The following is a 143834-nucleotide window of genomic DNA, read 5'->3' as shown; positions in this document are numbered from 1 at the left end:
TGTAGTTATGCATATAAAAAAGAATGTTAACAATCCACAGTTAAAAGAAACACGAAGGAACTTACATGCAACTTCCAACAGTGTGGTTTATCATCCCAGTTTGTTTCCCCTAAACCATAGATCAGACTAGCTACAGTTTCAGGTTTGAACATAACACTTTGCTTTTCATTTATGTAGTACCTTGGATCCCGAATGCCTTGCAAGTAGAACGTTTTGGCTCCTGAACACCACAAACCCAGAAGTGAGTGTTCCAGTTTGCAAACGTTCTTTGGAACCCGAACGTCTGACGGGGCTTCCGACTGGCTGCAGGAGGTTCTTGCAGCCAGTCAGAAGCCACACTTTGGTTTCTGAACGTTTTGGAGGTCAAACAGATTTCCGGAACAGATTCTGTTCAACTTCCTAGGTATGACTGTACTCTTCATGGTGAGTCATCTGCATTTCAAACTGTTGCAGTCCTTCAAAAGAAGAAAAGCAAGAATCCTCCCGCCATTAATAACCCAGCACTTCAAAATGTTTCCCTGCAACACAGGAGCTGTTTTTCTGCATGGGCTCATCCCACAGCATAACTGCAGCATTTAAGTACTCTGCATCACCACATGAGCAGAGTCAATTGCACAGGCTCTGACCACACCATAGTCACCTTGCTAGGATCAGGGGTAATGTTTGGGTGGTTGAGAACCCTTGTAAATCTTGGTGGGACCTCTAGCACTACAGCAGTGCCATAGGATGAACTTTCAGGAAAGTGGCAAGTCGGTAGAAATGCAGTCACTAAATACTGTCTGTAGAATTAAAAGATTATTCCTAATGCTGTATACGCCCCTCCCCCAATTCACAGCTCTATCTGCAAGAACATCTGTTTTAATCTGACATCAGAAGTTGTGCATACAACCTTGGCAATGTCAGGTTCTGAAGCAATGAAGTTGCAGAATCTGGCCATAGCACATGGCCCATCTAGCATCCCGTCGTCCATATTGAGATCCAAAATTTGAGCTCCCATCTCAACCTGGGCCTTGGCTACACTCAGGGCATCCTAAAAAGGGATCACAAAAAAATATTTGTAAAAAATATAGTAAATGCCTAAGTTGGGCCTAGCATTAGTGAGTCCTTTTTATATTCCTCTTTGTTGGTGATCATCTCCAATTCTGAATTACATCAAACAGCTCCCCACTCCCTTAAAATAAAACATTAATATAAATGTGTCTCCCATCCTCTCTTGTCTTACGCAGATTCCTCTTCTCTTTGGGTTTGGCTTCACACAGAACTGAAATAGTTTATTGGGCCGAAACAGAGCCCCATTTGCACATAACCATAGGAGTTTGGAAGCTTCTTTCCTGCAGCTTATTCCCACACTGCCCTAGTAATGTATCAATTCAGAAACCCTGCAGGCAGAAGCAACAGTGTGGAACCTGTGTGGAAGTCAGGAATCCATGACTCCATTTCTCTCTTTCAGCTGTCCAAGCACAGCTGAAGCTCACACTTCCAGAAATTCAAACGCTTGAGTACTGTGATGCCTATTAACAAAAACGCTTCCATGCTAGGCCTTTTACCTTTACAAGAGAAGTGCCTTGACACCTTTTTTCATGCTGAACCAAATTAGTACACTCCCACCAACCGCATGAAAAAGTTCCCTGCTGATTACTTATCTACTACAGACTGAATATGCAAACTCTTAAAATACGGTAAGTCAGAGACAAACTAAGTTGAATGCTTACTTCATATTTGCCGGCCATGATGAGTTTGGCAAACCTTCGTGATCCTGCAACATTGCAGCGTTCACCAATGTTCACAAAGTTGGTGTACTGCCCAATCCTGAAGGGTTCCAAGCCTTGAAAGGGAATAACAACAACAACAACAATGAACACAGGTTAAAAAACAGAACATACAACCTACTCTCAATTCACATAAAGCCCCTGTATAGCAGATGTAGCTCATATGCAAAGCATAATGAGCTATGCTTTAGATTTACAAGAATATACAGGCAACTCCCATTTTCCGAGCGTTTGATGCACATGCAACCACGCACATGCATGCTGTGTTGAGCACCAGAAGAGGGTGGAACAGGGCAAGCTGACACATGCATGACGACCCATAATGTAACCCACACATGAACGGAGGGTTGCCTGTACTCTTCTTTATATTTATGCGACTAATGAAACAAGTCTGTCCTCTACATGGATGGGGGGAAAGCACTAATTCCCCTTGCAACTACAGAATGCGGTATGACTAGTGTACCAAAGTTTACTATTTACTGATAAAAAATACTTGCAATGTATTTTGATTTTATTTGAATGAAATAGCGGTATACAACAGTTATATAAAGACCACATAAAAAGTTAAAATCACAGGTCATCTGCTAACTATTACAGACAATGTTTTCATAATTGTCTGCATAAGCTTGGCAGCATAGAAAGGTTTTCAACAAATAGTCTGAAGACTGAAACAGAAGGTGCCTGTTGAATCACTATCGAAAAAGCACTCCACAGGACTGGGCCAATGACAATTAGGGCTTGGGTTTTGTGCCGATATCAAATGAGTCTCTCCAGGGGTCAGAAAATGACGCTCCTACATGTGATCTCAGTGGTCAAGCTGGCATACAAGGCTCAAGTGGTCCCTATGCTAACCCGGCTTGGTAGTAAATGGACAGCCAGTGTTGATGTTCTAATAATGCTGTTGCATGTTGTCAGCCATGTGCCCCCATCAGCAGTTTGGCTGCCGCATTCTACACAAACGGCAGCTTCCGGAGCAGGTCCAAAGGCAGCCCCACATAGAGTGCATTGAAATAATCCAGCCTTAAGTTTACCAATGCTTTGATTACAGTGGTCAGACATTATCTAAATACATCCATCCATTTCTCTCTCTTGGTTTTGTAAACCCTCTCAATTTAATAGCTAGTCTATAACGACATAAATGACATATCCATTCCCAGTAAAATATAGATATCTCAAGGTAAATCAGCAAAGAGAGGCATTCTAAAACATACTTTAACAGAATGCAAATCAGGGCAGCTGGATACATCAGTCTTTCTCACCTGAGAGCAGCATGTAGCCTTCTGAAAAAGAGGAGGCAGGAATGCGAGGCTTGCATGTCTTTACTGCTTCAGCTATCGCCCTGCATTACAAAACAGCAAAACACAAAACAGCAGCTCAGGGCTTTACAAGTATGGATTATATTCAACTGGAACATGTTAAGAGACCAATACATATTTGCTTATTACAGTCCCCTCTCACTTCTCCTCTAAGGAGCTCACAGGAGTGTACTAGATAGATCGATAGATAGATAGATAATGCAACTCTTAGTTTTACTCTTAGTAAAAACAGTAATTAACATACTAACCTTTGAACACCACCCAAGAAATACTGAAGAGTGCCCAAAATTGCCTGTATAATTAATTTTCGTGACAAGAAGGCATTGCTTGCAATACCTGACATGCAGAAGTTAACTGCTCCAGATAAAATGATTATGTAAGCTGGCTCTTAATCAGGCAGAAGTTATTAACAGCGAAAAGCTATGTGCCCTGCACCAATACCCATTCTCTTCAGTTTTCCACCATATTTTAATTTTATTGACATCCTATGAGCATCCAGGCATATACAGTAATACAAAATGCTTGTGGTCACTTATGACCTCAAGTACTGCCTCAAGTACTACCTCCCATTCCCTCACGAAGCCTTAAAATTCAGCTCCATCACTTTTTATTACAAGAGAAAGATGGCTAAACTCTTGCCATCAGGGAAGAAATAGAGAGGTTTTCCAATTAACTTTATAAGGAGATTGCTGAAAAACATTTTACCAAAGTAGCTATAGCTGAACAAATATTTAATTTAATTAACTTAATTAGCAGTGGTTTCATGCATCATTCAATCAACATTTTCTGCAACTGGCGCACAAGTCCTTTAAATCCCGAAGGGGAAAGAAAAAGATTGCTTAGCCTGAAGGACAATGAATGTAAATTTCCCCCAAATGGTTGTCATCACACATCTGCAGTCTAAAACTCCTGGTTCTGGAATATATCTGGAGGCTGTTCCTCCTCTTAGAATATGAGTCACGAATGTGTGACCCTCCAGATGTTGTTGGGCTCCAACTCCTATCAGCCCTAGCCAGCATAACCAATGGTCAGCATTGTTGAGAGTTGTAGTCTAACAACATCTAGAGGGCCACACATTCCCTATCCCTAGATCCCTCATACGTTGATGGATTTCCCCGGTCCACCCATCAGGTGGACTGCATGAAGAAACCTCAGTGCCTCGTGAACCTCTACACAAATTCTAGATTAGCCCAGATCAGGGTAGACACTTTGTACAACATTGATCAGAAACAAAAGACATGGGCCAGTCCATCAGAAGATTGCTCTGCAAGAGGCCCCATGAAGGAACTTGCTGAGATACATAGTAGTTGCTGTCACCAACACACTTGGCGAATAGCCTTCCAAGGACATGCCTGCTAGCTGTGACTAGTCTCTCCAAGCCACCTTTTTATCAGGGCAACCACAAGGTATGCAGTGACCACTATTGACGAAGTGCTCAGCCAGGGATATCCCAAGGCTGATTTGCACATAATAAACACACCATTGTGGTGGTTGCTATGTGAGGAAAACAGAATCAGCTCTCCTTCATTTTCCAGCAAACCTGGAATGTGTCTAGGAGCCCTAAACTGTGCAGCAACCCACTACCCCAACCTCCAAACAGCTTCTTTGGTTGTCTGCATAGATGGCTGAAGCTGATGTTAATATATCAAGTTACCAGATATGTGCTGGAGTGGTTCCACAGCAGCCACCAACTATGTTCACCAGACCATCTAAGGCAAAATCCTGCAGATAAGGGAAAACAGTATTTAGATATAATTGAACTAGAGGAGCTGGTGGGGATGAATTAACAGCAATATAAAAGTAGAATGTCACATACTACTGGTATGAGCCCAATTAGTGCAGTAGGACCTTCAAATGATTCCTGCTAGCTAACAAGAATATAGTTGGAGCTGCCCATGCAACCACATTTGGAAAGAATTTTCTCATCTTCAAACAGTCACATTCACCTTTTTTCCCCCAAGTGTGTGTTTCAAATATAGATCTATATTATTTCTACAAGTTCTGCTTGCTTAAGAGCTCTACTTCCTTCCTAGTCACCAATGTAGCACTTCAGGATTGGAGATGAATTACTGCACTGGCAACGCCACTCTCAGCCTGACTGAAGGCTTAAGCGCTATCCTGAACCAAGTCACTCTTTGCATAGGTACCTCCTTGTCTTTTACACAGCCCATATCCTTCAGCACAATCAAAGCAAAGCCCCACAATGCTAGTATAAAGCAGCTGTCTGGGTCATGTGAGGCTCCTATAAACCATTTCCATCTGTCCTTCTTGTGAGTCCACATGTCTACCAACATGTCTTCCATAATCTGAGATCAACAGGGACAAACTTGGGATCCTGAACCAGCAGCCCCATTCCTATAAAATTTATTTACCTATGAGTAAGCCCCATCGAACACTATATGACTTACTTCTGAGTAGACAAATACAGGGTTTGATTTACATGCAAATATTTTTCCCCTCTGCAGTTGGAATAAATACACACACAATAAATATTATCCCCTACCTTTAGGTGCTTGGCAGTCACTTCAGGTGTTTCATCATAACCACCAAAGGTGTTAGGAAGACCTGAAGAAATATAAGAAAGTGCTTGAACCTCACGTGATCTATACGTAACTTTTCACGTGATCTATAGGTAACTATAGGGGAGTTTTGTTTCCATTTATTACTTCAGCTGGATAATACAAATTTATAATTTGCTCGATAACACACATCCATATGCATCTGGTACATCCATATACATAAATCTTAGGAAGTTTTTCTTCTGAGAGGTTTGGTAAAAGGTCTTAACTTCTAAAGCTTTGATCTGCTCAGAAAGGAAAAAAAAACATCACTGCAGCTGTAGTTTTCAATCGGATTAATGAGTATGTGCTACATTGCTAATAAATAAAAAACTCATTAGTCTTTTCTTAATTAGATTTTCCCAGGCAACAACCTGCCTTAGCTTTAAAATATTAGCTTTTCAAGGTTATTTATTATTTCCAGGTTTTCCCTCCCTTTCTTTCTAAAAACAAATGTCCTTTTTTACAAAAACATCAGCAAATGCATTAGCAGAATGGAGAAGCAGTTGTTTCAGTGTTTAAATGGTAGGCACCAATTTAAGTGTCATCCAAAGATTCATTCACATCTTTTTCCACAGAAAATGTTTGCTTACCACAGAAAATAATAGTACATAACCAATTATACATCAAAATTAGTGCTTCAAATTTCAAGCATACAGACTTCAGTGGAAGACATCACAATACCAAGGAAGCATTATATGACCGGGCTCAAAATGTTCATTCATATCAACTCAGCCCCTAAACCTACTATCAAGAGTTTTTCTCAGGGCTATTTGATCATAAATCTGCCTCACTTGGAGGTTTAATATCTGTCATGAGCTTCTGGACTGAAGTCACTTCCATTTAGATACTGGCAAGGCAAAGTGGAAATAGAGTCCCTATTCTGAACAACATTATACTCCATTTTCCAGTTCTGTCTGCTGACATCATACTCTCCAGTGCTCACACACACACAAACATAAAGAAACAAAGATCTTGGATAAACCATATACAAATTGGAGCCAGTATGGGGCAGACTATTTTAATACTGATTGTGCTACCTTGGATATTTTATATTAAAAAGAACCAGTGTGTCAAAATAGACCAGGCAAATCCACACAACCATGAATTTCACTGGGGAACCTTGTGCCAGTCACTGTATCCCAGCCTAATTTACCGTGGATACAAGGGCAATATATAGAAAATCCATTCATAAGTCCTAAATCACATCAGGTCTCTTCTGTAGCAGAAAATTCCTAGAGCTGCCCAACATGATGAGATCCAAAGTACATCTATGCCCCTGAGCTCGTGTGCAATGCTTATTCAAAAGGATCCAGGACACACGCAGTAGTGGTGGATGAAGGGGGGGGCATTCCATCAGTTCTGCTCTAAGACCAGCTTCTTCTGTCCCTGAATGGTTTCCATTCCAGTTGGTCATTGCAAAAAAATAATAACAAAAAACTGTTTAATTTTAAGAACTGGTGTCAGTTTGTTTTGCCCCCTCTTCCCTCTACATCTCTTTCTCCTTTTGTGTCACGTGGTTTGGATTGCAAGTCTGCAGGCAGGGTCTGTCTTTATTTTAAGTAAACTGCTCTGGGGATCTCTTCAGCTGAGAAGCAGAGTAAGAAAGACTCTAAAATAAATAAAGAGCAGGGGTAAACAAACTGCAAGGCAAGAGTTTTCACTCTGCGTGAGCTCCGGTTTACAACCTTGAAATGTATCACCGTATCCCATTTTGCACCTTGCCTATACTCTAGATTTCCTAAATGCAAAGAGGTATGAAGAATGTGGCTGCATAATGGACAGTCTAATAGCCCCTAGTCTTCATACAGCTAAGACACAGCCACTGCTCCATCTATCCCATCATGACGTAACCAGACAGTGGAGAGACAGAAAGGTATCAACCAGCAGCTGATAGAGCAGGCCTCCTCCAAGGACGCTTCCACATGTTCAAACCATAATAACTGTCTTGAATTTGGCAGGGTTTTATCATGCAGCTTCATTTGCATAACAATTAAGTTGACTGCAGATAACATAATTATGAAGTAAGCTGTTGCAGCTGTGTTAGAAATGCACATCATGTTGATTTACAAGATTTATCACTTAATGATAAGCAAAAACCAGAAAATTCCCACAAATCTGTCCATACCTGCATTGGGATAGCAAATAACGTAGGCTGTTGTACACTTCCCAATAGTTTCAATGAAGGGCCTCATTTCCACTGCCCCCAAGGCACAGTTTAGTCCGATGCTAGAAAGACCAATATAGATTATAGGTATGTATGTAGATATATTATTTGTTTTGATTGAGACACAAACCCCCCCCCCCCCACTGAAAATACTAGTTTGTTAGCTTGTTACAAACAAACTGCTGTTAAAAAAAGAGAACCATTCAGACACCCACAAAGTCCCAGGTTGTGATCTGAGGGCACATGATGCACCCACCTTGCTGAAGCTAAGCAGGTCTGTCTGGTCAGTAGCTGGAGGAGACCACTTGAGACCACCACATATATGAGGTCGAAGTCACAAAAGCCTGCTATCAAATCACCTACCTGGTTATTTTCCTGCTTTTGATAATATTTTTAAACCAGGGAAGAACTTGAGTGTACATCTGCCTAATATGCCTAGGGATAGTGTTAAGATTGTGTAATTGAATTATTCACCTTTGATTCTTTTGAGGCTGATTTACCGTATTTTTCGCTCTATAAGACGCACCAGACCACAAGACGCACAAGAAAAAAAATATTCTGAACCTCAGAAGCCAGAACAGCAAGAGGGATCGCTGTGCAGTGAAAGCAGCAATCCCTCTTGCTGTTCTGGCTTCTGGGATAGCTGTGCAGCCTGCATTCGCTCCATAAGACGCACACACATTTCCCCTTACTTTTTAGGAGGGAAAAAGTGAGTCTTATAGAGCAAAAAATACGGTATTTTATTTTTTACACAGAAAGAGCCTCAGCAGCCTCTCACCAGGTTATTAAGTGTAAACATCTGCATCAGAAATATGAACAAAGTCAGGTCTTAAGCTCAAATTCTAAGCATAGGTTCTCTCCTCAGATCTCAAATACACTTGAATAAAAATATTTTTCCTGTAGTCATTTGTTTCATCCTATCAAATTCAGGAACGCAACAATTAAGTACCAACACCAGAACTAGAAAAATTCTTAGGCCCCATCTGAACTGTATGTTTAAAACAGTATTGTATCACTTTAAATAGTCCTCGCTTCCCCTAAATAATCCTGGTAATTGTAGTTTATTATAGTTGCTGAGAGTTCTTATTAGACTGCTATTCCCCTCACAGAACTACAATTCTCAGAGTGGTTTAACAATCAATTCCTCTTGCCAGGAAACTCTGAAAAGATTAATGATGAAAACAACAAGCTCGTAAGTCTGACAAATTGTGCATCTAGCCCATGAGTGGCAATATGTTTGTTTGTTTACTGAAATGTTTATAAACTGCTATTCATTAAAAAAATCAGAGCTGTTTACTATTATACATAAGACAGTACAAGAAAGTCCATATATAAAAAAAGTTAAAATCAGAAATCAGCTAACTATTATGGAAAGGTGTATTCTTAATTGCCTGCCTAAGCTTAATGGTGTAGGGACGCGGGTGGCGCTGTGGGTAAAACCACAGTGCCTAGGGCTTGCCGATCGTATGGTCGGCGGTTCGAATCCCCGCGGCGGCGTGAGCTCCCGTCTTTCGATCCCAGCTCCTGCCCACCTAGCAGTTCGAAAGCACCCTAAGTACAAGTAGATAAATAGGGACCGCTTAATAGCGGGAAGGTAAACGGCGTTTCCGTGTGCTGCGCTGGTGCCGGCTCGCCAGAGCAGCTTCGTCACGCTGGCCATGTGACCTGGAAGTGTCTCTGGACAGCGCTGTCCCCCGGCCTCTTAAGTGAGATGGGCGCACAACCCTAGAGTCGGACACGACTGGCCCGTACGGGCAGGGGTACCTTTACCTTTACCTTTAAGCTTAATGGAATAGAAGAGTTTTCAGCTTAAAGCGGAAGGGTTACTGGAGACCACAAACAGAGAAATTATTGAATACTTGCTACCCAAGATTCTGGAGTTCAAATTCAGGAGTTCAGATATGCAATATGTAAACTCTTCCAGTAACAAGCATCTTTTCTGTTCTGAAAGCCAACAACAACAGCAAAATCCTTCCTGGGGCCACGCTGGAAGGAACCAACAGTAAATAAGAATCCTGAGGTGTGTGTGCCAAATGAATAGCTCCCTGCAGTGTTAGCATACTCATTCCTCTTTCCCAGTAAGGCATTATGATGTATCTGAGCACCAGAGACCACCCTGGTCTAAAGATGCCTGGTATAGTTCCTTCTCTGAAGCTAGGCACATTTGATCCTGGACCTGGCTAGTACCTACACTGTACCTACTGCAGAGCTGCTTCTTCTGAAAGCTCTGCAGTACAGTGGTGCCTCGCAAGACGAAATTAATCCGTAGCGACTATTAGCGGCTTAGCGGCTATTAACGGCTTAGCGGCTATTAGCGGCTTAGTGGCTTTAAGAAAACAAGGGAACAAAGGAACAAAGGAAACAAACTCGCAAGAACTCGCAAGACGTTTCATCTTGCGAAGCAAGCCCATAGGGAAAATCGTCTAGCGAAGCGACGCAAAAACCAAAAAACCCTTTCGTCTTGCGGGGCACCACTGTAGCTTCCCTGCAATAGGTGGAAGCTTCTTCAGCCCACACTGTCCAAGATAAGAGGATGTATGTGGGTATCAGCATAGCAAGATCACTAACAACATTTCTGACCTCTTTGGCTTGACTCACAAGCTAACAGCTGACATATTTTAAACTAATCAAATAGTTTAAAAAGTGGTTTTATGCAATTACTTGTAAAATAGGTCTCCACACAGCTGTGTGTGTGTGTGTGTGTGTGCGCGCGCGCACGCACACACACACACACACTTATAACATTGATTAGAAAGGCTGTCCAAAAAAAGAGAAAAATGAACAAGAAAGGGAGGCCATTTAAAACAAAACACAAAAAAACAACCCCTGAATTTAACTTATAGACCCATTACTCAACAAATGCTGGAGCACAGATAAGGATAGCTAATGCTGTCATCCTTATCAAACCACAGATAAATACAATTTCACTCTATGCTGCTAAGTCATGGTTGATTTATAAGCTTCCGCCTTCTTTCTCTTTGGCTCAGGCTCCTTTTTCACCTTAAGCTGCTGAATTTCTCTCTGCGTCATTTCACCACCATCTGTCTCTGTCTGTCTCTACAAGCCTCATCTGGTGATCTCCCTGAAGCTCCAGGGTGGCAAGAGTAAGGTAAGGAGGAAGGCAGGCCCCAAAATGACTCAAGAATGCTTATATTCTCACTGTGCTTCGTGTACCTAGTCCTTTTCTGTAATTCCCACTGGAAGTTATAAAAGGTTGCACTTAAACAACAACAACAAATCAGTGCATTGGTCCTAAGCACTGGCGGAAGGAATGAACAAACATTTTGCCCCCAAGAGACATACACGGGGCAGTAGGTGGGCAGTTGGAAGCCCCATGTCAGCAGATGTGGTCAGAGCGGGTCACATACTCACACTCACACGATTTACAAATGGAGAACAACACATGGGAGTGACCTGCCTACACGTTCATCCTCCACAACCATCTCACACTTCCACCTAGCCCAGCAAACAGCTATTTGGCAGGCTAGATGCAGCATGATTTATATGGGGAGAAAGAAGAGTAGGGACGACCCTCCCTGCATGCCGTCCTCCACATCACAATGGCATGACAGGCTAAAAAAACTCAGTAGGTGGAGAGATTTGGCAGAGGAGAGGGAAAGGCTGGCTTGACAATCCAAAATGGGATGCATTGAAGGTCACTGAGGGCCAAGGACTGCCAATATGCAATGACAGCAAGAAACGGACAACAGATTGGCAAGGGCAGGAAATAGGTTGATGCTCTGCCTCCTGCCCATCAAGATGCACACCAGGAGAGAGCTGTGAGTGACTTAGGTCTACATGTCCCTAAGGAGGCCGTCTATACACTTTGAAAATCAGTGCTTTGAAAAGCAGAACAGATGGATACATTAGACTGGGGTCCAAACATTGTCCGCACAATCCTACCGCAACCCCCATTCATCTGAATCGATTTTAGAAAAACTGGCACAGAGCCTATCAATACTGAATAGCTTTATTGTAAGTAAATTTACTTCTCTCACCAAAGTGGGTCACAGTGAGATATACTGATGACGAAAGCTTCCCCAGTCTGGCCAGAGAGAGTACGGCCGCTTTTATCGACAATGGTTCCCGATACCTAAACACCACAAGGGAAGCAGCGAGAGAGACAAAAAAAAACTTGTATGAAGACGGCTGCAACAGCAGATCTGAAATGAACAATGCCTGATTAAAAATTAACAAGAGGCAATCAGAATGATGAAGGTTCTGTGCAACAACCTCTGCAAACAATGTTTTAGCTGTCACAAAGATTGATCTGTAAATGAATAGCTCCCTTCTCCATTTGAAGACAAAGGAAGGGAGGGAGGAAGAAACTTTTATCTGAATTTGCACTTGGGACGTTAGGAAATTGTACAGAGAACACAAATATGCTAAAAAATTAAACAGATTTTTGAGATTCTGCTCAGACGATCAGCTTCCCACCCCTCCTTTAAGAGGAATACTCACCTATTCTATAACAAGGCAAAGAAAGGAAGAAAAAACCTCCTCCTCCTCCCCCATAACCCCATAATTTGGCATTTGAGGCATTCATTTTCACATTCTTTTGAACACCACAGGTCCTCAACCCTTCCCTTATTTAATACTATGCTTCCAACGTTGCCTGTAACTAGAATCTGATGGTTCCAATGTTCTCATTATGGAACAAACTCCAAAACCACAAAGGATTTCCATGGAAACAATAATGCATTACACAACTGATGCTAGCAGCAACATAACTGCAAAATACTAGTCTTTTTAATTACACGATGGCCGCATCTGCACGTCACAATAACTCAGGGTTGCTGGCTTATTATGGTTTATTGGGTACAAGCAGCATGCTGGTGCACACTCTGCCTGATCATTCCTACTTCACTCCTCTCCTGGCACAAGTAGGGGGAATAAACTAGGAAGACACAATTAAGCTGGGTTTCCCATGACTACTGAACTGAGGATGGTTTTTCTCCAACAAGCCAAGATTCGTAAGCCAACAATAAGCAGTAGTTTATGGCATGCTAGTGATCCTAGCTTATTAGGCAGAAACAAACCACGATTCTGGGTTCAGACTGTGACTTCCTAGTTTGTTTCAACCATCCAAGCCAGAATTATTATGCACGGTGCCCCAGCATGCTGTTAAAACATAGTAAGTGGGCAAACTAGGATCATGACATATGAATGCAGTCAATAAACCTGTAGTTCAATCAATTATAACTCCTCCATGTTGCAGCCTTAAGATGCTGTAAGTGTGACAGACAAAATATAAGGTATCTTTTACTGAACCAGGCTGATGCATTTCCTAACACCCTGATCTAATGGAAGCTCTCATGCGTGCTTCTAATGAATAAGAACCGCAGTACAGGAGAACTTTTGGCATCTGAGATACTGAGAGACATTAGGATGAACCAGTATGTTAGATGTATATTATCTGAACCACATAAGTAGTGGTAGCTGAACCACATAATAAGTGGAAGCTAACCCAATGGTCTATCTCAGCTTGGATCTCAAGGGATAGCTTTCCAAAGTGATAAGTTCATGTGACAAGAGTAGCACAATGGTTGTTTCCCACCTTCCTGTCACAGTGGGCAGAAGGCTTCCCACAGGGCTCTATGACAAACTTCTTCTCCCCTGCCAGCTGCTCCCAAGTGTGCCCTTCTCAGCATGCTGCAATCTGCAGGGTCCATTCAAGAGCACATTTTACAGCTAGTATCTTACTGTCCGCTCTTGTCCCAGGCACGCAGGCTTCTCCCAGCAGGAGCAGACAGTTGTGCATGGGGGCCATATGGAAGAGCTGGCAAAAAAATGCTGTTGGTTAAAGACACAGGAGGCCTTCAGCTGCTACTGAAGAATGCCCAGGAGAATCTCAGCACACTTGGAAGAGCAAACGTGACAGCAGATGGCACAGAAAGACAGAGTCCAGTGAGAGTCACTCTGTGAACACGGAATGCAGAATTGCACACTAGAAGTTTGCACATTTACATATATATTTACAGCAGAACCAGAGGGGTTCCTGGCAGTATATTTTAACTAACATATTTTAAACTCAAAGAACAGTCAAATGGGGAAAGGTAGTATAGCTTCTGAAACTACAGCTTTTCCACTACTGCTGCTGTACTGTGGAAGGCCCTTCTCTCTGCAATATATGAAGAAGCAACCATTAGTTGCTTCAGACATCTTTCAATGATCTCCTTTTTGGCCTCAGCTTTCTCCAGCCGGCAAGATAGGACCCTGCTTTTATTTGTTCACAGTCTCTGAATTCCTATTTTTGTTTTTATAATACTGTTTTACTGGCTCCATGTTGCATTTTTATTTTAATTACATTGTTGTTGCTTATTTTGTATACCACTGAAGAGACATTTTAAATATTAAGCAGTTTATAAATGCCAACACATATTTATTTATAATTATCAATCAATCAATCTTTATTACGGTCCAGAGACCCAACAAATCATTACAAATCAATACACAATTCATACAGCCTACCTCCAAGTTAACCAAGCATTTTGTTTTATAATTATCATAAGAGGGTGCTGATGCTCTAGAATGCATGTCGGGAACTTTAATGAAAGGAACCTCGAAGTGCAAGGTAACATACAAGACCGTATAGTTTGTAAAACAAAGTGTTCATTTCTTAGATGGTTGAGCATTAACTAATAAATTACAGAGATGCGGTTACTCTTTCAGTTCTTATACTTACAAACAATGGTCTGGGGTCATACTCTTCCTCAAACAACTTCTGGAGCGCAAAGAGAGCTGCCTGTGCAATGAAAACGTCACAAAAATTAAGGGTGGGTGATTTGCCTTCCTTCCACTTTGGAGTTTTCAAACATTTTGCACATCTTGTGGTTTTGTTTTGTTGTAGGGAGGGAAGGATTAGACCAGCACCAACAGCTTTTTCTTTAGAGGAGACCAATGACCCCCTAAATAAAAACAAGACCAACAACAAAGGAACCACAATATAGTCTCTCAAGTGGCTCCGTGACTGCAGGAAAAGTTGCCCAACAGCAATTTCACAGTGACAAGAAATCCGGGCCAGACTGCATGAATCTATGGCAGGTGTGGGAAACCTTTTTCAGCCTGAGGTCCACACTGCCTCTAACCTTCCAGTCAGTTCATGCCAGTGGTGGGTGAGGCCCATTCAAAAGGTGGGTGGGAACACCCCACTCTTTCTCATCCACATCCACACACATATATATTCATACAAACACACGAACATATACGTCCATTCTTGCACAAAGCACATACATAAAACAGCCACATGTGTGTGTGTATACTGCCTCTAGAATCAGAGGAACAATGCTGGTTGCTGGGGATCCCAATGAAGAAAATGCTACCACACTGCTGTCCTTGTTGTGAGTTCCCTAAAAGCATCAGATTGGCCACTGAGAGAACCAAATGCTGTAACACAGAGGCCTTTAGACTGATCCAGCAGCATTCTTCTTACCTCCAACCTCTAACAGGAACACTCAGGGCTTCAGCAAGCCTGGAGGAGCCATGTAGTCCTGTTCAGGCTTCACCAAGGGGAAGGAAAGGACACTTCTCTCATTCTACATCCACCCAAAACACTGCCCCTCTGTGCTATGTATCGCTAAAGGGCTCGGATTTGGAGCACTGTTGTTTAATTATCAAGAGAAAGGTCTCCATAAAGTGGGGGAAAGGGCTCATTTTTCCCCTTTCCTCTTTCCTGAAGCTTCCCCATCCAGTGCAAGGAAGAGGAGCTTCTTAACTTCATGTCATACATGGCATCCCCTTCCAGGAAATTTTAACCGTCCCATCCAGAATACTACAAGCTATTAAAGACTCCAGCAGAACAGCTCCAGCGCCCACCCCCATCCTTCCTTGTTTAATGCACTTGTACAAAGAAAATCAATATTATCATTTTAAACAAAAGGAGCTTTATCTGTTTTTGACTTGTGTCACCCAACTTTGTGATCAATTAAATTATAGTTTACATGGGGTGGAGTTTTTTGTTTTTTAAAAATGGCACTTTTAAGAGTTTGCTTTGAATTCTCACCTTGGCATTGGCTGTATCAAATATGGTTTCAACTAACATGATATCTGCTCCACCATCAATAAGTCCTTTGGCTTGTTCAGTGTATGCTTCCACAAGCTCATCAAAAGCTGCAACACAATAATAACAGATTCCCTTTTATGCTAGAAGTGACAATGAAACACCTATTCCAACTACAAATGTGGTTCTCATATCCTCCGCAACTGGTGGACATGCAGGAAGGTAACTTTGCACTGCAATTCCTTATCATTTGGTGCAATGTACAGCAGAATAAGATTAGTTGTTAGGCTCTCAAATAATTCTAATTAGCTTCCTCAAAGATATTGTGGACACCTCTAATATGGAATTAGAAATAGATTTATGGACCACAACAAAAACATGAACTGGCATCAAAATTGGAAGTCTCTGGACTCACCAAAAACACGTTAATGGGTCAGCCTATATTATAAAAGTGGTGTTGGCATTAAACTGATAGAAACAGGCAAAGCAAAATAAATAATATTTGCCCTCAGTCTTTGGAGTAATAATCTAAATACTTACTGACATTTCTGTAATCTGGCTTTTCCACTGAAGGGGAGACAGAAAGAGTCTTGTTTGTGGGACCCATTGCACCAGCAACGTATCTTTTCCTTCCTTTACAAAAAAAAGACACAGTATTTGAGAAACAGGCTTTGGATGATGGGGCAAAGAGACACACCAGTGTTTCATCATGTGCTATCCAGTTCAATTGATAAAAGTACGGCACTGCACTTGGGAACAATTATGAGAGGTAAAACCTGCCTGCCATGCCGATGGTGAGTGACACAATCCTGCAGCAAGGAACTTCAAAGGATCCAGTGGGGCGGAGTTCCAAAGTACCAATACAGGAAATACATTTTAAAAATAATAATACAAAAACTATTTAGTATTGCAGTGATAATACAGTTTAGATGAGCAGGTGTTGTATTTTGGAATAGTTCAGCTGCTCGAGGAATACATCTGTTTGCAGTCCAGCTCCAATGTGGGGAAGGGAAGTTATCATTTTGGCAGGAATTAAAACAGCATCCAGCATATGGATGACAACTGGGAAGAAATCTCAGAGAAACAAAAGAGCCTAAAGGAAAGGTTAGTGGAGAATATAGCTTGAATTAGGCTAATCAGAGAAGTGGTTCTGACTAAACTTTGTGATGCTGTTTGTTATGGGTGGAGGGAAGGAAAAAGTAGATAGACAGGCTGTCAAGAGACAGGGTAGCTAAAGGAAGTGGGACACAGCAGAAAGTGATCTGAAATTCACAGAACTGAGGAAACAACAGGTGGTGAACAGGCAGAGTTGCGGGAAAAGGAGGAGCCAAAAAGAATATAGGGCTGGACAAAACTATACATAGGGGCAAAGGTACTTGTGGGGTATTGGCAGGAAGGACAAGTAGATAGGCAGATGATACAAGGCAAGCCCCTTCACTCTACGCTTTTCAGCACCTGCTACAAGCATTATTATTTAGACAAGCTTATCCAGATATGTAGAATGTTGACATGCGTTTCAATCTGTTTTTAGCCTATTGTTGATTTTAATTTTTTTTTGTGGCTTCTATTGTCACAACAAGCCTCAAGGGGCAATGAGGGCAGAAAGCCCAAATTTCACATATTGACAAACTTAGCAATCAGTGTTTGGCTGAAGGCTTCTAGAATAAGAACCAAGATTCTAATTAGAAAGAGTGGTTAGATACTCCAAGATCAAAATGTGCAGCAGATTCTGGAGAAGATTTTTTTTTTAATAGTCTCATAGGTGAGCCAGACTGTAGAGAACTCTCTCTAACTATTACTGGTCTCTTCTAGTCTTGATTTTGAGAAAACAACGCCTTCTCTTTAAAGCTATTAAGAGTCTACATCTCCTCCTTGAAACCAGATAGTGGGTTTTTCCTGGAATTTAAGAAAACCATGTTTTCCAGTCAGCACTTGTTGCCTATTGCTGGAATCTGCAAGAAACTAAAGCCAGTTTACTTGACCTTCAGGTAATTTTGTATAAATAAGAAACCAAGTATGCAAGCTGCAATGTTTTGGGAATAGCACTGACTGACACTAACATCTGGAATCTAAGCAGAATTTGGAACCCACAAGAGCCCCTAATGAATAGTGCCTATTTTATTATGCATTATTATGTTTCACTGAAGGACACCTCCAGCAATTACATCCTCCAGCCTAATGAAAAACAGTGATCCTAGGCTAATGTGTGAACTAATTGGAAGCCAGTAGGTTAGAAATATTGGAATGTTATTTACCTGTCTCAGCAGTGACATCATCGGCTGCTTTTCGGGCTACCTGTGCTGATATTTTGTTCAACCGATAAGCCTGAGAAGCACAGGGGTGAGAGAAAGTGGAGGAGACATCAAAACAAATAAGCATCCAGAAAAAGACATTATATTCTAAGTTTAACTAACTCTATTTTGAACTACATTTTAGAGTGTTCATTTGCAATGCATTTTATAGCCAATTCACAAGTCATGCTATATATAGAAAAAAAAACAACCCACCACCACATGTTTCCAAAGAGCTGGCCTCCATTTTGGATCCCTAAACTATCAACTTGGCTCAAAAGTCTCCACATTGCTAGAAATGTTAGCTGGCAAGGGCTAACACTATGACAGGAATTTTTTTTGCAGCTCTCATCAACACCCTCTACTGAAATGTGAAAGAGGAAGAACTCTAGAAGACACAAAAGCCTAATCTCACCCCTCCCCACCAAATTCAACCAAGGCAATGCTGTACCAATGGGTTACTGAGAGTGCCCAGTCCGTATGTGATCCTCCAGTCAGGATCAACACATATCCAACCTGGAGTCAAGCATCCCACCCCCCTTGGTCATTAGGAAGAATGTACACTCATCTTCCTTTTTTGTGCACTAGCAGATCTTCCTTCCAGTGTTCATTCTGATCTTGTTAGTCTTGTCTTTCTAAGACAGCAGAGAACTTCAGCCTGTGGGTCAACACAGACCCCTCCAAGAGCATTAGAGGCCCTCTTCTGATTGCCCTTTTTGACACAAGCTTTAAGGGTAGCAACAAGGGAGAGTTTCTTTTCAGTGGTGCACCCTCGCATTTGGGGAATGCTCTTCCCAAGGACATTCGCCTAGTTGCCTACATCAACACAATATTGGTACCAAAGACTTTCCTCTTCTCCCATGCATCTAATGATTAACATTTCTGTGGGTGCTTTAGCTTGCTCACTTTTTGATGATCACAATCATGTGCATGTGGTTGGGAAGAGGTGAATGTTTCCATCTGTTGCTTTTAGAATTAAGCCTGTGGTTATTTTAGTGCCCAGTAAAGTGTAAAGTACTTTTTGTACTGTAAGTCGCCTCAGGATTTTTTTGTAGTAGGCTTCCAACAAATGATTGTTTAGTGTTACATGCAGAAGCCTTAGGCTGTGGGCTCTCATTTTCCTTTCTTCTGATATTGACACATGGGGTATATTGAAAACTGAAGTAAAAGCTTCCAATTAACCATGGTTTATTGTTGCATCTGAACATAGAACTGCAGTTAATCTTATGTTTAGGGAAGCAAACCAGAATCAGCAACCACAGTTTTGAGTTGGATAGTTTCCCTAAACCATAATTAAGGTTTAAGGTTGTTTATTTAAAAAAAAACAGATATCATAGGTAAACATAGTTAGCTGGAAATTCTCACTTTTGTTTTCAATCTCCTACTAATATTGGAGGGCAGTGGGGCGCTCCGATGTCCTTGTCCATTCACATAAAGCTATGCCATACTTTAGCTTTATCCCTGAATGTAATCAGTGTTACAAATTTACTTACCTCAAGAACTCAGGAAAGGATTTCAAATGTCACAAGACAGCATAAATCAGACATGACTGTCCACATTTATTAAATTATTTAAAAATGTGTATTTAGAGCTCAGTTGAAACCAAGCCACAGGAGTGTCACGGTCTTGCTATGAAACAAACGTTCTCCATTAGAGAACAATTATTCAAAAAGTACACTTTTGAGAAATTAATGTCCCTCAAACCCACATTGATAAGTCTAAATAAGCCCCTCATGCCACATTGCACCAATGATGGGGGAACTCCTTTATCGCCTTTAACAGAATAAAAAGAACCGAAGCGAGGCACTCTTGTTTCACTGATCCTTTAGGATCCTTTGATGAGTAGCCAAACAGTGCATGGGCATGTTTGATTTTGATCCAGAATGTATGCTAACGCAAAAATGCATTACAAGAGATCACCCAGCCTTGTAATTAGGCACTGGCTTGGCTGCCTAGTAAAACTGCTTCCAGGGGATCAGGCACGCCCCCTTAACACGACTGCATGCAAACTCTTCTTCTCTCAGCAGAAACAAGGGACTGCAGCTGCTGACCTTGAGCTGCGAACATACAATGGAGTACTGTGGCGGCTAATCCTTGCACATTCTCTCTCCTACTCATTCAATCTTCATTTGCTAGGCTGGGACTGGGATAATTTTCATCAGAAAGAAGCAAATCAAAACTACGTTACCTGTAACATCTCAGACAAATGTTGTTATTTTTATATAGTGCCATGATTGTACATGGCACAGTGCAGAATAAAATAAGCAAAAGGGCATGTGCCCCATCTAAATTTAGATGGGGCATGTGCCCCATCTAAATTTCAACAGGGGGTGGCGAGACAGCCACGTCAAGGAGAATAAATGTGAACAAGCTAGAAAATCCAACCTTGATTAACAAGAAATTCAAAATTATTACCAGATGTTCAAGGCCATAGTCAGCTTGTGCTATTCTGGTGCTGCTGAAAGTGTTTGTCTCAATGATATCAGCACCAGACATCAAGTATTCCTGCAAAAAAAAAAAAAAAGGAGAATGATTAGGGGGTTTCTTTGGGAGCGGGGGGGGGGGGAGAACAAGTTGTTTTTCAAATGCAAGTTAAGCCTCTTTACAAATGTCAAACAAGGAATTTAAGCTCTTCTACAGTCCTTCACAGTAGGAGCCCATCTGCTCTCTGTATTTAAAGTAGTGCCATACTGCTTTAAACAGTCCTGACGTCCTCCAAAGAATCCTGGGAACTATAGTTTGTTAAGGGTGCTGAGGGTTGTTTGGAGACCCCTATTCTCTTCACAGAGCTAAAATTCCTAGAGTGGTTTAACAAACAATCCCTTTTCCACACAGAACTCTAGGAACTGTAGTTCTGTGAGGGGAACAGGTTTGCCTACCACTCTCAGTAAGTAACCAGGTGTAAAATAGGGCTTTCTCTCATCACTTTTAATTCTGCAATTAATCTTAAGAGATTAGAGGGAAAGCTTAAAAAGTCCTACCATCTGCAAAGTCAGCTAGTGCCTTTTCATTATTTGAACAGCAGGAGAGGAAAATCTACCATATATTATGTAATTAAATTATAACTGAAAGTGGCAATAGCAGTAATTCCTCTTGGGTACTCACGCTGTTCCCCAAAATGAAGACACTTCAGTTCCTTAAAGAAATGTGCATACTTCTTTCTATACCTGGAAGTACTGATGTGACTGTTTAGAATATCAATATAATGATGTCGTACGGTTTAAACCCTTGAGATTTTTCTCAGTGAAAAATAAAAATAAATGAGGACAAGGGTAATTAAAGCCAATTATATTTTAATCAAAATGCTAGAAGAGAAATTCCCAGCTTAGATTTTCAAGGAAACTTATTGATAAGTGACAAGGTTTCTCTAGACGCAAACACACTTTTCAAAAACTAAGGTTGAACTTGCATGATTATTTATGACAGGAAATGACACAAAGAGGGTTGGAAGACAGACTGACCTCCCTTCTCTGGTAATAACTTTTTTCTTTTCTTTTTTGCAAATGCATCCCATGCACTTCAATATTTAAACAGATGGTTACCCTACTGCAGATGAAACCTTGCCTGTCAACTGGGACCCAGTAACATATATAGATTTGCAAGTGGGCCTTGAATGCGCTGCTTGTCTACCCCTTTCCCACCCCTGAGGTGGCTGGATTGTCCAGGTGAGACAACTCACAGAGGCTTCAGCACACATTTCGCATGCAGTGAGAGGGTGCAGAGAACACTATTGTGCAGGGGCAGCACTACATCAAGGCAACACAACCTGGGAAGCCTAACTTTGGCAGGGTGCCATCATCACCTCCACCAACACACACAAGACAGGAAGCTTCTCTGTCATAGCTTCGAGGTCTCTCTTGCGGATATTCCCTCCGCATTTGCATTGGTTTCTCCTCTGCTGGACTGAATAGTAGCAGCAGACCCCATTCAGTTTCAGCATTTGTCAACAATAGTAGAAGCAGTAAATGAGAGGCATGGAAATATTTTTCCATTTTTTTCAGTAAGTGATGGTGTCAGAAGGGATGGGGAGGAGGAACCCCCCTCACACATTTGATGGGAATTTGAAGTTGAAGGTTAAGTTTCCTTCTCCCCCCTTATTGTTTTTTTTAAAACACAAACACCAAGTTGCACTGTAACATCTAACACATTTATACAACACATATTCCCCCATGTCCTTATCCCAAGTGAATGGAGTGCAGCTGGAGGATGGATGGCGGTTAACAGACTAAGGTTGAATCCTGACAAGGCAGAAGTACTGTTTTGGGGGGACAGGGGCCGGGGCAGGTGTGGGGGTCTCTCTGGTCCAGAATGGGGTAACTGTGCCCCTGAAGGACTAGGTGTGCAGCCTGGGAGCCATTTTGGACTCACAGCTGTCCATGGAGGCACAGGTCAATTCTGTGTCTAGCGCATCTTCTACCAGCTCCATCTGGTACACAGGCTGAGACCCTACCTGCCTGTGCACTGTCTTGCCAGAGTGGTACATGCTCTGGTTATCTCCTGCTTGGACTACTGCAATGCGCTCTACATGGGGCTACCTTTGAAGGTGACCTGGAAACTACAACTAATCCAGAATGCAGCAGCTAGACTGGTGGCCAGGAGTGGCTGTCAGGATCATAGAACTCCGGTCCCAAAGGATCTTCATTGGCTCCTAGTACATTTCCGAGCACAATTCAAAGTGTTGGTGCTGAGCTTAAAAGCCCTAAACGGCCTTGGCTCAGTATACCTGAAGGAGTGTCTCCACCCCCATCACTCAGCCTCCATCACTGAGGTCCTCCTCCAAGGGTCTTCTGACGGTTCCCTTACTGCGAAAAGTGAGGTTACAGGGAACAGACAGAGGGCCTTCTTGGTAGTGGCACCCTCCCTGTGGAACACCCTCCCTTCAGATGTCAATGAAATAAACAACTATCTGACTTTTAGAAAACATCTGAAGGCAGCTCCGGTTTAGGGAAGTTTTTAATATTTGATGTTTTATCGTGTTTTTACTATTCTGCTGGGAGCCGCCCAAAGTGGCCAAGGAAACCCATCAGATGGGTGGTGTATAAATAATAACATTAGTAGTAGTAGTAGTAGTAGTAGTAGTACTAAACTTAACAGGGAAAATAAATTAACTCTATTCTCAGAGGTGCCATATGTTGTTTCCCTATGTTCTCAGCTATTAAGCAGCTCAAATCCCTAGTTTTCAACCTTTTCAGCTTTCCCAAATTCACCCCCCACAACACACATTTTCCCTGCCTTTCAACCTGCCACTGTGTTGCAGATCTTTCCATCACCTGTTTTTTCTTATAATGAGCCAAATCCTCTTTTCTCTTCTCATGTCTGCTTAGCTTCCCCCCTCTACCTAGCGATGCTTCTAAACTGGAGGCTCCTAGCAGTATCCAATCAAGGCTCTTCCATGGCAAACTGCATGTGAAATTGAAATTGAGTGGAGAAGCAGGTACTGCACTTTGTCTGCATGTAAACCTCTCAATATTCCACCCACACAAATGGGCTGACATAAGTGTGTAGGTGGGGGAAATTCAATTCACTCAAGCACACCATTTCCAAAGCACTTACTCTATCACCTTTTAAAATGTACACTCAAATATTTTTGTATTTACTGCTATTGAACCATTACGTAAGTAGCTTTTTTAAGAGTTGGAAGTATTTTATTGCTAATTATAGAGAAGGGGAGATAAAAAAAACTGTGCTAAAATGGAAGACAGCATATGTTTCATTTTAATAATCTAAAAACATTACAGGGAACCAGGCAGTGGGTCTTCTCGGTAGTGGCGCCCACCTTGTGGAATGCCCTCCCAGCAGATGTCAAAGAAATAAACAACTATCTTACTTTTAAAAGACACCTGAAGGCAGCCCTGTTTAGGGAAGTTTTTAATGTTTGATGTTTTATCATGTTTTTAATATACCATTGGGAGCTGTCCAGAGTGGCTGGGGGAACCCAGTCAGATTGGCTGAGTATAAAATAACAATAATAATAATAATAATAATAATAATAATAATAATAATAACGACGACATAAGATCCTGCTGGATCAGGCCAATGGCACATGTGAAGTCCAGGATCCAACCAAGCAACTGTGGGAAGTCCGCAAACAGTCTGCAATAAAATGTTTTGTTTTATTTTATTTTATTTTATTAAAGCATCAAATAATTTAAGAATTTCTTTTGAAGGTGAAAAGATTAAGAGAATTTTAAAAAAATCAATTAAAAATAAAATAGATAGAATGATAGAATGATAGCAAGAGACCAGGCAATACTGAAAGTGATTCAAGGTATAGATGCATGGTAAAAGAGTTATATGCCAAACCACATCTCATAAAAAAAAAAAAAAGACAGAAGGGTACTGCTAAGATGGTTACCACCTGTGGAAGTTGAACTATCCTATCATTCTTTCCACTGGAAACTTCCAGGCTGAACTACTGCATTGCATTCTACATAGGGCTGCTCTTGAGAAACTCCAGTTGCTGCAAAATGCACTAGCTCAACTGCTTGCCAGGGCAGGGTTTTGCAAATATGCTGCCCCACTGCTGAAAAAATTGCACCGGCTGCCAATTAGCTACTGAACTTAGCTCAAGGTGCTGGTTTGGGTGTATAAATACAGCTTGATACCATGATATCTGAAAAATCATCTCACTCCTCTATATCCCATCAATTAAAGTACTATGTTCTGCAGGTGAGGGCCTCCTCCTGCAGATACCATCTTCATAGGAGGTCTGTTACACACAGGAATCAGGCTTTTAGTGCTGTGGCACCTACACTTTGGAATGCTCTCCCCTGGAATATTAAACAGGTGCCATCTCTGTTGTCGTTTTGGTGCCTAGTGTGAAGACCTTACTCTTCCAACACGCATTCCTAGTCTACCTCTGTCCTGTAAATGTTTTAAATTGTTTTCTCACTTGTTCTTTGCCACCCAGGGTTCCTTCAGGAGGAAGGGCAGGATATAAATTTATTCAGTAAATAAAAAGCAACAACACAATTCTGTAAAGAATAGTCAGTGAAATCAGAGTCCATTCAAACTGATAAAAGTTTTTCAGTCCAATGCAGTGGGGTCTTCTTGGCTGTAACAATTATCAAGTTTTTACTAAAGAAAGAGAAAGTATGCAACATACTCAGTAATTACTTTTACATACATTATAATTCACACAAGTTTTTCAGCAAAAGGAACCATGATAATTATTGTCATCTAAGTTATCTGCATATGCCTTTGCAAATAATTAGTATTCTCCCAGTGAAATCCTCATAAAACAAACTATACTGACCTTGTGAATTTTGTAGATTATGTCGGGCTGAGTTATGCTTAACAGATCATTGTTTCCCTTTAGCGGTTTCGTATGATCCTTAAATTCTTCACCTTGAAATTGCTCTTCTGTTAAGTTATGTTGCTGGATCATGGTCCCCATGCCTCCATCCAAAACCATAATGCGTTCCCGCAAAACCATTTCAATTTCATCTTTCAGGCTTTTCTTTGTAGCTGTGTTAGGAACAGGGTCAAGTGAGAAATGCATATTCAAAGCCAGGGTGGATAAAAATAAATGATTTTTTAAAAATTAATCAAATTTTTTTATTTAAATCGGATTTTTAAAATCAGGATTTGTTTTAGGTTTTTCATGTGTGCTAAAACTGAATCTAAGTATTTTTAAAAAAACAATTGTTTAACCACATCAGTTAACAAACATGGATACATATGATATAATGTTATTGTTTTAGTTAAATAAATTGTTTAAATTGTTATTAAGGAAATGATTGTTTTCCTCCTTCCAATAAAGTACAGCAGAAAAATTATCAAAATATAAACTTATTAAGCTTCACCATAATTTCAAATGACTGGCAGAATCCGTGACCAGGGAGAAGAATCGGCAGAAGAAGAATGGAAGAAATTCAAAGACTATTTGCAAAAATACTGTAATATTAAGGAATATTGAGTGATGTTGGATTGAAATTAAGGGGTTATTAGCTGTAATGGTACAAAAGAATATGAAAAAATAGTTCTTTTTTTGTATATAAGTAAAAGTATAAGTTACAATAATTTAAGAAGATGGATAGAAAATAAGGTTTTTAGCTGTAATGCTATGAGATAAGGATTTGCTGGATGAATAATTTGAACTGGAATACAAGAAGGGGAGGCATGAGGAGGTCAGGGAAATATGTTATTGAAAAATAAGTTATGAAATTTATGTGTTTTTAATATTTTTTCTTTTCAACTTTTTTCTTTTTTTCTTTGTTTGTATAAAATGGAAAACCCTAATAAATATCTTCTAAAAAAAAATAATAATTTCATAATTATCTGTCTATGTATTTCTAATAGTATAACCAAATCAGTAATTTTTGATATAACTGTAAAAATTACTCTAAAAATTAATTATTCCAAAAATGAAACCTTCATCTGGTTGTAAATATTAAGGTTATACCTGCAAGAATGATTCTTTCTGTAAATAACTGATTAAATCAAGTCTTCCTGACTAGTGATTTAAATCAATTTGATTTAAATCAAATCCACCCTGTTCAAAGCAATCAGCAGTATCCTCTATTGCAAATATCATACCCTCTCCTTTAAAGAATTGTACAGTGGAACCTCGGGTTGTGGACGTAATCCGTGATAGAGGCATGTCCGCAACCCACAGCATTTGCATCTTGAAGCACAGCGTCTGCGCAGGCACGATTTAGCGCTTCTGCGAATGAGCAAGCAGCGAAACCCGGATGCAACCTGAAAACACGTAACCTGAAGCGTCCATAACATGAGGTATGACTGTATACTATAGAGCTAGATGTAGAACCAGCTCCTAACTCAGCAGCAATACTTTTCCCTGTGTTCTTGCAAGCCTGTAGATTTTAGGGCTTGTTTGCCTGAGGACTAACAGTGCAGCTCTACCATGCTGTGATATATCCAATGTTAGTCATACTCAGAGTGGACTTTTTGAAGTCATTTTCAATTTCTTTCAATAGGTCTACTTTGAGTATAATCCTCTTTATCACCCATGGAGTGGAAAGAAAGCATAAGTTTCTAATTACAGTAGTAGGTAGGCATTTTTGCACATACTCTGTCACACTGTCAAGACATTCAGGAGAGATTACCAACAATTGTGAGCTGTTACACAGCACACAGGCCACGCCTCCCCCACATGATTTTTAATCTACACCAGTCCTTCTAAAAAATAAATCAGCTTCCTATTGAGCAAATGGCATTAAGAGGTTAGGTCACCACACAAGAGCAATCACTGATAGCCCTATCCCAACAATGTTCACTCTGAAGTCCCACAAATTTCAAGGAGATATGATACAGGCAATTTCAGTGAGATAAAACAGAAGCTTAGAAAACCACATAGTATCCAAACTGGAATACACAGTTTTACCCTGGACCTAGAAAAGATGCTTGGCACATTGTGTCTCATGTTAATTTAAGAGAAGGACAGCACAACTATACAGGGATTTCTTCAGCTCCCATTAAGAAAGCATCACAATAAAATAGAGGTAAAATATGGCACAGAACCTATCACCAGCATTGCACACATTCAAAACAATGCAAAACACGGGAGAAAATGTGATTTTCACTGAACTAACCTTGGTGAGTCTTATAACATACAGGGTTTTGAGTCATTTGAGCCCCTTCAAGAGGCAAATTTTAAAGAGAATGAACTTTTACCTATACAAGGAATAAAACATTAAATGCAAAAACCCTACTCACTTTCTTGAACTCATTGAGGGTTACTTCTAAATAAACATGCACACAACAGATTTTTGGACAAGCTTCAGTAATATTGTGGACTATTAAGAAACCCTGGGATTCATTTTAGTTCCCAAATGTGTATCTCTATGATTACACCTAAGGGGCAAGTTCTATGAACACCTGGAAGCCTGCTTTGTTTTACTCTTTAAGGCGTATATAGATTTAGTGGTATATATGAAGCATGGAATAGCTATGTCCAAGATGTTAAGTCTGCTGGTCCTGCTTTTTTTATATTTCTTGCATGCCTCCCAAAGGTCCTTTAAAATACTGTACTGCAAGATAAAGTTTTCTTTTGAAACCCAAGGCATGTCAATCTAAGACACCGGCAACTAAGAACCACGTTTCATTTAAAGAAAACAAAAGCAAGTAGGGACCACAGTACACGTGGTTCCCAAGTGTGTTGATGTATTTTTTCCTGCTGCCAAACACACAGGCATATTTAGAAGGCAAGTTACTGTGCCTCTTAATAATGTCTCACAGGGTACTAATGAATACAGAAGATCCATTTATTGCCTACTATCCATTGTCCAGCTCAACACAATCCACATGCTTTATTGCATCACGTTCTGTCCACCACGACAGCTACTAAAGAGAATAAAGTTATATTAAAAACAACCACTAATAAGTCTAACTAGGGGAAAGAATTAGGAGTGGAAGGCAACTAACTTTACCCTCAGAGCAGACCTACTGAAATGAAGGGACCGAACTTTGTCGCGCTCCTTAATTTCAACAGGTCTGCTATGAGGCAAAGTTAGCTGGAAAGAGTTACCCCCCCCAACTTCTTGTTCTACACCTAGAAACTGCATGAATTATCATCCATTACGTTCTCTGCAAAAAATATCCCCTCTCCCGACACACCGTTAAAGCCTTCCTCAGCGACTACTCTCTTCCCTTAATTGGCAAATAAAACTTTGCTGCACCAGCTGCAGCGGGACACGCGCGCGCGCTCCAACCCCCCCAGACCCAGCGGGAAGAACGCGAGGCCAGGACCCAAGCTGCGCACCGCGTGACCCGGCGGCTCCCGGCAAACAAACACGCACCGTCCGACTGCTGGCCGCCGGACTGATGAGGCGGCTCGTGAATAGCAGGCGACATCCCGCTCCGCGCTCGCCTTCCGACACCGCAAATGGGAGAAGATCCCCAATTCGCTGGCTGGGGAGGCCGTAGGCAGGGCAGGGCGGAGAAGGCGCCTGCGCGTCATCCGGGTATTGTACCGGGCTTCCCTTCTTCGCTCGATCGTGAGCTCCTGTTTTCGCCGCCTCAGCTGTGAGGAGAGGCGGAGCGTCTCTGTGTTCGGTTTCTCTGTCTATTAAAAGCGGTCTCTTTCCCCAACGGCTATTGGTTTTTATTCTTCTCTCCCTTCCCCGAAACCACGTGCAGTACACAGATTTAATAAATGAATCAGTGCAGGATTTACATATAAGCTAAACAAGCTATAGCTTAGGGCCCCACTCTCATGGGGGCCCGAAAAAATGTAAAGGAAAAAACCACTGGATGTACATTTCGAAAATATAAGAGGAAAAAACCAAATAAAATAAAACCTACATACAGCAACAGTGTTTTGTGTTGTGTGGGCTCCTATGGTGTAAGTAATGGGCCCCGCCTGCTATCCTGCTCCCTAAAATATCACTGGTTTGCTCATTTCTATATACAGTGGTACCTTGGTTCTCAAACTTAATACGTTCAGAAGTCTGTTCCATATAGCATATATTCAACACAAAAACAGCGACAATTTGTTGACAGAGGACGGCTGGACATATAAAGGGCCCCATTACCTTCAGTAGCTTAGGGCCTCATCAAACCTAAATCCGGCCCTGGTTCAAGGACAGGTTCCCAGAAGAGGCACCATGGCCTCTATCTGAATTAGGGAGGAAGGCAACGCTAGACCTCTTTTGCAAAGGATGCAGAAATGTCGAAAGGGCGCCGTGTCCTAGTTCGGCTTCCAGCACTCGCTCCACACACACTGCGCTCCAAAAGAGTGTGCCATGTAGTGGTTAGAGTGTCGGGACAGGACCTGGGCTAGCAGCGTTCAAATTCTAGCCGGCCGTGAAGCTCCCTGGGTGACCCTGAGCCAGTCGCTGCCTCTCAGCCTAAGCTCTCGTGGGGTTTAAATGAGGAGGACTGCCTTGAGCTTCTTGGAGGAAAGGTGGGGCACAAAATAAATAAAATGAAGTGTAGCATCTTGCTTACGAAAGCTCATGCCCTCCAAATTTAATATGTCGTAGGGCTGCGTTTTTACACTACTGATGAGTGCATTTTAAAATGTAGAGCCTATACTTAGGTATACAACTCTTGCTGGGCTAAGAATTGCTGTGGTCGTTTTCCATCTCATCTATTTAGCATTTTTTCTCTTTTGCTTTAGTGCTCTGAATGCTGGATTCTTTTTATTTCTTCCAGGAATTAGTTTGTAGAACTGTCCTTGCCAGTTTCCTAATACTGGATTGACTGATTGATTGATTGACTGGCAGGTCAGACTGCTGGAAGCAAAGGTAGATCTAGGGGAGCACAACCATTGGGTCGCACCAGGTGCTGAGCTTCTGGGGCGCCACAACAAGTGCCACAACTATGAAGTCCAATGGAAGGTGGGGGGACAGATTTTGGCATTATACAGGGCATCACTGAACTTTGAGATGCCACAGTCCACCACTGCTGGAAGATGGGAGCCAGTTTGCTTCATACTGAGCAGCTGGGTAGAATACTGCCTGCACATTTCCCCCTTACACCTCTGTGCATAAAAGTTTAGGTAAGCAAGAAGCATCTCAGTTCAACAACACATTCTAGCTTGGCAGAAACACTCAAGGGAATACAAAGCAGGGCTGGTAAGTGGTGTGGAAAGTCTCATGGACAAGATATCTCACATCCCTCGTTTAAACTAATGTGCAAAGCAGGCCTAATTCAGTTTCATGTCCTGTGCATATCTACTGTAAGATGCATGACAACTCAAGCAGGCCTCTTGTTCATATTTTATATTTAAGTCATCACAATCTCTTAATAAATTAAGTAAGTTTGCTGGAAGACTGTCATTGGATGAGTAGCAAAACGATAGAGTCATTAGCACTCCCATGTCAAAACTTGGCTTCTTGCATTGACTGTGAACTTTTATCATGGTTCTGGTTAACTTATCTGTTAATTATGAAAGTATCAAGTTGTTATTTACTCTGAAGAGCAAGATCTTTCTTGGCACATTCCCAGACCTCACTCCAGATCACTGAGGCACAACCTACCATATGGGCAGTTTTTGAGAATAAGGGGTAACTGTTCCACAGAAACTCATTTTGTATGTGAATCTCATGTTACTGAGTAATCAGCTACTTGGCAGTGACATATAGCTTAAGTAAAGCTTCACAGGTTTCATGACCTGATCTTTGTCACTGATAAGGGTGCATATATTTGAAGCTGTTTGAAAAAAACACTTCTTGATGAATGGGTGGGAGTTTTCACTTATTGGGAGCAAGTAAAACTAAAATTATTACAGGAAGGAGCTGTGTTGGTCTGACGCAGTTGAAATATATCTATCTAAATAAAAAAAATTGTCCAGTAGCACCTTAGAGACCAATTACGTTTGTTCTTGGTATAAGCTTTCGTGTGCATGCACACTTCTTCAGATACGAAGGGGAGATACAGGGAGAGGTATCTGAAGAAGTGTGCATGCACACGAAAGCTTACACCAAGAACAAACAAACTTAGTTGGTCTCTAAGGTGCTACTGGACTATATATATATAATTACATTTATATCCGTTATAATGATTCCATATTCTAATGATATACACACAACACACACACACATGTATTTGCAAGTTTGGGCCTTTGATGATACAGAAAATAACAATATATTAAAACACTTTGCTAAGGTTAAATACTAAGGAACTCACCCTAAATAGTATTGGTATTTGATAACCAAAGATTATTCACCTACAAAACCATTTATATCTGTTATGAATTTTGGGGAGAGCCAAGCTAGCTTTCTGTGTTGAAGTGATAGCCTGGGTGATGAGGCATTAAGGGAAACAAAGGAAAGTGGATCTGTGTAAGATGCTGTCTACTGGCTGGTAGTTAGAAAAAGACAAAGGCAAAAGTTGAGTGGTAGTGCTATGACCTGGAAGTAGAGCAGTAAGCTGGAGAGAGAGCAATTCTTGAGAGCAATGTTTTATTCCTGTTGGAATCCAAGGCTGCGATTATGGCAGAAAGAAGACTGTTTTCTGATGTCCATGCTGTGAGCCCTTCCATCGCAGGCTCAGATCGTATATATGTAAATAAACCATATATCATAAAGACACCACAATCTCTGCTGTGACTAATTCCCAAAGGAAACATTAACCCAGAGTAAGTGCCTGGAACCCCTGGAATTTTGCACTGTTCAGAGATTGGGGTGGCATGCAACATATCTAAATAAGAGAAGGACAAACAACAGGAGATCTTGGAGTAGATGAATATTCTCTTTCAATAGAGGCTCAAGGTTTTCCATTTATTTAGATTCCAAAAGAAATTGTATCAAAGAAAGCACTCAAATCTTATTTATTTCTCTGAATGTGATTTTTAAATATAGTAAACTTACAATCTCCAAAACATTAAAAACCAGGCCAGAAAGATTAAAAATGCAGGAGGGGCTCCTTGATCTTTTCTCTGCCCCTTAATTTACCACCACATCTCCTTCCCCTTGCCTTTTATTCTCAGCTGTCTCAGAAGCTGAACATAAGTCTAGGTGAAAGAGAAAAAGGCCTAGAGGAGAGAAAGAATCAGCGTGTGGCAGACTGGTTGAGCATTCTTCTCCTGTCTTCTCATTCGCCTTTGCAGACGTCCTCCCCAGGCAAGTTGAAAGTTATGTCAAAGGAAATATGTGTGTTCGCTGGCATCATATGTAGTTTTACAGTAAAAAATATGCAAGACACATCAAGACGATGAGCATCCCATTGCAGGAGAGAGCGCAGCATTAAATATCTGCTTGTGTTTTTAGTGTAGAACACCAGCTGTCATTTGCCCTGCAGTCTTCTTTGGGGATTAGAAATCTCTTTCATGGATCAGAAATCACATGTCAAAGGCCATTTTCTGTTGGTGTTGACAGGCTTGTTACTGTTGGGTGAGGATGCTGGATGGATCAATCATCCTATGGGAATAATTCCAGGAGAGGGAGGCAGGTAGGCAAAGATCACCTCAGGGCTTGCTCTCTGGCCAGACTTCTATCTCCCCACCCTGAGTGATCTACCATCAGCTGCTCTGGGGAAAGGATCTTTAGTGTGTTAAAATTGCTTATTGTGTTTTTAAAATATGCAACTTAATTTATAATCTGCCTTGGAAGAATTTGTATCCTGAAAGATGGGATATAAATAATCGTAACAAATAAATGGAAAATGGAAGATCAATTAAAACAAGACAAAACTATCATGGTTTCTGGAGCAACCCTTAGCTCTGAGTAGCTCGCTAGAGTGATGTGGAATAGACAGTTTCCCAGTACTTTATTTTTCCATGGAAACTCTTCCTTAAGTTCATCAGGAATGACAACTGGATGCCAATTGCAAATACACTATTAGACTAGTTTCAACATTTTTAGCTTCATTAACTAAATACAAGTAAAATAAACTTGCTAAATTAGATAACTGTCTAGAGCAGATTGGTCCAATGTGCAGCCCAAGGGCCACACACGACCCTCAGTGCCTCTTTTGGCGGCCCTCAGCAACATTTGACACCCCTCCAGCCCTTGCAATGCCTTCTGAAAGCTGAGTAAGCAAGGCGCTGGCCTTTGGGAAGGAGGGCTCTGACAGGGTCCTAGAATCCTTCCACCTCCTTTCCAAAGCCTGGTTAGCGCTTTCCCAACTTTGGGGAGGAGGTGGGAGGGTTCCAGGACCCTGCCAGAGCCTCACAACACCTTCTCAAAACCCAGCGCCTCCCTTAGCCAGCTTTGGGAAGGTAACCCTATTCCAGAAAACCCACAACAGTAACTCATTATTACGTTAATTAAAAGAGGTTGAACTGACTTTGTGTTAGCATGCCCAAGCATTCAATCTTATATGCAGTTGGACAATTCAATTCTTATGGGCTTAAAAGTTACCAGTTACACACCTGCAAAATGGGAGCCAAATTGATCTTTGTGTCAAGGCTGGGCTATTACATGCAAGTGGTTCATTCTGTAAAACTCCACAACTCCTTTGCAACGGAGGCTGGTGACACTAAATGCAGGCGGTGTGGACAGGGCCAGAAACCTTTTCGAGGGCTGTTGTAATGACCTACCTGTGTCTGCAGGAGGTCTTAAAGGGGAGCTCAGATCCATCCACTCTGTGGTGATAATTTTGATTGACTAAGGGCTGGCTCTCAGAAAGTAATTGCCACCATGTAATGGGTGGTGATGGACCTGCCACTATGCCATTCTCTGATGGAGACTCTGTGTGTGTAAACTGGTACCTCTGTGTGGTGATCTTTCAAGCAGTGCCAGTTTATACAATACCAACTTTACCTTACAGGTAAATGGGAACATTTGTCAAATGCGAATAAGTCATCAATATAGTGTGGTTAAGAAGCATATAGTATTTGCCATTGACTGCATACTCGACATGATTCCAAAGATGTAGCCTGAACAGAATAATAATAGGCATAGCGTGGTTGAACTTGATATATTTTAACAAATATACTGTCTTCCCAGTAAAAAACCCCAACCCCACGGCATTCTTTAGAGATGGAGTATTGAGGATGAACTGGAGGCATTTAATTCTAAGCTGGGTGTGAAGAATTTCCTGCTGATAACTGCAGACACCTGTACACTTAGATTGTGTTTCAAACGCAAACAGGTGCACAATATCATGTGTGTAACAGATGCTAGACTTGGGATCCTCAGATACCTCTCTTGGCACCCACCACCCTGCCCTTTTAAACATTTTTAAAATGTCAATGAGAATTTTTCCAAATGTGCCCCAACTTCCCAAAACGCTGGAGACCATGTGCTGCTTCATGAGAAAAACAATGTGTAGGGCTCACCCAACTCTCCTGAGTCAACACCTTTGCTGAGAAGCAGTTTGCCACCACTCCTTATGGTCAAATTATTACTTATAAGCATAGTTGACATTTTCTATGTAAAAGAAATAAAAGATGGTCAAGTGGCTTGCTAAGTAGAGTTCTCCAAAGGAAATCAACTAAATTGGGAGAAAATTTGGGGAAAAACATCAAGTATATCTAGTTGTGCATTGTTTTGAAGGTATACTGAATGAATCTCCATAACTAAATCCATTTTAATGTTTGAAAAGCAGGCTTTATTTAACAGGCACATTTTAAGAATACAGGGCTGTATGGTGTTCTTTGCCATTTGCTGATACTTCTAAGTGCTTGCATTGCATCCCCCCCCCACGACTGCTTCAAGTAAAAAAGTTTATTGCTCTATATAGGCTTCTAAGATGACAAATGGTTACCAATAACCTGCCATACATTTGCTGTACTAAGGTAAAAAAAAAACCTGACTAAAAACTGACATTCAGCATTAATCAAGAACAAATGCAGCAGAACAATGAACACAGCATAAAGCAAAACAGTTTAACACAAACATGTTGAGCTTCTTTATATTATCCTGTTAATTTTGTGCCCTTTCAGCTGCCCAGGTAAAAGCCAGGTATTAGGTGATAACCAATATTAGTCATACTCAAGAGCAGAGCCATTGAAATAAACGGACTTCCGTAACTTGTCTGCTGATTTTAATGGCTGTGCTCTGACTATGACTTAGCTGAATATAATCTATTGCTTTAAATCATCCATCCATTGACATAGAACTCCTGAGGCTCTGTGACTTTTATGCCAACAGAAAGCCAAACCAAAATTAAAAACAGAGTTACACATTAAAATAAATAAATTAATTAGAGTTCAGTATGATATTAGGTAGTATGTTCTTGGTTTGATTCATTTCCTTGTTTCTCTCATATATGCAACTCTACCTGCAGAAGCGTGCTAAATCTGCTCTCCACAGATGAGAGCACTACTTCAGCATGAGGGTAAAAAAACAGGCACCTGGAGGGGAGACTGTGAAAGACTCGCATAAAGTGTGGATAATTCTTAAGGAAAACATTTCATGAATTTTAATGTTTTAATGGGCTAAACTTTCAAAAGGTTTCGATATTTTATCTTTTTCCTGAGGCTTCCTAACTTGACACTGAGAGAAATACTTCGTACAGGCTTTGTTTTTTTACTTTAAATTACAACCAGGTAAGGCGTTAGGCAAATGCAGTGGGTAACTATATATGGCTGACAAACTACATATGAACGATGTAAAAAACTACCAATGCCGCACACTTTATTTGATATACTGGTTACTCACTGAATGTACCTGCTAAACTTATTTTGAAGTCAGCTTGCCACACTTTTCAATGAGCAAACTCGAGGGTAATACATATATATTCACTTAACATGCCTAAGGTGACCGCTGCTCGTTACAGGTCACTTTCGCCATACAATGCTGATGAAAATGAGGTATAATCCAGAGCTCCAGGAACACCACCTGGACCTTTGTAGGCTGGCATTCTTTTGATGCAGTACTGAGCTTGCTCGGGTGGCAGTTCTCGAAGCAGCTCCTCAGCAAGAATATAAGGCTGCAAAGATTTATAAAAAGGAATTTCTTCAGAGGTTTTCCTGTAACTTCTCAACATCAGAAAAAAAATATATATGAAATATTTATTGTTTATACCCTACAGTGGCAATTCTATAGGGCTGGTCAGAAGCCCAGGGAAACTGTGATATGCCATAAATATATCATACTGCATTCTCATAGCTTTTCCTACCAGTTATGCTAGGGCATTTCTACATATTTTACAGGCCTCTGATACAATTGATTCACACAAGCCACATGACACCCATGTGTAGCTCCTCTGATCCTTGGCATTTTTCACTGCAAGCTAGGATTGTGCAGCAACCTGTCTGGACAAAATTGTGCTTTCCTCATTAGAAAATTTGAGCTTGCGTGTACTTTTTAATTTCAGCTGCAGAATTTGGGGCCTGTAGAATTTGTAAAATTTAGGTCAAGTTTCTCTAGAATTGCCATGAGCAGACTTGTCACTCTGGTTTGCCAAAACCATCCTGCTGCTATCCTTTATTTAAGCCATGTGAATATTATTTAACCTGCTGTTTTCAACCTAGGTTATAGAACATTTTGTTCAGCTTTTCTAGCATTTGGGTATCCTGCATGAGCTGAGGGAAATGGAAAATCCCACCATCTGCAGACAAAAACACTGACCTTATCTGAAGCCAGGATCTTGAAAGAAGCAATAACTTGTTCAGCAGTGTCAGTGTCTGCAGTCTCTCTGGTCATGAAGTCAATAAAAGATTGGAAGGAGACTGTTCCCTGACCGTTGGGATCAACTAAGGACATGATTCGGGCAAACTCAGCTTCACCCTTGGGTACGATTCAAAATCAGTCATGGTAGAGGGGAAAATAAGAAAGAATTATATAAGCAAATATATACAACCTCACAGTTTTGCTTTCTAAAATACAAAATTCACTTCGTGTGTCCAAATTGTCATTATTTTTATGTACGCAAAAATTTCTTTTAAGTATTTTCCGATAGGAAGGGGCTATTTCATAGCCATGGGTCACAAAGAGAGCTTAAGCCCACTGAAATCTAGTGCTTTATTCAATTGTGGTCTTGAAGCATAGCACAAATACCAAAACTAAGCATAACAAACCAGAGGTGGAATTAAAAGTTGCGCTATTATGATAGTTTGGTCAGCACAAGTGTTTCTGCTTGCCATATGGAACAATCTCCCCTATTCTCCCCTGTATGCTCTTCCGGGGGTTCTTCTGGCCACCCAAAGCAGGTGGGGGCATGCAGAGGAGGAGACCAGGGAAGTCTCATTGCAACTCATTGTGCTGGCTCCTGTTCACACAAATATTCAGTTGAATCAGGTCTCACGAAATTTTAAACAATCAGTTTATGGAGCTGCTTGGTTTTATTAAAAAAAAAAAATTAAAAGATTTACTTTATCCAGAAAAGTAATAGAATATATTCTGGTGTATTTGTATGTCTTTGTGAACATAAAATTTATCTGTGGATAAATAATGTTTAAGTTAATGTCTATGTCCACAAAGGCATACAGATACATTTGTACATGGCTATAGGGGTGAAGAAACAAGTTTTCTTCACCCCTATAGGATTTGAGTAACTTGAGTTTGGCTGTGGATGTTTTATGATAGCATCCATAATTCTGCTAGGGCACCTGTAGTGTAAAATGCTGTATCTGTAGCATGTGGAACACTTTAACAAATCAACTGTATCTTAAAATTCATACCAGATCATAGCCCATGGAAATTAAGCAGGCTCTGAAGTCATCATGGTCCATAAGCCCATTCTTCTTCTGTTGATGGGAAGAAGTACACAGAACATAGCAAGAGAGGTTTCACAAATCACAAGCAAGAAGTTCATCAGGAGTCCCATGAAGTTAAAATAACCCCACCATCATTTGCATGATACACAGGGTGTTTTTTGACGGACCAGTCCAACCATCAGTTGAAGGGAGGAAGAAGTAGATTACATGAAAGCAAACATCACTAGAAATAATGTCAGAAAAGGGCCAATGAGATGCAGCAAACAGAATCAAAGAAGACAAAGTGGCAAGGGGAAAGGAAAGTTTAACACTGGAGTGGCATACATTTAATTGTTTTTAACATTAGTGTTGTAACATCTGTCAAGAATTACAGTGCTTTTAAAGACTGATTTGTAATATGGGCATTGTTGGCATGTTCCCCCAAAACTGATTTTTTGAGCAGAAAGTACTTATTTGTGGGACTTGGAATTATTTTATAGTTTTATTTGTTGGAGTGATGGTTTGCTTTGCATCCAATTATTGGATTCCTTTGCCTAGGATCAGGATAAGTGGAATTAAAAGGTTGCATGTTTTACCCTGTGGTGGTTTTTTTAAGCTCCACTGGAAGGCAATTATATTAATTAAAGTAAGACTATTAACTGCAGAGATCTAACTTTAAATGAGACATTGATGTGGAGGTTACTTGAACTGATTGCCAGAGTTTATTTTACTATTTAGTTTGTTTTCCTGTATTCTTTCCACCTTTTCTAAACTGCAGACGCAAGCTTTATTCCATGGATGGGGTAGTAATAATAATAATAATTTATTTATACCCCACCCATCTGGCTGGGTTTCCCCAGCCACTCTGGGCGGCTTCCAACAAAATATTAAAATACAGTAGTTCATCAAACATTAAAAGCTTCCCTAAACAGGGTACCTATGAACTCCAGGTCTTGTTGGACTACAGCTTCTAACATCCCTGACAGTTGGCCAAGCTAGCTGGGGCTGAGTTCAACAACATCTGGAAAGACACAAATCTCTCATATTTGCTTTAACTGCACTGGTACCCAAACTGCCAGATTGTCATGTCATGCAGGGGAACCACAGAAGAGAAGAAGGTACACAAAAAATTAATTTGGGTTATTAAATCAGACCATTGATCTATCTAGCTCAGTACTATCAACACTGACTTTCAACAGTGTTTCAGATGCGACATTCCCAGCCCTATCTGAAGAAGGAATTGAACCTGGGACATACTGCATGCAAAATGATCCCCTGCCACTGAACTACAGGCCTTCCTTTACTGACCCAGAGAGCAGTGAGAGCGGTTAACACTTTCTGCTTTACCAACTGAAATCACTTGCCTCCTCCATAACTGTTCACCCAGAAGGGCAAACCTGGGTACCATATAGATAGATGACGATAGGGGAAGAGGTGTTCCTTGAACTGGTACTTATGCTAAGGGCCAGATGGAACACCTGCAGAAGTTCCATCAGGGAAGGACTGAGGTCTCTGACCACCAGTTGCTTATCCCTATCAAATATAAGCATGTAACAAAAATGAACTCAAAACAACTCTACTCTCCCTACTCTCCAATAGTAGGGTCCAATGGCATCTAGGGAATGGGGAGTTCTGATGCTCATTGCTTTGTGTCACAAGCACTTTATTCCAAAGGGTCTCAAAAAGCACAAACAACTTTCCATAAGGTAATTTCAGTTGTAATTGCTGTTGTATGTGGGGAAGAATTAGATTTCTATCCAAATTAGATAGAACTTATTTAAAAATCATTAAATTATATACCAATGTCAAAATTATTGCCATAAGAAAAGGTATTTGGACAAATTACTAGCTAACAAAAGCACATTTATTGTCTGAATAAACAATGGTGTGAAAAGGTCTGTTCTCTCTGACAAACACACATGCAACCCTTCCAGCTATTACCACCTAATTTAAGTGGACTAATCCCTAGAAAATCAGATCAAAGACATTAATAATTGGATCCAATATGCACAAGCGTTTAAACCATATTTATCAGGCAGGATCTTAATTTTATGGATCTTTACTGATTGTTCTTCACTGAATTAAACACAGCATTTCCTTTTATTTTTCTGCTTAAGTACATCATCCAATCAAAAGCACTTTTAGAAACAACAGAATTAATTAGCTCGAAAGCAATTTTCTTTTGCAGCTGTTTCTAAACAGGAAGAGTAATACATTCTAGGAGCTGCTTTTTTTTTGCCAGGCATGAATAAGCACATGCATAAGAATGTTATAGAACTATGTCTGAGAGATATGAGCCAGCCAGCCAAACACCACTTAATAATCTAACCCAGTGGTTTTCAACCAGTTTGTCATGGCACCCTGGGGTGCCTTGAAGGATGGTCAGGGGTGTGCAAGCAACACTGGCTTCTGTCCCTCTTTCCTTCCCTCCCTCCTCTGATGCCCTCTCGTGTCTCTGCCTCCCAAAAGCTTGTGTGGCTGTTTGTTGCAGCAGCCCTGGCTACAAGCTCCCCAGGCGAATGGTGCCTCTGGGGCTGGCCAAGGGGTGCTGGTTGCCAGAAGCTGAGGTGGTCTCAGAGTAAGCAAGCATCCAGCGAGGAAGCCCAGCCAGCCAGTCCACCAGCCCTTTCTGTTGGGAATGGATAGACAAGTGGGAGGCCAGGCAGGCAGGCAGATGCTGCACTGGCCTTCCTTGGGCTTGCTGTGTGCAAGGCCTGCTTGGGGCTGAAGGGGAGCCTTTCCACCATGCATGCCCGGCAGCGCTCCTTGCTGACACTGCTGCCTCCTAAGGTAAGGTGCTAGCCTCACGTTGACCTCTGGCCACTCTCCGTTGGAGGCCGCTCTCCTCTTCCAAGGCCCTTGTGGGGCAATGTGAGGAGGCACCTCTTTTGGGGGCAGTGGGTGGGAGTTCAGAGAACAGGGGCAGTGGCAGTGGCTGCCCAGAGGACTCCCAAGAAGAGTAGCTGATGGAACACTCCACAAGAGAGGGTGTTCAAGAAAGGGTGAGAGGCTGCTAGCTATGCAGGCAAGGGGTGACATAACTGGGTTCCTGAGCCCCACAGGTGTGTCGCAGAAAGAATAGTGGTCGGTCAAGGGAGCCATGGACTCAAAAAGGTTGAAAACCTCTGATCTAACCTATTAATCTGTGCAATTTCTGCTTGATTGGCCTTAGAAACAGGTGTCAACTACTTCAACCATCAACCAATCCCTTTGCGTATTTCACATTATGCTTTGTGCAGCACCTAAACACATGGTTGGTGGAAAATACAAATGAAGTTGTAGAAAAAGTAATAGGGTGCTGTCTGAGATTATGGATGAGTTCTGGGGGTGGTTGTTGGTGAGTTGTTGGAAGGTATTTAGCAGTTCAGGAAGCTGGTATGGAACACTGGAACAGGAAGTACAGGAAATCAATACAGAGAAGACGACCTTTAATTCAACTGGATTACAGACCCAGACTGAGCACTTCAGGGATGGGAATGGATGCTTAGATTATGTCAGACAGATGTCTAATATCTGGAAATACCTGCTAACCTCTGCAGCTGAAATCTAAACAGTCTATATTATTGAGGTCACTAGTATTTTGATTAGTTGGAAACTGGGAGTGAAAGTTACTTCCAGTTTCAAAGCCTGCAGAGGACTGGGGCTCTTTTTCAAATACCAATACCAACATCGTTGTTCCCTGAACTTTTCCTCTGCCTCCCTGACTCAATTTGTATACATCTTACCAATTTATGCTTCAACATTTCAGCCTTCACTTCTTGATAAGGGAGTATAGGATCACACACACAGAGTATTTATCCTCATCCCAAAATACTGAGATATAAAGTGGATTTCTTCAATGATCCTGACTAAACCACATCATGCACACCCCTCATGCTTTGGAAGTATGTTTGAAGGTTTTGTGGGGTTATGCTGCAAAGACCTGCCCCTGCAGCCACCACATTCTCCAGCCATGGTCTGGCCAAGATCATGTGGAAGAACACTATGTACATACATATGTTAGTCTGCATATAGAACCCAGGCCCACCCAAAATACACCTGGAGGGGGCATGACTGGCATGAGCAGAGCAGTCCCACTCACACATTATTTTGATGCACACAGGGGATTTGAATTAAGCGTTTTTCACAGAAATGGGGATGAGTGGGGTGGAGAAAGAAGACAGTGACTTGAGTACAAGGACAGGAATACTGCCAGGAAACAGGAGAGACGAGACCTATATCAAGGCTGTGGGGAAACATCTCTGGAATGTTTGTGCTTCTCTGGATGAGAAGCTCTGGTTGGCCAGGAGTAAAGGTAAAGGTAAAGGGACCCCTGACCATTAGGTCCAGTCGTGACCGACTCTGGGGTTGCAGCGCTCATCTCGCTTTATTGGCTGAGGGAGCTGGCGTACAGCTTCCGGGTCATGTGGCCAGGAGTAAGACGTTCCAAATAGATTTGGGGTTGCCCTGAGTGGGCACTTCTTAGGTAGAAAAGAAGATGTGAATGGCAGGTAGGGGCTTAGGGGAGGACTAAAGGAAGGCTTAATAAACAAACATTAAGACAGTAGCAGAGAAGCACACACATGCTTTCTGGCACACCAGTTTCAGGTTAAAAAAAGAAAGGAAATGGGCTACTGTACCCTGTCAAAGTGATTAAACGATGCTCTGAATTCATTCATTTGTTGCTGGGTGATTCCTTTGGCATCTCTTGTAAGAATCTGATTCTCAACTTCATTGATCGTTCGGGCAATGGTGGTCAGTAACAGCTCCCATCCAACACGAATATGCTGTGGCAGAGAAACCGGGATGCTTTAAAGACAGCCCAAGAGAAAACTGACTGGCAGATTGATTGAAACTACAGTGGCGCCTCGCAAGACGAAATTAATCCGTTCCGCGAGTCTCTTCGTCTTGCGGTTTTTTCGTCTTGCGAAGCACAGCTATTAGCGACTTAGCGACTATTAGCGGCTTAGCGGCTATTAATGGCTTAGCGGCTTTAAGAAAACAAGGAAACAAAGGAACAAAGGAAACAAACTCGCAAGAACTCGCAAGACGTTTCGTCTTGCAAAGCAAGCCCATAGGGAAAATCGTCTAGCGAAGCGACGCAAAAACCGAAAAACCCTTTCGTCTTGCGCGATTTTCGTTTTGAGAGGCATTCGTCTTGCGGGGCACCACTGTATTGATAAGTAGAACTGCTACCAAATACATAAAAGAATGATAGGTCAGAGGAAACCTACTCACTTAAACCAATTTGTATTCTGGTTTTCTATTTATCTGCATTGTTCAATTAGCAACTGAATTTCAGACAATGTTTTGACAAGCTTATTTATGAACACCAGTTACTGGCTAATAAATATTGTAGAAATATTGCCGTAAACAACATTTCAGGATGAGGACTAACCTGGCAGATTCGGAAAGGCTATGATGGGTGACTGCTGGAGAGATCCACTGCTAGGAATATTTTGACTGTGAATAGACCCGCCTACTATTGTGGTCTAGCAGAAGTGACACAATCCCTAGGTTATATGATCAGAGGTGGAGTCAACAGCAGGGCCAGGGCACTACGACAGTAACACAGTGACCAAGGATAATCATGGGGGTATATAAAGCGAGATTCAGCATTTTATAGTATAGGGAGGTACAAGGTGTGCCCCTCAGGTAAGCAAATCCTCAGCTACAACAAGCCTATCCCTGACTTCATTATCAGTGAAATACAAGCTAGGTATGCTCTTCCTATGTCTTATTTTCAGATGTAAGATGGAGGTTGAGGACAGGAGGGTGGGGACAAAGAGGAGGGTGGGAGTCAGAAGTGAAAACAGGCTTGTGTGTGTGTTAAGTGTATGTGTGTTTGTGGTGTGTGCACTGAGGGTGTGTGAGGGTGTTCTGTGAGTCTTCATGTGATATGTATGTGGGTGCACAAGAGAGCATGGGTTACCACAATCATTTGTTTTGGCCACACCCACTTTTGCTTTGGCCACACACCCCACAAACACGTGGAAGACTGGCCAAGGGACAATGTAGCCCTCAAGCCCTAGTCTAGAAGGAATGGGCACCATCCCTATAATAAATGCACCATCCCTGCATTTTTCCAGATCATGGGCAATGCTAGGGACTACTTTTCACAACTTCATTTGGTAAGGAAGCTATGCCTCAGGTTTGGATGTAGCAAATGCCATTCCTCCCATCGCAACTTTTGATATTCCGTCTTGTGGTGCCTGAGGTTTTCTAGAAGATGGAAGATGGTACCCAGCTTGGTGCTCATCTACATGATGGAGAAGAGTCTCTGGAAGCAAGTATAGCAGTACTCTAGCATCTGCACTGGTTTCCTGTAACTTTTAGGGAACAATTTAAGAGAACTGGGCGTCCTCCAGATGACCCAAAAGACTGCTAAGGGGAGAAAGAGAAGTATTCTTAATGGCTGCCTATTTCTCAGCTCTGCTACTGCCTTCCTCTGGGAGTCTGACAAAACAGTAGCATCTTTTGAAGGCAGCTAAGCCCATTCTATTTTGCAAGCATTTAGTGGAGATAAATAGAGGGATATTTTAGTTGTTATTTTTCTACAAGACACAATCTTTTACGATCCCATTTCATAAATCCTATTTTATTGTTGTTGTTTCCCGACGTGAGCCCTGAGGGATATTGGGTGAGATATAAATCAAATAAACAAATGATTTGTTGGGCTGTCTTTCTATTGTGAAATGCAAGAGCAAGTTCATGGTTCATTTTTTAAAATGCCACCCATTTAAAGAGTGAAGGGGTGAATGCATTCCATTGCTATTTTTCCTGTGCAACTATCTACATTTAAGATCAGAAGTTGCCAAGGTACACAGCAACTTAATCTTCTTAAGCAGCTTGCAATAGGACAGATGTCTTATAGCAGAATTAAAAAAACGTAAAGGGCTTTCTACAGCAGAAAGCATTCCATAGCTGAACCAGCTTTAGAACTGAGGCAGCAAAAAAGCTAAATGTTAAAGCTATGAGACAGGCATTTGCCATGAACTGACAAGATGGGCTTAGGCTAGGCACACTTCAGTCTCAGGTGTGCAGGATGGTGACAGAGTTGAGCGTTTAAATGTAGATCTGCCTCAATTACCAAAAGAGTGGCAGGTGCCCATTTTTAATAGGGGCATGAGTTTGAGGAAAAAGGACTGGGGAATAGTAAAGAGGCTGGGAGTTCTTCTCTGGGAGCCCACTCTGGGAACCCTAGTTTGCTGTGTGAACCAAGCCACTATCTGTGAAGCTCATTGAACAGTCTAAAACATTATATAAACACAAAGTATTGTTCTATTGCAATGCACATTTTCCTGTTCTAGAACTGCATGAAAACACCCTTGATTTCTCATTTGAATTCACACAAGAATGCACCATAAAGTTGTGACTATCACCTTGAAAATCATGCAAACAGCAGTGATGCTGCAGATAGGATACATAACTAAAGAATGTGCTATGTAACTAAATGGCATAGAAACGACTCAGTAGCTACCTCCATTGTGTAATTGGTGTGCTTATTATCGAACACCAGGGCTTCTTGAATCAGTTGATGGTCTCCTTCTAGTTTGTCAATATTAAGTTTGTAATTTATGATATTGTGCTCAAACTGCTTTAATTGGTTCATCTGGTCCTCTAATGGCCCTGCTATGTCAACAGAGCTCCGGGCAATTTCCTGCCAAAGGGGGAGAGAGAGAGAGAGAGGAAAAAATGTTAGTTTGCAAAATATATTTCTTCGTGGTAAATACATTTTAAAGCAGCAGTAAACTTAATTTACAAAAATCACAACGGGAGGTAGGAACACTCATATTTGTGCATTGGCATAGATAGGTATCTGTATATAATAATCAGACGCGTGGGGAAATTTTGGTGCTCCAGATGTCATTGGGCCATAGGCCATGCTAGGTGGGCTGATGGGAGTGGGGGGGCCAACAACATCTGGAGAGCCACAGGTGCCCCACCCTTGATCGCGACACTTGTGGATGTTACAGAAGATGGGTTACTGCCTAGTTCCTATTAGCTGAAAACCATACTGTCCAACTCAAAGAGTGGAAAGGTGTGCCTCCGGGAAGGATTTGACACTGTGGTCATGATCCTGCTCACCCACCCTAGTAGCAATCAGCATGGAGATCACCCACAGATCTGGAACACAGAACACTTGCAAAACCCTTCATCTGGAAACACCCCAAATAGTGCATGCTATACTTAGAAAGCTATTCCAAAATGTTTCTCCACCTGCACCACCCTCTTTGATGGTATGAAAGTTTTCACTTTTTTTTACTGTGAGGATGAGTCATAACACTATTATGACCTCAAGCAGCGTGTAAAACATATACAGACCTTTCTGCTTCTGTTTCCGCTCCACATCTTCTCTTATGTACCTTGTCATTGTCTCTGTTCTGCGTGTCACATCCCTCTTGGTCTCCTTCTTTCAATCCTGTCTCCGTGATCACATCCACACCATGCATTTAAAGCACTCTTAAACCATTTAAACAGGCATGGTTTCCCTCAAAGAATCCTGAGAAGGGTGATTGTAACTGTAGCTCTACAAGGGGTTGCCTAACAATTTTCAGGACCCTGAACAAACTACAGTTCCCAGAATTCTTTGAGGGAAGCCACAACTATGTTTGGAACTGTATCCCCACCATTCAGTTGGGCTATGTACCTTTCCTTATGGAGGCACTCCTCAGTAGCAAAATTGCTCTGCATCAACCACACTAGTCTCTCTTTCCCTGGACCTCCAGTACAACAAGATTCTCCCCATAATGCCTTTGTCAAATTCCCAGTTTTCTTGCTTTGGACTTACGCTGCCAGACACACCCACTCCTGACAAGGAGTATCCCATTTTTTCTGTTGTGTATTTTCTGGCACTTAAAAAAAGGTAGTAAGATTATAACTGATAGCGAGATAAAGTAGCCGTTCGTTAGTTTAGCACCTGTGGAGTGATGGAACCTTTGACATTCTGCATACACCTCTAAGGAAACAGTAAAAGCTGCACATCTCAGTCAGAATTACCTCCATCTTGGTTTGGATCCAGGGTCCAATGACATTGGCCTGAGCAGCAAACTGGCGACGCAGGCGTTCATTTGCATGCTGGCGGGCCAGCTCCTCTTGCAGTGATTGATCCCTTACTGGGACAAGCTGTTTTACCTGCCAATGTGCAAAATTGAGTTGGTATGTAGGAAGTCAGATGCTGAAACATAAGAGGATTGGGGGCAGCAGGAGGCTACAAATGCATGTGGCTGATTGTACTGAAATCGCTGACCTCGCTAAAAACATAGGCCATTAACTGTTAACAACTCATTATCAAATTGCCCCCCTGTGTGGGGGGGTGCCCCATGTTGGGAACCACGGCCTTAGATATTTTCACACATGAAGAAAGTAGTTTTAGGAAAGAATGACCCTTTCCACCCTTTCTTTCTTTCTTTTTTACGTAATACAGAGAAAAAGGGAAATGGGATTTCTGGAATCTGCTGCCTAAACTGACAGCTTCACCTTGTCTTATCGCTTTCACTCTTCCCCCTGAATGCTTTGCACCAACTGCAGCCATAGCAGGTGTGGTGGCAGCAGCCTATTGTTGAGGACCATTTAGCACAGTCAGTTTTTAATTAAATAAATGCTTCTACCATCTGATATCCAAGCCCAGAAGTCTGGCTTTCACATTTTGCTTCAGTAGCCCAAATGTAATATTTTACTTCAAGGAAAAAATTTCTACTGTGAGCATATTGCAATTACCATGTGAAATGCAGGTGCAAACAAATATTGGCTTGTATCTACGATATTTTTGGTGACAGCAGTACAGCCTCTCTCACTATCACTGCTGTTTTGTGAATTCTTACTTTTAATTTCCCTCCTTTTTAAAATTTCCTTAGTGCGTTATTCACTCAGTATTAGGGTTTTTCTTAAGTTTTGAAAAGCAGCAAGAGCAGTCTCTGCTCCGATACTTCCCTGCCATTTCAAGCCCTTTTCTTGAAATGTTTTTAAAACCATATCAGAAACACTAATCATAATCTGGCTGTGTGTCTCACTGCTGTCCCTCCTTACCTGCAAAGCCGTCCCCACAACAGACACCCATAATTATTTAAAAGCGCAAACAGCTTCATACATAGCTGTAACACCCACTCCAATCCTTCTTACTAGCTTCAGACCAACACTAAAAGTACAAAATTCCATTTTCAGGGTGGGAGATTACCCCACCTGTATGGAACCATTTGTAAAGTGTTAAAAATAATGTCAAATTCTGGAAAGGATGCATTTTCACTACACTTCCATTAGCTATAAACTACATTATTTTTCTGCTTACAGTACCTTGTCCCATTTGGTACGGATCTCATCCAGAGTGACAGTGGAGTAAGGGTTGTTAGGACTTATCCTGAGACTGTAACTGTTAATCACTTTTTCCACTTCATTATGGATTGATACAATAGCTTGCCTTTCACCATCTGCCTCAGGCAAAGTGGCCTTAAACTGTTCGTGGGCAGTGATCAAACTCTGAAATCAGAAACAGAGGAGTAAACGAAAGTTTACATACAGTTGCATTGCCAGCTATATGGCCCTGTGTCATATTCCCTCTCCCATCTCAGTATGTATGCAAATATAAGCAAGCTTGCATGGCTGATAAATTCCAAAGAATCAATGTAAAGCCACCACTTCATCATTATTGGTAGACAGACAAGAGGAGGCCCAGAGGGGTTAACTACATGTTACACAGAAATGCATGTAACAGAGTCCTGATTTCCCCCTTGTAAGAGGAAAAGCAGCTTGGAGGAGATTCTGGGTAGAGTTGTTTAAAGCACATGTTCTGAACCTTCCAAGGTGAAAATAATTATTGGGAAACTACCTGAAGTAAAAACAAACAACAACAACAACAAAACAGCAGGCAGAGAAAGTGCTAAGAATCCCTGAAATTGGGAGCACTTGTGTGTTGAATAGGGTTGTCATATTTCAAACAGTGAAAATCCATACAGAAAAGCTGAGCTTTTCTTAGTTTTGCCCAAATTTGGCAAATTAGCATGTTGTTGAGCTATTTTTAAAGAAAACCACCAAAGACATTGTGATACATCTGGATTTTCCCATATTCCGGCTATGTCTGGGAAACACATACATAACATTTAATTAGCCCATCAGTACACTGGTGCATGAAAACTTCTGTATGGGCATGAATTTAAGGGAGTTACAGTACTTGTGGCCATGATTGATTGTTCTAAGCTGTTCATCTCAAACTAAGAAGTTCTGCAGAAAATATTTTCAAGGGAAGCTTAATTAACCTACCCAGAACTCTCAAAAAGACAGCCCTAGCATCATATATCCATTACTGGTAATGGGGGTGGCCTTGTCAGTAAGCTGCCACACCCCAGACCCCACACCCCAGGAGAGGGCCCTCTGAACCCCAAGAACCTCTTCCTTCTTGCATGCTGCTTGTGAGCATGCAAGTGGTGGCAAGAATGAGGAGATGGAAGTGTCCCACACTGTCCCTCTGAGCATTTGTGTGGATTAGGCCAAAGGGAGAGGGTCAAAAAATGTACAGTGGATGCAGTTTAATTCAGAGAGGGAGGCCAGCTGAGGCCCAAAAATCTGGAGCTGGTGTTAGACGGAGTTCTCTCCCAAAAGCTGAAAGGCCAGCCAAATAGCACACTTAGCTGATGATTAGGTCTGTGCTGATCTCACAGTCTGTGCTGGCTCCATGCACAGAAGAAAAGAGAACGTCCTGTACTAAACATTATATTGAGGCTTGCCTGATGGCAGAAGCGCTGCATTTACAAATTTGGAAATGGTCCCTCCACTCAGTTACAATGACCTCCCCCTGGGCAGAGAAGGATGGGGATATATCTGGGCAACATGGGAAATAATGAAATGAGCAAGACTGAATTCAAGTCTCCCTGATCCAAGTCTGGCAGTCTAGTCATTACAAAATAGTATCTTTTGCCTCTCCGCACCCCATCACCACCATAAGATCCTGAAGATGCACGTGTCAGGATGAATGTGCCTAGTCTTTATTTTTTTCTTCTAACACACAAATAAGGACAAGCAATATTTGAAGCGTCTTTTAATAGGGCTGCAATAGTATATGCGCTTTCTTCACAGTGAAAAGGGAACATCTTCACTTCTCTAGGCTCACAATGAAAAATAAGAATAATATTATTACCTGGATCTCCTCTATGCTATGAACAATAAACATGTCTTGCAAGTCTTCCATTGCACCTTCCATCCAATTGTTGAACGGAGCAGCTCTCTTAGCAAACTCCAGGTGAAGCTGGTCAATTGTTTCCAACAATTTCTCTGTCCTCTGTTAAGTAAACATACAGAAAAGGACAAAATGAGCCTTGCTTTTAGAAGCGTACACTCACTTTGGCTTACAGTTTGGATAGGCTCTGCAACCCTTTAAAAAACACTACCAAAGTTAAAGGAAGTTCCGAGTGTACATGGGTAAAGGAAAGCAAAAGGGATTCCTGGGGACAGTCACTTGGGAGGTCATTGCTGGCTGTGTCACCACCAGTGCTACTGGATTTGACTGCTGTGGCATTGCTGTGTGTGCTGCGATTCAGAGGTTTGCACTGGAAGCATGTTCACATCATTCTGAGTTCACTGACTCCTTCCATATATCACCATTGCCACTTGCCCTTCTCCTCACTGGTGACCTTGGCTATGTTTCCAGAGAGGCATGTCTCTTTCTTTTTAAGGTTTTCTTTTCGTTTGTGTGTTGCGTGCTTTCTCCTCCATTTCTATGCTGAGTAGGCATGGATATGGCAGCCATTCCCTCACTCCCCCAGCACAAGGGGCATATAGGACTGGGAAGAGCCATAGTTCAGCAGCAGAATACATGTTCTGCTTTGCATGCAAACGGATCCAGATTCAATCCCCAGCATCTCCTGGTTGGACTGGAAATGGCCCAATTCTGAAAACCCAGAGAACCACTGTGAGTCAGTGCAGAGAATACAGAGCAAGATGCACCAATTGTCTGACTCGGTATATAGAATCATTGAATTTTAGTGTTGGAAGGTACCATGCGGGTCATCTAGTCCAACCCCCTGCAATATGGGGATCTTTTGCCCAGCATGGGGCTCGAACCTACAACCCTGATGTTAATGTTCTCAGGCTCTATCAACTGAGTGGTGACAGCTGCTTGCATTCCTGTACTAATATGCAGTTGATTTTCGAGGCGTGTTGATTCTATGTTTTCATTGTACTCTGAAAATTATCATGAGCGGCTTTGTGATCCAGAAATGGCGGGGGAAAGGATATAGATTAGTTAAACTAAATCAGTCGTGAATTGTAAAAAGAAATTCGCACCATGCCATGCACCAGCTTTCCAAAGGGTGGTGCTAGAAGCATCCCCTCAACTCTAACATCCACTTGCGTAATTTCTTTTGGCAGTAATGCGGGGACAAGTCTTTTATAAGCTAGTCAGCCTTTTTTTACACACACACAACCAAAAAAGAAGACAAAGTTAAGGGTAATGGAGCACCATAGAAAACGTTCACTCCGCATCACTCAGTAGTCTACCACAATCTGTTAAAAACCCTCAGCCAGCCTGAGAAATCCAAGCTGCACCTTGATGTCAGGTTTACCTCCAATGCTTCTCTCCTCTTCTGAGTGAGTGTTCCCAGCCTGTCCCACTGATCACATATCTTCTGGCACCGATCATTGACACTTGCAGCATCATGGTAGTCCAGTTCACTAAAAGAAAAGGACCGCCGTCATTAAGAACCAACAAAAGTAGGGAATGTGGTGGTAGAGACCATGCACCAAGACATGACCACACATTCTTCTTATTCCTACTACTACTACTACAGTGATACCTTGGTTTACAACCATAATCCATTCCAGAGGTCCGGTTGTAAACCAAAACAGGTTGTAACCCAAGGTGTGCTTTTCTGGTTTTTCACAGCAGGGAAAACTGGATCAAATGGGGGGGGGGCCTGGCATGGGCTGACACTGCGATGATGACATTAATGTCCAGCGGACGTTGCAAAAAACTTGTGAGCATGAGCAGCACCAGTTCCACCATCATCTCCAGTCCAGAATAGTGCTGAAACCGCTTTTCAACCCGTTTGCCTTGGAGGTCTGTCGTTTGAGAAAGTGGGGGGAAAGTCTAAAGCCCCTAGAGCTCATGGAACAAGTTTCATGGTTCCTTGGATCCTACCCTTGATTTCTGAAGTTTGAGACAAGACTTTATCTAGACTAGTTTTCTGCCAGATTAGCTGTGCGATTCTAGTGAGAGCCAATACATGCACTTTATCCTCAAGCTAGTTGACTTTTATGACTGGCTCATCATATGCTGCATTTAGCTTTTGGCTGCTACCAGCATGCTCTCTGCATGCCATTATCTAACACAGACATTGTTATGGTGTGAGTACATCCATACCAATTTGAAATTTAATCTAACAGGAAAACACCCTTTAAAATCCAGACAAGGAAAGGGGTGTTTGATTTCCTACACCTGAAAGGGGGATATCTTACGCTATATTACAGTGAGCTTTAAAGAGTTTCACGTGAATAAACAATAAAAACAAGAACTGGCTGGACTTCTGCTTGTGCAATGGAACTTCACCTTCCTCTCCTACCTCTGTCAGAACCCAAAAATCTTCTCTGGGAGGTTCTTCAGCCATCATATTTGGAGGGTGCACAGAGGGCTGCAGAAGGGTGTGTGTGTGTAAAGTCCATTGCATGAGCAGAAGTCTATTCTGCTCACACACAGATAGCATTGGATACAACCCACTGTGCCTTGCCATGATTATTATTGGCCTCTTAAAGGGACAGAGCTTGATAAAATAGGTCACTGATTCCCAGTAGCGTTAATCAAATGAAAGAAGCCACTATTTCATCTGTGTTACACACACTAATGGAAGACACTACTGGTAGGGGTCAAAGCAAACACTTACCTTCTCTATATGAGAACATTGGACCAGTATAATTTTATTTCTATGTGAGTGGAAAGAGATGTCCTAGCAGTATTCAGAATATGATAAATGTGTAAGCAAGTACTATATGAGATAAATTCCAAAGGGAGCATATGCAAACCCTTACAACAAATAAGCAGTGCTTATTTCAATGTATTAGTATTCAATTGTTTTAGGTTATAAATGGGGAATCCACTACTTCATCCCTTCACGATTTTGAATGGCTTTGCATCTGAAGTCTTGTCGCTCACACACTGTCTACTATTTCTGGGACTATACACTCTGGCAGTCAATAGCGGTTGTGAGTTGAAGCAGTCTTGCTCACATACACATGCATGCAGGATGTAGCCAGACACCCATCGGTCAACAAGCCTTTAAGAACTTTAACCTTTATGCTCTTAGCAGCTCTCAGCTGCTAAGAGAAAATGGTCGAGCTGACACTGAACTGTAACCAGTGTAGCTCAAGGTCACACACTCCAATTGTTCTCCAAAAATAGCAACCCTGCACTGCCAAGAGATGAAGACCAGAAAATATGGAGCCATGCCGACCCAGAAAGCAGAAAGGGAATAATTATCTCTCTGAAGGCCTGATTCAGTAACCAGCAGAGCTAATTGAAAAGCTATAATCAACATCATGTCCCAAGTTTCTTAGACAACCCATCTTTCTCAGAACCATTTCCAGAGAGGAAGACTTTATATCTCTAATCTGCTATTCTGTGAAAACTGTTTTGGGAAATGATAAAAAAGCTAGTTTGAGTGGAACTAAATTCTTGTAGCAATGACTGATTTGCCACTGATATTTAGCACTGATATTTAGTACATGGGAAAAGAAGAGCTAGTTCAGGTTGCAATATCCTATTCACTTACTTTAAATTAAGACCCACTGAAATCAGCAGCAATGATTAATTCTGATGAATTGTGCTATTCTTCCCAAGTACTATTTGTCTATACGCAGATGAAATGAATAAACGATTGAATGGTAACAGGAACCATGGAACAATTCAAAACAACTGTAATGGGTCCATTTCCTTTGAAAAGCATTCAGAATCTTCAATTAGTGCAAAGTGCTAGAGCCAGGAGCTTGATGTTTTGAATTCATCGTGATGGTTCTACTTGATTTGCACTGGCTGCCAATTAGTTTCCAGGCTCAGTTCAAGGTGTTGGTCTTAAGCTTTAAAGCCCTTACTGGTTTAGGACCTGGCTATGTTAGGATCTGTCTTTTCCTATATTTTTCTCCCCACACCATCTTATAATCTTGGGCCCTTCCCCAAATCCTCTGACCTCGGAACGTGAAGCTGGTGTCAGCTATGGGTCGGGCCTTCTGCCATTAAGTTCACCAGCCCTATTACTAGACTGCTTCAGGCAGTTGATGAAAGGCCTTTGGCTAACTCTGCCATTTTTTCTGCATCGGTTCTATGTTACTTATTGTGCTGCTGGAACTGGTTAAAGCAGATTGGATATTGTTAATTTATAAATTTAAATATGCATTGGGATGTTTTAGGGATTGTGGTCGCTTTACTTTGTGTTCATTACCACCTGCTAGTCAACCATCTTCAGTTTCCTTGCAGAAACAGTTGATGCAGACATTTTTAAAATAAAAAAGCGAATTCAACCTTTCTAAGTCCCACTGACCTTTGAAATCAGAATATGTTAAAAATGTTTCTTGTTGAAATCAATGGGGCATAACACAAGTGTAACAAGTGATGAAAAAGAGCAAATGAACACAAAAATAAAAATATGCACAGCTTGTATTAATGATCAACAAGACCTAAAAAAAATACATGTCGTAATCAGAGAACTCCATTATTCATGTACATAGGTTTACAGATTGACACTGTAGGTGGTATTCAACTTAGATTTGCTCACAACAGACCACTTTAAATTAATGAACCTCTTATAGTCATGGTCATTATTTTAAATAGGTGTACTCTGAGTAAAATTAAGTTGAATACTTCTCCGTGCTTTTCTGGTGACCTTATTTATTTACAACTCCCTATATCACATCACAAGTGGCATTTTATATTTGTGCAAGCTTGACTATGACATAGGAGAGAGAAATTTGGGAGTGCCAGGGCCATGGTATTAAAAAGGGCATTGATTATGTCTACAAACCTATTTGACAGCAAGGGATCTCTTTGCAAACAAGACATTATTTTTAAATTTGTATATCTATATTTAACATTGCTACACGCACATAAAGCAACAAACCTCTTTCAAACTTCTGTATGGCTCTTTCTCCCTTTGGCATCCCTCAAGCAAAACATGTAAAATCAGAAACGACATCTCACATGTCAGAGTTACTGATGAGGAAGCGGACAGAAAAGAAGGTTTGTTATTAGCCTTTGCCCTGCAAAGGCTTTTATTTTTAGTTTGGGAAGAAATAAGAAAGGTTTTCAACGAGGAGGCCAAGATAATAACACTTACAAAGCTATCTGTGGAATTCTTACATTGTACCTATGACACTATCGAATTTATTGGAAAGAGTTTATCGGGTAAATGTCAGCAGCTGCGTGCCTCTAAATGGAACATACTTCAGCTCTTGGGCTATGGCAGCGATCTGTTCCACTCTGTCCTGGTGAGCAGCCAAGTCACTCTCAAAAGCCTCATGTTTCCTCAACAAAGCACGGATCTCTGTCAGAGTCGCAGCTTCATAATCCTTTTGCTGCAGAATCTGCTCTTTGCCTGGCAGGAGGAAAGAAAATCCAAAACCATTTATGTTTCTCATTAGGAAAGCTGATTGCTAATGGCTCAAGTACACAGAGAAGCAGACCTTTGAAATCTGCACGTCTTTGAATTTTCCAATGCAGTTTTCCAACCAAATAAAGTGTAAAGAATGTATACATTAGGGGGAAGCTTGCATAAAAATGCATATATTGGTGAAAATAGCATTAAAAATACATTATATAGGGAAGGTCAGTTTGTAAAAATGTGTAATTTAGGGGAAATTGTACATAAATCTTCATGAGGGCCTTTTCGTTAAAAAATAAATCACAGGCTGATGCAGAAATGTGGAAAACCTAAGAGAAGGAGAAACTTAAGAGAAACCCAAACTGATAGATTTCTCCATCCCTATATGTCTTCTGAATGACCCAACTGAACACATCTCATCAGTCATGTTTGAATAGGTGCTTGATAAACCTTCTGTTTCTCTGCCTTCTACAAAAATCAGGAGGAGTATCAAACCAAATACATGCCTAGTAGGTTGCACCCCATCCCCCTTGACAGGTCAAAGTTTTCACAGGCTAGACACACATGGAAATGTTGCCTCACCAGCACCAGCCAGTGTGGTGTAGTGGTTAAGAGCGGCAGTCTCGTAATCTGGGGAACCGGGTTCGCGTCTCCGCTCCTCCACATGCAGCTGCTGGGTGACCTTGGGCTAGTCACATTTCTTTGAAGTCTCTCAGCCCCACTCACCTCACAGAGTGTTTGTTGTGGGGGAGGAAGGGAAAGGAGAATGTTAGCCACTTTGAGACTCCTTAAAGGGAGTGAAAGGCGGGATATCAAATCCAAACTCTTCTTCTTCTTCTTTTAATATCTTCCATCCTTAGTTTGGTAGTATCAACTTGCAAAAATGGGTACTTTCTGCAGACTTGTAAAATAGCTCTTGCTCTCTACGACTGCTTTGAACATGCAATATACGGAAAAACTGGGGGCTTTGGATAATGTCACTGTCTGTCTAGGGAAAGGTGGGAACAGGTAAAAATGCCTGAATTTTAAGGCACACTATTCCAGGATAAGAACATTCACAGTATGAAATTTTCCTGTCCTCTCCCCCACATCATACAGAAAAGCCTCTCCAAAGGGTTAGCTGAACAATGTGTGATGGGACACCAGGAACCTGTTGAGTGAGGAGGAAATCAGGCAAAACCAGGAGGAGATCTGTCCAATTGTGGGTGTTTCTTAACTCCCAAGGTTCCAGGTATTCCACACAGGATAAAAATGAGAATAACAGCATAATAACATTTTTTAAAAACTGGGATTTCTTCTTGTTTCACTTACAAATTATATTTAATTGAAAGGTTTCTTTCAATGCTTATGGAAGCCATATAAATCTCTCTGGCCCATTTAGCCATGTTTTTGACTCCTCCTACCAAAAAAAGTTTTAAAACGTTGTAAAACTTATTCCGTCTCAGCAGGGCTATATAAGAACATAAAGAGAGGCCAGTGTGGTGTAGTGGTTAGAGTGTTGGACTAGGGCCTGGAAGACCAGGGTTCTAATCTCCACTTGGCCATAAAACTCACTGGGTGTCCTTGGGCCAGTCACTACCTCTCAGCCTAACCTACCTCACAGGGTTGTTGTGCGGCTTTATTGAGAGAGAAGGGAGAAAACCATGTATGCCACCTTGAGCTCCTTGGAGAAAAAGGTGGTATATAAATGCAATGAAGAAACAAACAAGAAGAAGAAGAAGAAAAGGAGGAGGAGGAGGAGGAGGAGGAGGAGGAGGAGTTTGGATTTGATATCTTGCTTTATCACTACCCTGAGGAGTCTCAAAGCGGCCAACATTCCCCTTTCCCTTCCTCCACCACAACAAACACTCTGTGAGGTGAGTGGGGCTGAGAGACTTCAAGGAAGTGTGACTAGCCTAGAGTCATCCAGCAGCTGCATGTGGAGGAGCGGAGACACAAACCCAGTTCCCCAGATTACGAGACTACCGCTCTTAACTACTACACCGCACTCAGGCTCTCAGCAGGCGGCCTACTTTAGACCAGCAATCCATCTAGTTCAGCATCCTTTTCCCCACAGTGGGCAAGCAGCTGCTTCTACAAAACCCACCAACCAGAGCCTGAAGGCAGCCACCCCCCTCCCTTCTCTAGGAAATGGTATTCAGAAGCATAAAGCTTTCAAAACCAGAAATTCCATACAGCCATCATAACAAGAGGATGTGAAATTGGGTGGATACTGTAGCTAACAACAGGCTTCAAGCTTACCATAAGCCCAGGTTTCATGCGAAGAAGCCTTTTGCCTAAATTTGGCAGCCAAATGTTCAAGTCGCTCAAGCCTTCGAATTTCATTCAGCAACCATTCCTCATAGCCCTTCTCTGCCTGCTCAAGTCTTTGCCAGGCGCTAGCAATGTCCTAGGAGAGGAATGCAAACAGAACACCTTTAATTGTTTAAGTTGTGTTTCTCAAGATTTCCGGGTCTTCTGTGCATATAATCAGCATCTCCCTTGACTCTACTATAATTCCCAGTGTAAAAATTTGGATTGCAATATGCTTGGGTCAATCACCTATCTTTTTTGCTATCTTAACTCTGTAAAGCACCATGCACATGCTGTTTCCAGGCTTAATGAACCATTCTAGAACCAACAAGGAAGATTCATAGGCCCCTTTACTTACTGAAACCATCTTCCCTTCTGATGGCATGAAAGCTGGCCTATTGCTGATCCTCAGTTTTGTCTGCAATGTATTGAAATTGATCTCCAGCTGACATTTTTCTTGGACTTTGGGAGGCTTGTGTTTACGGCGATAATCTCTGAAGTCCTCTAACTTCTTCTGCATAGCCGCCATAGTATTCTCGGGGGTCCTGTTTTCCAGCCAAGGAGTTGTGCGACGAATCCATTCTAAAAGCTGTTTTGCACGTACATAAAATTACAAACAAACAATAAAAAAGATAATTAGGAGTGGCTTCTTCTTTGCATGCTATAGAGAAACATACTGTACTCGCATAGCTTCTGAAATTAGTGCTATTGGAACCCAACAGACAAAGAAGAGTGATTTCTTGATGTGTGAAACAGAAGGAAATATTGTTAGCAGGGCTGGGGCTACCTTTAGCTGCAGGTGAGCCAATCTTGGCTTCCACCTATTTCAGACTCTATCTGATTTCTGGCTTGTTTCCTCCATGTATGGAACAGTTGGGAGCAAGAGAAGAGCAAAGCACTTGTGCGTGTTTATCCATAGATTACTTTAAACCAGGCTTCCTCAACCTCGGCCCTCCAGATGTTTTGAGACTACAATTCCCATCATCCCTGACCACTGGTCCTTCTAGCTAGGGATCATGGGAATTGTAGGCCAGAAAATATCTGGAGGGCTGAGGTTGAGGAAGCCTGCTTTAAACTATGTTTTATCATGCTGTCATGAATCCTATTGAGGTGTCTCAGAGGGACCAGCTGGCTCATGAGGAGGAATGGGAGGAACCCAGGCAGTTCCTAGCAAAATGTGGCTGAGTGGAACTGGGATCCCAGAGAGGAGACCAGAGTAGTCTAGGGACTGGAGAGCTGGATCCAGAGGAAGGACCAAGCAGGTTGGCAGAGCAGTATTCTGCTCCTGTGACACAGGACACGCCTAGGGGCACCTCCTGCTGTGGATCCACCCAGCACCATCTCCTGCCAGTGTGAAGCCTTCTCTGAAGCAGGTAAAGGTAATGGAAAGTAATTTGTATGCTCAGCACCAACCTCGCCTCCAACTCCAGGGACACAGTGTGAACAAACATCGCAAGCCCAACACACTTGAAAGAGTGCCCACTTGCTTGCCCAATCCCAGGACTTGCTAGGTGAAGTGCTATGGCCACCCTGTCCTTCAAAAGGACGGTGAAAGAGATAGGTCACTTCCTGGATCAGCATTTGAGCTTATACTTAGCTACGAATCTATACCTCCTATGAATCTGATGTACCTTGTAAGCTGCAGCTTGCCTTTGTACTGCTCTGAATTATGGGTATTAAAAACCAGCAGAAACCAAACTGAGAATTCAAGTTCTTCATCTAGCAGTGAGGGGCAGAACAGCTGCAGACAAACCAGGCCGTTATCTCCTAGTGGTCTTGATCCTCGAACAGTGTGGTGCTGGCTGGCCAGTGGACAGGACATGCTGGAGCAGACTAAATACTGCTTCATTTTGGCCTGCCTCTCAGTCCCTCCACAGATCTAGCTGTGGCCTCTCAGGAGTGATGCCCACTTTCCAGAGAACTCTCAAGTTGTGCTTGGTGGTTTTCCATATGTGAGCTGGGATTGCTTGGGATCCCATCACTACCTCAGGCGAGAAATAAAGTCTGTCTTGCCTATATCACTTCCCTATGACTTCAAGAACTCCCTCTCTGTTTGGCCTAGAAACCAAAGCCAAACCTAGCCTCGTAGTCTGTATCTGCAAATTATTATAATTTAGGAATCATCAGTGTGAGTGACTGAAATCCTAAAGCTCATTCACGATGTGTTAGCAAGTGTATATGGAAGCTGCAATCAAGGAAGAACTTCTAGTCCAAATTAAGCTGCAAGCATAGGGAATCTCCACTGCATTTAACATCAAGAACATGCACTTTACAACACTGGATAAAAAGGCAGCAAATATATTTTCAATTAAAATACAGACCATGTTAAATGAAATGGAGCTTTCCTCTCCTCATTTAATGACTATGTTTGAATAAAAAGAGCCTCAGCAGTAGATAACAGCTTTGGGTAAATCTTCTTATTAAATTGCTTATTCAAGCCATCCATGCTTTATTATCAGAATAATTATTTCACTATTGTGTAGGTTTCCTTTACCTCACTTGCTAGCCTTTCATATTCTTCCATCAACTTTTCATTTTCTTGGTTCACAGCAAGTACCTTACAAATGCGATTAGCTGCTGTTTCCGCCTGAAAAACACAAAACATAAACAGTGTGGATATAGCATTGCATTCTTAGACTGACACAAACTAAAGAATGACCATATATTGGCTTCTGAAAAGTAAAGAGTGGGCATGCCCACTGAAAGGGCTTCAGCCAGAATTGTCATACTGGTTTCAATGAGGGTTAACATAAGGCAAGCTCTGCTGGATCAGCATCCAGTGGGCAATCAGATGCCTGTGATAATTTACTCTCTAGTAGCTGTGTTTACTATTGTAACCTTCAGCTTATACACACTTTCCTTGGAATAAGATCATTTAACTCATTGGGACTCACTTCTTACATAGGCTTGCACTGTGAATTTATTAATCTTAAAGGTGCCTTAGGACTTTCCACACACACACCCCCTTTATATTAACTTGCTTCTTAACTAATTTATCTTAAACATTAGCAAAAGACTTGTGGGGAACTTGTGGAGTCATTACCCACAACGACACTGCAATATATTTGATGAATTACTCATTTTCTGTAAGGGCTATTTTGGTTTTCATCTGTGTCAAAGTCGATATAGATGATATGTTGGCTCAGCATGCTGTGATAGTCCGACAAGATGATGCTAACTCAAGGTAACTCTAATGATGCTACCATCTGGGCACTGTCAGAAGAATGGTGAAATGTAAGGGAGGGGGACGCAAAAAATAATGACTAATATATTTTTTAAAAAAACCAAAAAATAGCACAGTGCCAAATTTTTACCTAGGAAATTTTCAGAATAGAAGGGACATAGTGGCGGGGTGTGTGTGAATGATGGCCCACTTTTAAACTTTTTTGTGCAGTTTTAAGCTGCTCTCTCCCAGTTCCAATCTGCAACTTTAGTGTTCTGGCTTGTTTTGTTTTTTTAAAAAACAGCTTCTTTCTGAGGAAACCCTAGTCAGGAATCACTTGGGCAGCCTGATGATATGATGTCATCAAATGTCAATCTGATTTGGCTGCCTGATGATATCATAAGCTGAATCAGGATGCCCTTCGTCTGGTCAGACTTCATGTTGATACCACATAACCAATTAGATGGGACAATGCGATGCCATCGCGAAGCCAAAATACATTGAGGCTAACATTTCTTACCATCTTATCTTCACCAGTGAGGGTCAACTGTTCTGTTTCACAGTTCCCCATGCCATTACTGAAATAGAGGTTTATTTCATGCAGAGCAAAGTTCTTCCTAAATGCCCACCATTTCAATTCAACCCTTCAAAAGAGATTTCATTGCTATATTGTTGTTACCTTCCATCTTTTCACAAATAGACACATCATTCAATACCATACAGAACAATAATTTAAGTAGCTACATTTGAGTTTATTCCTTCATTTGTCCCTACCATTTAAACCTGTTTCTCTGCCATTTAATAGACGTTTGCAGGCAAAATATGAGATTTTTCCTGGTATAAAGTGGTGTGAGAACTTCATCTAATTACTTTCTAGGTGTCAACTTGCTTTTAAGAATATTAAGACTGGGATAGCGTCAATTTGGCAACCCCAGTCCATACTGATTTCAATAGTGCAGTATCCTTTAAACCCAAGTGGTCTCTTAATCAGTTTTTCAAAATGTTTATGTTCAGGGAATTCATTTCCTGTCTAAATTGCCTGCCAATTAACTCCTGTACATATGCCAGGGAACCGCTGCACATTTCAGAGGATTCTGGATGTCAGTCACTGCCATAGCTACAGGGGAGCTAGCCAGGGTTTTTCGCCCCAGGTGAAGCCGCCAGAGGGAGGCCATTGAGGCTCCCAGCCTGTGTGTGGTTGTACGCAAATGTGTGTAGGGGTGGTGCCAAACTGGGTCTTTGACACAGGTAGAATTCACCCCTGCAGTTGATTCACACAAGGTGCTGGACACAAGCCTGCTGGGCTTCCAAGAACACCCTGTAGCATACCAAACACTCCCTTATTGCTACACGTTTGTGAGACATGTATTTTGCAGCAAGGGGACATTTTGCAGTCTTTCAGGGAAGCTTGTTTGCCATCACAGCTTTTATCATTTAAGAAGCCCTGGTAAGCTTCGAAAGGGACCCCAAGGTTTCCTGGAACATAGTAGTGGCTGTTGTCCATTGGGCCTGGTGGGGTGGAACAGAGGGAAGCCAGCAGTAGATACAGCTAGAGCCAATGATAGGCAGAGCCAACGAATTCTAGTTTTTTTTTCCATCCTCATCCCTGCTGAGTTGTACACAGGCAGTGCTTTTTTCCTGGGGGTACGCAGACCCCTAAACATTTTGTAAATCTAAGTTTGGCCTCTTTGAGGGGCAGTATTTCAACATGAGTAGGAAAATGACAATACCCCTAAATATGTTTTAAAGGAAAAAAGCACTGTACACAGGTAAGGCTGAGAAGGAAGAAGCTGACAGCCAGTGTCATTCTCTGGACTTTTTGTAAAAAAGAAGGCAGGCAGGTGGGAGATGTCAGAGAGGAAATGGAGGATGATGAGGCAGAGCCCCATCTGCTCTTATGGACCAGGCTTGACCACAGTTTGAAAAATATTGCCATACAAAACATCTGTATGGAGCCTGACCCTCTCATAAGACCCTATTAGAGCAGGTGGAATAATATTTTGTTCACTTCCCTGAAAACTACCATTTTAGGTCAGATAATGTTGCTTCTCATTATAAAGGGTTGTGGTGAGGAAATGCAGCCTTTCTAAAATGGATTGAATGCTCAGTGCAGTTATATTTATTTACGTAATAGGAACTAAAGATTACTGCAGTGCCTGTAATGCCAACAGAGTCAAAAGCAGATTCTGATTAAAACACACAGACCGAGCACACTCACTTAACATATATTTGTCCATGTTAATTAAAGAACAAAGAAACTGCAGGGCAAATGATAAACCCAATGGAAACCTGAAACACACAGAGCAACATTCAGAACTGCAGTCCGAAGGGGACAGATGATGAATACCTGCTCTGCTCCAGCAAAAGCATGGTAGAAGCAGGAAACATAAGTCATGATAGCTCTCTCATCAGGCTTGGGGGTGTTCACAATATCTGCAAGGGAAGAAGAAACAAAACAAACACAAGGAGTGGAAAACTGCTGCCATCCTGCTTTGCTTTCCATACGCAAGGCAGGTGCTGGTCTGCCAGGCTTCAACAAGCTGAAATTAATCATCTGCTATGTTAATACATGCCGGCTGGAAAGGCAAAATATTGAAACTCAAACTGAGATCCTGGGGCACAGAGGGGACTTGGAACAATTCCACTGCTTTTATGCAAGGAAACATAATCACTGCTCATTGGAGCAATCCCTGATTCAAGGCAAGCTATCTTTACCTATACAGCAAGATGGCTTAAATGAGTAATGTTTGCATGAGTGAACCATCATGTATGAGGTTCAAATGAAGCACATCTCGAAATGTATATTTGTAACTTTCCATCTGACAAAGGTCTTCCCTGAAAAAGGCTGTGCTTAATATCTTCACAGTGTTGTGTAATTTTTAAAAATGAAATTTGAAGTGCTCTCTTAGTAGCACTTTGACTGTTCTTTTTCTTTTATTATAAAATCATCTTCCTGGAATACATATCCAAATGTCAATGCTATTATGTTTTATTACCACATCATGGAGGTTTATCAGTATTGACACAACTACAAATAACAATTAAAATGTAGGTTTTGTTATATATAGGAGATCTATACTATATACTATGAAACTAAACAGAACATGCTGTTGCATTTTTAAGGACGCATTGAAAACTACTGGTGCATGTTCTCCAGAAGCAAATTCAATCCTCTAAAATGTTCCCAAAATAGTCATATAAGATCAGACTGGGAGGAAAGCTACAAAATATCATGTAATGCAAAGAGCAAAAATTAAGCTCAGAATTTTACCTTCTGAGCACCAGCAAACACACAGTAATAAGAGGAAGCATAAATCATAAAAACTATTGAATTGGATCTGGCAGCTTGAAGCTGCTATTTAAATCAAGCAACTTGGAGCTGCTATTTAAATTTCTCATGATTTCCCAGAACAATTCACTATAGTGGGGGAGCATTGTGGGAAATGAAAATGGTGGCTCCCAGATCCAGCTGCCTAATAGGAGACTTCAGAGCAGGATCCAATACAGTAGTCAGTCATGTCAGGCTGTTGTGTTGTGAACAGCGGAGGAGACTGAAGGACAAAGTTCAGAATGACGGCTCCCCACATCAAATGGGGGGCACCTTTTGCGTGGTCACGCGCAGCCCCCCAGATCCCAGTGCAGCTCCCAGTAGTACGGGCTGGCTTCGCCCTCCCCAGGCTGGATGCCTGAAGGTCTCCACCTACCTCAGCCAATCACCCAATCCTGCCTGGGGAGGGGAGGGGGAGGGACCGCCCTGCCCACACAACAGAAGGTGAATCTTACCAGCGATGTGTCAGTTGGCTCCAGAACTTCTCCCACCCGGCCCTCCCTCAGTTAAGCTTTCTTTTGCAGGTTAACCTCTTCTTCACAGGTACACGGGCGCTGCTACGTCATGGTCGCTGTTGAAGGGCCGGAAAGGAATTTTCCTGCATTGGCAGGTTTTGCCTTTCCCGTAGCAAAACGTCACAACTTTGGCGGTTTCAGGCCTTGGGTGGAATCCTTTAGTCTATCTTCCCTAAATGGGGGGGGTGAAGCGGTGACCCACGACCCCCTTGCGGCGCTGATCCCAGGGTTCCCCGTTAAAGGGGTCTTGAGGGGAGGCATTGGCTATATGCCGAGCGGTTGCCATTGCTCTCCTCTGTGATGGCAGTGAAACGGGTGGCGGGCTCTTTGCTTGAACATATGTTCTCCAGAGCCAACCCAATCCCCACATTCTGGACAACCCTAATGTCCCCCAGATCCCCGGCTGGGGACTGGGAAGGATAAACACCCAAAGCCTGAGCCGAGGTCTCCCTACATCTGAAACTTAATAAAGTTGTGGCCAATTTTAATCCCATAGCACATTGTCTTGAGTCATTATTCCACTTAGGAGTCAACTGGGGTTGGGGGGACTCCACCTGGCCACGCAAATGCCTGGTTCAGGACTTCCCAAACTATGTGCTGAGGCAAACCACTCATAGCCTGTGGTGCGGATATTAGTTAAATCAAAATATATTTTGCATATGCCAGTATATATAGGACCCGACAACTGAAGTACTGTTTCATAGACAACTATGTGAAAAACTATCTTTTTGAATTCATTTATGGAACAAAAGATGTTGAAAGGTTACTCAGTCCACTGCTTCTTAAAAGGATGTTAGCTCCCACCTTCTGCGTCCAACATCTTTGGGATATCCAAATGCTTTTCAGCAACTTCCATGGCAAGATTTATATTCCGCAGTGGGTCATCCTGCATGAAAGAAGACCACTAATTATAATTAATCATGAATAAATCTATGAAGCGTTATACAATCAGAACCAAAGGACAGAATATTTGAGATTGTTGGCGGTTTTTTACTGAAAGATAGCAAATAAGTTTTTTAAAGTTGCCACAAACTTCCAACTGTAGTTTCAAAGCAAATCCTACATAAATATCAACAGCCTGCCACTTTTGGTTTACTCAGAAGAAAGTGACACATAGTTCAATGGAACTTAATCCAAAATAAGTGCATTGCAGGATTGAAACTCTAGCATTACTAGGGAACTATTTCAAATTACTGATGATGATTTTGCAGTTATCATTTGACATAATAAAGGCACCATGAGATTTACTTACCACGTGAGCAGATTTATGGTCAGACAAATGCCAGAAGCCATCACACGGAGGCATATTCACCATAAATATTCAACTTATTACTACGGCACAGGAAAATCATCATGTGATGACCATACCATATTTAAATCAGACCTCATGGGACAGCAACGGAAATCGCCACAGGAGGTACAGAATATAAAATAAACTGACCACATTGATTATAGTCCAATTCCTAGATGTTTCAAATTTGATTTAGTGCCACTGAATTCAGTGGGATTAAATCAACTTAAATCCTATGGCTGCAATCCTATGCACACATTTTGCTTTAATGATCGTATGGTTTACTGTTTGGTGGATTTCAAACCAAACCAGTTCAAAACCATTTTGAGGGTCCCTTTTGATGAAAAGGTAGTGTGTGTGTGTGTGTGTGTGTGTGTGTGTGTGTGTATACATATACATATATATTCATATTCATTCATTCATACCATTGAAGTCAATGTGATTTACTTCTGAATAAACATGTATAGAATTACACAATATTCAGTTTAACTGGGTTTTGAATTGGATTGTTACTCAGAGCTTTGCTTGTTAAAGTCACAATGACCCATTCACACATCACATTAGACCATAGTTTAAAACAAATAAGGTAAGCCAAGAACAAACTTTGGTTACTCCTTGAGATTTGTTTGGCAAAAACAAACCATAAGCCTTGGTTCAGGTGGCACAACAACACAGACACTAGCTTGTTTCATTCATGGTGCAGAAGGAGCAAAGGAACTTCTGAGCAGCGTGCACAAGCACAAGCTTGTTCAAATTCATCCACAGTTTCAAACTATGGTTCAGTGTAATGTGTGAATCGGGCCTGTGTTTCCGACATATCTATCACAGTCACTGCTTTTGATAGAATATTCAAAGCTGCAGATCTCCTGCAGAGATACACAGTTAAAGTGTCGTAAGGAAAACCAGCCATGCCAACCGGTGTTGAAGAATTTTAATGGCAAGGCTATTATTCCTGGTGCAACACAAAAGCCAGGAAAGGCATGCAGGAAGTAAAACCACACAACACACTCAAAAAGGTCACAACAAAACGTTTGTCAAGAGATTCAAAAAACAAAAGAGGAAAACAGAAAGAAAGCATCTGTAGTGTTCAACGCATGGTTAATATGTTAACCACCCTGAGATCTTCGGATAAAGTGTGGTATATAGATTGATTGATTGATTGATTGATTGATTGAATGAATGAATGAATGAATAAATAAATAAATAAATAAATAAATAAATAAGTATGTTAATTGTAGTTTTCCAAGGGGAATTATGAATATCTCTTAGAATCAGATTGGAAAAACCACCTCTAATTCGAGCATCCGAGGTGGTATGTCCTATTTCACTGCTGGAGGCAAAATGGGAAGTGCTGCCCCACCCTGCCGCTGATGCCACCACCACCAACACTGCCATACCTTTCACTGCCACGCCTGCACTACCACCTCTGGCATCAGTACTGATTTTGGGTAAGATCTCGCCAATTTTCCAAAGCCAGCAGAGGGCAGTGGCCTCACCCTGCCTAATGGCTGGGCCGGCCCTGTTGATTACTGCAGCTCCTTACAAAGGGCTCTCAGGCAGCTTTAAACATGTTTCACACACACAGTCCAGCAAATTTTCAGCTGTGATAAAAGCCCCACTGAAATCAGTGGGACTTTAAGAGGGTGGGCAGAGAGTTTGCACTGGGCTTTCTTGTGAAAAGAGCGGTATAAATTGGCAGATGCCTCCAAATGGTGGTATATTTTTGTGGCATACTTCAGCTCCCATCATGGTGCACATTTGGGAATCACTGGTGTGATGAGACTATATATACGTAAGCAGCTTGAAACGCAGCAAGGTTCCCTCATCCTGCCCTGCATTTCAAGTCACACTTGCTGTATACAACTGAGGGAAAAGGAGATGTCTTCACCTGAAGCACATTGCCTGATTTTATTCCCCGTGCCTGCAACCCTTCCCCACAAAAAACTATTCAAAGAAGTTGTCGTCTGTGCATGCACAATGGTTGTCTGAACTGTACACACCTCATCTTAACTACAACTTGCATTTTCAAAATGGATGGAAGTTAGTTTGAGGGAAAACGATAAAACAGCAGTATTTCTTTAAAAACTACAGGATGCATATGCATTGTGGCTGGCATAATGTGTACAGTGGTACCTTTAGTTATGAACTTAATTCGTTCCGGAGGTCCGTTCTTAACCTGAAACTGTTCTTAACTAGAGGTGTGCTTTTGCTAATGGGGTGTCTTGCTGCCGCTGGCACACGATTTCTGTTCTCATCCTGGGGCAAAGTTCTCAACTTGAGGTAACTCTTCCAGGTTAGCGGAGTTTGTAACCTGAAGCATTTGTAACCAGAGGCATTTGTAACTCGAGGTACCACTGTATTCGGCTTCCAACACCAGCAGTGGGAGCACATTGGGGCCGGAGTAAATGGTACACAGCCTGACTTAGGATCATGTACTACCTCATCTATATTTGTTGGGCAGGAGCCAGGAAGGAAAGCCACTTCATATTACTAAACATACCCCAGTTTACTATTAAGGAGACATGCTTAGCATGCAGGAAGTGAGCCAAATCACTGCAAATCACCATGCTCTTTCACCCAGATGGATGACCTTAGATAGCTTGGAGTAGTCAATAAGATCAGGTCGATGTCTATGGATAAGCGCACAGAGGGCAAGGCCGTCTTTCCAGCTTCACAACAACCAAAAATAAAATGAAAAGATGTTAATGAAATAATGACAACTGATCCTAGCAGCTCAAGGTCTGAAAACATGCAGAAGCTACACAATGTACCCAGTAATTATGTCATCGTCAAATTTGCTACAATTCCAGCGCTTGCTGTGTTTTGTTTTGCAAAACCTCATTTAATGCTCAAAAGCACATTGAGAAGATCAAAGCATGAATTTGTGAATCTGGTAATCAAATGGGGTTTATTTTGCTTCTGGCGCATAGTGAAAATGCCCAAATATTTTGAATGACATTTCACATCTACTTTGGGACTCTGGGATGTATCAGGGCAGACCCATTGCAATTAATAGATATGACTAACTTAGGTCCATTAATTTCAATGGGTAGAGTAGAACTTAGTTAGATACACTCCATTGATTTTAATGGGTCTACTCTAAATATGACTTAGTACAACCTCATATTATAGAAGACCAGTTTCCTAAACAGTGGCCACTTCTGTGTAGGAAGGAACCTAGATAAATTGCATGCATTACGAATGATGAATGGATATGTTGGCAAGAAGCTCTAATTGGTAGTAGTAAGACACTTGGCTAAATGGACTGTTGCTTTTACCCTACAATTTGTCTGTCTTTAGATGTATATGGTACTCTTAAGGTGGCTCAGAAAACTATACCAATGATAAAAGATTAAACCAGCAATAAGAGAACAGAATACTGACACTTCTTCTTGGTATGTACCAGTAACTTGAACAACTGGAGTGAATAGTGTATACAAGCATTCATTGCTTTTGAAACACAATACAGTGCTTAAAATCAACACTGAAATCTATTCATTACAACTGTCTGTAAAAACCTACCGTAACTAAAAATGCTGGATATTTGATAGAATGAAAATATTTTCAGTCACCTGAAATCCACTTTGTAAATAGTTTGTTATCCATAATGCATATGTTTTCTGCTCTGTTAATGGTCTATTACTAACAACGCAGATTTTTCAATCCCTTGAATCTTAATTTGCTCTCTCTATATTCAGAATTCTGCTGCATTCCCATTCTATCTCATCAAGAGTTCCGTGAAGTTTGAAAGCTTGCATACTCAACCTAATTAAATAACCTACTGTATTAAACAAAAAAATCTAAGTTGCCTATCCTATGGACATTTACCAGGGAGAAAACCCCACTGAACACACTGGGACTTGCTTCTGGGTAAACATACATAGGATTGTACTGTTACACAGCAAGCACTGGAGGGGGGGGAATGTTCATTAATCGTTCCATAAATGCCCCCATTTTATCCTGTTTATGCTATGGTACCTCTGCAACTGTAATGAGCCTCTGAAGTGAATCTTAGTTCCAGTGTTTATGGAAGCGTTGCCATTAAGTTCATGCTGGCAATGCTAATTAATTTACAAGAATCCACATACTGTATATTTATTTCATACAGACTGGGGCCATGATAAGAAAGAAATATGCAGAGAGCCTTGGGGTTGATTCTTACACTGTAAGAGAAGTGCGGCTGCCAGTTCCCTTTGGCTCTGCCCTATATTACAATATGGAGTGCTGGCATGTGAGTGAACACATAGTTGGCCCCTCCCAACAATGATCTTGCTGTCTTAATGGCCAGAGTAACGTGGGAAGCATGGAGAGGAATAACAATCATGCCACCCCTGCAAGTTAAGAACCAGCCCTTTCGTCAAACTGCAAGGACCAAGGGATGTTCTCCATTCCATCGTTGAAATGGATGGCACAAAATGGCTGTTACCTCAGATGGAAGTTCTGAATGTTCACATTTCTGTACGGTGCTGTTTTCCTCTGGCACCACAGCAGTAGTCCTTCTTTGGCAGATGTCTCTGGAAAGGAGATGTATGAGGGAGGTAATGCAGCTTCGGGTCAAGATCACTTTATGGTGGTTTTTAAGTGTGTTTTGTTGAAACTGTTTAGAAGCCTCTCCAAGACTGGGAATCTTGCGCTTAGAAGTCCCCTTCTGACCTTGCCATTCCATGCAGGAAGGTCAGGGTGGGATGGAGCCAGAACATTCACAGATATGGACTTGCACTCTTAGATCACCCCTGCATGAGTTGTTTGAACACAGAATAACACCTGACTGTTTTGTGTTTGATATAACTGAATCTCTGTTTCAAAACATTGTGGTGTAATTCTATGAACAAGTAATGCTTGGGGGGATGACTGAGAGATTCTGATCACGTAAATTCAGGGAGACTTCCCTCATCATGTAAGTATCCATGGTTTATTCTTCTAATATTTATATTTGTCTTCATTAGCTCAACACAGGTTTCTAAGGCTGAATACATACTGGATGCACAGACATCCCCCTTCTATGCTGCTTTGGGAATGAGATTTTAGTGGAACTGTGACTTTAAGCACCAAACCGTCAAGCCTCTAGGTTTGTGCCTTCTAATATTTACTGATCAATGTTCTCTCTTGGAAACCTGCAAAAGCATAATTCATATTCAGAGAGGATAAATCAGAAATGCTTGATAGATTTCTTTCCCACTGTATGGTTTAATTGCTACAGTACAATCAAGGTAAAATAAATTTGTCAAGAATAATTATTCTCTAAATCAACAAATGAGGTGGAGGAAACAGTTAATTTGTTACATATTGTACTGCATAATGAAGGACATCTGTTTGCTCAAGCAAACGGTGCATAGTTGGTAATGAATCTACAGCTGCCCGAGTTCTTCATTTAAATATTTTATAAGTTGTTCATATATATATATATATATATATATATATATATATATATATATATATAAAACACTTGCTGCTAAGAGGCAAAAATAAATCTTTAAACTATAATAGAGTCTGCAACAGAAATCGTTTAAGAAATAACTTTCTGATTTCAACACCTAATGCTTACATAGTACAAAATATCCTATTTTTTCCAAACAACTGACAGTTTTAAATTGTTTAATTTGATCAAAACACATACTGGCAAGGCTCGACAGCCCATCAGCAAGTGCTTTTCTGTTTCAGTGAATGTAAATTTCAACCAAATGCAAAAGGTTTCTTAGGATTTTATCAGCGTCCCTTCTGAACAGTCCATTTCATGTGCACCTGATGCTTCCTAAGACTCTTTATGCTTACAAGATGGCTGGTCATCCATTACAAAATAGAAAGCCCATTCCAGGCGTTGTCAAACTATCTGACTGGCTGAGCTACATAGCAAATTCTTATGTTTCAGAGGTGCCTTAGAACTGTTAACGCTTCTAGTTTGTCTGAATGGAGATTTTATCTATCTATCAATATCTATCTATCTATCTCATTTATTTTTATACTGCCCTTCATTCATCGATCTCAGGGCAGCTCACAACATAAAAATGTGTGTAGGTATAGAAACCTCTACTTTTTGTACAGCTGGAATGTAGTCAGCTGTAGAAAGGTATGAGCCACATTCATTGTTCTGCCAAACATACAAAAGTTATATGTGTTTTATTTATTTTTAATCTACTGTTGATTATAACCATATTTGGGATTTTCAAATACGTTTTATCAATATTTTAAATGTTGTTGTTTTTTGTAAACCACTTAGAAGTGCTTCATACGACTGAATGGTGTAATTTTTTGAAAAATAAATAAATAAAATAAACGTTATCTTTGACACCCCCCCTTCACTGGAACATGGCCCCAAAAAGTTTCCCTACAAGGAAATGCATCTCCCCAGGGTAGTAGGATATTAGCATGACAAGTTAATGCAGAACATCAAGGTATTAATAGAATCAGTCACACCAAATCACCATATGATGTTCTATATATCTTCTGAAGAATCACATGATACATCTCTCCTTGGACTGTACTGCTTCAGAGTGTAGGTGGAGACTGCATGACTGAATCCTCCATCATGTAAAGACTAGAATGTCCCATTAAATGGTAGCATACCAGGAAGAAGGGTTTTAGTGTAGATGCTCTAGCTTTAAACCTTGATGTTCTAACTTTCTTTATGGAGAAAATGTATGTATTGAGGAGGTATTTCATCATGAAATCCCCTGTCTTCATTCTGAAGTGAAACTGTTCCAGGAGGGTTGTATCACACAAGTCTTCTTAATGTTTTTGAATGGGTGGTGATATTGAATATAAAGAGAACACAGATCTGAGTTTTCAGAGTAGCTAGTTCCTTTACCCTCCCCATCAATAAACAGTTGCCATTTAAGTTCACATTTAAAAAAAAAAATCCTCTGTCTGTTTCTGATGAGAGCTTCCCCTTGCCATAGGGCAATACCGTGGAGAATAGTCTTACCTTCTACTGAAATATCTTGAATTGCAAAACGAAGGATGATTGTCCAGATCATGCCCAGGGTCATTTTCACATTGCCATCTACAATTTCTGGTGTGAAACAGAATTGAAATTTTAAGCAATAGGCTGTGATCAAAGAGTACATGCCTGCTATGATTTAAGTTTTGTGATTTTATTCATACAGTACGTGTTTATTTCTCAGCGATTGCTTCCAAATTGTTCCTTCTGAAGATGTCTTAAACCAGTCTCACCTAACATGTTATTAAAGGACACAGAAGCAGAGAATTGCTTCTGTTGGTTCCATAGTCTTGTTCACTCCTTGAAATGCCCATAATTCATTTTAATTAATGCTGCTGTCTCACAACTTTCACAGAATTCTGCAAATAGTTATACCTAAGGTATAGAAACTAATCATAACTGTATTGAATGAACTGAACATGAATATGAACTGAACATCCAAAGATGTTGTTGATAAAAGAAACAAATTTGGAACACACAAATGCACACATGCGTGCACACACACAGTATTGGTCCTGATTTCCTAGTTGAGTTTATATGGCAGTTCCATATAAATCTTTATTTCCACCTTAATTGCTCTTTCCCATCCACAGCAGACAATCTCCCCTTTAGGGTTGTTTCCCAATTTTTATTAAAATTGTTGAACTGATTCATGTTCCCTAAATGACCAAACTCCAAGACCTGAATTAAACATGGTTCCAGGCTTGTTTAAAAATACTACAACCAATCCCAAATTTATTCACAGAGTGTTCTCTGCAGCTGCCTGTTGTTTAAACCAGAGCTCTTTGCCTATGTATGAAACATTAATAAGCGCACAACTGAACCGTGAGCTGATGGCCCAGTTCACAAAATGCCTCACAGGTAAAGTCCTTGTTGTTACATGATCTGCATCACATTTAAAGCTAACTTAAGCCCAAACTCTGTGTTTTCCCTACCTTTTTCTTTCCAACATCTAGTTTTATGCAGTTGATCACAGAGAGGAAATTATAACTAATGCAGAGGCTATGCTGTGAGTTTTCTTTTAGGTGAAACGTATTAAATTCACAACCTTGGCTGATAAGGTGTAAAATAGTCAGTCTGACATGGAGTGGTGACAGTTTGAGAGAAGACAGAAATGAATGTTCCAAAATGCCCTTTGCCATATACTGAATCAAACCAGTTCTCAGAACTGTAATACATCATGGCTGAAAGCCAAGCCTTGTTGTTGCTATCTTCTACATACCTTCTGCACCAATCGAGACAAGTTTGACACCTTTGCTAGCTATAAAATCCAGGGCTTTGTTGACATTTGCAATTTTATGGAAACGCATCTTTCCTCTGTCTGGTTTTGGAAGTCTTTCTCCTGCAGGGAAGCAAATCAGATATATTTATTGACATTGACATGTGGCTCCAGGCACAGGCTAGCGACTAGACTGGTGAAGGGAGCATGCTGTTGCTGTAAACTATCTAAAACCATACACCAACCCGCATTACAGGTCTGTCTTATCTCCAGAGCCCATTCTCCCCTCCCTAAAGGCAAGTATAAAAGTGACTCACTTTGGAGATTTTTTTGTGTAGGAGCAAAAATCCCCAGGCCAAATTGTTTTATCTGTCCAAAATATGTCAAATAAACTGTGTGCTCCCTTTTCAGCTTATTTTTTGTTAGCACTTGGGAGCGTTTTACTATTAATAATAAAGCACTGAAGTCCTAATTCACAGCTCATCCTATCATTGTGCTCTAAGGATCCAGAAGGGCATCAAGCCCATCCTGGCTACACCATTCCAAGGCATAAGAACAGAGCTATGCTGGATCATGCCCAAGCCCTATCGAGTTTAGCATTCTGTTCCCATGGTAGCCAACCAGATGGCTATTTGAAGCCAAGGCTCACTGGCAACTGATATTCACAGGTATATTGCCTCTGTCCTGCAGGTAAGATATACCCAAAAGCAGTAGCAACCTTTGATATCCTTATTCTCCATTAATTTATCATGCCCCTTTAAAAAAATCCAGGTATGCAGCTTTAAAGCCATTTTTTGTCTTGTAATTTTTGCCATTATATGAAATAGTTCAATAAAAATGGGCCAACTCTTTGCCTGTCTATCTCTCTACACACACAATAGACATATGCAAATAAACAAAACAAAGTTAAAAAAAGGAACAAAACTAATACTCAATAGCATCTTTAGTTTAAATTACTCTTTCAGTTCATAGCATCAGTATAGTATCAGACAGACCCTTAAAAAAAAAAGTATTCTTCTTCAGCCAAGTAACATGTACAAAAATGCATATACTAAAGTATAGCATGCACAAAACACATATATTGGTGAAAATAACATAAAAATGTGTGACATTAGGGAAAGTTGCTTTGTGTCACAGTTCACAGGCTAGCTGCCTAGTGAAATCAGAGACGTAGAGAGCTTCTTCCAGTTATTTTATTTAAATCAACAGAATACACAGCGAGAGCATGAATTATGCTCCCCTCATTCTCAAGATGTTGCTCAGAGTGTCCGCTCCACCCACCCTCTTGCGGTACTTCCTAGCTTCCAAACCCCTCCTTACTGCCTACAGTGGCAGGCAATGGAATCTTTCTGTCTCTGTTCAGCCTTCTGCTCTAAGATGCAAAGGAATCGCCTGATCCTTAGAAAAGGAGGAGGTTCTACCAGGCTTTCAAGTGACATAGTGCCCACTGGCTGCTGCGCTGTTTCTCTCATTTCTGAATCCTGTCTCTATTCAGGTCTAGAGCATCTGCTAGCTTTCTCCTGCTCTTCACCCTCCATTTTTACCAGCTCTTTGCTTCTTCTTCTAGAGCGTGTCCTGTTCGCCACCACCAAGAACCTGGGTCCATACTATCATCATCTTCCTCCTGCCTGGAAGTCTCTTGGGGTGGAAGTCTCCACCAATGTTCCTCATCTGCCCAGTCCCTGACACTTTGCTAAAATGTGTGCCTTAGGCATTTTCATGACAACTTTTAAAAACACACATGCACATGCCATAAACTGATGTGGAAATGTGAAGAACTGAATTTAATACTGGAAAACATGAGAAACTAAAAGGAATAGATTCACCTGCCTCTAAAGCGATGGAGAAATACATTTTGACAAGATACATATCATTTGCTGCCTTCTAAAACTAACCTGAAATGACCTCCAAGAGCAACATCAGTTTAAGGCCATTCCTGAAATCCTCTTCAATGTTCTCGATCTGCGTGCCTGCTTTCCGTAGGTGGGAATTGCACCATGCTGTAAATGTCTGCAATCACAGATTAAGTGTGTTAGGAAAAGATGGTAAAGAGCTATTAACAGGAAATGTTAGAGCCTTCGATAATTTTTTTAGGAAACTTAGTTTCAAAGCAATGCTACAGCTTAAGTGAAGATACTAACATTCCTGAATGTTTAGCTTTGCTGTTGACAAATGCATGAAAGGTATGTCTTGTGTATTTTTCAATAGCAAGGCCATTTATGGTATTTTACCATTCTTATGTACATATTAAGCATCACGTCACACATTATGCTGTGTCTCTCCATTGGATACCTTCTATTGCCCTCATAGCACACATATGAAATCAACACACATTATCTGCCTCACCTGTTACGGTACATCCTATAGATTACATGTGGTGTACACACTAGTGGCACAACAATGTCTAGTTGGAATTAAGTCCCATGGATTTCGTTGGGGCTTACAGCAAAGAAAGCATGTATAGAATTGCACCCTAAATTTGTGACATGTGAAGTGGCCTTAAAGTGGGCCAACAGATGCCTGGTGATATGCTTATAACGGGCAGGGTCTCCTTCCACTGAGAGACCTCAAAAACCACAACATGGTAGAACAGAAGTGGTTTGCCTGGTGGGGCAGAGCCGCTATGGTAGCTTCCTGGGAGGTGGGTCACTATTGCTTACCAGGAGGGGCAATGCAATACAAGCCAATTCTGTGATGGGAGTTTGAAAAGAGTAGGCTATCAAGTGATAATTTTAGTCACCTAGTGCCATAAGAATCAGTGCTGCTATTAAAAGCAGGGCAGACCCAAAATACTGTGCATGTGTTAGCAAAAACGACATACACAAATGTATTACATTTGGAGAGATTGCCTGGCAGGGATGTGTAATTAGGGGGGAAACACACTAAAATGCTGAGGAGTTTTCATGAGGACTTTAAAAAAATTCTAGAAACATAGGAAATGAAATTCGTAAAAGGCCCAACAAGCCAAATGTGCAGAACTGAGGAAATTCCATTGCCTTTTGTGCTATGTAGTCCTCTTTCTTGAGCCTTTCATAGAATCATAGAGTTGTAGAGTTGGAAGGGACCACAAGAGTCATCTAGTTCAACCCCCTCCAATGCAGGAATCTTTTGTCCAACATGGGGCTCAAACCCACAACCCTGAGATTAAGACCTTCATGCTCTACCAACTGAGCTATCCCTTTATTCTGTTTCCATGTGCTGGGACTGGGAGCATGAGCTGCTGTCTCTGACTAATCTATTCTATTAATAGTCATTGCACAACTATTCAAAATATGCTCAGGTCTTAGCGATCAAGCTGTGGCCAACATCTAGCACTGTGCCCTGCACATTTTTAATCCTTTAGGATTTGAAAAGGTATTGCATTAATTAGACAGAACAAATGCCCCTCCCTCACTGCTCAACACATAGAAGCAGAGCAGGGTATCAGATGGAAGTGAAACACCAGGTGGAACTTGGAAGTCCATGTAGCAACCATGCTGCAAGCAAATAGAAGGAAAACTCAGTTTTTGCACTTAGTCTCACAAAGATTCCCCCCCCCCATTCAAGCTAAACACACCTGAGCACAACATTAAAAGTGTGGTGCCAACAGAAGATACAGGAAAAGCCAAAGCCTTTCTAGGTGATCAGGATATTTCTTTTCTTTCTTTTTTCAGTCTCAAGGGCCACATTTCCTTGTGAGAAACCTTTTAGGGGCCGCATGCATGCCAGAACAACAGGAACAGCTCTTACGTGCTAGAGTAAGATACGATGCAGTCATACAAATGTCAGAGCTGTCCAAAGGCATACACATCTCTCCAATCGGGCAAGCAAAATACATTGCCATAGGATATATTCCACCAAGGAGGGGGGACACCCCAAGAGGGTTTAGAGCAGGGCCAGAAAGGAGTGTGGCTTGGTGAGGGGATGTGGCCTGTTAAATAGCCTGAGGGCCAGATAAAGAAGATTGCAGGGCCACATTCAGCCCTGGGCCTGAGGTCTCGCACCTTTGACTTGGGGGCTAAGATCCCCTTTTTCTCACCACCAAACAATGCGTATGGCTTATGACCCTCCAATGCAAGCCAGCACAACCAGTAACGCAGCCCAAATAACCAAGTGTTATTCCTCCCAGGGGCTTGTCACGCCATCTCTTTTAGCACCCAGGCAGCAAAAGAAGAGGCTTATCTAGTCCCTAGCAGGCAAAAATACATGGCCTGGATCACAAGTTGTGCAGGGCTGTTCTGTTAGAAACATATTGTCTGGTCTAATACTGACTTTTTTTAACAGGTTCAATTGTAAAGGAAAATTGCCAGCAAAATACAAACAATCCACAGAGAAGGAAAGTAAAACGAAATACAATATTGACTTGACATATCAGGAATGGTTTGCTTATTCTGGTTTTTTCCCCCCCATACTACAGAATCCACAGGTGTGATGCTTTATTAGAATTTAGAGAGCAAAAATAAAAGAAAAAACTTGATTCCTTTTCAGATCTGCAAACTACTTGAATACAGATGAGGACACTTTATCATTCACACAGAATCTAGAAACGTTTGTGCCCAATTTCTACTTTCTATTTTTAATCTGTCACAAAGATTCCACCCTTCATTCAGCATCATGAACTTCCTGGTTTGTTTTTTTAGTGTCTTGGTTTTGCTGTCTGTTTTGGGGCGTATGTAGGTGTTTTGCTTGTGGCTTGGGGGTTCTAAGCATTGTCACTTTTCCTTCTGTGAAATGAGTACAGTGGTACCTCCAGTTAAGAACTTAATTCGTTCCGGAGGTCCATTCTTAACCTGAAACTGTTCTTAACCTGAGGTACCACTTTAGCTAATAGGGCCTCCCACTGCCGCCACGTGATTTCTGTTCTCATCCTGAGGTAGAGTTCTTAACCCAAGGTACTACTTCCGGGTTAGCAGAGTCTGTAACCTGAAGCATTTGTAACCCAAAGCGTTTGTAACCTGAGGTACCACTGTATTTTGAGATGCCCACACCACTTTTTTAGATTTCCGAATGTGTTTGAGGGCATAAAAAAGTATGGAACCCCTGCATTAGAAAGCAGTCTGTGGCTCCATTTATGCAAAAAAGTGGTCCAAACACGTAAACTCTCAGTGTGTTTGTAAACTATTAATAGACTATTCTATACATTCCCAATGCTCAGAAGCCACAGCACTGCAAGCACAACTGGAATTCCCTGGAAAAGGATCAGATTCAGGCAGCTGCTGCTGACAGAAGCTTTGCAGAAGGGATAGTGATCTTGTAACCAAGGGGACCCGGCCTAAATCCTTACTGGTGGATGTACCAGGGCAAGTGTGCCTGCTTGAAAAGAGAACTGCTTAAAAAAGAGGATGAAAAACTACCGCTCAGTTGCAAATACACCCTTTGGGCAGACTTCTGCTTGCACACTAGAAATTCCCCTTCCTCTCCTTCCCCTGACAGCCTCTTCTGCTCACCAAATCTACTCTGGACCAGATTCTGCAGGTGGTTGGAAGCTGCAGGGAGGAGGCGGAGTAGGCCTGTTGTGCAAACAAAAGTTCAATCCACTCACATATAGGCACCATTGGAATTCACCCATATAAATTAGTACATGCAATATTGTGCAAATCTGCATCCTTTGCAAAAAATAAAATAAAATTCCAATGTCTAAGTGGCCACACTAGCATCTTTAGTGCAGATAGTGCCCTGAATGCATATTTGGAGCTGTGTTGATTTGCACTTACAGTTCCCAGTGAACATATTCTGACACATGATAAGGTGGTGGTGTGAATCAACCCTATGGATGAATTAAAATAAATCACTGTATTAAAGAGTGGCTGAATCTAACTTTAATTGATCTGGTTTCATTAACTTGTTTTATACATTAAACAATGACTTTCATATACAGGGATGGTTTTATTAAATCTGCCATCATTCTTAACTTTAGTTTCTTTCTGTTTCCCACCTACTCCCCTGACACTCTATGCAGCACCCTGCATGAGCACACCACATTTATAGAAAACTTTGAAACCGAGAATTCCCCAGTACAGGGTCTGAATTATTGCAGACCATGAGACCCTATGAGATGGAGTTATAATTAGGCGTCACGTCCATTGTAATCCTAAGGACGTCATCATGTGTAACCAGCAACTGTTGACAGATCTCATACCATGCATATCCTGAAATGGCAAGTCTGGAGAGTGCAGCCCACAATAGAAACAATGGCATTTATTTTTGTCCTGTTCCAAGATTGTCTCATAGAACATGTATGCTAGCCAACTGCCAGGCTTGCTTGAAGATCACCGTTCAATATTATATTACTCGTTTGAACAAAGCTCAACAACCAGGCAGCTACAGTCTTCTCGTCGTATATACGGACATCAGGAATGTACTTTGTGGAGCTTATTATAGCACTATGGAGAAGAGTCTGACACCCTCAGAACTTTTCAAATCCATCAATCCTACTGAGAGAGGATGTTGTTCAGACTGATCTCCAAGCCATGGAAAAAAGAATGCCTTCTATCAGATACTATTTATAGACATGTGCATCCATTTAACATTTGTTTCAAAGGTTCAGGACAATGGAAAGTAATAATGGTTGCAATCCGCTAGCACTACTGCTGCACAGCCTCCATTCACATCTGTGGGACTTGCCAAGATGGGGTTGCCATATTTAAAAAATCAGGACAGAAAAGTTGTTGAGGGTTTTTGTTTGTTTGTTTGTTTGTTTGCAAAATCACAAAGAAATTGGGCATTTTTAAGCTTTTTTTTTAAAGGAAAATCGGCAAAAATGACACTGCTGATATCAGTTGCTATACGTCCGAATTTTCCCAGACATTTAACCGATTTCTCCCAGGACACTGCTTTCGGATACAGTATTCCATGTATGTCCAGGATATTCTGGACATATGGCAAACCTAGAATAAGTTCCATTGAAATTAATGGGTGGCTTCTTCAACTGGATCCTGAAATATTGTCTAAATATTGGTGTTAAAACCACAATGTTTTCACGATTATAAAAGCAAATGACATGTTCATTGGACCAATAGCATGTTTTCATGCTATTGAAATTCTTTTGGATCACACAAGTAGGTTGTGGGTGTTTTTTTAAAAAAATCCATGCTTCATTTTAAGAAAATCAAAATAATAAATAAGTGTAAATTATTCTGCTGGGAATCCAGGTAGATAAGGCTGCAATCCAAAGAAAATCAGCCATGCTTTACATTACTGAAACAAATGGGAAATTTATTTAGGCATGACAAACTTTATTGTGGGCCAATAAATGTTTGTATTCAAAGTCTGAAGCAAAAGTTTCAAAAAAACCTTGTCATTTATTTTCTTTTATGGGGCCACACAACCTTCAGTTTCAGGTGAGAAGACCATTTGTTTGAGAAGTTTTATTGCTGCAAATCAACTGTATGATCAGAACCAACCCTTGATTAGTCCAGATTATAATAATTTCTCATTCCAATAGAGGGAACCAATAGATTTCACAACAAATTTGTCACACTGCTTTTGAAAATATTTTATATCCTATCAGCTTGCTAGCCTTATACAGATTAAGATATTTTCAGTCTTTGACTGGAAGCGTGTAAATTCAAAGATTGTCTCTTGAAAGATCAATGGGGCAGGTAGGACCCTGGCTTTGGAATGCCCTCCCTAAAGAGATATGCCTAGTGCTGGCTTAGCCATCCTTTAGCATCAGGTTAAGACACTTTTATTTACTCAGGAATTTTAATGTGTATAGTTCCTGCATCTGCCTAGTTCTTTTTACTTTTTATAATTCATTTTCCTTTCTTTGACGGTGGTTGCCTTTTGCTAGCGTTTCACTGCATTTTGTATTACCTTTGAATCAATTTGTTATCTATATTGTTGTTTTGATGAAGGAAGCAGGGGTGTAGAGAAACATTCCAAAAAAAATAAAATCTGGCTCAGATTCATGTTAGGAAATGGTCAACACCATGGAAGGCAACAGTTCAAAAATACTGAAAGTATTTTTATTAGCCGAAAGCACTTTCAAACAAAAGTGGGGGAAGGGGGAATTACCCACAAGTAAATTATTCCATGGAAATCCTGTAAAAATGAAAAGGTAGCTAAGCAAGAGCTACTTCTTTGCTCTTGTGATGTTTTCATTTATTTTCATGGGGTTTTTGCAGGAGAACTTCCTAGGGAAATTATAGTCAAGTGCGCTGTACAATAGATTACAAGGCTAGGACTGAAAGATGCCGGTTCAAATTTCAACTCAGCCATTGGGTGACTGTGGGCCAGTCACTATCTCACAGCCTAACCTACCTCACAGGATTGTTACGAGGATAAAAAGGGGCTGGTGAGAACCATGTGTTCTGTTTTGATCTCCTTGTATGAAAGAAAAGATATAAATTAAATTAAAAACAAACAAAACCCCCACTACATCAGCCTTCCCCAACCTGGTGTTGTCCAAATGTTTTGGACTACAACTCCCATCAGGTGCTAATGAGAGCTGTAGCCCAAAGCATTTGAAGGGTGTCAGGTTGGGAATGCCTGTAGAGTGGTACCTTGGGTTACAGACGCTTCAGGTTACAGACTCTGCTAACCCAAAAATAGTACCTCGGGTTAAGAACTTTGCTTCAGGATGAAAACAGAAATCGCATGGTGACAGCAGTGGGAGGCCCCATTAGCTAAAGTGGTACCTCAGGTTAAGAACAGTTTCTGGTTAAGAACAGACCTCCAGAATGAATTAAGTTCTTAACCCGAGGTACCACTCTACTACTTTTTACATTAAATATTTAACTGTGTTTAAAAAGTCTCTTTTGTTCTATTTGGTTGGGATCCAACTCATGAGTTTCATCAGTGGAAGCCTGCACAAAGAATTCTGGTTGTACAATGGAACTTTCCTCCTTTTCTCCTCCTGTGTGCCCCCTGAAACTGGCTTGGGGACAGGGAGGGACCACAAACCCCTCCCCAAACAGCACACACTCTGGGCGTGGGGGGGGGGCGAATCATTCCATCAGGCAAGCCAAAATGCTTGCCCTGGTGGAACTATCACCTTAGCGTGACATTGAATTCCTCCCTTTATTTCATTTCATTTAAACAATGCTACAGTAGGCATTCTCAAGTTTGTGATTTTGCTGTTATCGCCACCAATTGTAGCTTCCCTCCCACAGCAAATTGTTCTCCAGGCACCATCCACAGTGCCAAACCTGAGCACCCCTTCCTCACAGCTGCCATTTAAAAGAACACCATGGAATAGAATAATATAATCAAAGTGTAGAGTTGGAAGGGACCACAAGGATCATCTAGTCCAACCCCCTGCAACGCAGGAATCTTTTGCCCAACATGGGGCTCGAACCCACAACCCGGAGATTAAGAGTCTCATGCTCTACCAATTGAGCTATTCCTCATCACACATTGAACAGAACATGCACAAAAGTGTACAGGCTCCTTGAGCAAGTGAAGATGAAACTTCACCCATTTGGTGTCTCTGGGGACCAGTTTACATTTCTCCGTTTAACCTACCTCACAGGGTTGTTGTGAGTATATAATTGGGAAGGGGAAGAGTCATGTACACCACCCTTAGTTCCTTGGAAGAAAGATGGGATATACTGTAAATCCAGTGAACAAGTAAAGAATCTTTCCTGACCTTTCTTTGCTGTTTCTCCCATGCGGGGTCCAGGAGCAGGTCCCTGTCCCATTCTTCCTCTTGGTTCATATACTCGTCCTCTTCATACTCATAGTTATAATGTATGCTAGTGTCTATTTGGGTTGTCATGTTGTTTTAAGAATCAGATGGCTTTTCACACCTGCAGAGGTTTCTTGGCTCTTAATAATTAGTTCTCAAAAATAAATTGATCTTGCAGGCAGGCAGGCAGGCAGGCAATTCTGTCTTCTTTTATTTTCTTTCTTCTGCAGGAAAGTCTTGCTGGTGTGTGAGAGAGGGAAGTTTTCAGGTTGCAGGTTAAGAGCTTGCCTTCACTTTCTTCCTGTCTTTCTTTCTGCCCCTGGACTGCTACTGTGATTCTCCGAAAGGAAGCCTGGCTCCTGCCGAAGGCTGATTCCGATTCTGCCTCTTATCCCCTTGCCTTGTCACGTGTCTCTGCACTGCCTCCCACATCCATCCCCCTCCCCTTTTTCCCCAAGTCCCTCCTTTGATGCTCGCAAGCCGGATTTCAACAGGCTGAACAACCCACCCCGCCTGCCTTAAAAAGTGGATAAAATAGACCTGTGTATTTTCAATCTTAGAAAAAGGACGCTAGGCCTGCCATGCCCTATTGTCCTTTTTCTAAGGAACGTCAGGAGAGAGAGTTGCAAGAGGAAAGAGGATGCTTTAGAGATAAAGTCTCTGAACCTCTGGGGTTTCTCCACTCAACAGCGCTGGATTTAGGAAGGCAGTTCCCCTTGGATTCAAGCAGAACATGGCTTTTGCTCCTTGGCTTCTCAGCCTGCTTTCTTGGTTTTACCTTCTAGTTCACACACCTCAACTCTGGCCTTTGTCTTTCTAACAGACAGTTGAGAGAGGGGTGCCACCCATTTGTTTTCTAGCACAGAACCACTTCCTTAGTTACCTTAATGACTCATACATAGGCTGTTACAAAGAAACTTGCCTGGCTATTCCAGCAATCAAATCCTTGTCGGATCCAGGCATACAGCCTATTGCCCACTCCCCAAATTCACAGCAATACAGATGCTAAGTATTAGGAAAAGGCTTAGTTGGAAAATATGGGAAGTTGAAAAAACAACACGCCTCTACAATGAAATTAGATTGGTCCATAATTAGTAATGTATTTTGAAATGTTAATTTCTACATAGAAAAGCTTGGAAATAAACATGTGATTTGTACCAAAAAAAAAACCACATGGGGGAATTATTCACAGGTGACCAACACCCTAAATTGTAAACATACTCTTTGAAATAATCATTTTTATGCAAGCACATTTAGCATTGCTGCCTTATTCTGGCAGTCTTATTAAATTTTAAAAAGGTTACCCCAAAATGATCTGTGAATCAATCTTTCTCCCTGTCTGTTAAGGCACTAGAACTGAAGAAACACCATCCAGGCTTACAATGTAATACACACGGTGACAGGTGGAAAACTACAAATAGTGCTGGCATAAGGTTGGAAAAAATGGTGCGACACATCCAGGATTTTAAAAATGGTTCTACAAAGGGAATGCAAGGGGAGGGAGTGTGGAGCAGAGAGGGAGAGAAAGGGAGGGCAGGACGGGGTTTAGAATAACCTATTACAAGCTTTCAGACAGTCATGTGTACTCAGCTGCATTTCTGTTTCACGTTAGCTCGTGAAATTTCCAGAATAAGCAGCAAAGGGCAAAAAAACTGGATTTCTAGTGCCAGTCTGAAGTCTAAAATATATACAGTAGTTAGTAAAATCTCTCCCCCCCCCCCCGCAGTGCTTTCACTATTTTGAAATATGTGCCACACTCTTCAACACTGCTTTAGACTCAATCTCTATAGTACAAATTTAGCAGACTGGATGGTTGCTGACTCCATCCCATTGACATCCCTACTGAACCCATCCTGCCCAAGGCTGCTCAACCCCACCTAGACTTCACACTACCTGTTCCAAAGGATGCTGTGCCCTTACCTGGCATCTTTATCAGAAGCACCAGCTGGCCACAAAAGGGTTCTCGCCCTCAGCCCTGGTATCCTTGTCCAGAAGAGGGGTTGGCTCAAGACAGCAGCCAGGAATCTTGAAGCCAACCATGATGCTGACATGAATCACAATCTGCTTCAGTATTTTAACTTCCTGTGTGTTTTAACGTATTGTAATTGTAGTTATTGCCTTATTTTACAGTTTTATCTTTTTGTAAAGTGATGGCTATAATTTTCATGAAATATAAATAAATAAATGTCCCCCTACCCCTAGGAAAACAAGCTGGTTAGGCCTCATCTTGATCTAAAACAAGGGTGAGGAACTTTTATCTTTCCCCCATCCTGACAGACCCGCTTTGAGAGGTCGGCAGAACCATCCAAGCAGAACTGAACGATCTGCACTTTAGCTGGACTTAGATGTCCCTCAGGGTCCCTTCCCACTCTATAATTCTGTGATTCTATTAGTTCCAGCCTGCTTTCTGCAGTCACATCTCTACCTGCCCCACAGCTTACAATAAATAAGTCGTCAGGTGTGTGTGGTTCGGGGAAACGGCTCCACAGGCCAAATGAGGAGGTGTGGTGTGCCAAGTTTGGCCCAAGGACTATAGGTTCCCAACCCCTGATCTAGTGAGTCCAATCAGGGCCTAGTCAGTCTGAGAAGTTGATGCCAGTAAATTACACCACCATTTGACCATGTGGCCAAAACTGGAATCAATTTGTTGGCTTTGTTTATAGCAATCTCTCATTTAAATACAGTAAATTCAAATAATTTCTGCAAGATAGTATCCCAAAGGTTGTTCACTGAGGACTGTATTCAGCTAAATAATGGTGCCAAGTGGGAAGACTTCTACTTACCCAATGGGACTTTCTCCCCTCCTTGAGTCATCCTCAGTTCTGCTTCAGAGGATAGGGAGAACCCCTAGAGCAGATTTAAGGGACACAGGCCAGGAGGAGAGGGGCAGGATGTTTCACTGCGCAAGGAGAAAATGGAACTTTGCACTATGTTGAATTCAACCCTGAGGCATTTTTGGGGCTTACTTTCCAATGCAGCCCCACATGTGCTCAAAGGAGGGACCCTTGAGGACTGGGAGCCCCTCTGAAATAATATTCACTGTATCACTGGGATGCAGCTAGAAGGGGAAATCTGTAGAGGTAGAAAACAGATCTGACCCACAGGCGCCTAGATTCGCCAGCGGGAGAATTTAGCAGTTAAAAACACTTTCAGGATTAACTGGTAGTATAGCATGGAATATATGTTGTTAAACCCAGTGCTTTTTTTCTGGGGACGACGACGCAGCGATGCACATACCCCTAAACATTTTGTGAATCTAAGTTTGGCCTCATTGAGGGGCAGTATTTCAATGTGAGTAGGAAAATGAGAGGACCCCTAAACATTTTTTTTGGGGGGGAGCACTGGTTAAACCTTTTTGCATATCCCATTTAGTCTATCTTAAAAACACTTGCCCCTCTCTGCCTGCCTCTCTAGTAATGAACAGACCACACACAACAGTATTTTTAGGAGCACCAGTGAAGTGGTCTGTGATCCTAGGATTCTGTATCCTAGGATTTGGAGAGGAACCACAGCTCAGTGGCAGAGTACATGCTTTGCATACAGGTTTAATCCGTGCTATCTCTAGTTAAAAGGAGTAAGCGTCTGGTAATGAGAAAATATATCTGCCTGAAATGGTAGCTGCTGCCAGTCAGAGTGGGCCATAATGAACTAAAGGGAAAAAATTTGGCACAGGGCAGTTTCTTATGTTTCCATTATCATTAGCAATGTTGCAGAGAATGCTGGAATGTCACTCATGGACACATGATACAACCACTTAATGTGGCCAGAATGATGTGGGCTCGTCTCCTTGTCTTCTGTGCATTGCAGTATCCTGCCTTCCATTACACCTTCATTCTGGTGAAATCCTCACCTAGGAATCTCTGCTCTCTCATTTATCACGTTTTCCTATTATCCAGCGCCCGCCGTTCCCTTCATCTAGAATTTCTTCACTGAACACAGAAAATGTGTCACCTCTGTCTCTTAAATTTACAAGCCATGCATTTTCACAGTAAATTGCATTTAAAATGATCAGGCTGCAGCCTTGTTCTATTCAGAAAAAGATGCACAATAATATAGATGTGTTGTTAGGAAGAGTGTTGATGTGCTGTGTTGTTGGCGTCACAGCATGCAAAATGATTTATGGGGTAATCCCAAGGTTAAAACAAGTGGGAGGCACAGTGTGAATTACCCTCTAAATCATCGCAGCAATACAAGCCAACATCTGTGCCTGGGGATTCAATGCTTCTCATTCTTCCTGTGAAAGATGGCACATAAGTTTAATTTGTATTTTAATAATGCCTCCTTCCTTGCAGTACTGTGCAAACATAAGATCCAATCCTTCCCTAGGTGGGTTGAGTGAATGTGATGGAAGAATCTCCGTAAGGTGTAAAGAGCCCTTTTTCCTTCTCTCCCCCAGTTCAAGCATGCATGAGTTCACATGGGAAATGGGAGGCATCTGATTCCCATATCCATCCCCCCTTATTCCACTTGGTTAGGGAGCACATGCCGAGTGCGAGAGATTGGGTGTGGATGCAAGAAGTGTGCATAGGACTGCCATTTTCTATAATTGCCTAATGAAGTGACCTGCATGTGTGCTCATGGCAGGGAGGAGAGCAAGTAGCTGTTATGAGGATCTCTCTCTGTGAGTGGAGAAAACCAAATTGCGCAGTTTTCCTGTTTCTTTGAGTTTAATCTGGCAATCCTGCAACCCTATGGGTTTTTACTAAACTATGTCCTACAGTTCAGTGGAGCTTATTCCCTAGTTCAGAGATGGCTAGTCCCTTGTTCCGGGGCCTAATCCTTCCTCTCAAGTAGTTTTTTCTCCCTTCCTCAAAAACCCCCCACCCTTTTTTGGCAGCAAAAAGAATAAAAAGGACAGTAGGCAAAGCACGGAGGTGGGCTGAGCCCAGCAACTCTGATAGGTTTTACCGACTGAAGCAAATGAGATGTTTCAAACACACAAAGTTCCTCTAACAAATGAAAACGCTATACCAATGTTGTCTTTCAGATTTCACGTTAACTATGGATAATAAATAAATAAACAAGCGGAGTCCCCAAACAAAACTGAATTCATTGCGCATCTCCTTGATTAATTGCTCCCTTCTCAGCAGCGTCAGTCGGCCACGTGGCGGCCGGAGGCCTCGCGGGGGCAGCAGAGAGCAAAGACGGGGGTGGGAGGAAGGGAAAGACGCCGGCTCCGTTACCCTTGCCATTACCCTCTAACGACGGAAGCGGAAGCACGCGTCTCCGCTCTCGCTTCCGGGTCATAGGTGAAACACCTGGTGGACCTTCCCACGTGGAGGGAAAAGAAAAAGAAGCACCGTGGGAACCGGCAGAGCCCCAGGTTAGTCCTTTCCGCTCGAGATCTCGCCTTCTCTCAGCGCGAAGCTCTGTCGGAACAGGCAGCGGCTTCAGATACTGTGAAGAGTTAAGCTCCTGTCTTCCCGGGTCTCCCATTGCCTTTCGAGGCTCAGCTGCTCGTGCAGCTCTGCAACATTGGATCAGTCGCTGAAGAGTTACGACTGAGTCTTGATTCATTATATTAACTGCAGGCCCACTTTCATTATTGACTATGGAATATTTGTCATTTATTTGCATTTTGCTGTGCTCTTAGTATCTGCCATTTTTCACGGCCAGTTTTTTCTTTGCAGTCCATCTTTCTCGAGAGCTTTCAAGAAGGTTCTTTGTCAAGCCCCAACTCTGGCTTCATAGCATAGGAAGAAGGTGTTGGGGAGAAGGATGCAATACATATAGACAGTGAGCATGCCCTTTTAATGGTTATAGGTCATGTAAGGGACATGGGTGGCGCTATGGTCTAAACCACTGAAGCCTCTTGGGCTTGCTGATCAGAAGGTCAGTGGTTCAAATCACCGCGATGGGGTGAGCTCCTGTTGCTCTGTCCCAGCTGCTGCCAAGCTAGCAGTTCAAAAGCACGCCAGTGCAAGTAGATAAGTAGGTACTGCTGCGGCGGGAAGATAAATGGCGTTTCTGTGCGCTCTGGTTTCCGTCACGGTGTTCTGTTGCACAAGAAGCGGTTTAGTCATGCTGGCCGCATGACCCAGAAAGCTGTCTATGGACAAACGCCGGCTCCCTCAGCCTGAAAGCGAGATGAGCGCTGCAACCCCAGAGTTGCCTTTGACTGGACTTAACCGTCCAGGGGTCCTTTACCTTATAGGTCCTGTACAGAGTGTAGCTGACGGTTGTAGGTCTAGAAAGGTGTGAACACCGCAGATTGTGGCGGAAAGCATAGCCTGGTCCTATGCTTGTTTAACCTGAATTAAGAGCTGAATTAAGGTTCAGGAAGGTGGTGTTCAATAGGGCTTGATTCCATGTAAGTGCGGGATGGCCAGGTTCACAAACACAATTCGTGTGTGACTACCCATCAAGTGATGTTTCCTTGCTCAGGGAGAAAGCTAGACCTGTAAGCTGTCCCCATTTTAAAGTATTGTACAGTAATTATGTTCCTCTATGGCTTTCCCCCCGTGATTACAATCTCATGTGCATTAACCGATGAACATGAACATGTATATATGAGTTCATACTTAGTGGCAATGTGCATGGAAATAAGGATAGAGAATCTCTTGTTGGGAGGCCTCGTGCCATCAGCTGTAGCCAGCATGGCTGATGATCAGGGATGATGGGCACTGTAGTCCAAGCAACATCAGAAGGGCCACAATTTCCATGTACCTGGTTTAGCTAACCTTGACCATTATCTCAGTAATATTTGCAATAATGCTGCAAGGTAAGTTGGAAGTGCCTTTATTACAAATATGGAAACAGGGTGAGGTGACTGAAATGGAGAGTTAGTGTCCTCCTGAAATCACCCAGTGAGTTAATGACTGAGTCAAGGTTTGAATACTTTGACAACTTCAATTCATGACAGGTGTTCTTAACTTCATTGTTGTTGTTTTGCAGGCTCCTATGCCCTTCTGTAGCTAGCTATTAATGTAGATTTCATGGTGGCTTTTAGCATCAGCCAAAATTGGTGCAACCTACTTATGATTTTGCTAATAGGCAAATTGGTACAAAACTAGAGATTCTTTTGATAGATTCTGGTTTATCTAATAGTTCCTAGATCTGTTAAAACCTTTGATTTCCCTCCCCACAGGGTTAAAAAATGACATCCCTCGCTCACCAGCTGAAGCGCCTTGCGCTCCCTCAGAATGACCCCAGTCTCTTGTCTCGAAGTGAAGTAGCATCACTACTGTTTGACTGTAAGGAAGCTGCCAATATTGACAGGGACACATTTTTTGCAATAGGTAAGTGAGGGGCTTAAGAACACAGTCTTGTATGATGCCTGAGGGGTCAATATATTTGGCTGGCCTATGCAACCAGCCAAAATTTGTGGTTACTGCTAACTGTCTTCACTTACGGAGGAAGAAGATATTGTCTCTCATGCTGGCTTAAGTTTTGGAGTTATCAGAAACACGGGTCAGGCATCGTTTCTTCAAAATAGAGCATGAAATCAGAAATTCACCTTTCAGTTTGGACTCAGTGAAAGGCCATATGTCTGCTCAGTGCAGAATATGCTCACCACTGGTGAATGCATTTGTGGACTCTGAACAAGGTTTATTGTCAATTTACCATAAAGGGTCATCTGTTTTCTGCTGCTCCAAATGAAGTAAGATTGTTTTGGTGAATTTCATATTCAACTCAGGATTATAAACAGGAATTTCTTTACCTTTAACCTTGGCTGATAATTCATAAACAGTTCATAAACTGTTGTGTAGAAAGGGTGAATTCTCCTAGCTCTTTCTTGCTCAAAAGTATGTTGCCTGAGAAAAATAAAACCTTGCAATTGTGAGAAGAAAATTAACATTATTTCGATAGCTGTTTAATTCAGGTTGTATGTTTAATAACAAATTAGGGGCATTCTGTATTACACTTCTGTTATATCTGACACTCCTGCCAATCTAGCAGTTTGAAAGGACGTCAAAGTGCAAGTAGTTAAATAGGTACCACTCCGGCGGGAGGGTAAACGGCATTTCCATGCACTGCCCTGGTTCGCCAGAAGTGGCTTAGTCATGCAGGAAACATGACCCAGAAGCTGTATGCCGGCTCCCTCAGCAAGTAAAGCGAGATGAGCGCTGCAACCCCAGAGTCGGCCACGACTGGACCTAATGGTCAGGGGTCCCTTTACCTTTATATCTGACACAATAGTGAAAGCCCATCCCCAGCACCTCCCCCCCATATAAGCAACAGCCTTAAGGTCCTTGCTACTTGCAGCCAGTATTGTTACCCATTTTTGCACTGTTTAAGGAGAAACCTACAAGAAACTAGTGTTGCATAAATCTTGTGAGAGATTGCATTTTAGTTGGTTCTGGGGTGATTAAAAGAACAATGTCATGTAGTAGAAACCAAGTTCACTTATAAAGAAGAATGTAAATATAATAAATTCAATTGTGTTGTTTGTACCTTGAGCCTGTGCAGATATCAGTAAATTGCTCCATGGCTCTACAGTGCATCTGCGTGGAGAAAGTAACACCTGGTTTATGATTCTGGCCAATGTGAATTAGCAGCTGTATGTGTGGATTTGCTGGATCAAGCATTATTTGCCCCATGTGGCTTCATCACCAGGGATCCTCTGCATAGAATGATTTGTCACTGACTGGACAGGCTCATAAAACTGTGTGATGTACTGAAAATATTCCAATATCTTTCCTAGGGTGCACTGGGCTAGATGAGCTGATGGGGATTGATCCTTCCTTTGAGATTTTTCAGCCGACACTTTTCAGTCAAAAGTCCAAAGGTTTGGAACGCAGTGTCCAAACAAAGGCAGTAAACCAGCAGCTGGATGAAAATATTTCATTGTTCCTGATTCACTTGTCTCCTTATTTCATGCTCAAACCAGCGCAGAAGTGCCTGGAGTGGCTGATTCACAGGTAATCCATTCATGCACCTCTAAACCTTGATTGTAGTAAACTGCCCACATCTTCGGGACAGTTACAACAAGCGTTGTCCCAAGAGGGCAATATTCCAGGGCAATTCAGGGAACAGAGGTTATAGCATTAGTCGAGATATGTAATCAACTTTCACTTTATATTGTGTGAGGCTGGATCTTGTGGTCTGCAGTTTGCAAATCAGTCTCAAGCACTGCCCCATGCTAGACGGGCAATACTGTGACCGGTAAGAGCTATTGTGAAGTAAATGTATTTCACACAGAAACTCCTGGTATGTCCCACAGAGCAACTTACGGTCTTCAAACAAAAACATCTTGAAGGTCCCAGGCCACAGAGAGGTTAGGCTGGCCTCAACCAGAGCCAGGGCTTTTTCGGCTGTGGCTCCGATCTGGTGGAACGCTCTGTCACAAGAGACTAGGGCCCTGCAGTACTTGACACCTTTCTGCAGGGCCTGCAAGACAGAGCTGTTCCACCAGGCCTTTGGCTAGGGCACAGCCTGACTCCCTCCTCTGGCAATCTTCACAGAACTCTAGCCCAATGCCTGCCATCAATTTGATTTGAATTAATTTTATAATGAAATGATTTTAGACTGTTGTATTATTTTATTGTTGTTAGCCGCCCTGAACCCAGCTTCGGCTGGGGAGGGTGGTATATAAATAAAATTTATTATTATTATTATTATTATTATTATTATTATTATTATTATTATTAAACTCCTATGTCTAATCATGTGGTTGTGTTATGTCTGTTTGTTAGGTTCCATATTCATCTGTACAACCAGGACAGTTTGATTGGCTGTGTATTGCCCTATCATGAGACGAAGTTGTTTGTGCGAGTTATCCAGCTTCTGAAAATTAGTGACCCAACTCAAAGGTGGCATTGGCTGTATCCGATTCAGGTGAAGTAGCAAAAGATGAATATAGGTTGTTGTATTTCTAATACTGTTACAGTAGAACCTCTACTCATGACCACAATCCGTTCCGGAGGCCCATCCTTATGGCGAAACGGGTCGCTGGGAGAGGCGCCATTGTGCACAGGTGGCAATTGCCCACTTCTGCGCAGGCACAAATGGCAATCGCCGCTCCAGCGCAAACCCGTCGATTACTTCCAGGTTTGCCATGGTTGCAACTTGGAACGTCCGCGAGTGGAGGCAGTTGTAAGTAGAGATTCTACTGTATTATCCCTGGTTGTCTGCAGCATACCCTCATCAGTGGTTTTAACACTTCATGGGGAGCTCATACCTTTGTGTATCTGCCTTCTTCGCATGTTGGCTGTGGGCCTGGTCAGAGTCGGCTTACTAAATTGAATGGCTTGCTTTTTTGGCCCCATACTTACAGTTGCCTTTCGACTATGTTCATTTTTCTCTGTATGCCAGGGACTGGAAAGCTGTGGCCCTTCAGATATTATTGGACTCCAAATCCCATCAAGCCTAGTCAGCATGGGCAATGGACGAAATATGACATCTGATGTCCCAAGCCAGCATGTTTGGTGGTCTGGGATTATGGGAGTTGTAGTCCAACAACACCCCTAGCACCACATATGTCTCTGCTGTATACTTTCACTGCTTTTTAAGTTTTGCTTTTTCCATATTGCTGACTATACCTTTCAATACATTAAACAGAATAAACCAGGATTTTTATTACGCCTGTTCAGTCTTCCACTGATTTACTTATTTGTCACTAGCAACACAATTTCATGTATGTCTACTGGGAAGTGTAGACTGCAGTCTTGTTCAAAATTATTTGAAAATCCTATTGAATTGCATGGAGTAAACATTGTATTAATTTATAATACATTTCCCCATCTTTCCTCCAAGGAGCACAGAACAGCTTACATAATCACTCACCTCCCCCCCCCATTTTTTTAATTACCACAACAAACTTTGGTGGTAGTTTAGAATGAAAGTGATTGGTCCAGCAACACTGCCGAGACTTCCCTGATGCGTAGCCGCCCAGAGTGGCTGGGGCAGTCCAGTCAAATGAGTGGCATATAAATAATAAAATTATTATTATAGGTTTAACCACATGGCTGCACACATATAACTAGTGGCATGTTCACAAATACCATGGGCATCAGTGGTACATAGATTCATGTAACTAGATACAGAATTATTCTCTATGATGTAGAGTGCCTTGAATTTATGATAATGGGAACTACTTATTTTCAATATTTTCTGTCTGAATTTTAATTAACAATTTTTTGTCTTTCTCTTCTGATCCTTTCTTTTTTGCCTCAATTGCAGAAACCAGGAGTCCCTCTTGCGAGGGGAACTTTGATCACACACTGCTACAAAGACCTGGGTTTCATGGATTTCATATGCAGTCTAGTGACAAAATCTTTAAAGGTTGGTGAACTGTTCCAGGGTAGTGTCAATTTGATGTTCTCCACATTTGTTTAAATACCACTTCAGTGAAACACTGAAAGGATAGGAAAATTGTTTAGAAATTCTAAATAGCAGTTATTGTGTTGCAGCCCACTTATGCTGGGCAGACCTGAACAATGGCTGTGTTTACCAAATATCACACTATAAAATTATTGGATCAATTTAGCTGATCCTTCATGATTTATTTATTTTTCTTCCAATGAAGGATATTTCCCTGGCAAATGCATTCTTTTAAATAGGGGTTTAGCATTCCTCAATGGGAAATAACTATTATCTTGTTAGGCAGTTGGAATTTCCTGGGGTCCATTTGCATGCTTATCAACTGGTGATCTGGTATATGTGCTTGAGGGTGGTGAGCTTCTCCCTGTTTGGAAGGAATCCCAGGGGTCATCTAGTCCACCCCCGGCAATGCCGGAATGTTGGCTAAAACATGTGTGACTTGTACAGGATCTCTGGTAAGTACGTGAGCTAGCCCAACCTTTCTCAATACGGTATGGAAAGCAAATGAAATGTTGTTTTTGCCTTTGTTTTATCATTATCCTAAATACACTTCTCGCTTCTCTCTCTAGGCCTTTTCACTATATCCAGGGAACTTATCACAACTGAGAGTCCTGTTTACTTTTTATGCCTCTACAATTGTGTCTGCTCTTGGGGCAGCAGCAAGTATAACAGACTCTCTAGTTTCCAAGCTGCTTCCTTATATCCAAAAGGTACAGTTTTCCAGAAGTGATTAATTTTGCTCTTTCAATTTACAGTTTTGGTTTGTGGGCATATATTTTCCAGTAGATAAACAGAGACTTCCTTTTTTTAACTAGCCGCATGTGGAATGTTGGCTTTGAAGGGAAAGCCTATTGATGATATCATGGTTTCCAGATGCACCAGCATTATATGAAAATGATACTTAATGATTCTCAGTCTCTCACGTTCTCTCAGCTGTTACTTTTTCCACGTGTATTTGAATTGTACAGTATTATATATTGTGGTGGGTGTGTTGTTATCACCTGAGAGCACAAGGCTGTTTATAATCCTCATCCCTGGCATTTCCAGGTCACCAATGGGACTTCAGTGTTAAATCAAGTTCAGTGCTGTAGCCCCTGGTAGTGAGAAATTTTACTGTATTTATTGGCAATAGCCCAGTTCGGGGATTGCTTTTCAGAAGCAGGAGCTGCCTTGTTTGCGAAGTGGATATTATTTAATTTATGGAGTAAGGCATTAAAGTTTTTGTAGATGTCAGTCTTCTAAAATACTTTGTTAAATACTCCTCCCAAAGACCTGCCCCATTTCTCTGTCAAATTGTCAAAAATATTTTGGATCGTTTTTCTCACCCTAGGGTTTGAAGTCGACATTGGTGGATTACAGAGCAGCAACCTACATGATCATAAGCCAGTTGGCTGTGAAGATGACAATGGAAGTGTCTCTGGTTCGTTCCTTGGCGTTGCAAATCAGCAAGACTTTGACCAAAACGCCCTCTCTTATCAAAGAGGGTTTAGGCTGCCTCATCATCCTGCTACAGAGTCAGAAGGAGGAAGGGCTTGGGAAAAAGTAAGTTGTGCTCTCTGTTTCCAGGAGGCCCCAACATACAAGATGCACTGATCAAGTAGTTAAGAGGAGTGGCTAGAATAGCATTGCCCAGCTGGTAAGCAAAGTTGTAAGAATTGGCAAGAGCAGGACAGTAAAGTGGGGCTGCCTACCAGCAGGCGGCCAGGCTGCTTGCATGCTGTTGCGTATTTAATAATAATAAATTTTATTTATATCCCGCCCTCCCCAGCGAAAGCCGGGCTCAGAGCGGCTAACATCAAAAATCAGACAATCTATTAAAATACATCCTCAAATCAGATCAGGATCAGAATAAAATGCAATCGGATGGCAACCCGCAGATTAGGGTTGGGGACCTTAAATGCTCACCAGGCCCAACTGTTTGTGCTGAACTTATATGGGCCTGTGAGAAAAAATTGGGAGGCCACTTTCATGCAATTTCATATGAAAGGGGAGAGGGAGTCAGACTGACTCCAGACTGACTGACTCCAGGATTTTGCAAAGTAGCGGCAACTGCAAGCTGATCGGAGCAATCCAGTTTAACTGCTTGGCCTGAGTGAATGCTTCCTACCATGTGCAGAAGAACAGGAGCAGTTAATTTCCTGGCTCATCGAAGATAACCAGCTGCCCTGAGTCGACAGCTTAGTCACCTTAATAACAAATGACTAACAGATGAAACCTCTTCAAACTGTTAAGAGCGCACACATGTTTATGGTTGCTTTTGGTGTTTTCTTTTTTGTGCAGGCCGTTTACCTATATGTGTAATGTTCCCAATGTGATTGCCATCCTTCATGAAATTTCAGCAGCTCACGACGTCGGTCCAATTTTGCATTACCTATTGCCACACCTAGTTCAATCGGTTATTTATGGAAAAACAGGTATGTCACTGGATTCCTGGCGGTTGCTTTTGTAAATGAGATCTAGGAGCTCAGGTGTTTGATTTCTCCTTAGAAGCATAATTATTTTGGGGTCAGCCAGCCTCACAGTGATGGCCAAACTAGGCCCTCCAGCTGTTTTGGGACTACAATTCCCATCATCCCTGACCGCTGGTCCTGTTAGCTAGGTATGATGGGAGTTGTAGTCCCAAAAAAGCTGGAGGGCCAAATTTGGCCATCACTGCGAAACAGGGTATTTCTTACAGGGGCATGGAACCAACATAGGACAGAAAATACTACATTCTGCTGTACTGCAGAATTTTATTTGTGCTCCAGTACAGTTTAAACATAGGGAACTTTTCAATGTAAATGTATTTCTTTCTTTAAAAAATAGTTACAATGTATTTATCCTATCTACCTTTTTCAGAAATGGAAGAGAAATCTGACTTGGTTGGTTATGAAACCTCCATAAAACATCTAGAAGCTATAGTTACAAGTATACCTTTAGAAAAAGATTTGGATCGTTTATTGGCCTGGTAAGCTAGCCTCTCCTATTGAGTGAGTTTATTTCTTGTCCTTGGTGATCTGGAGAGCATCAGGTAGATTTTGACTCATTTTCATCTTGCAATGTGACATTCTAGAATATATCGGTTGCCTGTTCTAGACACAAGCAGAGATCCATAACTTGGAAAATGAAAACATCCATATTTTAAGTTCCATTGCATTTATGTGAATAAAAATAACTGTATAATGCATTCAGGTTTGGCACTGAGAGAGAAAAGTCCTATGCATGTAGGCTTGCTATTAAAACAAAGAAGCTCACAAGGGAAATAAAATCTAATTACTAGCTTTTGAAATGAATTGAGAACTGTCAAAATGTAAATGGCTTGTTATATTTCTGTAAGGTGATAATTTATTCATTTTCTTACCGCTTCAGTAAATTTCTGGAAGGGTATATCTCGTATGGTGTAGAGAGTGACTCTGATCCTGGCAAAATGGCTGAGATGAATAAGCAGCTGCTTCCTCTAATCAGGCTTTTTGAAAGAAAGTAAGTGGAGAGAGATGTGTTACCTGTTAAAATCAATGTCTGTTGTCAGTATTCTGGGGTCATAGGGCAGTGAAGGTCAATGTGCTCCCCTCCAGACGTTCTTGGACTTTACAACTCCTATCATCCCTAGCCAGTGTGGCTAAAAGTCAGGGATGATTGGTCCAACATCTGGAGGGGGCACCAGACTGGTTGCTGCTGTCATGGGGCATGGAAAGTATACATGAGCCTTGAGTTTGTAACCTAAATGTGTAGGTACTTTACATTTTATGCCCTTGTGCACTCTTCCAAATGTTAGGGGGAGGTTCATTGCCCCAAATCTCCTCAAGAGGAAGGTTTTAGCTACCCTGTGCATAAGGCTTCAAGGTGGATGCAAAACAGTGTTCCTTTGGGAGAGGATTTAAAAGCCTGGGTGCAGCCACTGAGTACATTCTAATGCTCTAAAAGTATTAGGGACTTAATAGCTTGATAGCAGATTAGTTTCTGATTTACAGTAAGCATCTCTTCGGTGTTTTAGATGTATATAACTTATTGCCCTAAATTAAGTGTTTAATACAGGATAATATATGGTCTCCAATGCACTCATTCCATTAGCACAAGGATTTCACCCATACACACATCCCACAGCATTCCCCAATTTGCTTTGGGTGACTGGGGGAACCCCTGGAGCAGAGGAGAGGGAGAGGAAGTTCTGTTGGCAGCCAAAAGTCCTTACGCTGAGGGATCAAGTTTGTTGAATACTGCTCGGTGTCTTTATAATACCTTGAAAATAATTTTTACCTTCCCTGAAACTCAGGAGAATAGACTGCCCTAAAATGCTCTCTGGAAAACATTTTCTTCTTCTTCTTCTGCCTGTGGCAGATATTCTGCAACACTAGATTTGGTACTGGAGGAATATCTGAAAGATGTTAGAAATCAGAAGGAGCAGGATCTCTTCCACCAGTTTATTTCTCTTTCCATGAGTGGTGGTAAATACCAGGTAAGTCAAAGATCCTCGAGATTTCTTCTTTTTAAATGTGTTTCCGTACCAGCATTGTTATGGCATCTTATCAGTACTGATGAAATCAAGGCATTTTCAGAATTATTATGAATAATATATACATTGCTAACACAGTAACCACTCAATCCTTTGTATGTCTACACAGAAGTAGATCCCATTGAGTTCAGTGGGCCTTACTTGTTCTTAAGTGGGTACAGGATTGCAGCTCAAGTAATCTTAATTTGTATCTCTAGTTTCTAGAAGATTCCGATACGTCTCTGCTGCTTAGCCTGAATCATCCGCAGCCAGCGGTCAGAGTTCTGGCTGTTCAGCAATTGAAAGAAATCATTCAAGCATCAAAGGTTTGTTTGCCTTTTGGGTCCTCCCCCCCCCCCTTGTTACACTTTTAAAAATTAGGATGTGAACTGATTTAGCAAGCAGTGTGCCGGTGGCAACAGAAAAATGTACCTTTACAGTAACCAAAGGTAAATTCCCAGTATTTATATCTCATTGACTCTTCATTTTATCTGTTAACATTAAGGGACAGTCAAATCTCTGTTTTCTTCATGCCAGTAAAAAGGTGAAACTGGCTTAATTGGAGTGTCCATTTCACAAACAAAAGTGCTCTATTCCTTCACAGAAGGGACTATGATGCAAGGGGAGCTTGAGGAAATTCATAGAATCATAGAATTGTAGATGACCTGAAGGGTCATCTAGTCCAACCCCCTGCAGTGCAGGAATCTCCATGACAGATGGCCATCCAACCTCTGCTTAAAAACCTCCAGTTCTGTGGGAGGCAATTTTCACTGATCTCTTTCTCCTGAAGCCACCTGTGCACCTGTCCTAGTGCTCCATATGGTTCCCCAACCCCTGAAGCAAATCTTCATGGCACTGCATTAGGAAGGAGGGGTCATTGACATTCATTCTCCCATCCTACCTTCCTCTTCTGAGGGCAAGCCTGGATCCAACCCATCATTGTCAACAACTACTGGGACGGGTGATTAGAACATAAGAAGCTGCTTTATGCTGTGTCAGACTATTGGTCCATCCAGCTCAGTATTGTCTATGCTGACCAGAAACAGCCCTCCCAGGTTTCAGGCAGCATCTTCTGAAGACATACCTGGAGATTTCAGGGATTGAACCTGCATGTTTGCAACCCACACTTCGGGTTGCGATTCGGCGCTTATGCGCAAAGCATGATTTAGTGCTTCTGCGCATGCGCGACCGCCGAAACCCCAAAGTATCTGGTTCCGGTACTTCCGTGTTTCAGCGGTCCGTAACCTGAAAAAACACAACCTGAAGCAGTTGTAACCCAAGGTATGACTGTATAGCTCTTCCCCGATCAGACTTCTTCCTTCTTGTGTTATTGTTTTACAACATGCAAGCCACTTCCTAATTTAGCCTCTGAACATGAGCAGTCAACTGTTCTCTCACCACTCCTCCTGGGCCTAGTATTTTGGAGAGGAGTTTCTACTATGCTTCACTCTTTCCAATTATTGTGTGTTGAGCATGATGTACAGTCAATGCTGTGAGGCTGATCATGGGAATACAGAAAAGCCTTCGGCTAATTATAGTTTGTGATTATGTCATTAGACACAGTCTGTTGCCATATGAATTCTACAACTGTGATTCTATAGACCATCTGTCTTGCAGTAATGTGTCATAAGTAATGTGTAATTATCTAAATAATATTGTGTCTGCTTCTGAACTGGAATTGGCGTTTTACTAAAAGTATTAGTCCATGTCTTTTGAATGTAATTGAATTGTATGATGATTTCTCGCCCTTCCTCTCTTTTCAGGAAGGCTTTGACGACTCCTTTATAGAAGAAGCAATTTTAGCACGACTTAAGGATGATAATCTAGATGTGATTATGTCATCTCTTGGTACATTGGAGGTAGGCCTTCATCTCTTCAAGGGCCCAGAAATTCTTGGTATTTATTATCATTTGTGATTGCCTGACTTACGATGGCATGCGTTTCTGGAAAAGCATTCTTTTTTCGGTATCGGCCATGCAGTAAGATAAATATCATACTAAAGTATGTTTGATAGTTCTCAGTTTCATCGCTTATTCTTAGGTTGCAGTCCTATCACAATGCATTTGAGAGCAAACGTAGACAGTTCTTACGCTCAGGAGTTAAAGTGTTTAGATAGTTATTCCAGGTTGTGGGTGTAGATATCCTCTTAACATGTTATGGCTTTGTTCACTTAGTTTTAGTGGAGACCAATGTTCTGTCTTGCCACTAAATTAAAATTCAAGAGATTTCCTTTTCTCTCCCTTGAAAGAGAGGAGTTTAATAACAATATTCACAGAGCAATCTAGAAATCCCTAGGTTTTTCTCTTCAAAAGCAATTTCCCATGAATATAAAATGCACTTCTTGAAAATATTTTTTTAGTAAATCTGAAATTTTGCTTTAGACCTACACAATTGCTTCTAGTTTTTGTCCATGCATATATGGTTTTTTTAATACTGGTTCCTTTTTTTCTAGACTTGGTTGCTTAATTCAAAGACTTTTGATGAACAAATTGGCTTCAGTCTGTTGTGTCTTTTTGAAAGAGCTGACCTCTCAAAGGATGAAAAATGGTAAGTGTTCATTTTTACAGTTCCCTTTTGGATTCTTTAAAGGCAACCTTTGCTAAGGGTCTCTTCATACCTTCTCAGAATTTTAGTTATTTTACAAATTTCATTTAATTTCTTGTCTGGAGATCAGGTATACTTTGCTGATTTAGTGGCATATTGTTACTTACTTTATTCTGGAATTATTGTGTATTGAAGGAATATGAATTAAGTGGTTCCCATCTGACAGAGACTTCTGCTGGCATTTGCTGATTTCCCCCTTTCCTCTGCAGCATCTTCTTCAGAGGGAACCTCCAGAATAGTGTGGCAGGTGGCACTGGGGAATTGACAAATATCACCTCCCCCTTTTTTCCACTGGATTAAAGCCAAGGATTCAGTTACTCAAAAAGAGGCAGTGGCAGGTTTCCTAGCAATAAATGAAGAGTTAAATATATAGCATCTTCCATATCTTCAAGCATATAATGCAAGAAACTGGGATTAGTGTTTTAGAGCATAACGTTTCCCCAAACAATACAAAACCTGTGTTAATAAGCTCTGCTAGTAGATGCTCTTCAGCAATGCAGTCATCAGCTTCCATCATATTAAATAACATGCCAGTATTAAAATATTTTAGGAAGGGGAACTGTGTTGCAAAACTTGATTTTGGAGATGTAATCTAAAAGTACCCATTGTTCTTCCTTCCATGTGTGTGCTAGGTGCAAGATCCTGGAGGCTGCAATACACCTTTTAATCAAAGAAGAGATTCTTAAAGAGAATAAAGAGCTCTTAAACCAATTAGTCCTAAAAGCGCTGCCATTTATAGTTATAACTAGCTGTGATTCTAACTCTGCCGAATGGAAAGTGGCACTTTGTGTAGCAGATTCTGGTCTTTGCTCCCTACATCCTTTGCTGAAAGGCTGGCCAAAAGGTAAGCTGTTAAAAATAAAAAAAGGTCCCTAAAATAAGTGACACAGGTTTTTTGGTAGCATTATTCACAGTAAGATAACAAACTTACATTTTTCTTTAAAGAATGCCTGCAAAAATGTGGCTCAAAAAGAAGCAAGATGTTTTTGGTTTAGTTATTTTTTTATTGTTCAGAAACATTTTATCGGTAAAAACTTAGGTTATAGTCAAACAAAATTTACAATAGCATTTTCTTCATTCAGAGAATATAAAATTTTATTTTTAAAGTGTGCATGATACAAAGAAGAAAGGCTTTGGCAACGTGGAATAATTTCTTACAGTAAAAAAAAAGGCAGGGATAAATGTACAGTTGATATGACTGTAGAAAAACATCAATGACATTGCATTTTTGAACATGAAGTGAAGAAGACTATGCTGAAGGCAAAGGTTTTGCAGAATTAGGCAGTCTGCCATTGTCTTTAACCATACTGATGTTGTGTCTGATATATTAATGCTATTTTTTGCTTTTTGGTGAAATAGCTTTCAAAAACGTGGTTAAAGTTTCTAAGTCAGAAGACGTGATAGGTGCATCCAATGCAAAACTGATCAGCCTCTTGACAGAGAACCTAAATTCACAGGATTCTTCCTTCACTTTACAAATGGTATGTTTGTAATTGACAATATTCTTTTAAATAAAAAGTTGTTATTTAAGTTGTATGGCCAGTAGATATAAAAGATGCTTGATTACAGGCATTATCACAATGCAGCAACTTATAGATCCGGAGGATGCAAACTGTAGTTATTGAAACCCAGATTGAATGATGGACATGGAATGCTTACTTTGCACAATTTGCACTGCCTCACATTGAAGGAAATATGCAAAATGAGCATATATGAAGCTCCCTTGAGCAAAATTATTGTCCCTGACATGGTCTGCTCTGGCCAGCAGCAGCACCCCGTGGTCCCTCAGGCCATTTATTTATTTAAAAAAATTATACCACCTCCTATTTTAAAAGCTCTAAGCAGTTTCTATAAAAACGAAAGCAACAAAAATCCAACAACGTTCAGTAACATTTCCTGAAAAAAGCAAAATGCCAGTTGTATCTCACAAATAAAATTGAGCAGTGTACAAAGACATGTTAAAAATTAAGAGTTACATTCCAGGGAAACTTTGTAAGCAGATACCTTTTTAAGAGGGCTTATCACTGTTTGCCTCATGAATTACCCAAGAGAGAATGTTCCGGAGAGTGGTTACTAATGATATGAGTGATAGCCACCAAATTGGAGGACTTTAAAAGAGAATTAGACAAATTCATGGAGGGGGAAGGATACTAGCCATCATGGCTGTGCTCTGCGTCCGTAGTCAGAGACAGTAACACTTCTGAACACCAATAGCTGGGAACCTCAAGAGAGGAGAGTGTTTAGGTCCTGCTTGCAGGTTTTCCACAGGCATCTTTGAGAACAGGATGCTGGACTAGATGGGACACTGGCCTGATCCAGCAGGCTCTTCTTTATGCTCTTAAAACACCTTCCCATCTGTAGCTCATTTTATGTGTTAAAACCAGGTTCTATATATGGCATGTGGATAGGGGAAATACACAGAGAAGCCAAAACGCAGATATTGGCCAACCTTCTTTCTAAAGAACTAATATATATATGAAAATTTACCTGTGTTTTCATTCCCTTTCAAGGTGGAAGGTCTCATCAGTATTGCTGAGGAGTCTCATTCACGGCTACAGAAGATAACCGCTCACATTATCAGCTCTGTTCTTGTCCAGTCCTGCTGCAGTAGATCGCAAGCAGAAGAGCGTCGTTTGCCACTGGCTTTGAAGGTCTTCTCTCTTTTGAGGAGAAAAGTACAAAAATTTGAAGACACTTACCATGCGGAGGTGAGGACTCCTGAGTTTGTAAGCTTGACTGAAAGAAACTGAGAATTAGGCAGGAAACAGAAGGGATGTTTGTTCTGTGGTAGATACTTCTAAAATCTGTTGCATAGTAGTAGGCAGCTTCATTAAGACTTACCTGTATCACGTCAGCTTTCAATCAGAAGTGTTTTTGCTTTCTTTCCAGTACAGCTCTAAACTTGCAGTGGTGTATGGTTATGATGTTTGAAACTAATGTAAAACAACCAGGTTTTGGCAAGGTGCTCCTTGGGCAGTGCGAAGGAAGACCTATGCCTATCAAAAAGGGGAAGAGAAAATTGTAGGCTAGAGGAGCATACTGAGGTCCTTCCCTGAAAGTCAGATGTTGCATGTTCAGGGAGAGAAGCACACAGTGGAATTGGAACCAGGGTGCCAAACAGGAATAGAAATGGATAAAGCAAATGGAAGGCATTGGTGAGCTTCACATGCTTTACATAAAGCCAGGTAAAGCAGTGACCAGTGATAGTGGGAATTGGTGGAGCAAAGCATAGATCAAGTGAAGCTATTGGCACCCCAGGAAGCCTATGTTTTTTTCAGATGCAGTCACTCGGGGACTAGTATTCCAGCCCATCCCCTCCTTCACTAGGCATTGCCATCCCCAAACATGCATTAAGTTTTTAGGAGAATTAACTCAAGGTTTATTTTGAATAGCAACATTCATTTGGGGCTTCTGAATTTAAAGACAGGTGTTTGTGGTATGCATTGCTCTTTAAAAAAAATAATGAAGGCATAGGGAGAACCGCTACATATAAAGAGCGGTGTTTTCATTTTCAGGCATTTATCTGCGATTTCACATCTCACAGTGACCTGCTCTTAGAGGCATTAACAACATATATACAAAAGTTAAATGCTGGAGAAGCTGTGGATGTAGAAGATTCTGTCTTGCTCATCGTTTGGCTCAGAAGCTTTATTCAAGGCCTGCTGCCTCCAGATTCCTGTTTGAAAGGTGACTTTTCGGTTGCAAAATGATACTTTTAAAAAAGTCCTGTTGTAATTGCTATGCTCATTGCATCACTGCACATCGTTTTCTAAAGAATGTGGGTCGTGGAATGGTGACCAGTGCTAGATTTGTGGCCTGCAGAAAGTCTTGTTCTGTTCTGATTAGTCTTTGCTCCCTTTTTCTGTGCATTCATACAGAGTTGTGGTGGAACCCTGAAACTTTAAGTGAAGCGAGCAAAAACTACTTACACCTGCTGTTGGAGCTCTTTGACATTCTGGTCTGTGGAGCTAGTGAGGGAATCTATGCTGATCATTTTCGTGCAATGATGAAACTTCTGTTTCAGGTACCTTGTCCCTTCCTCCACCACCCACACCCTCCCAGCTGATTTAAATCCATATATCTTAGAACTTTTTCCTGGTTTTAATCTAATTCATGCACTTTTAATACATTTATTTAAAATGCTCATTTGGTCGAAGTTTTACTGTAAGTTAGTTCCAGTAAAATGAAATGTAGGTGTTTGCCCGGTCAAAACCAGAAGAAAGCAACAAATGACTGATGGGTTTCTGTGTGCGCACACACACCTGTGCACATTCAGGACTTTCCTTTTTTAATTTGAAGGTACATTTGAAAAATTCAGATCGTGAATTCAGATTCCTCTCAGTCTTATGGACGTACAGTTATAACCTCTCAAATCAACTGAACGTTGTGATGGATGCCGTGCAACAGACTCGGGCTTTGTACATCGGGCACGCCATGCTTGCATCGCAGTCTGTGCAGAGGAAAAGACAACTGACATCAGCAGATTCCCCAGGTACTGAGCACTGGTCTTTTTGTCATATTTTGCAAGACTTCCTCCCCTGTTAGGTGGGTGATTTAGGGGGACAAACATGGCACATAGAAACAGAGGGAACCTGGAAGGTGGGCATTGACAAGGAGATGTAAATTAGTCTGTGGAGGACAATTATCTGCAAGGACCTTCATGCAAACCTAGCCTGTGCACTTAATTCAGTAAATGTGCTGACTCTAAAATCCTGAACAAAGGCAACACCCTTGTGTTACTTGCCTATTTATTTACAACTGTTCATCAGGATGCTCACAGAAAGATGGGGCTAGAATGTTTCTGAAATGCAGCAATTGGCTAGATAAATGAGATTTCTCATGGAAAGTTTGTTAGCAAGTTGTTGTTTTAACAATTGTTAACCATCATTTTTTTAACTGTTTCCTTTTCTCCCTTTCCAGTGGTCATAGCTTTGCTGATCAATTTGGGAAGTCCTGTGAGAGAAGTACGAAGAGCTGCTGTAAACTGCCTTCATTCCTTAAGTGGAGTAAAAGAATCTGTATTTCATCAAATCATTCATAATTTAGTGCAGAAAGCTGAGGAGATAATATCTGACCAAAATTACATAAACCAGGTAAGTCTCGGTGACAAAATACTGTGTTACCTGTTTTGAATCGGACATTCACCATACTTGTTTGTCTCCCAGTGATTCTGGCACTGGATGATTTTACCATGTTCAGGAGACAAGTTTTTCAAGAAAACTTCGGACAAGGGTTTGACTAGGAGGCACCACCCAACTTCCTCTCTAGAGCCATCCTTTTTCCTGAGTTGGTTAGAGAAGGATATAGATGACAGTAGCCACATTTGAATGATCAAATAAGATGAGACGGGTGAGGTTTTTTGCATCCACCTTTGGGCCTCTTGCTTCTGCTATGAGAGTCAAGCCAGGAAGCTGCAGCTAGCCATAGGTGACAGTTGCATCCAAAATAGGAAACTATAGTTATTGGCTTTCAAACAGCCAGAATAAGAAGTGATGGTTTAAAGTTGGCTTCCACTTTGTGCTTAAGAAGTGGAAACAATGGTTAACAGGAGCTTCCTCACTTCCTCACATGAAGGGAGGAGTAAAGTGGGAGTAAAGGGATTGCATTGAGGGTTCATAAAGATGGTACATGTCTCAGCTTATTAAGCTAAGATTTGATTGTCCAAGTAATGTGAGTAGTGTCTGACTTTCTCATTGGGGAGTTTAATGCTATTATCCAGCATTCCTACAGAGGCACTGGTCTCTGAGCCCCCAGTGAGCTTCATCTAGTTGCTGACCCAGATCAGCTCACCGGTATCCTGAGGAACGGAGGATGATGAAATGGCAAAATAGGCATCTAGGGTGCAGATGGCAGAAAACACATAATGACTCACTGAACACTGGTGTGAGCCCATTTGAAGTCTTATTCTGTGGCAGCATTGTCAGCTACAACAATATACTTCTCTATCACCATTCCATGTGCTCAGTCGCATCTGACGGTGAAGGGGTCTTGGGAAAAGTGCTTCCGAGTCTCATCAGTCTCATACATTACATTTGGGGGCAAGGGGGTGGTGTCCAGACTACTCAGAACTGTGTTGGATGATACTGATTATACAGCTATTGTGCTGAATAGCTCCTGAATGCCTCACCCCCCCACCCATTTTGTTTTATAATTTAGTGCCTTCATGATTTGTTTGAAGTACAACAAACTCAACACAAGCAAAAGACGCAGCAGCAGAAGTTGTCAGGAGCACTGGAAGCATTGCTTAAGTGTGTGCAAACCACCAAATGTCCTTCATACATTGCAAGGAACCTGATGAAAATTCTTCATGAAGTCAACGGCCAGGTGTGTGGAACGCATTATGTCAAGCTTTTGAAAATGTTCTTGCCCATCTGGAAGCATTTTGTTGTGGAGTGGGACCTTGCTGTTCCTAAACTAAATCATGCCTTAGATTATTTTGTTCCACAAAGCCAATTTAGATGTGCACATTTCAGCTACAGTCAAACCTTGGTTCCCAAATGGCTCCATTTTCGAACGTTTCGGCTCCCTAATGCCAAAAACCCGGAAGTAAATGCTCTGGTTTTCAAATGCTTTTCGGGAGCCGAATGTCCGACACGGCTTCTTCTTGAGTGCAGGAAGCTCTTGCAACGAATCGGAAGCTGCACCTCGGTTGTGGAACGTTTTGGGAGCTGAACAGACTTCCAGAACGGATTGTGTTCAACAACCAGGGTTTGACTGTAAATGCAAATTTTGCATTCTAAACTAAGATGTAGAAATATGGGGAGGCGGGGAGCTAAGTTTTGTTCTGTCTGTTCCTGCAACTGCTGTATTACTACTTCAAATCACTGTGTGGTAAACTGCGATGCTCCTTTGGAGGTGCCCTTTACATTGCAAATTAAAATCCAAAGTATGGAAATTAGGCTCTGTGTGTGTGCTTCTAATTTTTCCAACAGTTTGCCAAATATGCCAAACTGAAGCATACGTAGCAAGGGAATAACACATGTGTAACTCCTTTGGGATCAGCCAACCTTGACCCTCTTCTGAACTTTTCTCTTAGGAGTCTACATCTGGGGTCACCAGCATGGCACCCTGGACCCATATGTGAACTCAGAGACTTCTCTTACACCCACAGGGTCCTCTCCACCTGCTGAAATAAGCCTTGAAAGAAACATTCTTTTGTTGCCAATATAATAGGTTGAGTGGGGTGGGTGAAAAGGTGCCCATGGCAGTTTCTTCATTTTGAAGATGTTTCCATGGGGCCAATAGGGTTGGTGACCCATAAATATTTTGAATATTTTGCCTTTCGGGTACTTCTGTTGCACGACTCTATGCCCTTTGAATGTAAAATATATATTTCTGAATGCTTGTTAAAGAGAGAGTTGATCTTGAACACCTTTTCTACTTTCAGGTGGTGCTTTCTCACCTGCTGCCTGTCCTGGATCGATTATTGGAGAAAGCTCTTAAGGGATCGGAGGGGATGTTAAAAGATGAAGCTCTTCTTCTGCATCTCATCCTTGGGAAGTACAATGAGCATTCGGCTGCCCTCCTCTGCACAAATCAGCGCTGTCTGGATTTGTTCATCAAAGCTCTGCACATCTCACAGGAAGTCTACAAAGGATTGACTTTCCAGATTAGAGCTCTTGGGCAGGTGAGAGAGAGGCCGATTGAGAGTCCCTGTAGTTCTTCCCATGAGAGTCCCTGTAGTTCTTCCCGGTGGAATTCAGTATGTTGAACCTTTAAAAACGGGAAAGTTCCTCTTCACCCGCCCCCATTTACCAACAAAAGGTACCCACATCTGTAAAGCAGGAATAGCACGGATCCTTTTCTTTCAGGATGTGAGCAAAATGAATACAAAGGAATGTTTTTACACAAATTATGCTCTTTTTGTCATTTCTAGATTACAAAACCATTCTTTGCCGCATTGCCAGATGGGAAGGTTCAACAAAAGATATTGGGAGTTTTGTTTGATTTACTGCTAAATTGCAAAAATCCACTTTGTGCACAGACCATCGGCAGTGTTTTTAAAGGGGTAAGGTGGTCTTAATCTCTTGGGATAATGAGAGTATCGTCTTGCTATTTGGAATTAGTCTATATACAATCATGGTAGGATGATTGTGTTTACACTGTATAAATTGCATATTGTGTTGCTCTCAACTTGGTGCTCCATGAAAACTAACTACTGCATGAGTGCTAAATTATGAGATTAAAACCATGGAACAGTTAATAGAACAATAGTACAGAAATGGTCTTGTATATTTGAGTGTGTGCATATGTGTCATTGTACAGCAAAAAATAATATTGCGGGGAAGTTTTTCATAGCAGTTTCTCCTTTCAAAGCAAATAAATATAAATGTATTTAACAAAGTTGCTGTTTCCATATAAGTATGGAGTTCTTTAGTTGTCTTTGAGTTGTGCTCAAAGAGCAAATCTTTTTCCCTTTTTTTTTTAAAAAAAACATGCTTTTAACTAATTTTCAAAAAGAACATAAAAATATATTCCTCACCTCTATAGCAAGTGCCTTCCTCCCTGCCTCCCTTCCCCAAAATGCAAAATCTTACAGGGGAACATTATTCTAAAGTTTTAAGTGTGAGTCCGGTGGATGCCACTGTACCTTGTGTTCTGTTGAGTATGTGATGAAGGGATACCATGTCTCTATAAAATCACCCACATATTTCTTCCTTGTATAATGTTTAGATTTCAGTTGATGCTGAGCAAATTAGTGTGGAATTGGAACCTTTACCGAAAACTAAGAATGTAGCTACTGTTCACCAGACAAGAAGGCAGAAGATGCAGCAGCAGAGGTACAAGGCAACAGAACACGTAAAAGCCATTTGCAAATCTGTGTGCATTCATGAATTAACATGATTAATATTAAGAATAATTTATTAATCACCTTCTACACAGTTATCTCAAGGCAATGTGCAATAAAAGCAGCAAAAAAACAGCTAAACTAAAACAAAATAGACACTCATGGCAAGGATCCATTTATCTAGCAAGGAAAGCCCATTGGAACAAAAATGTCTTCTCTTGTTTCTGGAAACAGGTAGTAGGTGCCTCCTGAATCTGGGCCAAGATTGATGGAGATCCTACTCATTGAGGCGGTCCTTGCATTGATGCTGAGGCTACTCTGTGTCTTTCCTCTCCTATCCAACTAGCCCCATCAAAGCAGCTGATGCTAACTCCATGCAAGCGGGACAGTCCTAAAACTGAAAAATAGCACATATATCCATTTATGCAGCCAATCGGAAGCCACGCTTTGGTTTCCAAACGTTTTGGAAGTCAAACGGACTTCCGGAATGCATTCTGTTTGAGAATCAAGTAACGACTATACATTTAACCAGCAAGATTGTCCAGTTGCCTTTCTTCCCATTTGTGACCCATCTACTTTTTGAGATTATTGACACTGTTCACTTAAGATTCATTTAGTAAGGTGATAAATGATGGGAATCTGGGCAGAACCTTCACTGTAGTGTCCCCAACCTAATAGGACCGATTAACAATTTTTAGATACTGTGAACACTTTTGTATCATGCAGGCATCCAGTCCAGTCTCAATTACAATGAAGTTTCGCTTTGGTGTGCTAGTTCTTCATAGACCATTATTGTCTTTTATATGGGTTTTTATGCAGAGAAACAGTTTCTTTTAGAATTGATTGGTTAAGCTTCTATAAATGGAATTAGATCTCTTCTTTTTCTCCATCCTTCAGAAAAGTTCAGGACCAGGAATGTGGACAAGAAGAAAGCAGTATGAACTGGCACAGAGTCACGCTTATCCTGGAATTGCTGCAACACAAGAAGAAGCTCAAACACCCACAAGCACTGATACCTACTCTCTTCAGCCTGCTGGCTAGGTAATGATGTTTTACTTTAAGAGGGTGGCAGAACCATAATGGGGGACCATCCAGCCCTTACATGTGAGGGCCTCATAGCACCAGAGCGTCCCCACATGCCACCCCCCTCTGGAGACTGGTCAGAAAAATAAAGGGACCTGATGGAGATTCTCTACCTCTCCCCCTGTCATGGATGTGTCCCAAACCAGTATATATGTACCTGGTGACTCAGCAGTTGCCAAATAGCCACCTTCTGATCGCTACCCTACGAAGACTGTTTTTCTCCATCATTGCTTTTTAACTGTCTCTGATTACCAGATGCCTGGAACCTTCTGCAGAACATGAAAATCTGGAATACACAAAGCAGCTAGTACTTGGTGGCCTGTTGAACATTTGCCAGAAACTGTCCCCAGATGGTACCAGGATAAAAGCAGGTAAAGAAAAAAGACATTTAGTTTTGGGTCCCATGTATGAAAGCTTGCCCCAAGCTTTATATACACTTATGCCTTTAAAAAATAAAAAGGCGGTTAGTACAAAAACATCATATATTGGCATGTGAATATAAGTATAACAAGGCTTGTTTCTAATATTGAATTAAGCCTGGCTGTGCTTTCAGTCTTTGCTTTGCTTTTCGAGGTATCCTTGATGAAGAGAAGTTCAATGTCGAGCTGGTAGTCCAGTGCATCCGGGTTTCAGAGATGCCTCAGACCCATCACCATGCTTTGCTCTTGCTGGGTGCAGCTGCAGGAATGTTTCCTGTGAGTACAGGCTCTGCCTTTTTCCTCCTCCTTCTCATGGCTGTTATCAGGGAATGGAACTGAAATTGGTTTCTAAGAAGAAGCAAGACTCTCACCCCTCCACTCCTTTTTTTTTTTTAAATAAAAGATAATCTCCTGGTGTTCCTCTGTGCATTGATTCTAAATCTTATCTCTTTCCTGAGCCATTCCTATGCTTGAAACAGCTTCCCATTTTTGCTTTTCAAGTTGCCTCCTTCAAATCTGATATCATTGTCACAGCCTTATTTGGACCACTCTGACCTCCCCAAACCTCACTTTCCTCTACCCCCGTACTCCATCAATCCCTGAATTCTCCCAGAACCATTGTTTTTGTTTCTGGACACAGACTTGTCACTTCTCTGTTCTGAATGGCACTTGCCTCCTAACGATGCAGTGTTGAAGAGCTACTTTTGCTTTCTTCTGCTTCATAAGAAATGCTGTCCTCTCACAGCAGCAAGAAACTCAGCAAGCCTTGTATTGGTAGATGGGAGGGCCCATCTCTATGCCACATATTTCTGTGTTTACCCAGAAGCACCTATGGTGTTTTTTTAGAAAAGAAATGCAGAGACTTTTGCTGCCAAGATAGGTTCACTGTCTTGCTGTGATGGGTTGTGCAAATGTAGGAAAAGATGGCCAGTTCTCATAAAGCCATTTGGAACCACTCACTTAATTTTTCAGTAGAAAGGAAGGAGTAACTTATCATGAGAAGGGGTTAATTTCCTTCATGAGTATAAATCACCCCATGGATGAGCTAATCGCAGGTGCAAGGTCAGTTGGTCTAGTTGCTATGGTAAATAGCCTAGTGCCCTGACTATATCTGTGATTAATGTATGTCAGCTCAGTAGTGTTTGTTGCTGTGAGTTGGAGTCTGTTTCTTGTTATGTCTTGAGTTGCTGGGGTTTATTTGGAGCAACTGATACTTTGTACTTGTATATATCTGCATTTGTAAAAGCCCACAAACTGTATATGGCTACATCCATAACTGGTTTACTTAGCCTTATCTTCTGCAACAGTAAACTATCTGAACCTTTCTCTCCTTTCATGTGGTGACTGGTACCGGGAGCAACTTCCACTGCGTGTCTCTCTCACCTATGATTCCCACAAAAGTGCATTGTAGGATTGAATACTTGGGGGGGGGGGGACAAATTCTAATGTGTTGTGTGAGTGACTGATTTCTCTTCTCCAGGGTAAAGTGTTACACAACATCATGCCCATTTTCACCTTCATGGGGGCAAATGTCATGCGACTGGATGATGCTTACAGTTTCCAAGTGATTAATAAGACAGTGAAGATGGTTATTCCTGCTCTAATACAGGTGAGCGAAATCAAATCTGGGAATGGGTCACTGAAATACCTTAAGAAATACCTTGCTGGCGAACTTTCCATTAAAAATTATTTAGTGCAGTTTTCCATACTTGATATAGAACCCCCCCAACCCATTTTCAATAGAAACAGTAAAAAAAATATGGTGCTGAATGTACTTTTAGTGTTTAAGTTTTCTATGGTAGTCAATCCAGAATAAAATTTTACATGGTACAGTTATTGTACATGGTACAAAAATGGAGGAACTGTGCAGCCAGAGGGTAGATTATTCTTGATATGAAGGATAGTGGTGGTTAAATAGCACAGGGCAAGTAACTTCAGGGAAACAATACATTGTAGTGTTCATATTAGAGCTTTCTTTCCAGTGATTCACTCTGTCTTTAAGTGGCTACCTAGTCTAACCTAATCCAAACATCTTGCAAAAGTGGAATTCAGAAAATAATTGTTACTAGAAAACCGTCTTCTGGCTTGAAATTGTACTGAGCCTTATGCCCTGCAAGTCCTCTCTGAAGGTTCTGTATTTTCCCAGTGCAAGATAAACATTAGGGGGAGTCAATGTGGTACCCTCTGGGTGTTGTGAGTGGTCAGGGATGATGGGAATTGTAGTCCAACTGATCTGGAGGGCAAGACCAAGTTGGCTACGCCTGTACAGTCAAGTGCACCTGGGTATTCAACAAGTTATACTGTTCTCTCGAGTCTTGAATCAGGCCTGACTTCCCTTCTCCTACTGGCTTCTTGCCTCCAGGACTCACCATTAGCACACACAAGCACACTGATGCCTTTTTAAAACGGATAATCCCTACTCCAGGTCTTTTTGAACATGATCATATATTGAAGTATTCCTGCTGCAATTGCAACGTGGGGTTTTCCTTTGTGTTTGGGGCCTGGTTTTTCTATGGCCTACAGCAAAATGCTGTTCAGGTTGCAGTTTGTACGTACAACATGTTAATTCTTTAAATGTTTCCTTTGTAGGCCGAGGAGGATGGCGGTTCTTCAGAAACTCCAGGGAATGTGGAAGGGGTGGTGGTTAAAATAATCCGCGTGTTTGTGGATGCTTTGCCTCACGTGCCTGAGCATCGGCGCCTCCCAATCCTAGAACAACTGATAAGCACTTTGGGAGGGGAGCGGTTTCTCTGGATTCTTCTCGTGTTGTTGTTCGAACAGCATGTGACAAAATCTGTGGCTGCCGTAGCCAATGGGGAGAAGGTAAGAGGTGTCTTCTGTTGCGTATTCTTTGTTTAAAACCTTGATTTTCTGAAAGGGCGGTACTGGTGGCCCCTTGTGCTGAGCCTTTAGTGTGACAGTCTCTTCCCTGTGGAACTCCTTGCCAATAGAAATCTGGCAGCAGGTCAGCCCTGATTTCTTTTAGACATTGTGCAATTCTGCTGTTCTGAACAGGCCCTCAGAACTTAGGAAAAAAATTATCAGCCAGTTTTGTTGATATGCTATTGATGCTTTTGCTGACATGATTATTGTAGAAGGGTTATGTTTTTGTGTCGTATATACTGTATGGTTTTTTTTTTAGTGAAAGTGTGGTGTGGGTGGCTAATTCCTTCTTTGAAATAATGCAAGTTTCTCCCTTACTAATCATCTCCTACCCAAAATTTTCTTACTTACACAGGACGCTGTTTTGGAGACTGATACAGAATTCTGGATTTCCGTATGTTGCGAATTTAGCGTAATCCAACAGTTACAGAGTTTGATGAAAGTCCTGGGCTATTTAACAAAGCTGCCAGAGAACAAAGAAGGTAATTGCAAGCCCCCCCCCCCTCCACGCCTCTTGCCTAAATACAATTCAGTTGGGCAGAACCATTGGATTGAAACCAGATGCAAGTATTCCTACTGACACTGTTCATAATCATAAACTCACAGTGCAATCCTATGGAGTGGTGAGATTGACTCTGTCATCCACCACATCCAAAGCCCTGTCTGCTCATACTGCTGTCGCCACCCTGCACTTTACAAAGAACCCTCACCGTCCCAGTGTGCACCCAGATAAGAGTTAAGCAAATAAAACATGCGTACCTCAATTTTCAGAATTAATTCATATTACAAAACAGCTTTTCAAGTTGTGCATCTTCCCCCCCCCCCCAAAAAAAGTAAGACTCTATGCCCTGCCTCCTAGTGAGATCTTTTAATCTAGAATTTATAGGGATGTTAAAACTCATTTTCTTGCTTTGGAAAACCAATGCTATTTGCTGGATACTTTTACAGAGGACCCTGGGCAAAAGAAATCGAGGCTCCCCAAGAAAAAACCACAGAGGCAGGAAACGGAGCTCTTTGATGTGGAGTCTCACTCTGGCAAACAGCTGAGGCACTTCAAATTCCTGTCCATTTCCTTCATGTCACAGCTCCTGGCTTCACACAGTTTTGTGAAAATGGTAAGGCACGCAGAACTTTCGAAGGGCTTTCTGTGGTTCCTTTTCCAGTTGTGGATTTGCATGTAATCAATATCATTTTTCTGTGAAACTCACAGAAATGTTTTTCCCCTCTTGACTGCAGCTTCAAATTCAGCGTTTGCTGGTAGTAACTGGAAGTGTACCTTGGACATTGTGCACAAAATAAATTCAGTAGTTATGCCTTACTTGGCTGTAAGCAAGGACTGCCAACCTAGCAGTTCGGAAGCACGTCAATGTGCAAGTAGATAAATAGGTACCGCTCCGGCGGGAAGGTAAACGGCGTTTCTCTGCGCTGCTCTGGTTTACCAGAAGCAGCTTAGTCATGCCGGCCACATGAATCGGAAGCTGTACGCCAGCTCCCTCAACCAATAAAGCGAGATGAGCGCAGCAACCCCAGAGTCGGCCACAACTGGACCTAATGGTCAGGGGTACCTTTACCTTTACCTAAGGACTGCTTACATAAAGAGAAAACTACAATAATAGGGGGGTTTCTGGCTGGGTGTCTTGGGAAGGGAGGTCAGGAACCCAAGCAAGGCACATACAGTGGGGAAGAATTCAATGTAGCACTATGGCAGTTGTTCCATTGCATTTCAGCTTGCTAGATGGAACAATCCCCCTTCTTCCCCACTACCAACAAGCTGTTCTAGAGGTTCTGCCGACACATCCTGACCAATTTGGGGAGCGTGCAGAGAGGAGACATCGTTGCACAGGTTTCTGCTAGCAGGACTCATTCATTGATTCTGGCCCAGTGGTCTTCCCCTCTGATTTTATCAGCTGTACATATTGTGAAATAGCTCAAAGGGAACCTCATTATAATGGCTCGTGCAGCAGATCTGTTTTATTTCCACTAGCATGCTGATAATTCTCCCTTCTTTATCACCTAGGTGGTTGAATGTGAAGACGCTGAGGAGTTAAAGGTCTTTGAGCAAAGGTACATTTTGTTTTCCCTTTGGGTGCAAATATAACCACAGATGTATAAAAGTAGGCAACTCTTAAGTGAGTTTTTGACTGTGATATGGTTAACGTTACTATCTCTAGGCCTCCTCCTTTCCCAGGCCCATATATGCACCTACTAAATGACCTGAAACTATACAGTGGTACCTCAGGTTACATACGCTTCAGGTTACATACGCTTCAGGTTACAGACTCCACTAACCCAGAAATAGTACCTCGGGTTAAGAACTTTGCTTCAGGATGAGAACAGAAATCACGCAGCAGCGGCGTGGCGGCAGTGGGAGGCCCCATTAGCTAAAGTGGTGCTTCAGGTTAAGAACAGTTTCAGGTTAAGAACGGACCTCTGGAACGAATTAAGTACTTAACCCGAGGTACCACTGTGGTTCGTTGGGTAATGGAACATGGAATGAATCTTGTGCCACAGTTAGGAGAAGAATAAATATGGGAATTTTATTTTTAATGTTGTGTAATGAGTACATTTTAAAAAACTCTGAACATGGTGTTCAACTTTTACTTTGGCCATGAAGAACTGGAAGCTTAAAAAAAAATGCTGTGATTGTCCTTTGGTTTTCAGAGTATATATAATTAACCACCATAATTCAGTTCTGTTGCCTTTCTCCTATAAGGAGAGCTGAAACAGCAAAAGCCCCAGCTGAATTTCCTTCCTCCAAATGAAGAGATTGCATTTGCTCATGGTGGTCACTGTTGTTGTTTATCCAGATTGTTGGAAGAAGTTCTTTGCTACATCAATGCTGTGGCGCAATCAGTGGAAAAAAATGCCGACACGCAAACAGCAAAATTCTGGAGGGCTCTGCTCAATAAGTCCTATGATGTACTGGATAAGGTAAGTTTCTTTGGTTGACGGTGATGCTGATGTGAGCTGTCATGCAAACCAAGCAAACATCATCACACTGCGTGCCTGTCTGATTCATCTGTTGATCTCAGGGGGCTGGTTCTTCAACACTTAAAAAGTAAGGAGGAACCCTGTTTTTCCTAGTTTTTTTCCATAATGAAAGCAGTCCCGACACCTGTGGGAACTTCCCTTTTTTTGGCATGGTACATTTCACTGCTACTTTCTTTCCAGGTCAATGCCTTGATGCCAACGGAAACCTTCATCCCCGTCATCCAAGGCCTGATGGCCAACCCACTGCCTTCTGTGAGACGTAAAGCCATGGACCTCCTGAACAATAAGCTGCAACAACGCACACAGTGGCAGCAATCACAAGTAACCCCCATTCTTCTCACTGATTCCTTTCCCGCTTACCATGGGAATTTGCTGTCTCAAATAACCAAATCCCTTCCCTACCCATGTGCTTTTAAAAATGGCACAAAGGGGAAGAGGGTCAAGGATTCTGAGAAAAGCATTTCACAGGCCTTGTAAGGGACAGAAAATACGTTTATGTATAGCGTGACTTTGTGTTCGGCTTTGAAAATGGGATGTTTACATTGCCAGTCCACCCTTTATTTGTGCCTTTGGAGCAATGATGCCTTGCTTGGCACTGAAATCCTAGTCAATGTTGATTTGCCTGCCTAATTCTGTTTTTCAGGTTGAGTTGCTGTTAGAATTGGTTCCCCATCTCCTCGCAGTTGTGCGGCATGATACAAGTGAGGCCAGCGGGGAGCCAGAGCAGGCGATCAACAGGCAGACGGCGTTGTTCAGCCTGAAGCTGCTGTGCAAGTGTTTCGGCCCAGAAAGGCACGAGCCATTTGTGCCTGTGCTGAAAACCGCCATCGACGTGATTTCTTCGGAAAGGAAAGAAAGAAACGTTGCAGGAAGTGCTTTGCTCTGCGCAGCTGAGGTCACCTGTGTGCTTAAAGCACAGGCCATACCTCACCTACCAAGGTAGCACTTTGAACTTGTACAGTAAATAATGCATCTAGTGTATCTGAAGAAGTGTATCTGAAGAATGCATTCAGTGTATCTGAAGAAGTGTGCATGCACACGAAAGCTCATACCAAGAACTAACTTAGTTGGTCTTTAAGGTGCTACTGGAAGGAAATTTTTTTTTTTATTTTGACTATGGCAGACCAACACGGCTACCTATCTGTAACTAATGCATCTAGTGTTTATATAGGACTTTAGAATATTCAAAGCATATTATGTCCATTGTTTCATTAATATTTGAAGGAGCCCTGCAAGGCACGCCATGGAATTTTATGCTCATATTGCAGATACTTGAGCTTAAAAGCTGAGAATAATGACAGATAGGGATGACTGAAGCACAATTTGACTTGGGGACAAAATTTAGTAACTACATGGCAACTTATAAGTCTGTCACCATCTGGGAACCCAAAGTTGAATAACTGCTTTTAAAACAGCCTGTGGAGAAATATATTTGAGTTGAAAACTGTAGAAAGATTGTAAAAAAATTTCAGGAGAGCAGCCTGTTTGGAAATGAGTGAATTAATCTTCTCTGTATGTTACTTACAGGCTAATGCCAGCATTGCTGAAAATACTAAAACACAAAAAGGAGTTGGTCGCCAGTGAAATTTACTTGCTTAGCTCAGTGACGGCTCTATTGAAGGTTGTAGAAACCTTGCCATGCTTTCTCAGTCCGTATCTCCAGAATATTTTGCTGCAGGTGGGTCTTATGTCTTTCTTCAGTTTGTGAGGAATTACGAACTGCTCAAGCAACATCATCTGTGCTGCTTCTCTGGCAGCTAATTAGATCTGCACATTTGCTGCCTTTTAGGTGGTCCGTTTGGAAAGAATTGCCGTTGAAATGGGCCCTTTATCTCCTGTTAATCTACGTGTGACGTCTCTGAAAAACACCCTGGCAACGACACTTCCACCGAGAGTCCTTTTGCCAGCAGTTACGAAATGTTATGATGAAATTGCAATTGTTTCTAAGGTTAGATGTGTTCTGCTTCTTCACTTAAGTAGATGATGATGATGATGATGATGATTTATTAAATTTGTATGCCCCTTCATCCGTAGATCTCAGGGCAGTTCACAACATAAAACTTACAAACGTAGACATATTTTATATTAAACCAAAAAACTGTTTTATCGTGCAGTTTTGAAACCAAGTGACTTTACGTTTAAGGGGGGGGGGCGGAATTCTATCTGCAAAGATCTGGTTTTACTTTCCAGAGGCTCTAGCTGTAATTTGTATATTTCACTTGTGCTCTAACACACTCTCATATTTGGCAAGTGGTTCCTGGTTGTTGTTTTTAAATGCCAACTTAAAGGACTATGAAAGCAGGTGGACCACCGTTATCTTAAATAAGGGCAAACATTTCATAATTGCTAGTCACCTAAGAAGCCTCTGGTTCTAACATTTTCATACTGAATGCTCCTATACTGATGAAAGAATGTTCCGGAAAGAAAATGCCTTTTCCATGTTTATTTATTTCTGTTATCTTAGAAAATAGGTTTTGTCCCGATTTAAATAGATGTCTATCATATACTTGGTTTTGTTTTGTTTTCTAGAACAATCTAGGTGCACTTATGGATATTCTGAAGGAGCATATTGTAATTCTAGAAAAAGACTCACTAGCTGCCCATCAGTCTGAGCTAACAGCGTTTTTCTTGAAGGCCTTGGACTTCAGAGCTGAACATTCTCAGGTGGTGTATGGAAGGTCTTTGGGGAACATGCAGAACTATAATAATTGCCCATTACATGATGTATTCAGCTTATTTTTTGATTGCTCTGGCCAGAGTTCTGCACCCAGGCTGAGTAACTGACTAATTTAAGAAGCCCGACTGTGTGCAGGATTGCACCCACTGATTCTCCATTTTTAGAGATGGTCACATATTGGCCAATTATTGCTCTTGGTGGTTGGTTTGTTTTTTAAAGTGTGTACTTAATATTAAGTATAGTAAAGACACAAGATGAGATCCAGTTGTGGCAGTCTGCTTGCACAATGGAAATCCACTTAAGCAACAGGCCTTGTTTGTCCCTTCCAGCCTCCTGAGCTGATCCAGAGGGTCCTGCAACTCTCTGGTAAAGATTTGGTAATTTTTGGGAGGTGCGGAGGGGGTGGGGAGCAGAGAAAAGATAAGCCCTGTTGCCTGAGGGGAAGCCCACTCTCACTACGTTGTATCTCACCAATAGACTATTAAGTGAGTATTGTAGTGTTGATTGGTACTTTTCGGTTTTCATCTAGGATGACCTGGAGAACATTGGAAAGACGGAGGCTCATATTATTAAGTGCTTAATCAGCATGGTTATGAAGCTTTCTGAAATGTCTTTTAGACCATTCTTCTTCAAGGTGAGTGTTCTGTCCTGTTTTTTAGCCATTTATAAGCCGCCCAGGCTATTATTATTTTTATTATTATACAGAGACTAAAATTCCTCTCTCTGTTTCAGCTCTTTGACTGGGCCAAAACGGAGGGAGCCTCTCGGGAGAGGCAGCTGACTTTCTGCCGACTGGCAGATTGCATTGCCGAGCAGCTAAAAGGACTCTTCACTCTCTTTGCTGGCCATTTAGTGAAGCCATTTGCGGACACACTGAACCAGATCAATACTTCCCAAACAGGTAGGAAGAAGACACTCTGGAATGCAGTATATAAAATACTGCTCATTTTAATTCGTTTTTGTATTTCTCTCTTCTTCTTTTTTTTGCTGCACTCACACTCAGTAGTTTTTTGCAAGTCGAAAACCAGCCTGGAAAGTCAAAATTATTGAAGCAGAATACATCACAGGAATTACAAAAGCTATGCAAGTGTTAGATGATCGGCCTTGTATTTGGCAGTGCCACTTCTATTTTAAACACCTTGTCATAATTTTCATATACTATAGTACTGGAATGAAACTCATGAGATATTGCCAAATAGTCTAGAAAAATATTACTTAGGACTAGGATCTGTAGGGACGGATAGGAAGCTGTGCAGAATTGAATATTCCTTTTTTTAAAAAATAATATTTATTAAAGTTTCAAAAAAAAATTACAAAAATAAGGAAAAAGAAAAAAACAAAAAATACAAAAATAAGGAAAAAGTAAAAACAGTTAAAAAGAAATCCATCTTTCCATAACTTATCTTTCATTTACTTATTTCCTTGACCTCCTCACACCTCCCTTTTTTGTATTCTAGATCAATTGTTTCAGCAAGTCCTTTCCATTCTTGTATTTATCTTATTAATTTATCTTAATATATTGTAACTTTACATTCTGACCTGTTAACAATCCATTCTTCCTTAACCCTATATAACATTACTGCAAAAACCACATTACTTCATTCCAACATCCTTTTAACATTCCTTAATTTTACAATGTTTCTGTAGATAGTCTTTAAATTTCTTCCAATCTTCTTCTACCGACTCTTCTCCCTGGTCTCGGATTCTGCCAGTCATTTCCGCCAGTTCCATATAGTCCATCACTTTCATCTGCCATTCTTCCCGGGTGGGTAGATCTTGTGTCAGAATTGAATATTCCTTTCCTGGCCATTCCCCAACCTACTGAGTCTTTAGGAGACCTTGCTCTCTAAAGCCAGCCTTAAGCACTAGAAACATGTGCATTTTTGAAAGTAATGTTTATGCTCAAAAGGAAGAGAAGACCACATCTGCTTTGAGCAAAGGCAGAAAGAAGAGGGAAAGCACATTAAAACCGTATCTACCTGCCGTGGTTGAATCAGAGGATACAGTCCCTCTAAGTAGATGTCTCCTGTCCCGTGGCAACCTGAGAAGTGTGCTTTTTCTAAACTACTGTTGTAATTACCAGGAACTTCATGCACTGGATAATATACTAGAAGCCAGCTACAACACTGGCACACTGTATCACGCACTGTGGGTCGCAATAGTTTTGCAATAACCAGTCATCAGAGGCTGGATGTTGCTTATACAGTGGTACCTCGGGTTAAGTACTTAATTCGTTCCGGAGTTCCGTTCTTAACCTGAAACTGTTCTTAACCTGAAGCACCACTTTAGCTAATGGGGCCTCCTGCTGCCGCAGCGCAATTTCTGTTCTCATCCTGAAGCAAAGTTCTTAACCTGAAGCAATATTTCTGGGTTAGTGGAGTCTGTAACCTGAAGTGTATGTAACCTGAAGCGTATGTAACCCGAGGTACCACTGTATCTATATAGTGAATAAATTAGCAGTTTTAACCATGGCCTGCCCATACAGCTAATGTCATGTGATGTTCTCCTAATGAGGCTTGTGCAAATTGTAGCCACTGCAAGCGTTACTTTGGTAGTTAAGCAATGCCAATGGTGCCTCATTTCGGTCTCTTGTTATTTTTTGCAGATGCAGAGGAAGCTTTCTTTGATTCTGAGAACAACACTGAAAAGAGCTGTTTATTGCTACAGTTCATCCTTGATTGTCTCCACAAAATCTTCCTCTTTGATTCCCATCATTTTGTGAGCAAAGAGAGAGCAGAAACACTGATGATGCCTTTGGTCAATCAGGTATTGATAAACGTATTTTCGCTTAACTATTGGGCACTGCAGACATTTTTGTTGGGTACCTTTAAATGTCTTCCCTTTTATACATCATACATTTCATTATCGTTCAACTAACAGACGTATGGACGTGAGGGGGGGGGGGACCTTGGCTGCTTCATAATTTTCCATTGTTGTCAAAGCACTATACCAAGTTTAAGCCATGCCCGTAGCATCCGTCACAGGAATTTGTCGGTCAGTAATCACACAGTTCAGAGATGGAGTTAACTCTATATTATCAAAACCACAACCTCCACAGACTTGGTTGAATGTCATGCCTAATGAGCAGAGCAAGTCATTCCCAGTAGTCTTCCTCCGTGAACATAAGTTGCCGAGACTGAAAGTCCCCACCTCTTCACGAGAGCTTTTCCTAAGCAATCAGAGACTGCCTACGTGTAGCCAAACTTTTCTGCACCCTTTTCAATGCCTCCTCTGGTTCTGGTTACAGCAGCAGTCTGTGCCTCTTCACCAACTGGACTCATCTCTGCCTCTTAGCCTCCCCCATCCCACTCTCCTTACTTCAGCTTCTGCCTCCGATTCTGCCACAAACTCTCCCAGCTCACTAAGCCGTTACCCCTTCAGTTTCTGACACCTCCTCTTCCCAGTCCTCTCCCTCTGTCCACTCATTGTTGTCCAACCACCACTCCCCCCGGCTCTGAGCCCTCTTCCCTTGGGGGTTCCCCAGCTGGTCCCTCCCACCATTCCTCTGCGTTCAACCAATCCATGACAGCGTTCTTGCTTAGTCCCATTTTTTTCTTCCTATTAAATGCGGCCGGGGTGGTGCATTAGTTGACAGTTTTCAAGGAAGAGGTGTCAAAGGATTCTAGAAACTGTAGGTGACTGGCAAGGAATCTAGGGAAGCTAGCTATCACAATATTGTAACTGTCTGAAACAAAAAAGGAAATAAATTATTTCATGTGCATGTGATTTGTTTTCTCTAAATAGCTGGAAAATATGCTTGGGGGAGAAGAGAGGTTCCAGGAGAGAGTGACAACTCACTTGATCCCATGCATAGCTCAGTTTGCAGTTGCAATGGCAGATGACTCTTTGTGGAAGCCACTGAACTATCAGATTTTGCTGAAGATGAGGCATGCATCACCCAAGGTATGTGGCGGAGTTGGGTCATAAAATAATATTGCATTTAAGTCACCCTGATGTGACTAAGAAGGCAGATGACTGTCAGTGGTATGCAATTGTTATGTAACCTGATTTCGGATAGTTCCCTGCTTGCACTGCAGCGCCATGCATGTAGAGTGAAGTATTGCTATTGCAAACTGCTTTCGGCTTCTTCTTGCACAACCATTAAGATACAACTTTGTAGGTTTAACTTGAACTGCCAGTGGGACACATTTACTAAAACATGTGACTAAAGTAAGGGAGCAGACTGTTGTGTGGTGGATGATAACTTCAGCAAAGCTGTGATTCTGAATTTGTGCACAGAAACTTGTTATGCTTAGCATTTCCTCTTCAGAAGTTTGGTGTTTGAATGCAGTAACATGCCCCACTGTGATACTACTGGCTGCTGTCTTTTTGCTTAGGTTCGATTTGCTGCCTTGTTAACTTTGCTAGAACTTGCACAAAAAATAAGAGAGAACTACATGGTGCTACTTCCCGAGTCTATTCCTTTCTTGGCAGAGCTTATGGAAGGTAATGTAGCATATATTATTGTCACTGTGAGAATTTCTACTTGGGAGTCTACTTTAAATGAAGCCGTTGCTGCACTTTTCGCACCCTTCCTCAGTGGGGTTCAGGATGGTCCATATGCCCTAATAGAAAATGCTTAAGTCTGTTTGCACATTGAGGTTCCACAAGCACTTCCACAGTGGTTTGTGCCGTGACTTGATGGCCTGTTTTCCTTCTCCCCACTAGTGCTAGGAAGAAATGAACTGCAATCCCTGGGCTTAGCATTCGTCAACTTGTGCACATTTAACTTAAATGATGAAAACTTTATGCGCTTGGCAACTGGCCAGCTGCAGTTGCATAAATTAAACACACCCTTAACAGGCTTCCAGAGCCTCTTTCATTGGGGAGGGAAGTTAATGGCTCCCAATTCCCATCTGCCCCAACCAATGGTCAGGAATGATAGGAGTAGCAATCCAACAGCACTTGGGAGTGCCAGAGATAGCTGCTCACTCCTGTTTAAATGTTTCATAGTGGATGAAACTATTGAGTTCCTTTTTGCCAGTCACTTCATAGTTACTATGTTGTTGTTTGTCTGTCCCCCTCCTCCCCAGATGAATGTGAAGAAGTGGAACACCAGTGCCAGAAGACAATTCAGCAGCTTGAGGTTATTCTTGGAGAACCACTGCAGAGTTACTTCTAAGACTATCCATGGTCTTTTTCTTTTCATCATTCTCAATAATATTTAAACATAAACGGTGAACATTTTTTAATGTTAAACAAGAATTTTAATTGTATACATTTTTTCCCACTCTGAATTGTGATATTAAAAAACATTCATTTATAAACGGTTGGACACTTGGCATTTATCCTTTCTCTGGCTTGCGTAAACTGGATGCGTTCTTCACATTAGGAAAGTGTGAGGTAAAAACACATCACCCAACTTTGTGCCTGAAGCAAAAACTCTTCTGTATCACATCCTGCTGCTGACAGGCAGCTGTGACAGCTGATACTTCATCTAAATTCTGCAGTAAATCTAGCTCTTGCCTCAACCCCCATGAGGAAACTAACAGTGTCCTGGCCTAGCTGTTTAAATAAAATCTTCTGCCAACTTGGTGGAGCTGAAGAGGAAACTTCACTCACTACTTGGGCTTATCTCTCTGTGACCTAATCTCGGCTGGTGGCATTGTTAAATAAAAGGTTTCAGGTAGACCAGGGAAGGGGCATGCATGGGCCTCCATTTGTTTGATTATACCTCCTCATTCCCATTGGCCATGCTGCCTTGAGATGAAGTCCAACAACAGCTGGGAGGGCCACAGTTTCCCTGCCACTGCAGCAGGTCATTATAGTTCATTTTTTAAAAAGATAATGCCATGACTTCCAAAATTCTTTAATTTTCTCTACACAGCTTCACAGAAGTAAAATTTTAATTCTGCACCCTTCAGAGCTATTCAGCTGAGAGAGAAAAATGGACCCTTTGTCTCTAATCTCTAGCCCTAAACCCCAAACACTTATCTGGTACAACAAAATAGGAACTTCTCCATTTTAGTCATGTTTTTGTGACAAAAGACACCTCTAACCATTGAGACTACTAATGGTGCCCTTCATGAGAATATGTATTTTCCAGTACAGTGCAACCAGTTGAGAGTATATACTGGTTATAATTTCTAGAAATGTTCTAAAAGCATGAGAAAGGTAAGAACATAACGAGTTCTTTTGAATCTGCTGTACCTTCCGTTACCAGCAGCAGAGTTAGCTTAACAATATAGTCTTCAAATTCACTAGTTGAATTTAGCATACACAATTTTAGTAACAGCAGCTGGTAACTATTTATAACTTAACATTACACTGTGAATCAACAGTATGTTTATTCTGCAAGCTATGGTTAGTTTTTAGATATTATGTCAGTTGATTTCCATGGACAAATACAGAAAGGTTTTTGTAAGCAACCTGCATCCAGTATATATGCATTTTTTGCTGCGGCCAATGGATCAAGTTTAATGCTGCTCAGTGTCCTCAAGATTAGAGGAAGGGATTCAAGGAGACCTTTCTAAAATCACTTTGAGAGTAACACACAAGTACTGCATCACGGTTACCAGCTCCTCACATCCAGCAGTCGAAGGTCCCCACGGATTTCCAGGATGCTGATCTTTCCAAGTTGTTTGAACCGGTGTTTGTACTCTATGGCATGCACACCGTTGATCGCAATGTTGTACTGATGGGCCTTGCAGAGTATTATCAACTGAAAGTTATAGACATTTGACATCCTTAGTTAAATTAAAAACATTCAAAGTTATGGGGTGCGTAAGATAGGAGCATCTGCAAGGCGAAGGCTACAACCTACCCAACAACTAAGGATGGCCATGTTTGAGGAATCATTTACAAGGTAGGATAGTTCGCAACCATAATATTCAAATAGTTTCGGAACATGTTTAGAAATAGAAACTTTTAAGACTATAGGATGCTGTGTGCTGAAGCTACAGCCTCTCCTTGTGCTGCACCTGTGAGCTACCTAGCAGCCTTGCAGGCAAGGGGAAGGGAATATGCGACAAAGGTCCTATCTGCCACACTGCTTAAACTGCTGTGACATAAACAGCTGTTTGTGCTGTATTAAGTTGATGCACAGACCGAGGCTGGCAGAAATCTGTAGTGTGAGTCTAGTCATCCTATCACAGTTCAGTCCTTACAAAAATATTCCATGATCTGCGCAAAGGAGGTATAGATTCCAAAACATCACCATTCTTGCCTGAGTCACTGGGCACAGTGTATTTCTACTTGAATCGTCCTGCGACTTCAAACATGTCCCTGCCATCTATGATAATCAGCTACCAAATTCTGCACGTCCATGGTACATGCTCCAGAGAAAGAAAAATGGTAGAGAGTACTCATAACTGTCTAGAACTGTTGGGATTCCAGCTTCCATCAGCTGCCACCAACAGGATGGTCACTGATGATGGGACTTTAAATCCAAAAACATTTCAGAGGGCCAGAGTTTAGTCTCTGTGGGAGAACTAATGTTACACCATATTCTCCTCTACCCAGTCCAACACTATTTTTTCATCCCCTGCAAACGTCTGCATTGCACATACTGCAGCAGATCACTGCTGGTCTGTATTTGTTTAATTAGTTACCTCAACATACATTCCTGGAGCGAAAGGAAAATGAGGGATCTGCTTTTCTTCTTCTCCCCAGCTGCTGTCCAGGTAGGAATTTCTCACAAAAGCTTTATCTCTTATTCGGGGATTCAGATGCAGAGCAATGTCATCTGAGTCACTGGCTTTAAGGTTAATGGCAAAGCTGTGAACAAAATAGTAATGTTAAGCTACTGCAGCATCGCTATCATACTGGACAGTGGTGGGAATTACTGAAAGAAGTCAGAAAGTACTGCTATTATGGTTTACAACAATCAGTGACAACAAAGGTTCTGATTAGAACTTGCAATTTTTTTAATGACTTCTTTTATTTACACACACCAACAAAAACATTTTCAAAAGCAAAATAAATCAGAAATACAGTGAAAGGGTTCCAAGGCGGTTGCTATGTTTTATCCAGAGCATGTAGGTTTCTGATTCTTAAGACTTCCGAGAAGAACTTAGTCATGATACTTTGGATTATGCTATTAGTGTATTCTAAATACACAGAGAGAAAGAGACCAAAAACAACAGCATGTTAAAACAGCCTAAGAAAAATGACAAATGCCACTCTGATTTTACTAACCCATTTGCTTTTTCATTAATTTCTCCTTTTACGACAATTGTTCGCCCAGGCTCAAGAGGAGAATGAAGTCTTGCAATGTAAGGAACTACCTGAAAATGTAACCATGCTTAGAATTATTATTCCAAAATTAATGGACTGAAATGTTTCTCTCAAAACATGAATCCTGTGATCAGTTTTTACACCTGCCTCACCGTTCATTCCATTTTTGGATGACAAGCAAACATAAAACAGGTTCATTTGGACTGTCCCTCTTTATTTTGACAATACATTTATCCTTTTACTAATTCCTCAGCTCTTCCTCTCATTACCTTATTGATTTTTTTAAAAGAGTGTTATATACTGCTTAGTCTACAAAACCCTCCAAGTGGTTTACATCAAACCTTACGTTCACTGGTGTTTTTAATGAGGTACTCTCCTACAAGATTTATTCAAACTTTAAGTGGCAATCACAATTCCATCAGGTGCAACTGTAGCTCCCACAGTAAACATGGGAAGAGGAACGCAGAGTGGGAAACTGCAGCCAAACAGTGCTTCCCATCACATGACCTATGATGGTGAGAAAGACACATATTGCATGTTTACTGCAGGAAATCAACTGGGGTAGCCATGGAAAAATACAGTTGCATAACATGGCTTGAAGAATAAGAATAAATTTATCAAGTGTACACTCTCTCATTAATAGAAGAAGAAGAAGAGTTTGGATTTGATATCCCGCCTTTCACTCCCCTTCAGGAGTCTCAAAGCGGCTAACATTCTCCTTTCCCTTCCTCCCCCACAACAAACACTCTGTGAGGTGAGTGGGGCTGAGAGACTTCAGAGAAGTGTGACTGGCCCAATACCCTAGCAAATAGTGAAGGGATGGAGAGACAAGACTTTACCTTACAAAAATTATTTCAAAATGAATGGCCCCTTAGCAAGAATGAGGCTACACAATTCTGCATCAAGGGGTCATGTGAAAAAGCTCATCTGTGCCCACTCCTTAATAACTCTTGCATTGTGTTTCAAATGTGGTTTACATGCCAACTGATACTTACAAACTGTGACGCATCAGGGACTTCTTCCTGCTGGAAAGAGAAAGAGAGACTTTGCTATAACCTAAGAAGAACAAAGCTGTGAACCTAGCCAGATAAGAAGAATACCTACATTTCCTGCGTTTGTCTTTGTTGCCCCTAGCAAGGATGGCTGAGAGCCTTGCAAAGACTGCAGAGAAAAGACAGGTTGAGAGATCAACACTCACAGGTCACAGAAAACTCACATAATGAGCTGTCATCTCTGAATATCTTTCTAACTGTGAATGTTTCATCAGCAAGCTGTTGAAAGAGAGATGGTTTTTCATTGCTTTAAAACCAGTGTGGGAAACTGCGACCCTCTAGAAGTTGTTGGATGAAACCTCCTACATCCCTGACCACCAACCATGCTGGCTGGGGCTGACGGGAGCTGTAGTTCAGCAACATAGATAGATAGATAGATTCTTTATTGTCATTACACACGTGCAACATTGCACAAGTGCAACGAAATTGGATGCCATCCCTTAAAAACAACAAAAGCAAAACAACAACAACAACCCACAAACCACATTCCAGCCACACCCACACCCCCACCCATCAATCTCCCAAGTCACACTATCGAGTTACAGCATTCAAAAGGGCCACAGCTCTCGGGTAGAAACTGTTTTTCAGTCTATTTGTCCTTGACTTGATGTTTCTATATCTCCTGCCAGACGGCAGTAGTGCAAACAGACTGTATCCCGGGTGAGATGAATCCTGCAGGATGTTGTTTGCTTTCCTAAGACAACGGGAACCGTACAATTCTTCCAAGGATGGGAGAGGTTGACCAATAATCCTTTGTGCTGTGGTTATGACCTTCTGGAGCACCTTCCTCTCCCTAGCTGTACAACTGGAGAACCAAGCACAAATACAGTATGTAAGAATGCTCTCTATGGAGCCTCGGTAGAAGGACACCAGCAGTCTCTCACTCAGATTGTTCTTCTTTAAAAGTCTGAGGAAATAAATTCTCTGCTGGGCCTTCTTCACCAGAGCAGTGGTATTTGCGCTCCAAGTCATGCCCTGATCGATAGTTACTCCCAAAAACCTGAATTCCGCCACCCTCTCCACCCGTTCCCCATTGATATACAAGGGCTGAATGTCCGCCTTTTTTTTCCTGTAATCCACCACTAATTCCTTGGTCTTAGCCGTATTAAGAGCCAGATTGTTCTCTCCACACCAAACACAGAGCCGCTCCACCTCGTCCCGATAGGCGGACTCATCCCCTCCTGAAATGAGCCCTACCACCGTAGTGTCATCAGCAAACTTGATGATTTTGTTGCTGGAATAGATGGCTGTACAGTCATACGTATAGAGAGCATAGAGCAGGGGACTCAACACACAACCCTGTGGTGAGCCGGTGTTAAGGCTAAGGGCTGTGGACATATGTGACCCTACTCTAACCCTCTGAGAACGTTCTGACAAAAAATCCAAAACCCAGAGACAGGTGGAGTTGGAGAGTCCAATCGCCTCTAGCTTGGACACCAGTCTATGGGGGAGAATAGTGTTAAAAGCTGAGCTAAAATCCACAAACAGCAGCCTCACATAACTCCCCGGCTGCTCCAGATGGGACAGAGCAGCATGGAGAGTGGTGGTGATAGCGTCCTCTGTGGATCTATTTGCCCTGTATGCAAACTGGTAGTTGTCAAAAGTTGATGGAAGACAGGAAATAATATGACGGCGCACCAGTTTCTCAAAACACTTCATGATGATTGGAGTCAGTGCAACTGGTCTGTAGTCGTTCAAACTACTGATTGTGGATTTTTTGGGCAGAGGGACAATAGTTGACGACTTCAGGCAGGGTGGGACAATAGACTGGTGTAAGGACTTGTTGAAGATCTTAGTAAAGACCCTCGCCAGCTGATCCGCACAGCCCTTCAACACCTTTCCAGTGATGCCATCAGGTCCAGCCGCCTTCCTCGGATTCACCATCCTCAATACCTTTCTCACCTCATGCTCCTCTACCGTGAATGAGGAGCCCCTAAGGGCTGGTGGCTGTAATACCGGCGTCTCAGGTGGCTCCTTCTCGAAGCGAGCAAAGAAGAGGTTAAGCTCCTCCGCCAGCAAAGGGTCACCGTCGACAGCACCAAGGTTAGGTTTGTAGTTGGTAATGTGCTGAATCCCCTGCCACATCTGTCTTGTGTTGTTGCTCCTTAAATTATCCTCAATCCTCAGCCTATAATCCCGTTTTGCCTGTCGAATGCCCCTCTTCAAGTTTGCTCTTGCCACACTGTAAAGCTGCACCTCGCCTGACCTGAAAGCCCTGTTCCTTTCCCGCAACAGGCCCTGGACCTCTCTATTCATCCAGGGTTTCTGATTGGGATAAAACCGGATGGATTTGTTTACTGTGACAGTGTCTGTGCAGTGATTGATATAGCACAGAACTGCCGCCGTGTGCTCCTCCAGGTCTGAACGATCGAAAATATCCCAATTAGTTCTCTCAAAACAGTCCTGCAGCTGGTGAATAGCACCTTCAGGCCAGATTTTAACAGATTTTAATATTGTGGGAGCCCGTTTCCTGAGTGGGATATATGCTGGTACCAGGAACAAAGACATATGGTCGGACTGGCCCAAGTGTGGCAGCTGTAAAGCCCTATAGCCGTGATTTACATTCGAATAAACTTTATCTAGTGTCTTGTCCCCTCTTGTGGGACATTTCACATGCTGATAGAGCGTTGGGAGCACTGTTTTAAGTTCTACATGGTTGAAGTCTCCCGCAATGATGTGCACAGCTTCAGGATACTTGTCTTGCTGGCTGCTGATAAGGCTCTGCAGGCGTCCCAAAGCCAAGTTGGCATTGGCATCTGGTGGCACGTACACACCAGTTAACATAACAGCTGTAAACTCCCTAGGGAGATAGGCTGGTCTACATTTAACAGCCACATATTCCAAATCCGGTGAACAGTGACTGCCCACAGTCTTAGAATTATTGGACCAGCATTTGTTCACATATACGCACAGCCCCCCTCCTCTAGTTTTTCCGAAGTCCATGCCTCGGTCATGACGATGTACCACCCAGCCTTCCAACTGAATAGCTGTGACTTCGTGATCAGGCATTGGCAAACTCGGCCCTCCAGATGTTTTGAGACTACAACTCCCATCATCCCTGACCACTGGTCCTGTTAGCCATGGATGATGAGAGTTGTAGTCCCAAAACATCTGGAGGGCCGAGTTTGCCTATGCCTGATCTAGAGGGTCACAGATTTCCCACCCCTGCTTTATTAAGATGGTCCTCAAACACAATAGCAAGGCAGTGATGATCCAGCAGGGGCAGATCGCACAACTTCTTCTATAGAAGGTCACCACATAGGCACGAAGTCAAATGAGGTAGACTGACTAATGCATTGCAAGGATAACCACTTCCACTGCCACTGCCACTTCAGTGATATACCAATTTGTGTGGAGAGAATGTGGAATCACTTTTTCCAAAGCAACACAGGCTCTTCATTATTTCTGGACTCTCCATAGGCAATATCATGCAGACACATTAGGCCCCAAACTGTTCATGTTAGTAGTTATATAAATACTGTGCTCAGGGTACAATATTTCTCACTGCCCAAGTCACTGGGCAATTCCTCTGTCAAAAATCACACACTGCTGCTGCAGGCAATATTTTCTCCCCTTCCTAGCTGGGAGTGAAGCACACCATCAGATCTATTCTGACCTATCCATAGCTGCTCTTTACGTGTTCCACCGCAGCATGAAATTGTAAGCAGTAGAAAAATGTCTGTAATATAGACAGGCAATGTGGAGCCACTTTGATGCAGTGGTTAGAGTATTGGAGTGAATTTGGGGGGACTCATGTTCAGATGCACACTTGGCCATGAAGCTCACCAAATGACATTAGGCCAATCACTAGCTTTCAACCCAACCTACTTAACAGAGTTGTGACGAGGAAAAATGGGGGTGGGAAATAAATAATATGTATCACCTTGGAGGAAGGGTAAGATAAGCTTAATACTATCTATCTATCTATCTATCTATCTATCTATCTATCTATCTATGCAATCCCTAAATAGGTTGCTGCGTTATTTAATAACTTACCGCATTTGACACAAATCCTATCATATTGACTTGCACATTTCCATATATTCCAATTGTATCTATTTTTTCAAGGTTAAGCCTATGCTTGTAGATCAACAAGTGCTTTCCATTTACAGATACCTAGGAAAAAATAGAAACAAAAACACACAGCTATTTCACACAGTTGTGGCGAAAATATGCTATCATCCGAACTTTATATTTATTCATGCAAATGCATCTTAGTTTAAGTTCTTTTGGCATGCAACTGGCTTCCAACAAAGATGTTGGCAGTTTCTCATTTTTACATTTCTGAAAACAAATAAGGCGCCTAGATGCAACTTTTCACAATATTCTCTGATTCAACTGTCTCAAAATGCTTGGTCTGCATGCTCTGAAAGCCTGGCATGTAAGTTATTGAGCTGTCAGCAGTAAGTCCCAAGGACAACACAAACCCAAAAGCTGGAAGGACAATCTGTCTTCTAAAATTGTGTCCGCACACAACTAGTATCTTTCCATATACTAATTGCACAAGGTGGAAGCGCAATAAATCAGCACTGTATCCCAGGTTTTGAGCTTCGTGTCCTGGTTTTGTCATGGAATGACATCTATCTTACTGCAGCTTTGCAAAGGTTTGCTATTATTTTCAGCTAACGAAAATTGTCCATTTCTCTTTTTGGCTGCTTCCTTTGCTATTGGCACTTTTCTATTTCTTTGTAATCCCCCCCCCCCCAGCTTGAGAATATCACCACTGCACCCATTCACCCAAACAGCTTACGAATTACAGCTGCCAGCAAAAGCTAAAATCCTGGTTACTTTACGAAACTCAGACACTACAGACACTTTATCATCTTCACATTTTCTCCCTCTCTTTTGGCAGTATACTGCATCCAATTTATCAGGCAGATGTATGGGCGCCATTGCAGCATTTGTTAATGTTAAAAAACAAGACAAAACCCCCCCTGATCCTGCAGTTTTTAAGAGAAGGAATTATGCGTTCATGAAAAATGGGTGAACAATTTCTTCAACACTGCCTTTAAAATAAAAAAGTGACAGGTGTGCTGGTAAGAAGACAGCTAATGGCAAATTGTGAGAATAGGAGACACATTCTGAGCAGAAATATTTGTCGTTAGTTGCATTCAGCTCCAAATGTAGTTTTTTGATGCCTGAATACAATCTTACTAGCAAGTGTTGGTTCATTAACCATTGCTGCCTCCCACTTCTTGTCTCTCTGGTTTACTGCAACCTACGCACTACTATTAAACCAGTAGTTTTCTACATGTAAGATAGGAAAGAGTGGATCCTTGCAGGAAATGGAAAACCTCTTCCTCCTAGCTAAATGCTTCATAGACCAACAGGTAAGAGTGCCATCCTGACGTATTCTGTACCATGCAACTAGTCTGCATGGCTTACCCCTTGTCAAGAAACAGTGATACCATCCTCTTTATCTATTATGTTTTACAACTCTATAATTTACTATGACAGTATGTTTTATTCACATCAACACAACTTCATCTAGAAGCAAAACAAAAACAAAAATTAAACCCTGCAGTGGCTATAAAGAGCACTGATCCACAAACACTCAAGTTGTTTGAAATGGAGCAATTCAGGCAAATTTAAGCACTTCTTAAGTTCTACTAATTTCAGTGGGAGAGTTAAGCTCTTAAATCCTGTTGAAACCAGTGTGACGTCAATGCCTGATTTTGGCTGGATTGCACCCTCTGTGCTTTTGGGCATGACAGATTGGCTAAGTAAGTAAGTAATCAGCTTCTAATAACTCACCTGGAATTTATCATGCAGGACCATAAAAACAATCTCAAATGGCTTTCCTTTTCCAAAAGGCATTGCGTGAGTTATCTCTTCCCAGCCCCATCTTTCATTTTGTAGGGTATTGCAAACGATGCAACCAGATTTTTTGAAGCGGGGGTTGAAATGAAAGGCTACATCAGCCCGAGGTTTTGTGCTATTGCCACACTGGAAGTCTATCTGGAACCTGGCAGTAAATTGAAACACATCGGTCAATTCAACCCTCCCATAAGCAACATGCAACAACTATCTAAGGCAGGAGAGGTCAACTGCATAATTGCTACCTGTGAGAATAGGGTAAAGGTAAAGGGACCCCTGACCATTAGGTCCAGTCGTGACCGACTCTGGGGTTACAGCGCTCATCTCACTTTATTGGCAGAGGGAGCCGGCGTACAGCTTCCAGGTCATATGGCCAACATGACTAAGCCGCTTCTGGAGAACCAGAGCAGCACACAGAAACGCTGTTTACCTTCCCGCTGGAGCGGCACCTATTTATCTACTTGCACTTTGACGTGCTTTCGAACTGCTAGGTTGGCAGGAGCAGGGGCCGAGCAACGGGAGCTCACCCCGTCGCAGGGATTCGAACCACCTACCTTCTGATTGGCAAGTCCTAGGCTCTGTGGTTTAATTGCTTGCTCTATATTCCATGTCTGCTATATGAATCCAGAAAATTGAGCTGGATAATAGGAGCACCTAACTCTTAGTTTGGCTCATGCTCATGACAACACAGTCACATTGGCAGAGGGCTTAGCCATAGCTTGGTCACTGGACTCACAGCTGAAGATACCAAACTACTCTCAGCAAGATGAGAATACAAGCATCAGTTCCACCTTTCAACTTCTGATACTAAAGATGGTGTATGAAACACAGAAAGGCTCTTTGTAGTCTATATATGTCCATGTCATAGATGTAATGAAAGCCATTATTATTATTTTTTAAGTGGGTGTGTTCATGGCTATGGCACAGGTCACTAGCAATTACCAGAAATACTACCCCCACCCCACCCCAAAATCTAGTGAACATTTTAAAACATTAATTAATATACACATACATTTCAGTCATTGCGTAAGCCAGACTTCTTGCATATTCACTTTATCATGACCTTCATTTAATGTTCAGATCTTAGGAGCAGAAGCCAATTACTTTCCCAAGCCGTGCATTATTTGAAACCTATGATGTTGAAGCAGCAAGTGCTTCCAGCAATTTGTAACACTTCTCAAAAGCTTTAATTTCATATGGATTTGTTGCAACCATTTCAATATGTGAGGGAACGTGTTCTGCTGTCATTTCTTTATGTGCTTGCCTTCCACCATCACCTACCAGAGGACTATTTATAAATATCTTATTTGAACTCTTACCTTTCTGCACTTTCTGGGACGGACCCACGTATGACCACAAGCTCTCCAGGCAAAAGACCCCCAATTATAGTACCAGCATACGGAATACTCTATAAAAAGAAGAGGGAAATGGAATTATTATGCTTCAGGCCTGGGAAGAATAAAAATGAAATTTATACATAGTTTATTTACATTATTAGCCTTTCCTGTATTTCACTAACCAGGACTGAACAAAAGCAGGTTTTGAACAATTTTTGTTGGGGGCGGGGGGGGGGGATCATAATTAGCAAGATCTACTAGTTTCCCCAATTCAGAGAAACTCTTTGCTGGGACACAGTCTAAGGCAGCTGGCATACTTATTTGTTTGAATTGACCAGTGTAAAACAATAAATCTCTTCTAGTAACTGGTGGGTGCATTATCCATATACAACAGGGGTTGCCAACTCCCAAGAGACTGCGATCTACTCACAGAATTAAAAACTGGCAGTGATCTACCCCCTTTTGGGGGGTTCAGCTCCAAGTTGTTGAGCTTTTTTTAGGTAGGAGGAAAGCACAGATTTTTGTGAATTCAAGCCTAAGCTCAAGGGAGAAAGTTTACTTGCTGAGTAAAGTCCATCTTCCGTTCTGCAGATCATGCAACAATGGAGGGTGGGACCGGATTCTATTTTACCAACACTAAGGAAAGGGACCCAGCGATCAACCGTGGTCTACCAAGACCTCCCGGGGATCTACCAGTAGATCACAATCGACCTGTTGGACATCCCTGATACACAACATGGGCTTGGGACCTAGAGCAGTCCCAGGACAAAGAGGAGACATCAAATTAATTTGGACTAGATTTCTAATCCTCACCTATGTGCCTTTCTTCTCCAAAAAGATAGATGTACACACAGAGCTCTGAGAACTACTTGTCCACACTCCTCTAGCTGCAAGCCTAAATACTAGGAAGTAACTTTGAACCCATGGGGCTTCCTTCTAATTAAACTCGCTGCTATCAGACTTCCCCCACACCCTGGCCATTAGCTTCTCCTCTCAGCCCACAATCACATAGGACACTATACTTCTGCCAGCCCTTCTTTCTCTTCATCCACTTTGTCTTTGGCCTAGTTCTCTAAAATTTCACTTCACTTTTACTGTAAAACAAGCTTTCTTTAAGGTGAAATGACAAAATCTACAGGTGTCAAAAGGAAAGAAGATGAACAGGAGATAGTTACCGGGTTCTGGACTGTCTTTTGAAAATTGTCCAGGGACATCATTTTTCTGTCCTCTAATCGAAGGAAGTCTTCAAGCTCTGTAGGACCCACTGTGTGGGTCTTGAATGGCAATAAACAGCTCCTGAAACTAAAACCATAGAGCTTTGGTATAACTGAACACAAGTTAAGAGAAAAATGGGTACAGAAAGAGTATTTTTGGAGATAGCATTCCACAATTGGAGCACCATAACAGAAAAGGCCCTGTACTCTCTTGAACATGGGGGGTACGAGGATAAGGTCTCAGCTGTCAATCTCAGTATGTGCACAGGTTATAGGGTAGTAGGCCAAACTTCAGAGGCCTGAAATGCCCAGTAACCAGGGGTATCTTATTGATCCAGCACAAGGATTCAGATGTGTTCAGGAGAAATCCCATGCATATTTAAATCAAGAAGCTTCCGAATGCCTACCATGGTCAACTGTCTAAATAGAGGAATGATCAACATTCCATTGTGTACGTATATTGCACAATGTGCTATGTGTACCATATTACCCTTTTATATATGTTCCTTGAGTACAATATAGTGCAGTGGTACTTCGGGTTACATATGCTTCAGGTTACATACACTTCAGGTTACAGACTCTGTTAACCCAGAAATAGTACCTCGGTTAAGAACTTTGCTTCAGGATGAGAACAGAAATCATGCTCTGGCGGCGTGGCAGCAGCAGGAGGCCCCATTAGCTAAAGTGGTGCTTCGGGTTAAGAACAGTTTCAGGTTAAGTACGGACCTCCAGAATTAATTAAGTACTTAACCTGAGGTACCACTGTACTTTTCATAATTTGGGTCTTTCTGATGTCTATATAGGGACCGTCACTGAAGTCTGTACTCTCCCTAATGGCCATTTCACACATTACATAGAGAATGTTTGGCTAGGAAACAGCGAAGCAGTATATATCATTCCAGTGGAAACTGCAGAGCTGTTTTAGGAAGTAATGGTATGAAGTAACATATCACAAGGCATGCACATCATTCTCAGGGAAAGCAGATGAAAGATCAAAGTCCAACTTGCGAATATTGAGAAGGGGAGTTCAGGGCAGAGCCATTCCAACCTTTAGCGAGGCAAGTGAGGTGCGCTAATCATCCTTTGCTAATTGCAGCCTCCAGTTGTGGGTGTCTTTGGCTACATAGTATATAGTACAACAAACTGCATCCAATAATAGCTTCCTGACAAGTATGCCTGTATGATGCACATTTGCAAATCCTTATTTATCTTATTCACACCATCAGTTTTAAGCAAACACTTTGAAATGCAGAGGTAGCCCAAACACAAATATATCTTTATTGTACTTCTGCATCTTTTCTGGAAGAGGATTACCAGGATGGGAAAACATAATAGCTCAAGTCATGGATGAGCAGTCTAATACTGTATCTTGTTACCAGCAAAAGTTCTTCTTTAGCTTGAAGAGATCAAATCAGCACAGTTACACAGAAAAACATTTATTCAGAATTAGGCTCCACTGAAATCAATAGCTGTAATGAGGATACTAAAATAGTGTAAAGTCAACCATCCAATAGGGATGCGGGTGGCACTGTGGGTAAAACCTCAGCGCCTAGGACTTGCCGATCGCATGGTCGGCGGTTCGAATCCCCGTGGCGGGGTGCGCTCCCGTTGCTCGGTCCCAGCGCCTGCCAACCTAGCAGTTTGAAAGCACCCGCAAGTAGATAAATAGGGACCGCTTACTAGCGGGAAGGTAAACGGTGTTTCCGTGTGCTGCGCTGGCTCGCCAGATGCAGCTTGTCACGCAGGCCACGTGACCCGGAAGTGTCTGCGGACAGCGCTGGCTCCCGGCCTATAGAGTGAGATGAGCGCACAACCCTAGAGTCTGGCAAGACTGGCCCGTACGGGCAGGGGTACCTTTACCTTTTTACAAGCATCCAATGGCAGAAATGCTACCACAGCATTTATGAGTGGCTTTTGAATTGCACCCTATCAACTCTATCCTGAATCTCCTCGGAAGAAAGTTCAACATATTTCAACGGAGCTTTTATCAACAAATGTATATTTAAGATCTAGAAACTTCAGATAAAACAACAGGGTTTCAGCTTGAGAAATATATTGGAGAGTAACTGCAAAAGTAATGTGTAAATGAACTCCTTAGAAGTAAAAAGTAAATAAATTGCAGCACTTCCTAGAGACACGGATTTAACTTTTGCTGGATTTGAGGTACTCTTTTAAAGCACGCACTTATGTTTATAGAAACACACAAAACTCTGCCACCAAAAAATATAATAATATCTCGTTTCCACAACACTACGCGCAGTTCTTAAGGTTTGGAGGGAATACTCTCAGTTTCCTCACTTTACTTGGGATTATGTGCATCTTCCTCTTACCTTTATAAACCCGTATCCATCGGAAGCGTTCGGCTCTTGATGTTCACGCCATTGAAACTCCTCGCACTGTTTAAAATGGTTCCTCGGGATTCTTCTATTTCCTGGATCACATACACCAGCATAATGACGTCATCCACTTAGCTCCTCCTCCCCTTAAAGGACCATCATCTCACCCGGAGTGGTCGAATGATTAGAGAGGGTCTTTAACTAAATCCCCAAGACTCCCGACTCTCACCCGCTTTTAGCCAATCGTGTCATCCCTTATATTCAGGCATGGCCAAACTTGGCCCTCCAGCTGTTTTATAATCTTCTACGATGACTAGTTATAGGGACTGTTAGGAAAGTGTGGCTGCACCTCTCCGCCTTCCCCAGACTCTCCCCCTGACAGCAATTCCAGCACGGTTGATTTCCTTCAGTTGACTACATCAGGCTAATATTTGTGTATTATTGACTTTTGTTTTCATGCCTGTCTGTGTCGTATTAATGACAGTGCGACGAGAGAAGGGGGAGGGTGGAAGACGCCCTAAACTGCATCTACTAAAATTCAGTTCTTGGAGAAAAAATATTATAACTTCTTATATGACTATATTTTCATCCCATTCAAGCTCCTGTTCCCTTTTAACGGGATTCTGCAGGAAAAGTCACTCGTGGGTTGTTTCCAACAGTACTACGATCTCTCTCCATTTCTACAAAGAGGAGCATTTCCAATCTCCAGTTCTGTCTATTGACCTAGAATAAGTCTTCACTTTTTTTGGTCCCTTCCCTTCCTCTCTCTGGCAAACCACTGTTTTGCTTTTTGGAGAAAATTTTGCGTTTTGCTTTTTTGCAGGCAATGCAAACAGGTGCACTTCGTACCCTCGCATCCCCGCAGCAACCTACCCAGTTAGTAAACATTGCTGAATGTGTTTGAGTTACAGTTATTACGATCGGCTCCACTGAGATTAAAGTGCGTTCTGGTCTTTTGGGCGTCCGGTTAAGACTTTTTCCACCACCACTGCCACCCCTAGCCTCCCCGCCCCAGTCCGTCCTCTCAAACAGCACAGGCTGGTCCACTAGGGCAAAAGGGACACTGGCCCTCACCTCAGTCTGCAAACCCCCCACCCCCGCCCACAATGCTTCATCAAAAGATCACAGGGAGATTCACCATAATAGCAAACGAAAACAATAACACACACACACCCCGTACAGTTTAAAAGGTAATACTATATATTGTTTAAATAACCAAAGTCCTGGGAGAAGAGGAATGCTGGATTTTATAATTTTATTTTTGGGGACCTACCCAGAGAATATATTTTAACTACAAATGTAGTTAATCAATAAAATACATAATACAGTGGTGCCTCAGGTTACATACGCTTCAGGTTACAGACTCCGCTAACCCAGAAATAGTACCTCGGATTAAGAACTTTGCTTCAGAATGAAAACAGAAATCGCATGGTGACAGCAGCGGGAGGCCCCATTAGCTAAAGTGGTACCTCAGGTTAAGAACAGTTTCAGGTTAAGAACGGACCTCTGGAACGAATTAAGTACTTAACCCAAGGTACCACTGTAATACACACACACACACACACACACACACACAGTTTTTAAGGCAATAAGGCCAGTCTGGCTACTGAAGAACATTCAATATGCAATGGGTGGAGGGAGGGTAGAGATCACATCCTCAGGCCATGATCTTTGGTGTGAGAGTTGTCTGAAATGTTGGACGGGTTTGGTATTCAGAGGTTATAACTGGAACCTGCAGTTTCTGGTGTGGAAGCTTTGCACTCAGTCCTTCAGGGTGGCAGGGTTGGTTTTTACTATTATATACAGTGACTGCCTCAGGTAGCACATGTGGGGGGGCTAGAATAGTCTATAAGCTGCCCCTCCCTTCATTCTACTACAGACACATACCCCCATCCATCTACACACACATTTCCCCCTTCTATTTACACTCCCCAGCCCTATACACACCGTCCACAAGCACGCACAAAATCCCCTCAGATCCATATACAAACTACATAGCCACCTGCGAGCACCACTGTGATGGAGGCTATGATGAATGGCTGGGTCCTCCTTTCAGTCCAGCTACTAATGGCCAGACCATGTGCTAGAAACATGATGTTTAAAAAACAAAAATGGAACACAAATTAGACTTTTCAGAACAGGGAATTCTGCTTCCCCTACTATGGATTACTACTGTTTCCTCTGCAACCAGTGAACTCCTATTGCTGGTTGAGGAAGCAATAAGCATACATCATTAGCCACAAATCTAGTTCTATCCTTTATTGGGACCCACTCAGAGAATATATATTAACTACATTCAACAATATATAATGGGTGGGGCTGGGGAGAGGTCACATCCTCAGGCATGTGTTATAGAGTACTGTGTTTTCATGCATCCCCCGCTCCCCAGGTCAGCTTTGACCTGAATTGAGAAGAAGAATGGCCTAGCTGTGTTTTAGACCATTACTGTGTTTAAAGACAAGATTTACAATGCATTGAGGCTGTCCTGTGGATCAAAAAAATTGGATCAAAGTTTGTTGGGGGCGGGGAACACATCTAATCACAGTCTGTGTACATATTACCTCTTACTCTGGCTACAGTGCGCTCCCACCATTGATTATTCAAGACATGTACACATGATATTCGCTACAGTCCATCTCAGTCCTGTATCTTGAGAAATACGCTGCTTCCCTCGAACCAGCTTCCCTCTGATTTGACAGATATGGATTGCGTACACCACATCATCATGTGT

The 143834-nt window shown here is 41.7% G+C and overlaps 4 protein-coding genes across 13 annotated transcripts in view; 1 reads left to right on the top strand and 3 right to left on the bottom strand.

Annotated features, from left to right (window-relative positions):
• MTR (5-methyltetrahydrofolate-homocysteine methyltransferase) overlaps window positions 1-29081 on the bottom strand; it is a 58966-nt gene extending 29885 nt beyond the window's left edge. The window contains exons 1-14 of one of the 6 annotated variants that reach the window (XR_014546220.1): window positions 28861-29081; window positions 25356-25567; window positions 20516-20605; window positions 18065-18134; window positions 16350-16442; window positions 15813-15919; window positions 14496-14555; window positions 11809-11903; window positions 7772-7872; window positions 5589-5650; window positions 4740-4807; window positions 3029-3108; window positions 1713-1825; window positions 890-1030 (exon numbers count right to left, since the gene is read on the bottom strand). Coding sequence is in view for 5 of the 6 variants with exons in the window: in XM_083605998.1 (XP_083462124.1) it covers window positions 890-1030; window positions 1713-1825; window positions 3029-3108; window positions 4740-4807; window positions 5589-5650; window positions 7772-7872; window positions 11809-11903; window positions 14496-14555; window positions 15813-15919; window positions 16350-16442; window positions 18065-18134; window positions 20516-20605; window positions 25356-25567; window positions 28861-28915 (1347 nt within the window). In the remaining variant the exon portion in view is untranslated. Of the gene's footprint in view, window positions 1-889; window positions 1031-1712; window positions 1826-3028; window positions 3109-4739; window positions 4808-5588; window positions 5651-7771; window positions 7873-11182; window positions 11293-11808; window positions 11904-12271; window positions 12411-14495; window positions 14556-15812; window positions 15920-16349; window positions 16443-18064; window positions 18135-20515; window positions 20606-25355; window positions 25568-27654; window positions 27743-28860 lie in introns of those variants that run through there. The other 5 variants (XM_083605998.1, XM_083605999.1, XM_083606000.1 and 2 more) reach the window with 5 other exon arrangements.
• Window positions 29082-35036: 5955 nt separating this feature from the next.
• ACTN2 (actinin alpha 2) lies at window positions 35037-89069 on the bottom strand. The gene is made up of 21 exons (XM_083606009.1): window positions 83956-89069; window positions 76283-76397; window positions 74391-74510; window positions 73154-73240; window positions 70658-70745; window positions 68822-68900; window positions 65745-65826; window positions 63445-63530; window positions 60429-60521; window positions 58293-58523; window positions 57884-58031; window positions 55486-55636; window positions 51623-51731; window positions 50200-50340; window positions 48363-48545; window positions 47070-47204; window positions 45550-45729; window positions 42710-42856; window positions 38076-38141; window positions 37024-37182; window positions 35037-36382 (listed from the first exon to the last, which is right to left on the bottom strand). Exons 1-21 carry the CDS (start codon window positions 84082-84084, stop codon window positions 36224-36226), a joined length of 2688 nt encoding a protein of 895 aa, XP_083462135.1. The 5' UTR covers window positions 84085-89069; the 3' UTR covers window positions 35037-36223.
• A 125-nt stretch (window positions 89070-89194) lies between these two features.
• On the top strand, window positions 89195-126439 carry HEATR1 (HEAT repeat containing 1). The gene is made up of 45 exons (XM_083606143.1): window positions 89195-89317; window positions 91082-91232; window positions 92639-92855; window positions 93630-93771; window positions 95116-95217; window positions 95826-95966; window positions 96587-96798; window positions 97537-97670; window positions 98095-98203; window positions 98605-98715; window positions 99574-99691; window positions 99946-100053; window positions 101491-101586; window positions 102180-102274; window positions 102964-103175; window positions 103691-103812; window positions 104842-105039; window positions 105847-106018; window positions 106210-106355; window positions 106631-106823; window positions 107252-107424; window positions 108488-108655; window positions 109719-109958; window positions 110208-110339; window positions 111005-111111; window positions 112017-112160; window positions 112458-112573; window positions 112776-112897; window positions 114102-114230; window positions 115211-115444; window positions 115860-115986; window positions 116453-116619; window positions 117522-117568; window positions 118312-118435; window positions 118676-118816; window positions 119139-119434; window positions 120023-120173; window positions 120285-120443; window positions 121025-121159; window positions 121702-121806; window positions 121905-122073; window positions 123778-123938; window positions 124917-125075; window positions 125510-125618; window positions 126206-126439. Exons 2-45 carry the CDS (start codon window positions 91091-91093, stop codon window positions 126292-126294), a joined length of 6474 nt encoding a protein of 2157 aa, XP_083462269.1. The 5' UTR covers window positions 89195-89317; window positions 91082-91090; the 3' UTR covers window positions 126295-126439.
• LGALS8 (galectin 8) lies at window positions 126357-141215 on the bottom strand. Of its 5 annotated transcripts, none has more exons than XM_083606094.1 (10): window positions 141098-141215; window positions 138729-138855; window positions 137536-137624; window positions 136154-136364; window positions 134396-134515; window positions 130452-130508; window positions 130343-130372; window positions 129309-129397; window positions 128723-128888; window positions 126357-127833 (listed from the first exon to the last, which is right to left on the bottom strand). In XM_083606094.1, the coding sequence occupies exons 2-10, from the start codon at window positions 138768-138770 to the stop codon at window positions 127684-127686; spliced, it is 954 nt and encodes a 317-aa protein (XP_083462220.1). In that variant the 5' UTR covers window positions 138771-138855; window positions 141098-141215; the 3' UTR covers window positions 126357-127683. The 5 variants fall into 5 exon arrangements, with proteins under 5 accessions (XP_083462220.1, XP_083462222.1, XP_083462221.1 ...); XM_083606096.1 differs by having other exon boundaries at window positions 130343-130369; XM_083606095.1 differs by having other exon boundaries at window positions 138729-138849.
• Window positions 141216-143834: the final 2619 nt, after the last annotated feature.

The sequence above is a fragment of the Podarcis filfolensis genome, assembly GCF_964270895.1.
Source record: "Podarcis filfolensis genome assembly, chromosome: 3".
NCBI classification, from domain to species: Eukaryota; Metazoa; Chordata; class Lepidosauria; order Squamata; family Lacertidae; genus Podarcis; species Podarcis filfolensis.
This window is presented reverse-complemented; position numbering and strand designations above follow the sequence as displayed.

What these genes read in the sequence shown, in the direction of transcription:
- ACTN2 (XM_083606009.1), bottom strand. Translation starts at nt 84,084, where the DNA reads ATGACAACCCAAATAGACACTAGCATACATTATAACTATGAGTATGAA. An exon ending in ACTACTCCAAGCTATCTAAG is followed by an intron (nt 65,827 to 68,821) that starts GTCATCCATCTG and finishes TCTTTCATGCAG; the next exon opens with GATGACCCACTGCGGAATAT. An exon ending in TTTCCATGGGCTATGATCTG is followed by an intron (nt 37,183 to 38,075) that starts GTATGAATTTTA and finishes ATCGTACCCAAG; the next exon opens with GGTGAAGCTGAGTTTGCCCG.
- LGALS8 (XM_083606094.1), bottom strand. Translation starts at nt 138,770, where the DNA reads ATGATGTCCCTGGACAATTTTCAAAAGACAGTCCAGAACCCG. An exon ending in GTCCCAGAAAGTGCAGAAAG is followed by an intron (nt 136,365 to 137,535) that starts GTAAGAGTTCAA and finishes ATTTACTGCCAG; the next exon opens with GTTCCAGATAGACTTCCAGT. An exon ending in TAGGATTTGTGTCAAATGCG is followed by an intron (nt 130,509 to 134,395) that starts GTAAGTTATTAA and finishes TTTTCTCTGCAG; the next exon opens with TCTTTGCAAGGCTCTCAGCC.
- HEATR1 (XM_083606143.1), top strand. Translation starts at nt 91,091, where the DNA reads ATGACATCCCTCGCTCACCAGCTGAAGCGCCTTGCGCTCCCTCAGAAT. An exon ending in TCCAGATTCCTGTTTGAAAG is followed by an intron (nt 106,019 to 106,209) that starts GTGACTTTTCGG and finishes GCATTCATACAG; the next exon opens with AGTTGTGGTGGAACCCTGAA. An exon ending in TGGTACCAGGATAAAAGCAG is followed by an intron (nt 112,574 to 112,775) that starts GTAAAGAAAAAA and finishes TTGCTTTTCGAG; the next exon opens with GTATCCTTGATGAAGAGAAG.